Raw genomic sequence first — 144,179 nt, forward strand, 5'->3', positions numbered from 1 at the left:
TTGTAAGGCATAATAATTAATGCAGAATTTCTCACCGAGATTCATCCATTCTTAAACGTCAAGTATGTTAGCTGGAAAAATATACATTTTTCGTTTAGATTAATGTTAGACATTTTTCGTTATAAGAAAACACAAAAACTTGTTAATTAAAATGTATATTACATTTTATTATTTGGTTATACGACCGGTTGTGATTTTCAGTCTTTAAAACTGGTCCTTAGGTAAGAAATGTTCCCACTGCTTAAATGCGAAGCCTTTCAAAAACATTCTTACGGTTCCAAGCTCATCTGCAACTCTTCGCCATCTATTACGAATGAACCGCTTATCCTTATAAAGAAAAATCACTATTACAGCACAGCTTCAATTATCTGACCTTCGTTTATCTGACATTCCGTGTTATCCGACGTGCCATGTCGGAACGCTCCATTTTATCAACAGTAACTCAGTATGTACCGGAATGAATCACATTCCACCACCGCGCACCTACACTTCATGTACTCAGTTCCTTTTGCATGTTTTATTTTCTTCGCAATTTAATTATATTGTAAAGCGAGTTGATATTTACCTTGGTCTTTATCATTAGTCTTTCACATTATCCTACATTTTCAATTATCCGACCCTCCTTAGGTCCCGTTTAGGTCATATAATCCGGACTCTACAGTACAGGCAATATTACGCAGCCATGACCTCACGATCGCGTCCACTTTCTCTCAACATCATATTTTCCTACAACATAACATTGCCATTCTGTTGGAATTATCCGTCTCATGGATTTTCCACAACTCAACTCTCCCTTTCCTCAAAATATTCCAAGAAAATTGTTCTCACATGTGTACGGAAAAATTTTCATTGCGCTGTGTGAATAGATATTATGATAAGTCCAGAACATAAGTACTTTAAACGAAACAAATAATCGATGAACAAGTCAAGACTTACTTTGCATATAATTTCCTGCCAATTATTGCTAACCATTTCCGCGAAAGTCAATGAACAGGAAGCTGTTTTAGAAGTTGAGAGTAGTCTACTCATTTAATAAGCATACTTTGACCTACAAATGGAATATTAACCTTTCTTACAAAGCAGCAGCATAAAACTTCAACCAGATATTCAATTTACAGATTAGCTACACATGGCTATTACTGGATACTGGGAAGGACCCGTTCTTCAAGTGCCTGAACACTGCGGGTCCCAACTTTTCGTTGGCTTCATCTATAGACATTCGGTAGGACTCCTTGGACGAGGGATCGGTCCGTCGCAAGGCCTCTACCTGTACACAGAAAAAACACGGACAGACATCCATGGCTTGAGTGGGATTCGAACCCACGGTCCCAGTGACCAAGCGACACAAGACCCACACCTCAGACCGCGCGGCAACTGCGGACCCCCACATGGCTATTACAGTTTTGAAAAGTATTCCGAAAAATCCGGACTCCGAGTCTCCTCCACGACACATCGTTATTCTCCGTTTTGAAAATGTCTTAAGTACTTATAACAGACGTTTCACAATTAGCCTAAAAACAATAGAACAAATATGTGTCCAGTGTAACTTGCATTAGAAACTGAAACATCTCATGCCTTCAAAGCAAACACAAACCTTAATCATGTAAGATTTCTGTCTGCTGAATCGCCCTGATGACGGAGGCAGTGTGACCTCTGAAACGTTGGTAAACATCGACCAGACTACACAGCGCAACAACCCAGTAGACAGAAATCTTCATACTCTGATGACGGAGGCAGTATGACCTCTGAAACGTTGGTAAACATCGACCTGACTACACAGCGCAACAACCCAGAAGACAGAAATCTTCATACTAAGAATCGCCCTGATGATGGAGGCAGTATGACCTCTGAAACGCTGGTTAACATCGACCAGACTACACAGCGCAACAACCCAGAAGACAGAAATCTTCATACTAAGAATCGCCCTGATGATGGAGGCAGTATGACCTATGAAACGCTGGTTAACATCGACCAGGCTACACAGCGCAAGAACCCAGAAGACGGAAATCTTCATACTAAGAATCGCTCTGATGATGGAGGCAGTATGACCTATGAAACGCTGGTTAACATCGACCAGACTACACAGCGCAATAACCCAGAAGACAGAAATCTTCATACTAAGAATCGCTCTGATGATGGAGGCAGTATGACCTATGAAACGCTGGTTAACATCGACCAGACTACACAGCGCAATAACCCAGAAGACGGAAATCTTCATACTAAGAATCGCTCTGATGATGGAGGCAGTATGACCTATGAAACGCTGGTTAACATCTACCAGACTACACAGCGCAATAACCCAGAAGACAGAAATCTTCATACTAAGAATCGCTCTGATGATGGAGGCAGTATGACCTATGAAACGCTGGTTAACATCGACCAGACTACACAGCGCAATAACCCAGAAGACAGAAATCTTCATACTAAGAATCGCTCTGATGATGGAGGCAGTATGACCTATGAAACGCTGGTTAACATCGACCAGACTACACAGCGCAAGAACCCAGAAGACGGAAATCTTCATACTAAGAATCGCTCTGATGATGGAGGCAGTATGACCTATGAAACGCTGGTTAACATCGACCAGACTACACAGCGCAATAACCCAGAAGACAGAAATCTTCATACTAAGAATCGCTCTGATGATGGAGGCAGTATGACCTATGAAACGCTGGTTAACATCGACCAGACTACACAGCGCAACAACCCAGAAGACAGAAATCTTCATACTAAGAATCGCTCTGATGATGGAGGCAGTATGACCTATGAAACGCTGGTTAACATCGACCAGACTACACAGCGCAATAACCCAGAAGACAGAAATCTTCATACTAAGAATCGCTCTGATGATGGAGGCAGTATGACCTATGAAACGCTGGTTAACATCGACCAGACTACACAGCGCAACAACCCAGAAGACAGAAATCTTCATACTCACTGTTGTGAAAAGCTCAAATCGTACAAATTAGGAACTTCGTTACGTTATTATAAAGGTCATCAAATCGGGGGGGGGGGGTATAAGTGAGAATAGTGAAGGGAAGAGAACAAGATTAAAGCCTTTGTAACAAAGTAATTACGCCATTAGACACAGTTACATTAGAGCCATGCTCCGCAAAAACCCGGTGTTAGACGGACAGACTTCTGTATAAAGAAATCAAATGAATGATATTATGACATGAGATGGGCAGAAAACATAGCATTTGTTAAGTAGATAGTAAGTACGCGAACTATTCAGTAGAACACTTGAAGCAAAGATTACTTGCTGTATTATAGCGTACTAAATATTTACAAAATGAGGTAGATTTACGTGGCTCAAGACAGAGCCCAATGGTGGGCTGTTATGAATACATTAATAGATCTTCGAGTTCCATAAAGGGTCATGAACGTTTTGACCAAATTAGCGAATATCAGCTACTTAAGAACTCTATTTTATGGAGTTATTTAATTAATATGTAAGCGTCATTACATGATAAATACTGATATATACAGGCTTATAATTTAATTAAATTCTTTATTTTAATGTGGTAACTCAACAGTTACGGAGTCAGTACAACAAGGTAAAATAGATATAAGGCACAGAAAACAATAAGAAAGTGAAAATTAAACTAAATACATATAATCTAACACTCTCGTGTCGAGAAGGCATCCTTAAAGGAGATACGTTTTTCCCAAAACATCTACATATGTCACTTGCAGCAATAACGCATTATAATTGCATACCAATTGGAATCAGTAGCATTGTTTAGCACAACTTTGAGTAAAGACTATTAGAATTATGGCAAATATAAAAAAATGCTTAGGCCTACATTACGTTACTTGGAACATCTGAAAGTAAGAGGTTATTTGGGAGACGTAAGAATAGGTAGGAGGAGGATAATTATAAAATTAATCTTTTTTTTAAAAAAAAGTGCAGAATTGTATAAACTGGTTTCGTCTGGTTTTGGATACGTTCCAGCGGAAAGCTTTCGTTAACAAGTTTATGAACCTTGGGCTTCCACAAAAGGCAGGGGATTTCTGGACCAGCTCGAGCTGTCATAAGCTTCTCAAGAAGGGTTCTGCGAGTTATTTACGTGTGTCTGAATTTGGAAAACACATCTGGACTCTTGTTTTTGCTATCATGCTGCAGTCGGTGTCACCGCTGGCCGAATCCTGTCTTCGCTGCATTTTATGCAAGAGTTGGAAAGTTAATGCAGGTACAACACGAAATGAACGTTCTATTTCCATAAAAGACGAGGAAATTTCTTGTTAGACTGGCGAAAGTTGTGTTTTCAGGATGAAGTGTTTTATGAAGCTCTTTATAATTTTTATGTTTAGGCCTGTGTTTCCACTCAGGTCACATATCTGTTATTATAGACCTTAGAACAATAGGATACATACTATTTGTTAACGAATTTGTTGCTGAACAACTTTGAATGGGCTTATTCCTTCAGTATAATGGCTATTTAGCTGAGAAAAATTCGATATAGGAATTTGACATTAGTACTGTTATAAAAGACTATTGTTGACAGTGTGTGTATTGGAATGAAAGTTTATTATAAGTTACCACGTTGCATCAACTGACCCTGTTTGAGATGCGTAAACAGTGAATTTATTGTCAATGAAATTCCAAGACCCTTTCCATAAATTTAAGCTGTTCTTAAATTCTAAAGGGTTTTTACGACGGCAGTTTACACTTAAAATTATTCATTGTCAGGACCTTTTCCATGTCTGTTCTTTAAAACCATGACGTTTCGCAGGCTGGCCTCTCTCCGTCTTCAGGTGAGAGGTACCTACTCTGTTGGGTCCCTTCGATAGAGCTAGTCTCCGTCACTGGACAATATAATTGCACGATTTATGTTGTCCAGTGACAGAGACTAGTTCTATCTAAGGGACCCAACAGAGTATTTACCTCTCACCTGAAGACGGAAACAGGACCACCATCCGAAACGTCGTGGGTTTAAAGAACAGACATGGAAAAAGTCCTGACAGTGGATAATTTTAAGTTCAACTGTTCTGTTCACCACAGTTTCAAACCTAACTGAGTCGGCAGAAATTCTCTTAGGTAGGCACACGGTAATTTTTAGGCCCTGGAGTCATGAAAGTATCTGGAAGTTTCTGCCTTCAGAGAAGCTCTGTGAGCTTTCTAGTCTTGGCCATAATAAAAGTTTGGCTACTGCGTAGTGTATTTGCTGCAAACTGGCTCTTTTACATGACGATGGTAGTTTGTAGTATGCAGAGGCAATTTCATCTCATCTCATACAATTAGTCATTATTACTGACCACATAGGGAGTGGAAAGAGAACCTTCCCTAGGTCCAGGTCCGTTTCTGTTTTGTGGCAATTATAGCTTAATTTATCATCTTTCTTAGTTCCTTTGTAGTTAGATGACTTGTGGGATGTCAGAAGAGACTGCGCTCGAAATTCCGCGGTGTAAGCCTCTGCTTATCGATTTACAGGGATATTAAATTACATAGCTCTCCGACGCTCTGTGTGCACCAAAATTCAAATATTATTCCTCTTTTCGACGCTTGTGTAATTACGCGAAAATATAATATTGTTACGCAGATGAAATCGTCATGAGACGTTTAGAACTGTGGTCTTGTACAGTCGTGTTTGAGGCATTCTTATGCTATATTTATACAACTTTTATTTCTCTCTTTATGAGATCTTACCATATCCAATATATGTAAGTTTTGTGTTCCATGAAGATGGCTGTCTTCTGGTTTGATGGTCGCCCTGATAATTGAGGCAGTCGTACAATTGTAGATTAAAATCATTAGAAAGTATGGATAATGATAGAAAATAGGTTATCAATACGCCTATGTTCAGGACAAAAACTTTATGTGCATGATTTGAAACGCCGTGAGATATTGAACTGATCAACGTGGAAAAGTTATGACGTTAAGTGGTCTTCTGGTTAGGGCCGTCCTTACCTATCTCCACACAGCTTCTATTCCAAACTGCATGGGTGAGCCTCTGCCAGGTTTGATGCTAATGATTTGTGTCCGTACGCCCAGCACATTAGATTATCAACCTAATTGAAAGAGTTCCAATTGGACCGAAAAAATCCGAGCAATTTAAAGAATTAAGCTTTTCACTGCAGACCTTCGACGCTAGTTTGCTGTAATTACTGTTTTGCATTGCAAGGACAATTGTTTCATGAACAGTTGATGAAGCAACTCATTCCGTAGTGGAAGGACCCTCTGAATTTTATTGGCTGTAGCTATATAAAGTGACTGCATGATGGAATTGTCTGTCTGTCTGTCTGTGCGTCGGAATGTTTGTCTCTGTGCACTGTTTAACGGATATTGGTTAAATTTTATTTGTTCCTCTGCATATTATGTTTCGGAGAAAATTAAATTTTGATTTCATATTTACAATAATGTACCGACTTTATGTGAAACTGAAATCTAACTTGACCGCTTTTCGATGAGGTATGTTTCATACGACAGACTGATATATAACATAAAATATAGGCCCCAATGTGACCTAGGTCTTGACATGAAATCTTTTTTCGATATGATGATTTAACGAAATACAAGAGAGTATAATTTATGAGTGTCTGCAAGTGTATACGTAGGCCTATAACAGTATACTAATAGGCCTGGCCTACCTAAGTGAACGCCAAGGCCAATGGAGAATACAAAATCCAAGATAAATATTTGGAATGTATGTTCCATTCTAGTGGTGTTCCGCCCACCTCTATAGTCGTCTTTGTACATTGACGCTTCGAGGGTAGAGTCACTCAGCTTTCTGCGAAATAATTTCTGTCCCACACCTCTTCATTTAGCTGAATGCTTGGTAGTTCATATGTTCAGCGTACAGGGTTGTTTGCAGATTCGAGATCTGGTCATTCATTCTGAGTTCTTCTCAGATTTTATCGATTTTATTACCGATCTGCATAAACAGAACACCAGCACAGCTGGATCAATATGTCACTGCGATGTGAGCTGGTCGACCGGATTTCTGTTCTCGATGCCTTACGATGTTCCTCTTCGTCATAACATCGAGATCGGCCCTGGGGCCCATCCAGCCAGCGGGTAGGTTGTTATTGTTAATTTATTGGGTCTGAAGCGGTTATGAATGCGTGGAGCTGTACTTTCACTATCCCCTATGTTTGTATGGTGTAGCGCTTAGTTAAACATCAGGAATACCTATCCAAGTACAATAATAGAACCACCATCTACAAAATTTTCAAACTGATGAAACTTGGATCACACATTTACTTTAGTTGCCGACATTAGAGTGTGGTAGGCGTTGATCCCAATCTATCGATACGCATAGATTGATCGATTGTCGGGTCATTTGACGGTTGTGGAATCTTTACTATTTAATCGTTATTATGAAAACGAATTGTAGATCTCTAACATAGTGTTGACACATGACAATCGAACAGTTGTATGTTTTCATGTGTTGTAGATACGAGGCTCGTCCACAAAGTAAGTTTTCCTGGGGCCGTTTACAGAAACAAAACACAATTTCATGGAAATATTTATTGCAACAGATACAGCAAGTGTCCAGCTATTTTTCAACATATTCGCCACCGGAATTGAGACATTTGTCATACCGTGGGACCAACTTTTGAATACCTGTGTCGTAGAAGTCTGCCGCCTGGGATTGGAACCACTGTGTGACAACCATCTCCGCCTCTCTGTCATTCTCAAAACGCTGATGCTGACCGGACAGGAATTTCTTGAGGTGTAGGAAAAGATGGAAATCACTGGGAGCGAGGTCCGGGCTGTAGGGTGAATGATTAAACACCTCCCAGCTGAACTCCTGCAGGAGACTTGCTGTCCGTCGAGCCGTGTGCGGCCTAGCGTTATCACTGACCGCACTTCACAGTCGGCGGGAGCTGGAATAAGAACCTCCATCTTCAACAGCTGCAACGATGCTACTGTGAGAACGCGGGAAGTTCCGTTAGTGCATGCGCCATGCTACGTCATTGCTCTATCACGTACGCACAGTCGCTTCGCGCAATATAAGGTTTGCTAGCTGTGGGACGAGTGGGAAACTTACTTTGTGGACGCGCCTCGTATCTCTATATGTAATGTGTGGTCTGTGCCTCTTATTATGTTAACTTCATGCTTATTCATCAATAAAAAATGCGCTTGTGATATGTGAGGTTCTCACGGCAGCGAATATGAAGATGATTTTCTTTGGGTTGTTGATCCTTGTAGTCTGGTACAGGCACCCCTGAAACGTATATAAGAATACGCCAGTGTGCATGGTGAAACCGCCCAGAGGAAATCCATCTTGAAAGAGTGCGTTCGATTGCGCGTATTTGCAGTGGTGTTCTTCAAGTAAATAGTATTTGGTAGAGAATAAATAGTTATATATAGTCATATTATATTTCTTAAAACTTTACCGATAATTTTATATGAGACTAATGTCAATACTTGCAAAAGATTGAACTTCAGCATGACTGTTAAGAATGTCTTCATTGATATGATCTTGGGAATATGTATTTATTAATTTAATGTGCAGAAATTAAAGGATGATAGTGGCTATTTGCTTGCAGATCCAATAAAAATTGTGAATAGGTGGAAAAATTTCTTTAGCGAGCTCTTAAATGTTCATGAGACTAGTGATATTAGACAGATTAAAATACATACAGCTGAACTGTTGGTGCCAGAACCTAGCTTAGATGAAGTGGAACTAGCCATTGGGAAGTTGAAAAGTTATAAATCTCCAGGAATTGATCAGATTCCGGCCGAATTAATTAAAGCAGGTGGCAAGAGGGTTGCATATGAGGATCCATAAGCTTATTCAGTTAATTTGGGATAAGGAAGAGATGCCACAACAGTGGAAGGAATCCATAATTATTCCTATTCATAAGAAGGGGGACAAGACTGAGTGTGGTAATTACCGAGGAATATCGCTGCTATCAACCTCATACAAAATTCTATCAAACATTCTTTTGGCAAGATTAATTCCATGTGCGAATGAAATTATTTGGGATCATCAGTGTGGGTTCAGACGAAACAGATCAACGATTGATCAGATCTTTTGCATTCGTCAGATACTAGAGAAAAAATGGGAGTTCGGTGGGACCGTACATCAGTTATTTATAGATTTCAAAAAAGCCGATGACTCTGTGAAGAGAGAAGTGCTATATAATATTCTTATTGAATTTGGTGTACCAAAGAAGCTAGTGAGTCTAATAAAAATGTGCTTAAATGAAACCTGTAGCAAAATTCGAGTAGGTAAATATGTATCTGAGACATTCTTCATCAAGAACGGTCTAAAACAAGGAGATGCTTTGTCTATCTTGCTCTTTAAATTTGCGCTAGAATATGCCATCAGGAAAGTCGAAGATAGGCAGGAGGGCTTGCAGTTGAACGGGACACATCAGCTACTGGCATTTGCTGATGATGTTAATTTATTGGGGGACGATATAAGTACAATAAAGAGGAACGCAGAAGTTTTACTAGAGGCTGGTAGACAAGTGGGGCTGGAAGTAAATTCAGAGAAAAACTAAGTACATGTTAGTATCTCGTCGTCAGAAGACAGGCGGGCAAAATTATCTCAGGGTGGCTAATAAATCCTTTGAAAGGGTTACAAAGTTCAAATATTTGGGAACGAAAATAACAAATCAAAATGATACTCGTGAGGAAGTTAGGAGGAGATTAAATTCCGGAAATGCTTGCTACTTCTCAGTCCAAAATATTTTGTCTTCCCGTCTGATTTCTAAGAACCTAAAAATTAAAGTATACAAAACAATAATCTTGCCTGTTGTTTTGTATGGGTGCGAAACATGGTCTCTCACTCAGAGGGAGGAACACAGATTGCAGGTGTTTGAGAATCGGGTGTTGAGGAGGATATTTGGGCCTAAGAGGGAAGATGATGGGGCGTGGAGAAAACTGCACAATGACAAGCTTAAAAATCTGTACTGCTCCCCCAGTATTGTGAGGGTGATTAAGTCGAGAAGAGTGAGATGGGCGGGACATGTAGCGCGCATGGATGGGACAATAGGTGTGCACCGGGTACTGGTTGGGAAACCTGAAGGGAAGAGACCGCTGGGGAGACCTAGACGTAGATGGGAGGATAATCTCAGGCGGGATCTATGGGAGATAGGAGTTGAAGGAGACTGGATTTTGTTGGCCCAGGACAGGGTCAGGTGGAGTGCTTTGGTTAATTCGGTGATGAACCTTCGGGTTCGGTAAGCCATCTAGTTAGTTAGTTAGTTATTATTATACTTTTACTTTATCATCATGATTGTTCTTGGCCTGTTTCGACTACAAGGATTAAGACTCCATCTTGTTGTGCAGCTCTCTTGCTATCAGCTAGTGCAATTTTGTAATTCGGTTTGAAATATTATTTTCAAACGGTCTAGCCATTTCCTTTGATAGTCGTCTATAGGCCTAAATTGATATATGTCATTACCAGTTTTCCTTTAATACGTCCATTAGGCTTATGATCCGCCATTCTGTATTGTGCGACCGCACTCAGGACAAATAGTTCTGCAGTCTCTATTCCTTACAGCTGTTCTTTCGTTAACGTTGAACATTTGGATTTATAAGCACTTTTTCAAATATATTTCTCTTGCTACATGTGTTCTCCAATAATTTACGTAAGTGCGTCGTCTATAGGTCGATTAGAAGGGAAATCTTCATTTTTTTCGGATAACCAAAATTCCATTAAAGGGTAAGAGAACAGTGTAGCATGCACTTTGTACGATGGTTGTACAGAGCCGTAAAATAATGCTGCTAGTTGTGCTCACTAACCAATAAGATACAAGCAATTGGTAGTCACGTCCCAGTGTTCGTAGAGAAACATAATAAATGTTCCACCCCCGACTCCAGTCCCATTACTAGCTATGTTTAACCGGCATTGTAATGCAGACAAGATTCTGTTTTAATGTCCCTTCAAATAGAAGTACTTTAACTCTCCTTTGTCAGTTCCTAGAACGAATCTATATAAACGTGTGTTATACTGTTCATTCTTTCATTTTAAAAATGAACTCTTTCATATACTTTACGACAGGAAGATAATCTTTCTCCACAACTGTGCTTTGAAAGGTCGAACCCAGTATATTATAATTGTGATTTAACATAAATGACTGCATATGATCGTTTGGAAGAATGGGAGGTAATCGTGGTCTATTTTAAAGCAATATCCCAGCAGTTACCTGAAGGGACAGTGAAAACCAAGGCCGATATCTGAGCTCGGGGCCTACAGAATGCGAAGAAACTTGCTGTGGAATCTACCTCTGCATGCAGCTGTACAGACAGCGTCGTGGTGAACTGAAGTTGATAATAAAGTGTTGCGCGTTTTGATAGTTACTACCCTCTGAGCACACTTTCATATAATCTGGTGTGATTATCTTGTGACGAGGACGTCGACATTACGTAATGAACAATCTTCTCTAGGCGGCAGGCAGGTACCAGCATGGCGCGCCGTGCGATGAAGGCAACACACCGTGATCGTTAGTTATGTGAGTTGCCTGCCACAAGGAGAACGGTTTTCTCAGCAAGTTATGGCCTCATGTCCTCCCAATGTAATTTCAGTCGTCCCAACCCCTCGACCTGCCACACCGTTTTGTTATGGAAGGCGATAAGTGCTCGATGTCTCCATTGCTCCATTCCTTTGACTAAGTTGAACTTGCTACAGCTTTAAGTAATTGATTTATGGTACTTCTAATCTAGACAACAAGCTAGTAGTGTAACCACATTCAACTCTATTTTAAGCAAAGGCAGGTTTGTTTTATAATTAACCCGTTCGGTCCATTTGTGTCCATTCTTCCCTTTAATAATTTTTAAAATGATTTAAGGAGTTTCATTAAATTCCTTACATGCATTTAACAATAATCCACCTCAACTAAAGTAGTGTATCTAATTCTATTACTACAAAAAAATGTATAATCTTCAGGTCCTCAAATTTTCGTGACAGCCATGTTAGTATTATTTGAAGCAGAAAATTAAAACGCGCATAGAAATAGTGGCCTCTGGTGGCATATGAAATCGCACAAATTCTGTTTTCAATGTATTGTATAATGACGATAAGTAATCAATAATTGGACCTAGACATGTAACATATTCTGCGAGAGATAGATCATGAATACGAAAGCAAATTATAAGATAGTACTCTAAATAGGCCCTTGCCGCTTCCACATCATTAAAAATTGATTATTCACAATCATCGTACCATTCAACGCCATATAACCTGTGAAGTTGGAGAAGCGTTGTTACATAACACAAGAATAAATAGAAAGTCGTTTGCGACATACGAACAGTTGCTTTGTTTGTGTTGCAGGGAACTTCTTCCGAATGGCAGCCTCCACTTCGCGCCTTTCCCGCCAGAGGGCTACCAATCCAGCCGGCAGCATTGTCAGCAGGGACTGCAAGCTGAGAGCAGGTTAGATACCTTGGTGCATTGCGTGCCTGTGTTCGTTTACAGTGTAAACCTTACACATTCCTTGAATTCATGCTTCGGGCCGTTCTGCGCGTGCATTTCAGTGTTACCGCAGTTTTCCCTATGAACTGCCCAATTCTTGTTTTCAGTTCGTAGCTTTCTTAACGTGCATGACAGTTCATACAGGCAGCAACACATACTACAGGATACTTTCTTTACATTTGTTAGTTGTACCTGTCGTTCTCTCCATGTTCTGCCTTCATTCCGCTCTTCTATTTATTTGCTTCGATCTTTATCAGTTATCAGATCTGTTATTCCTTCCTTCCTTTGTGTCGTGAACTTCTCGTTTCTCTCCTTACTTCCTTTATTGCTCTATTTCTTCCCCTACTTGCCCTTTGTTTTTATTTTATAATTTATCCCCTATTCCTGTACTTAATTTGTTTTCCTTCCTTCCCTTCGTTATTTCTTTCTTTCATTCTTTGTTTAAGTTCCGTCCCTAGTCTTCCTCCTTGATATAGTTCACATTATCCCTCATACATTTTTCTTTTCTTCCTGATCATAGGCAATTTATTGCATATTTCTACTCCGAATGTTATACAAATTATGCTAATAGTCTATTCAAAGCAAGATTATAAATATCATGTTTTAATCCACTCATTAATTGTAAGAGTAAAATTCGAAGCTTTTTCATGTTTTAAAATAAAATCGTGGTAAAATTTAGTCACTTTTCTGAATATAAATTCAAACAAAAAAATAGGCAAAAAGTACACGTGTATTCTTAAGTTCTTTCATCGTTCTCCCGAGGCAAGTTGGTTTCCTTGTTTCAATCGATTCTAGATATTCAAAATTCGAAGTTAAATGAATCAGTCAAGTGCCGCTTCCCAGACCATGAGCATCCCCCACATACATTTGCAAACTCTTGTCAGTAATACGTTGCTTGGTTGCCATCCGTGTTCCTTTGCTCTGCCACGACTTTTCACTCGGGGCGGAAACGGATGTAGTTTCCGAAATGTTTCTTCTTCCCACAGAATGTCGGACTGTGGACGAAGTCTGGGAATCCGGTATTAGTAATTATAAGATTGTTTGTTTTAAATGCGTTACTTCGGAATAATTTCCTTAGTGCAGTTAGATTTGAGTGTGGTTATTCCTTTTCCATGCTAGCTGGAAAATGTCACGAGACTACTCTGAGCCTATCTTTCGCTCTTTGCCACTTAAATGTAATGGTATATATTACAGTCCTTATTAGCATGCATCAGCCGTCATACAATCCACTTATTTTTTCATTATTCCCATTCGCGAAATTATAGGAGCGTTATTTGATTAAGTCCTGTTTAATTAGAAATGTGACGGGCATTTTAAAGGATTAAGCTACAGTGCGTACCGTACTTGTTTTGTTTTTTCAGATGTAAATTAAGGAAACACAAGAGGGTGAAATTTTTTCTGCTGTCTAGAGTGGTATTTCGCCACTGACAGCACTCTAGCTAGTTTAGTTACGCTGAGCTGGTGGTTGTCCGACAGATGAACTTGACAGATTTGTGCTATTCTAAAACAAGACAAAACAGTGTACTACCTCTTCAGTTTCATTACAACAGCACGATAGTAGTATGAATTCTGCCGCGAATTTTGCGTGTGTATATATAAAATTTCATTCCTAGTCAAAAATCTTTGGTCTTCCCTTAATTTGTGTTCTTGAAAAAATTATTAGGATGATAAAATTATGGAGGAAGAAATAGAAGGAAGAATCGCTGACATTTATACCTTTGTAGAGAACAACCAGATTTCATTAAAATAACCAATTACTTTGCCACATGTATAATTATCAATACTCAATAAATTTCTCGAGCCATGATGTTTATGTGATCAATCTGTACATTAAATGCTGAGTTCAGGTTGCCTGCAAAATAGTGTTTCGACCGCCCGCTCTACTTGCGTGTCGGAGACGTTGCCGCCCTAATATGGCGATATCAGTTTGTGATGCTGGAAAGAGCAACACGATTCTCTCCGAATGCATATCGTTTTAATTCTTGGTTTATTCAATGTCTATTCTTCAACTAAATTAGTGCCATAGTGCCAAATGTAAAATGGCATAATTAATATATTAATAAAATGAAAACCTGGGAGTAAATAAAATTTTCATGTGCTGAGAGCGGATTTTATATTCTACTCTAAGTATTGTGATTAATTAGTGGATGTGTGTTTTTTATTGTGTGTCAGATGTTTTATTTTGAGTGTGGTATGTTGTATTGTGTCTCATTGTATTGTTGTGTGAGTGCATCAGTTCATGACGTTTGTAATACATTACAGTTATTGTCTTATGTCTAGGTGGTATTATTATTATTATTATTAATTTTTTTTTAAGTTAAGTTAAGTACTTTAGGTTGGATGGTTTTGTAATTTATGAGTTGGTTGATTTTGAGTGGGATGTTTTTTTGTTGTGTCTTATTGTTTTTGTTGTGTCTTATTGTTTTTGTTGTGTCCTTTTTATTGTTTTGTTCTGTCTCTGTGTTGATGTATCTTATTGTTTGTTGTGTCTCATTGTTTTGTATCTTATTGTAGGTCACCCATTTGCAGTCAATAATAAATATATATATATTATTAAAACTGAGAAAACCAGAAATAAATTTAAAAGCAGCTGTACTAATTCCGCTTGCTGGGATTCTCAAACACCAAAGTGTAAATACACAAAAAAAAACACGTGTCTTATCCTTCGTCTACGTACACACACACACACACACACATTATATATATATATATATATATATATATATATATATATATATAAGGGCGATAACGAAAAGTGCATTTCTTTTTGTTTCATGCTTTCCAATCTTGCAAGTAACCCCAACCCAGGAGTTTATTCGGCATTTATAATATCTTCTTCGAGAAAATTTTTGGAAGTAAAAGGGTTGAACCGAAATTTCGCTTGAAGTTTTCATGGTACAACATTCCTATGTTTACTTTCTGTTTTCACAGTGAACTTACTTAACAGCAACAAAGCGTTTCTTCCTCTGAGGCGCAGCGATTGTAGAAAATGTTGTGTTATAAATGGACCGACAATCCATCCTATTAATCATTTCTGTTCTTGATGATCACTAGTATAATTCATCAACATCAACGTAGAGTTCTGAACATTTCCCATTGGTCAATATTAATCTAGTGACAGGGATGATTCAGAATTATACATGATTAATGGTTACTTACATTCCTTTCAATTTGTATATACCGCACATTTAACACAGCCCGTAACAATCCCGATATTTTCATCAAAATCCTTCCAGTAGTTGTGAACATTATCATGCGGACTGGCATGTGAAAAGGACATACAATATTTCACCAAGAACTGAATACACTTCAGTGCAAAGTTCCAGTCTCTTAATCTTAAAAAGCCTGAGCCATTGTGACCATTACTGTTATAGCACGATTTAATATTTGATGCGACGTAATTTAAAAGATTCTTTCGCACATAAATAATTTATTTCTTTTCTGGAATTCCATAGGATTCTCTTTGTACCCTTTGTTTGACTATTAGCAAAACAAGTGTCAACCTGTTAATCTTGTGCTCAGTTAAGTGTCATTGTCAGCCATATCGAGATCGTAGAAACGTTGTAGGGTGCATCACGTGCCTATATATTGAACTGTGAACATGGTACATCTGTATGATTAGTGAAGCGGCGAGGAGAGGTAACTTACTTTTACACGTGTCCTCTCTCAAACGCAGTTTTAACTACGCTGAACATGATTGTATTGATAAACAAAAGATTCCATTCTGTATATAGTGATAACGCAATCAATGCATGTTACCTCGACCAATAATTTGTGACATATTCGCATATTCTAATGTGAATAGATACTGCTACACGATGCAAGGCCTGTTGTATGTGTACACACAAATGGAGGTTCAGTTGTTACCCACTGGAAGGCGATTACCATGGGCGTGAGACAGACACAGGATGCTTCGAAACATGAGTTGTGTTGCTCCGCTATTCTTGTACTTTATGCAATTGCGTCATCTATTGAGTTAATTGCAGCCTTGTAGATCTGAATAATATGAGGTCGTGCGCACCGTACCGAGTTTTAATGGATTGACACAGAAGACATTAAAAATCACACAAAGTCTCGGTTAATACGGGCCAGAGCCTCACAACTGGGATTTGAACCATTGTGCTAGTCCGCGTTGCCTTATACCACACTAGTAATCTTACCGCGCGCGCACGTGTGTCAGACAGATTAGAAACGCGTACAAAATTGTACGGAAAAATGTGTAGGAAAGTGGCCACTTGAAAGAAGTCGACATAGATCGTAGAATAATAACGCATTAATTTTAACTTAAACAGCGAAGGACGGTGTGAATTGGATTTATCTGACTCAAAATAGGGAACGTGGCGGGATTTTTGAACACGGTGATGGATCTAACAGGCGGGTAATTTATTGAATAACAGAGTGATCATTAGATTGTGGAGTTGGTGTCAATTTGCACACTATTTCTTTCTCTTTAGTTTCTGTATTTGTACTTACCCAGGATAAGGGTCATGACAGAAGCTCACAGACCGCCATTTGTTATTCTGAAGTATCATTACACTATGCTGCAATCAGTCATCAGTGACAATGGACAATACAAATTTATTAACCCTGCAAAAATCATATGTTCCAGTGTAATATTGCATTGTAATCATGACGGTCAGCTGTCTTCAGGAATTTAAAAGAAACTGTGTTGTATGATTCTTACATGTCATCTACTGCGCGACTTTTTAACTTAAATATTGCTTTATATCCTCCCTTATCTTGACGTGTGACTGGTAATGGATAGGAGTAAGCCATCAAACCTGTGATGAAATTGGCCGTCGGTGTTTTCATGTGGGACTGTCCTTGTTAAGTGACTCGTTCGGGCAGACCAAGAGTTGTTGTTAGCCCTGTCGCACCCGCTCGGTACTCCACCCCAGGGCCTGTGTGAAAACAGGTGGCGGCCTGCGAGAAACGACGTTCTGTTGCTTTGCTGATTCAAAACAGATGACTGTGTTTGTTGTTCCTTCATTAGTGACGAACTGGAAATCTCTGCTTCCCTTATTAACTAATTAACAGTCTAGTAGGTTATGCGAACAAAATAAACAGCATTTCTCGTCTACCCCACTTCAGCCCCGAAATTCTATTTGCTCCCTCTTTGAGTTGTTATTATTATTGTTGTTGTTGTTGTTGTCGCCTGATGGAGTAAAAATGGCCGTTGTATTAGCTGGAAGAGTAAGCGGTCCCGCTCTCGTCGACAGTAATCTAATTATACTGCCTCAATTAGCACAGAGCTACAAGCAGCAAGTCCACACATTTCAACCCCAGCAAGAAAATCTGTGAGGATCTCCTGTTCCCAACTTCTTTCTCTTAAGGGTTCGCGTATTTGTCTCAAGTCAAGATATTTATCTCACTTATTACTCACGCACACTAGAGGGTTTCTTAACAAAGCATTTGTATGCGTAGGCTATGGTCCATAATGTATTTAACGATGCTGTCTCTACTGCAGACCGAGCAAGTTAATGTAAAGGTCCTGAATTTTAATCGGAGATCCTTTGGTTCGAGTCTATGTCTCGTTACCGGGTATGCTGACAGGTTTTTCGTTGTTTTCCTCAGTCACTCAAGACGAATAATGGGATTAATTATACCTTCAAACAGACTTCAATCGTCTTGCTTCATATCATTAACTCAATATTCAAGTAAACTTTCCTCTTCGCTGGAAAATTAAAAAGCATTTACAATTGAATAGCGTCGTTAAATAACAAATGAGTTATTTTGTGAAATGAGACGGCAGTGAAACGTGAATTGGTAAGGAGGTGGAAGGAGACGCTAGCGGCCAAACTGCTACTTCAACAGCGACTTTAGGTACCGAGGCAGAACACAAAAGTATTCAGTCACGACAGCCGATAACCCGGCAAATTTAAAACTACGTACCTCTTGAACGCGAGTGTAAGTATGATAGCTGCACCACCCTACTTAAGTCGATTTGATGTTAGTAGTTCATTCATGTGTCAGAGTCACAGAGCGCCGAATGTGATGCGAAGGAAATGCGCAGTGTTCTGCGGGGATGGGACAGACAGGCCTTACTTCTTCCTTTGTAGTATGCCGACATTCGAGAAAACCAGTGTTGGGATAGTAAGTATTTGTACCGAGATTTGAGCCCGGACATCCCGAATACAAAGCAAGAATGCTGATCGTTCGGTAGTTAGTTTGTTGTGCATCACTGGTTCCTTTTCGCACATTGTCGTTAATTCGTTCACTTCAACTTTACAAGCTAATTCTGCTTCAGCAGCGTTAGTTATATAACTGAGAACGGTCGTAAAAAGAGAGCACGTAAATATTTTGTTGAAGGCAGTCGTGTCATGCTTTAGTGTTATCCCTGCCTTCGCATGGAGAGACTGAGAAAACTCATAAAAATCTCAAGATAGTCGTCCTTCCGGGATTCGAACCTAGTATAAGTCTAGGGCGTTATCAGTACACCATAAAATTCTGTGGAATATCCGGTCAGTAGGGAACTGTTATTGGAGAAAATAATTTTTGGAACAGAACTCAGCTACACAACTGTCACGATTTAACTGGTCCAGTATTAGTCAAATATTCTCTCCATCAGTTATTCTTCTCAAAGTCGAACACAAGTAATTAGTGGTCTTCCACAGTTCTGTTCAGACATTCTTTCGGGATATGGAATAAAAGTTGAGGGTACGTCTTAAAGACCTTCATTTGGAAAAGGCCCTGTTGTAAAGTTTAGCGATGATCGCTGCTTGGGGCTTTGAACTACTTCTCTTCTCCGTTTTGGTCTCGTGAGGGTTTAGACGAATAGGAGTAAATATAGATTTCTCGTTAGAACCAAACTTTCCCCCCCCCCCCCCCCCCCGCCGATATATTCACTATGTGCTTTGGGATGGAAATTGTTTGGGTTTCATTTTGTCGTGGTAAAATATCTCGTAAAGCAGTGCAACTGGAAATGTAGACATGCAGTTTACCCAAGAGCTTTCAGGAAACAAAGTTTTCTTAGTGTACATAAAGTTCCTTTACATAGTTCAGTATTAATACTCGTAGTGCTGCGAGAGTGTGGAGATGTATTAATTAGTTTTTGAAATCGATATTTTCCAGAGTTATTGATAACCGTATCTTCAGTTCACTCCATTATGAACAGAAATTAAAGTAGCAGGAATCGAGTCCTAACAATTTATTCAGAATATAAAATGCTTTCTGAATATGATTTATATGTGAAAATTTCTTTCTTCATAAAATAATCTTACCAACCTCTAAACAAAATAAATAGCAACCAATAGAAAGCCTGTAAAAGAAAATTTATTTTTTATCTTTCAGCTAAGAAATGCAATAAAATGTAAAATGAAGTTTTCTCAGACCATCAACCGCGTTGGCAGGGGTAAATATCCTAGGTTTCAGAGCCTGTACCCGTAGTTAGTGGATATGTTTCAATCAGCAGTTTTGCCTTAAATGCAGCGACGAATTTAAATTGTTTCTGGCGTTAACTTTCGTATACGATCGGGCTATAAAACCAGTTATGGATTGTGGAGGGTTAGAAAGGGGTACTTTAGCCAATAAGGAAATGAATGTCTGTTCACTCTTATGCATACAGAATTTCGTAGTCATAGTTTTAATACCTGAAAAGATATCCTGCTCCCGAGCACAGATAAAACCTACAGAATGTTAAACTATCCGAATAACTTACGTATTTAAAAAATTATGAAGACAATTTTTGTCTGGAATTGAAGAGGATTGTCGCAGTTCGTTTAACTTAAAAGCTGCTGTGAATATAAAAGTAAGGGAACTTCAGAGAAGCCCAAAATATTCAAGAAATTCTTTACTCAGTAATTTTTAATGACTCAACCTTCGAATATCTCCCAATTAGTTCCTGCTTCCTCTAATGATTCAATCTCGACTTGACGTTTCCAATTCCTTGCCGAGTTCGTTTCATTCATGTGTCTAGTTTAGAGGTAATGTAAAGCTGGATTAATACAAAGAAATCTAATTTAAAACTATCTCTTTGTCCACGTTATTCACAGTCTTTCGGCATCAGCAATTAGTGGATAACGCGAATTTTAAAATCGCCTTCGGTTGTAAGGAACCTGATACATGAAGTCATCCCGTCATTGAGTTTATGTGCGTCCCATATCTCTTAAATGCATAGAAGTGTCCTAAATTATAAAGGCCCATTTGGGACTCGTTTCTTTGAGAAAATTGTAACGTTATTAAAGCTTTCAATAAAGAATATTTCATAGAATCTGTTTCATTAAACGTAGGAGCTTCTTATCTTAATGGTCAAAACTTAAATTAATCTACTGTATCTGTTGTGCAAAATCCAGGAACATTTTTGACACAAATTATTTTCTCCAACCGACTTTTAACGGTGACGATTAAGCTAACTCGTTCGCATGTAGTCCCAGGCAACGCAGACAATAACAGTGCTGCTAGAAATAGCTCTTTCCGTTAACAAGTACGTCGGATATGAAAAAGTTTGCGAAATTTGTTTTTACCTTAATTTCTAATCACTGCATTTCGTAACATTTTAGTGAGGTTCTGTGTGCGTTGTGTCCTCTTGACAGACTGACTGGACGTCGCTCGTCGATGTAAGCGACGCGGTCTCTACGAGAAGTCTGCAGGTGAGCGGATGGAACTGAAATCACCTCCACTTGTTTGCTGTTCTTTTAAAGTTTGCGGCCTTAATGCGAGTATAAAGCCATGACCTACCAAACATATAGATGTACATTCCATTCCCCTACGGAACATGTTTATAATGGGGATATCTGCAAGATTTACCAAGTAAGCTGCTGTGCCTCCGTAGGTTATTAAAGAATTTTAGAATCGCAATTTAAATTTTTGTTTTCCTATGTACTTCGAAAATTGTTACCTTCTTGTGGCAGATCTTGGTGTTAGAATTAGTGACATGGAAAATAAAGTAACGAGCTGGCCAAGTTGTGTCTTAGGTAAAAAGTAACTGAGGATGGATTAAGAATAAGGAGGAACGTAGCATATTCAGTCCTCCTCCGATGTTGTGCATTGAGACTGAAGGTGTCGGTAAAACAAGGCGGTTCCATAATTTTCTCGGTAGTTAATTCGCTGTTTTTACTGTAAAATGGATACTGGTTCTCTTCACGGATGTGAGGGGCACAAACCTGCGTTGTGTGAGTAGCTTAAATCGCAGGCCTCTGGAAACTTGAGGGTTCGGCGGTAAGAATTAGCGGTGGCGCTGTGGAGTTGCACGGCCCCTGAACGTGATGCTCCATTATTCATTACATCCTGTAGTAATCCTACATGTTCTTACAGTGATTTAAGTGTCCGAATAACTTCAACATTTCCTTCGCCTTGGCGCTGTCATTAATGGGGCCGAACGTTGCCGGCGCCTCGTCTCGGTGAATGTGGGATTTGTGACACTGGGTCAGAACACTCGAAACCTCGGAATTTAGGAAGACCTGAGAGCTGAGTGGCCATCTTCGCTCTCTAGTCGCTTTTTCCCCCACGGTCAAAATCTCTCTGCGTCTACTGAAAAAGATTCTAAGTAGAACCCAAGTACGTCACATGCCAGTGTGTAAGTCCTTCAGGACGTAACAAATCTAACGCCATTCATTTCATAGACCCATTTGTTAATTATTAGGCTGGTTAATAAAAAGCAGAAGAACTTTGTGATTCTCTAAAGCAGACCAGCGGTGTCATGTTGCCCGCGGAGATATTTTGAATAAGAAAACGTCTTTTAACCCTATCCCTGGCAACTCTCGAAACGTCGTGTTTGTCAGATATGCCTCGTACAATAAACAAGGGCCAACTTAATGCTTCCATTACAGCAAAATAACTTGTTATAACGATGCATTCTATCTGTGCTTTATGTTCTCCGGTAAGTTTAATCTTCATAGTCTGGCATGAAACTAGGTTTTAAAGTGAATGCTATTAAAGGCTGCAATGTCTTAAATCCCTACCTTCCACGATTCTGAAATGGCGGTCGTTTCAGCTTCCTTGTTGTGAGAAACACACTTTCCATACGGTGTCCGACCCAGATTGTTTCCATTCAGAATGTTCTTGAACTGAATCTGGAATCGACTCTTGTATCTTCATTTCCCAACGGACTGAAAGCTTAGTTCATAATGGTACTTGTAGAAAAACAATGTTCATTTCCTACACAATCTATACTGATTTAACGTCTATAAGCACCTCGAGTTTCCAAACGTCATTACGTTAAGCCACGAATCGGTCATCTGTTGAATCGAACTTCGCTGCAATCACACTAAGCCCTTCTAAAACCACTTCCTATCTTCTACTGCGGTTGTTATATTCGCATATAAACAATAAACAATTTTCTTTATGCAATTGTGTCTCACAGGAGACGATGGGCGTGGGCTTAAACTGCTTGCTGTAATCCTCTTTCGTAATGACTCGCAGTTAACTTTACCAAAGGCGTGTTCATTACCGTCACTTGTTATGGAAATGAACAGGGCATTAGACTCTGTTAAACATTAACCAGGGTCTTACAAACTAGGAAGCGGCTATTTGCCTTCAAATGTCGGGGGTTCATTATATGGTTCCCAGGCGTCAAGTTTAAGAAATAGAACACTGAGAAATTTTAAAACGTCACAATTAAATATGTCTACATTTTTTTCCTTTTAGCTTTGTCGTTGTCTTTATATCACACACACCTGACCAGAACATCTGTGCATATTTCACAACCTCTCTCATCTCTCAGATCCAGTAATGGTGAAATTTAATTCAGTGTTTGGAATATGGTACTTTCGACAAATTATCTATGTGAAGATTTCTGTCTTCTGGGTTATTGCGCTGTGTAGTCTGGTCGATGTTAACCAACGTTTCAGAGGTCATACTGCCTCCGTCATCAGGGCGATGAATATGCCAATAGGGTGTGAGGAGTTGGATTTTATAGGCAGGGAAGTGAAAGGTGTAGCCTGCCCCGAGCCAATGGGAGCAGGCATGGGAGTGGACCAATGGTAGCACGTGGGCGAGGGAGAGAAAGTAGAGAGAGAAAGGTGAGTGTAGTTGTATGGATAAAGGCCCTGAAAGGGGCCTAGTTAGTGGTCTGGTTGGTTCTGGCGGCGCACTCTTGCTCGTTCTCGGAGTCCTCGGAGTGTGTGGATCAGAGGCTTCCAGGACCGGCTCAGGTGAAGTCCATCTTCCCTGTTAAAGTTATCAGGATGAAGTTCGATCTCGATGGCTTCCCTGATTAACCGGTCCATGTAGCCGGTTTTTGAGGAGAGGATAGAAGTGTCCTCTAGCTGTATCTTGTGCTCCAAGTTGAAGCGGTGTTCAGCAACCGCAGATTTCTCGGGCTGCCCGAGCCGGATGTGGCGTTCGTGCTTCTTGATCCTGGCCTACCGGCTCGCCCAATATCTCGCGGGACTACTCGGTGGATTGGTGGGGCACTCTCCACGTCACGTGAAGAACTCCACCGAATTCATCAATACTATCAAGTCGCTCCGCGTGGGTCCTGGGGACATCATGGTTAGTTTCGATGTCGTGTCCCTCTTCACCATGGTACCCGTTGGTGATGCCCTACGTCTCCTGGAACGGCACTTCGATGGCGACGTCTTGAGGCTGTTCCACCTGGTACTAACCTCTTCATATTTCAAGTTCGGCGGCCGGTTCTACGAACAGACCGACGGGGTGGCTATGGGTTCCCCACTATTACCTGTCATCGCCAATTTCTACATGGAGAACTTTGAAGAAATGGCGGTGGACGGGGCGACCTTCAAGCCCCTCTGCTGGTTCCGTTACGTAGACGACACGTTTGTCATCTGGCCCCACGGCCCTGACAAGCTCGCGGAGTTCCTCAGCCACCTCAACAGCATTCACGAGAGCATCCAGTTCACCATGGAGACTGAAAAGGACGGCCATCTCCCATTCCTCGACATAGACATTCACCGGAAACCTGACGGCTCATTAGGCCACAAGGTGTACCGGAAACCAACCCATACCGACCTTTACCTCAACTCCAATTCCCATCACCACCCGTCCAACAAACAGGCCGTGCTCTCGACCCTGGTACACAGGGCTAAAGCCCTTTGCGACCACGACAGCCTACAGAGTGAACTGGAGGCACTCACCACCACCTTCAGGAAAAACGGATACAGCAACCGTCAGATTCAGAAAGCTCTCAATCCGCCTGCGAGGCTGCCACCGCCTACTGAAAAACCAGCCTCGGTTGCCTTCCTGCCCTACGTCGGGACGACCTTCAACCGCATAAGCAGGTTGCTGGCCAGGCACGACATCAAGTCTGTTGGTCTTCCGCCAAAGAAAATTCCCAGTTTTCTCCGGCCGGTAAAGGACGACCTAGGACTGAAGACGCCTGGCGTATACAGAGTTCCCTGCGAGTGCGGAAAAGTCTACATCGGCCAGACAGGCCGTTCCGTTGAGGCCAGGATCAAGGAGCACGAACGCCACATCCGGCTCGGGCAGCCCGAGAAATCTGCGGTTGCTGAACACCGCTTCAACTTGGAGCACAAGATACAGCTAGAGGACACTTCTATCCTCTCCTCAAAAACCGGCTACATGGACCGGTTAATCAGGGAAGCCATCGAGATCAAACTTCATCCTGATAACTTTAACAGGGAAGATGGACTTCACCTGAGCCGGTCCTGGAAGCCTCTGATCCACACACTCCGAGGACTCCGAGAACGAGCAAGAGTGCGCCGCCAGAACCAACCAGACCACTAACTAGGCCCCTTTCAGGGCCTTTATCCATACAACTACACTCACCTTTCTCTCTCTACTTTCTCTCCCTCTCCCACCCTCGCCCACGTGCTACCATTGGTCCACTCCCATGCCTGCTCCCATTGGCTCGGGGCAGGCTACACCTTTCACTTCCCTGCCTATAAAATCCAACTCCTCACACCCTATTGGCATATTCATCGCCCTGATGACGGAGGCAGTATGACCTCTGAAACGTTGGTTAACATCGACCAGACTACACAGCGCAATAACCCAGAAGACAGAAATCTTCATATTCACCGCTGTGAGAACCTCAAGTCTTACAAATTATCTATGTTTATGAGAATGCATTTTATTGTGAGATGAATGAGTTAGTAGCGTACCATCGTTCAGCGTTTGTTGAGTCATTCTTTAATTCCCTTTTATGACCTCGTAACTGTATGGGCATGGACACTCTGTATTACTAGTGTGGGAGTAAGCCAGCTTCCCAAGGTTATCACCAGTGTTTTGTATTTTGGAGGCCTCAAGTTCGAAACTCGACCAGTAGACGACTTAAACCAAGATTTGTCGTTTTCATCAGTTTTGTCCAAAGATTATATTTTTTTAATATTCTGGACAAAATATAAATTTAATTTCAGTTACACAGAAACTACAACTTAAACTCTGAGGTCTAAGTATAGACTTAGTTACATTTAAGTACTCTTCACTAGGTCCTGCCGTATATGTTGTAGCGTTTTCTTGACTCTAAGACTTGGTTTAAGGGGAAAACAGATTGGAAGTGTCTGGGAACTAATTGATAAGAAGAAAATTTGGATCGACGAAAAATGAGTACATAACAAGAATTTTTTTATTTTCTAATGCCCATTTAATATTCTCACGAAGATTAAATAGAGGAGTGTGCGATGGGCGTAACACGTAGCACGCATCGGAAACTGTCAAGTCCGTTTTCTGTAACAATAATTTTTAATGAAACGAATATTTCTTTCTAATGCATATCGCACTACATTTCTTTATAATCTTTATAAATATGAAAGTAAGTAATTCTCACGTGCATTAAATGCGCCAAGTACTAAGTCATCACGGTTTTACAGAATTTTCGGACTTTATTCTGAGTGAGAAGTTGTGCTCCGCTGTTTGGATTGTAGTGCTGGCCCTGTAAAGACACCAGCACTGCATTGTCAAGGCAAGTTCCTTGCCCCCTGTAGGGAACTTGCTAACACTCTTAACATAAACCGCTTCCGTAGGCTCCACACAGGTAGTGTAGTGCAAGCCATTGCGTTTCGAGTGTCTTAACACGCGCCGTGCCCAGTAACGAAGCCTTGTACGTCCAGTTCTAGTCCTTTGTTCTTACTGCGATACTCCGACAATTTCTCTTTCTACCTGCGAGCACCAGAAACATCCAGCGGTAAAGTAATTTACATTAGTTTGATTACAGGAAACAGCCTATTCCAAAACAATCGAAACATAAGTAGAAGAGGTGCGTTGCCAAGGAACAAATCAGACCTTTGAATTGATGGTCTATTTATTAATAGGGTCTGTTCTAATTAATGTTTGTCTAGAAACCTCATACAAAGATAACCTTTAAAATCTGTCTGAAACATGAAGGTGGTTACTAAATTCGTTGTGTAGCTGATCTCATAGAAGTAAAGTCCTGTATGGCGTATACTTAACAATTTCACACCATTGTGTTTGGTTACGTAACTCAAACATTTACATAATGTACCGTCGACTGAGAAAATTCATTATAGTATTAACCATTAACTAGCGATATTAGCCAATACAAAGTACTATATAGCGTCGAATGAGAGGATGATAGTGAATAATGATATGGAATTTAAGGCAGTGAGAAACTAAGTAGAAACTGGGGGAAAACCACGAAAAATCCCAGTCTCCGGGACGAGATTTGAACCCGAGACCTCCCAGATCCAAATGGGCTCTAGTGCTAAGCAATATTTAGTCATTCATTTTTGTAAGGATTTGTTAGATTCGGGAAAATTGTTTATAGTTTTTGTTTGTTAGGAGGAAATTACAGAACAGCCTTAGAGCAGATGACCATCGCCTTCTTATTCGGTCGCCGTCACAGCGTTTGGTGTTTGCTCCCCAGTAAGAAATTTCGTATTTTCGGAGATGAAACATGTGGACAGACTCGATTGTCCCTGTGTATGCATTAGCTTTGCAAACGGAGTATGAAGTGGGCTAGTTGTTACACGGGCATGTTGTTATATTTTAGTTTAAAAATCACTCACTTGCAGTGCAACTCACGAGTCTCGTAAAATTTTTCTTCTGACTTTGAACTCGCTTCCACGACCGTGTGATAAAGGCAAGTTCTTTAAAATTTCCTTACCTAAAGCTCTTTATATTAAGAGCAATGCGTGTACTTGGTTCTTCACTTCAATCGAACATTGACACTGCTTTGACCGTTAAATCAAAATGACGTACTGTGGGGCCAGGGGCACTTTGTTATAGTGTATCAGCGTGATCCGTATATTTTGCAATAAACTTGCGTTTGAAAATGATAACATTTTATTGTTTTATCGGGAAAGATGGTACGAAAGTACAAAAGGGAGACTAATAGAGGTAATACAAGTTTGGAAACGCTTAAGTTAGCAGCTGATGAAGTCTCTTCTGGAAGAATCTCGTTAAGGCAAGCTGCTAATATATGATGAAAATGTTTCAAAATGTTCTGTGAAGAATTCTTTCCATGTACAAAGCAAGATCTATCTGTAAAGTACGGTAACAAACAGGTTCCCTGTAACATGTATTGCACCCTCTATGGCTGTAACAGAAAATCACCTCCTCTGCTCGTCTGCAGGCATGTCTCTGTCTGAATTATGAATGTCGCTTAATCAGCTTAGTGCAAATGTACCAGCCTATATTGATGTTATTTATTAATAATTAATGAGAGTTAACCTGTGAATTTCCACAAAGTCATTTATGTTATTAGCAACAGGATGTGCCGTTACAACTAACTAGATGGCTTACGGAACCCGAAGGTTCATCACCGAATTAACCAAAGCCCTCCACCGGACCCTGCCCTGAACCAACAAAATCCAATCTCCTTCAACTCCTATCTCCCATAGATCCCGCCTGATATTATCCTCCCATCTACGTCTAGGTCTCCCCAGTGGTCTCTTCCCCTCAGGCTTCCCAACCAACACCCGGTGCACACCTCTTGTCCCACAACAAATACAGAATTTAGTAATGCGAAATGATTTTCTCTAATTCGTTATGTCCATTGAAAATCTTTCTGATTTGTATGTTATATTTTTTTATTGAGTGTCTTAATAACATTAAAAATTAAAAATATATTAAAAATTTACCGTCAATCACAATTATAATAATGTTAAAAGGTTAAAACATCATTTAATGTTCCTCATCGAGTGTTTTGATTATATAGGAACCTACACGACTAGTTTCGTCTACAAGTTTAGCCATCAACGGGTGTATGTAGTATAAACCTATCACTAATTACTGATTTTTATTGTTCTCTATGTTTCACAGTCTTCATTTCCTGATGGTGTTCTTGTCCTCTATTATTTCTTGGTTCGTTGCACTATCACTGGTCACTATTAGGTTTGTTTTTTGTACTTCGTGTTGATGTCAATATTTTTTTTTGTGTAGGACTGTGAAGTAAAGTTTTAATCCCATCAATGACAATTGAAAATAGAAAATAGAATATAGAAAACAAAATAAATAGTAAAAATAAAAATAAATTATGTGAACTTACCCAAGGAGCAATATCACACTCATATGTAAGAGAACGGAGATGCATTGGACTGCATTGGATAGTGGCTGGTTACCGACTGTGGGGCTAGTGGGTGAAAGGTGGTTTGTCCGGGTTGAGGTCAAGGTACTGAAGTGCTTTAAAAATGGGGTTGTTAAGTTCAATACTATTATCATTGAGGCATAAGTTTTGTTTATAATTTTGACATATGTGATATTTTTCTATTGTGTCCCTATGTCTTTTGTTTTTTACTATTTTTAATATGTCCATTGTTTCATTGATTGTGTTATATGCATGTCCTGTATTGAGAATGTGTTTTGAGTATGCAGAACTATCTTTATTGTGTTTTATGGCTGCAATGTGCTCTTTGTAACTATGTGTGAAAGTGCGACCTGTTTGACCTATGTATATTAGAGGACAATCTTTACATTTCAATTTATATATACCTGGTAGTTGATATTGGTTGTTTATGTTTGAAATTGGTTTTTGTTTGAGGATGTTTTTTATTGTGTTTTTAGTTTTGTATGCTGTTTTTATTTTGTTTTCTTTAAATAATTTAGTTATGAATTTGGTTTCTTTACCTATGTATGTAAAAGTGGCCCATTTGTTTTGTATGTTTTCGTTTTCGTTGGGTTTTGTTGTATTATTAGGTTTTTTATTTAGTTTATAGTTATTATATCCGTTTTCTTTAAGAATTTGTTGAATGATGTTTAATTCTATTTGTTTGTTTTTTATAGATATTGGGTATATATCTTTTCTGTTTAGTAAGTAATTTATAGCCATTTGTTTGTGTTCGATGGGGTGGCAGGATGAGGCATGTATTATTGTGCTTGTATTTGTTGGTTTTCTGTAAATTTTGAATTAGAAATTGTTTGTTTTTCTTATTATTGTTAAATCTAAATAATTTATTGAGTTATTTTCTTCAAGTTCTAATGTAAATTGTATATTTTGGTTTATATTATTAAATTCTTTAAGTACTTGTTGAATATCAGTCTTTTTTGTATTGTAGATTATTAGTATGTCATCTACGTATCTACTATAATATTGAATATGGTTTTTATTTAAAATGTTTATTATATTATTATGTTCTATGTATTGGAGGAAAATTTCAGATAATATGCCTGATGTAGGAGCGCCCATGGGTAGTCCTGTATTCTGTTGCCAATATTTGTTATTAAACTGAAAGTAATTTTGATTTATAATGGTGTTTGTTATTAATTTGATTTCATTTATTGTTTGTATATTGGTATTTTGTTTATTTAAAATATTTTGTCTTAATAACGTTAACAAAACTTTGTCTTGTAAAGACTTTTTCAGACAGCTTCGCTGATGTCCTCTGTTCCCCTTGCAGATGTGGTGCAGCCATATCAGATGCAGGTGCGTAATGTCTTTGTAATGGGAGGCAATGTTGCTGTACTGAAGTGCAACATCCCTAACTTTTTGAGGGGGTTGGTCCAAGTGTCCAGCTGGTTAAAGGACGAACACTTGCTGGGAAGAACCGTCATACATCCTGGTGGCAAGTAAGTGCTGTTTGTAGTGAGGACTGGACCAAGCTATGGGAAGAATTACCCACTGACGATTGCCACATTGCAAATATGATACTCTTCAGGATCTTTTACAACATTTAATCCCAGTGAAAAATTATTCTCTAAAGGTTTGTGACAATGGCCAATTCATTATATGGAATGCACATTTCTTCAATTATATTCTTTGAAATTATACATATCTCATTGTCCTTGATGGTCGTTTATTGCAGATAGAATCCCAGTGTTGAAAAGCTAATCCCTTTACATAAAGCACTGTACAGGTTCACAAAAATCGTTTTCTTTTATTTTGTTAAATATGTGCAATATCAAGAGTTTTAAACAAATATAGTTCATAAAATCTTTGTAAACTTAATTATGATTACCGATCTCTATTTTACTCTGTGTTGCCATGGTGCAGGTTCACCTTAACATCCTCAGGTTCGCTGCATATCAGGGACACTGTGACCAATGATGGGTTTGCTCGCTTCTACTGCCAGACTGTGCACCGACTGACTGGAGAGAAAAAACTAAGCATGCCAGGACAGATCATCATCAGCCGTGAGTTACGGTGATTTGTCATGATTCCCATGAAAATATCTTCATTGTTCTTCTTCCAAGCACAAGTGCCAGTGAGGAAATAATTTCATTACATTCATACTAGTATTCCCAGTTATTATTTCTGTATGTGACATTTGTGGTATTAAAAGCTGCCTGTAGTTCCACGGCTCACAAGCTTCAGTGACAGATGATCCTGAGAATGTTGCCTTAAGTAGAAAATCTGTAATAGTTGTTCATATACAAGTATCTATGAGTAATTATTACTGTTATATTATTACATCTATCACAGTAAACTAATATGACATGTGTACCATGTATGATCAAAAGATTTCTGTCTTCTGGGTTGTTTCGTAGTCTGGTCGATGTTAACCAACGTTTCGGATGTCATATTTCCTCCATCATCAGGGCGATGATTATGCCAATAGGGTGTGGGGGGCTAGATTTATAGGTGCCAGAATGTGAATGGAGTAGCTTGTCCCGAGCCAGTGGGAGTGGACCAATAGGAGTGCGTGGGCGAGTGTGAGAGAGGGAGTGCTCGGGAAGTGCGTCCGGTGGGACATGGGAGTTCGGTTGAATGTGGTCGGTGCCCTGAAAAGCTCCAGGTTAGTGGTCTGGTTGGTTCTGGCGGTGCACTCTTGCTCACTCTCAGAGTCCTCCATTAAAATTCAACGGGGAATGATTTCTTTTGTATCTTAATCTCCTAACGCACTTTCTTCCTTTTCTTTGTCCGTTTTGTACATTTATTACCTTCCCTCATTTCTTCCATATTTCTTTCCCATTTCTTAAATATCTCAGACTCTTTGTTCCTTTTAAACCTTCTGATTAGTTCACAGGTTATAATTATAATCTTGTGTACAACAACACTGTTCCTTTGACCTATTCTGGATCAGCAAACAGATTTTATCATTGCAACATAAAATGACAATCATGATTACCATTAAAAATTAATGCCTAACACCATTTGTCTGAATATCCCACATTTCATTCTTACACACCACCACAAATTCACATTAAACCCTTTGTAACACTAAAATAAACAGTATCCATGACACAGAATTTTCCTTATTCATTATTCCTTTGAAATTATCTATTACAGGTCTTACCAAAGTTTCATGAAGCCAAAGAACTACATTGGAAATTTGTGTTTTTGTTGCCATTAAGCACCATTACTCGAAAAAATTTTATGAGCCATGTAACATGTTACTGTATATGCCAGAACATTTTCTGCAACATCCACACCCATTTAAATATTTTTTCTGTGAGAGCATACTTTGAAGGCATCAAAGCGGAGCAAATTGGCTTTTATATATCAGCTTTGTTCTTGTTTCTGTTATTGTGATTGCTGTGCTGTTTCAGAGCCTCAGGGCAACATCCCACCCCGGATTGAGCACTCCATTCCTATTGTGAATGCTCGGGCAGGGAGTCCCACTGACCTTGTTTGTGCTGCTCAGGGTTCACCCCCTCCCACCTACAGGTCTGTCAGATCAAAGCCATCATATACTTGCAATATGCACTGCACAGTCATTGCCTGAAATTGACAGCATACATAGACAGACGTTCATCTCTGTCAGAGAACGCTATATTTCCCTCGTAACATTCTATAACTTTATCTGGAAATATTTTTGATCCTGATCCAAAAGGCATTCTTACAGTGTATAAAAAATTCTGACGTCTCTTGAACTATGTCCGTTGTCTCAGTTCTTTAATTATCTTTCTGAAAGTGGCTTTATTTCCTTCATCAGATAATAAAGTCCTGCTGTGTTGGGCCCTGGGTATTAAAGCTAGAGCCCAAACCTTGGACAATTTCTAAAATGTAGTAATTTTATAAACCTAGAATAATCTGCAAAGTCCAAGAGATGCGTCATGAGCAAACATTTTTATAGTCTCACTTTCAAGCAGATATTCATATAGTGTACTATGTCTGCAGATGGTACCGCGACCAGGTCGGTGTGCTACAGGAGGTGGGGCTTGGTATGGTACTTGTACGCCCCCTACAGTCTGTACTTCAGTTCCCACGTCTTCAGCTACAGGATGAAGGTCGCTATATCTGCGTAGTGAGCAATCTGCTGGGTGAAGGCATACACATCTCTTGGCTGAAAGATGCACACCCTTTGCTGGAGAGCCCCCATGTCAGCATTATGCAACAGGGAGAGGTGCTGGTCTTGAGAAATGTTCAGAAATCAGATCGTGGCATGTACCAGTGTATGGCACGCAGCGGTGATGAGAGTGCCCAAGGTAGTGCTGAGCTCACCCTAGGAGGTGCGTTAGTATTTTTCATAACGCTATTACAATTGGACTTTTATCATTTATTATTAACAGGCTTTAAATCTGTAACTGCACTGGTTACTATATCAAACAAATAAGAATAATTTAGAAATTCACTTTGACTAACATACGAGTATCTTTTTTGAATATATGTCATATTTATAATCAATAAATTTACCAAATGAATTTTCATATTTGTGAAGGCTTGTCCATAATCTTCATCAGATGAAAGTGATTATTGATTTCGAGTAGTTACTATGTTGCTGTTTTACATTACATACCTATTCAAAAATGATTGCAGTTAAAACCATAATTAACATACAAAGGTTCAGGATCTTATATGTAATTAATTCACCTTAGAATTTTACTCAGCCTCCACATTGCCTTTGTTAAAAGTAGAAAAAACTCATTAAGTTCACAGCAAACTTTTGCTAAAGTCAGTCATTTCATTCCAAAAGTTATGAATAGAAGGAACAGATATATATGGCTATGATACTACAAGCTTCACTTTCCTCCTCTTATTCCTTTATGTTTTCTTTTTACCTCCCTTTCTACCCTTCCAACTATATTTTATTTTTTATCCATTCCTTCCTTCGTCTCTATATTTCTCCCACTTTCACTGCTTCTTTATTTATTTCCTTCTTCCTTCCTTCCATGCCGCAGTTCTCTTTTGTCTTCCTTCATTTCCGTAGTCCTCAGTGTGTTCCAGTTTCTCATGTTTCCCGCTGTTACAGCCATATCCCCTGAGCTACAGTTAACGTTCATAGAGCAGACCCTGCAGCAAGGCCCACCAGTGTCACTGAGATGCTCTGCCTCGGGGAACCCCCCACCACGTATCACATGGCTTCTTGATGGAAGTGAGCTCATGCCCCGAGGCTATGTTCTGGGCAGTTACCTGGATTCCGCAAGCAACGTCATCAGCCACCTCAACATCTCATCCGTTCGTGTACAGCATGGTGGTCTCTACACCTGTGTTGTCAGAAATGTCCTTGGTTCTGTTCAGCACTCCGCCATGCTCAATATTTATGGTAGGTTATCCCTAAGGCAGCATAACCATGCATACAATGCTTCAGGCATTCACAAGAAGTTCTGGGAAGAACTTAAATGTTTGATTTTTAATTTAAATATCTAGAGAGGCAAGTTAAGATTAGAGGCAAGTTAAGATTTATAGATGTGTTTATAATCTTTGACCATGCCATATTTCACATGGTTATAGAGGCTAATATTAAGGTTCAGTTGTATTTGTGGAAACATAAAATTTGCATCAAACAAGAAAAATGTAAAGGTTACACAGGTACAGTTTTACAAAACTAGTAGTTTCAGTTGGCTCATGAATATTAAAAATATGAGTGATGAAAGAAACTGGTGGTATAAAAATATACGTTACTGTTTTGAGTTCCAGAAACAAGTGGATGAGCGAGTTTATTGGACAAGTAAACAAACACATGAAGGAAAATTAAATATTTTTGTTCCAAAAAGAAAGAAAGGATATAAGTCACAAGATTGATCATATTTGATCAATGGAATATGAAAGATACATAAAAGAAACATTAAAATACAGGATAGAGAAGGAAGAGATTATTGAAGACATCTAAAGAGAGCCAAAATATCATGAATATATCTCTGGACAGTCTACTTTATGCTGTCTTGACACCCGCAGACAATGTTGTAACCCTGTGTTTCAGTGATTGTACACATATTACAGGCTCTCCTTCTGCCCGTGTACCGCAGAACCTGACTGTGGTCACGGGTCTTGATGTATACCTCAGATGTCCAGTAGCAGGATTCCCCATCTCCAGTGTGACGTGGCAGCGAGCTGGTGATATTCTGCCCATTCATCTCAGACAGAGGGTGTTCTCCAATGGCACGCTATTAGTCGAACACGTTGACAAAGGGGAATACTCCTGCTCAGTCAGCAACCAACAAGGGCAGTCAGCTCATGGTAGACCATACCTTGATGTTATGAGTACGTATCCTGACTGTAGGTTACAAAATAATAGGAGGAACTGGTGATTCTCAGGTTTTGAACACTATGTGATTCTGACAACTTATAATATAATGTAATGTAGATTATTTCCCAAGATTGAACCATGTGTGTTAACCTCATAATGCAAGGAAATTAATACTTTGTTATAAACGTGTAATTGCACTGCACCATAAACCTAATAAGGAAAATCATAATATAAATGAACAGATAGATTAATTCAATAAAAGTCTGTTTCTTTTTATTTAATCTGAAATATAACATGTAGCGTGCCGTCTCAGTGGCCGCGTGGTTTGAGGCGTGGGCCTTGTGCTGCTTGGTCACTGGGACCGTGGGTTCGAATCCCACTCAATCCCTGGATGTCTGTCCGCGCTTTTCTGTGTTGTGCTGTCCTGTGTTCAGGTAGAGGCCTTGCGACGGGCCGATCCCTCGTCCAAGGAGTCCTACCGAATGTCTATAGATCGAGCCAACAAAAAGTTGGGACCCGCAGCGCTCAGGCACTTGAAGAACGGGTTGTCAAAGTATCAAAGTATAACATGTAGCAGGTAATTCCATTATTGCATTATTGAGTTTGAACTTGCTAACACAAAACATACTATAAAACATTACTGGTTCTTATGTGTTTAAAAAAATGACATACATTGTTCACAGAACCACCACAAATTGCCCCATTCCAGTTCCCCAGCAATTTACAGGAAGGAATGAGAGCTCAAGTGTCATGCAGCATCATATCTGGGGACTTCCCCATAACAATCACGTGGCGCAAGGATGGAGGTCCATTGTCTCAGGAGGCAGCAGCACCAGTTTGTAAGCAACCTGATGTTCAGCAATCTGGCAGCCCGACACTCAGGACATTACACCTGTATTGCCAGTAATGCTGCAGCTGTGGCCAAATTTATTGTTAGAGGTACAAGTTTCCAGAAGGGCAGATCATGATGTGATGGTTTATCCATCTGTCATTTGGTTAATCCATTATCATCTACTCATGTCCAAGAGTGTAGTTTATGAACAAAAGTGGGTCTGGCATGTAGTTCCAGCTTGAAAGAAATGAGCATGAATCATTATGAGGTTATTTTGGTTATTATTTAATCATATAGATCAACCTGCATCCCAGTAACTTTAATAGGAATGGAGGCAACACTTTGAGTCAGACCTGGTATCCGGTAAAAAAAATGCTGAAGCAATCTGGTCAAAACATCAATAGAAAGCAGGGCCACACAGCATGAGCTATTGACTCCACCCACTAGCTGTGATTGGCTAGGGTCTGACCATGAGATGGGAGATGATGTCAACATCAAGTCACATCAGAAACTTGATGATGGGGACAGAGTTGGTCCCTCAAGCATCAGTTTCTTCTTTTCACCAGTTGACACGGCTGATTGCCTGAGAAGATTTTATTAAGTTATGTCACTGCAAAAGCTTCAAATCATATTTTCTTCTGCCATTTATTTTGTTTGTGTGTGGGTATATACTTTTTTTTAGTTATTCTAAATTTATGTTAGAATTGTCATCTTTTCAGTTTCTACAATAATAAAATCCAAGGGAAAGTGACATTTATATTCCTGTCATAATGATTCTGACAGTTAAGTACATGGTTTAGGCTATATATATATATATAGGCTCTATGTTGAGCCCCAGGATATCTCAGTATTGTTCCAGCATCCTGTGTCTTTACACTGTCAAGCCAGTGGCTTTCCAACACCCATAATAACATGGATGAAAGCCAAGGGTTAGTGACATTATTACTCTCTTGATTTTTGAACATGTCAACAACTGTTGCTTGTCATTACTCCTGGTTATCTTCTGGACATAGTCCATTTTCTGAGGAGTCTCGTAAGTGCATTACATTTTATGAGTTATTAGTACTTCTGAAGTAAAGGGAGTAGTTATCACTCACTAGTCCATAATCAAAAGTCTCTAGAATAATGTAAAAAAAAAATTGAGGTTATGTATTTTCTTAAAAAATAACATCTCAGAAAGGAAAAACCTAATACATAATGAAAATTACTCAAACTGTTAATTCTAGTCTAACTCATGTTGGCTTAACCCTTTGAGGTCAAGTGGTAAATATACATACCAGCTGCTTTAACAGACAGTACCTTTGCATTTAGTATTGATAGGTTATGTATCATTATCAGCATAAACAGTATATATATTCCAAAACAGCATTCAGAAATTGATCATTGTGATGGTGACAGTGTTTTTTTTTTGTTTTTGTTTTTTGTAGTATGAACTAAATTCTTAAATATTATGTAGACAAGCTTCAGCTATAAAGGTTCATTTGGTTTGACATAGTTTCAGTCAGTGTGATTGTAGTAAGGGATAATTTTTGAAGTGTCAGAATCTTAAACAAATTACCTAACCTAGCATAACTGACCTGCTACCAATACATATGGGTCACTCCAAATAACCTCTAAAACTTAAAAGGAAGGATGGTCTAATGAAGAGAGGGAGGCTGATGGCTTTAAATATTACATAACACTTAAACTACTGCTATAATTAATATATTGATTGTTATAAAGTACATAATTTGTAAATATAAACATAATTACCATATAAAAACTCAGATTTTTACAGGTGAACAACCTGGTGACTATATAACCCTGGAGTCTGGTCCCCGACTTGTCATCTCAAGTAATGGTTCAGTGCTGATCAGAACGGTTGACCCATCACATGAAGGTCATTACACATGTCAGGCTAGCAATGGTATTGGGTCTGGCCTTAGCAAGGTTATTTTCCTAAGAGTAAATGGTGAGTATATACTTCATAATTTTCAGACAATTTTGCAATTATATCGTTATAGTAATTTTTATAAAACATTTAGGGTCTCTCATATATTGTTTTTCTGTTGGATTCATTCTACAAAATATGTTTATTTTGAAAGCTACATAAAATCTGCAGCCATCTTCCTGGACCTGCCCCAGTTTTACCCACTGTCCCTTTAGCTGTCATTGAATCATTTCGTGTGGACATACTGCCAGTGCTTCCTTGTGTTTGTTGCAGCATTAAAATTTAAACAACATTACCAGTACTTCCAAACAGTAGTTCATTTTTCCATCTGTAACAGCGAACAGTATAAACATTTTTTAATTCTATTCCATGGTATACATTAATAAAGCTTTTGCGTATATTATTTCTTTCTCTGTCAGGTTTCGAAGGTGACCAGCGACTGAACAGACAGATGCTTCATTTAATACTGATATGAACATGAATTTATTAGTTTTACAGAATAATTTACACATCAGTCTCAATAGGTTTCATGATCAGAAATTTTCTTTTCAGTTCCAACACATTCTAGATCACGGGCAGTAAACCAAAGTGGTGTAGCAGGAGAAGGAATTGTGTTGGTGTGTGAAGCGGAAGGAGATTTGCCCCTGCATGTAGCATGGTCAGCATCTCACAGACCTCTAAATCCTACCCACACCCAGATTACGGAACGACAAACACCCAATGGAGTCACAGCAGAACTGCATTTGGACTCTTTGGCTCGGAGAGATGCTGGTCCATATCGTTGCTCAGCTTCCAATGATTTTGGTCAGGATGAGATGATAGTTTACCTCGCAGTCAAAGGTGATACATTTATCAATATGAATTTTGTCTTAGTAAAATTCCATTTTACATGTCATAAGGCAAATGGTGTGTGGTCATTTGGTAGTCAGTGGCAATCACAGACAACTGAGTAGTAACTAGCTATGTAACTAAGTATGAAACAAAATCATCTGAGAGCAGCCGAGTGCCTTTGTTTCATTCTTTCATTTCATCTTACAGCATATGACACCATGTTATTTGCCTGTAATAATTTCAGAGCCACCAGAGGCCCCCAGGACGGGTCGACGTGCAAGAAGTGGGAAGTCGGTGGGTGAGCGTCTCATGGGGGGCACCATACTCAGGTCATGCTCTCATTATGTGATACAGTTTCGTGAGGAGGAGACCACACTGGGTGGAGGAATGAGTTCATGGAACAATGTTACTGTTGGAGGCAACATTCACAAGGCCCGCTTGGGTACCTTGAGACCTGCTACATCCTACAAGTTGAGACTACTGGCTGTCAATGAGGTTGGGGCAGGGCCTCCCAGTGAGTCTACTCTTGCCCTAACTTTGCAGGAAGGTGAGGATAATAGAAGTGATGACATTTTCAAGGACTCACTAAACACTTCACTATCTAACAGAGTTATCTTCTTTATTTATACAGCTCCCAGTGGCCCCCCAATAGATATACCTGTTGACGCAACAAGTCCAGAGTCACTTCTGGTAAAATGGAAGGTGAGAGTAATTCCAAATAGAGTGCAGTAAATTATATCCATGTCATGACATACATATTATTATATCATGCTGTTTCTCTATGCAGCCTCCCTTAGTGAGTTACTCCAATGGAGAGATCCTGGGATACCGAGTGGGGTACCAGGAAACAGTGCTCCATCCACAGCCCCACAACAAGTGCGTACAGTGAGAGGACACCGCTTGGAGGTGACACTAACCTCTCTACACCAGTTCACCTGTTATGAGGTGACAGTGCGAGCATTCAACCAGGTGGGGTCAGGCCCTGCCTCACCAACACAGTCTGTAACAACATTGGAGGGTGGTAGGTAAATATTGCGTGTCTTTTTGTTTTCTTGTGCACATTGTCAGATTGTTATAAATTAAAGTTGACTCACCATGCGCACACACCATATTTTGTAGTTCTATGTGCTGTTAAGCTATGTGACCAAAAATGTCTAGTTTTTGGTATACATAGTTTTAAACTGTTTGAAGTAATTTTATAAATTATACTTTTATGTGGTTATTTTGACAAGTAATCCAGAATGGCAGCATGTTTTAAGGTATATAATGGGTGTAAGCACATATCAATACATCATTTACTGTTTGATGGCTCAGTAATAACACTATAAGACTTGAGTAAAATGCATAATGAAATTAATTTTTTTTAACTTGTACCAGAATATTTAACTTCTTGAATTTTTTACAATACCCAAAAATATTTCAGATAAATGTTACAAACTTTAGAAAGGTAAACATTATATGTTGTGAACCGGTATTTCATTTTACAACCTGTTTTTGAGAGAGTTGAGGTAATTTGTAAATAGTGGCTGGGCAGGTATGCATCCCTCACTTTGGTTAGAAGTATGCTATTAAATATTATGAAACATATTTTGAACAACATTTCTAATGCTTGCTTAGATGAACATTGTACATTACAGTAGGCTGTCAATTATCTGTAAGCAGACAATTATATTTCCAAATTTGTCATAGTTTTTTTATATAAATCAGTAAACTAAATATAAAGAAATTATTACGTGCCTCGATCTCATCTCTTTAGATGTTGAAACATTTCAGTTGTGCACGCTATGGACTTCATCTTCTATTTCATCACACACCTTCAGACTTTCTCCTTTATGGCCTTCAAGAATGTATCACTCACCATATGCTTTACTTTTCCTTTGTTCCTACCCTGTTTCAATACTGCCAGTCTCTTAGGCATCAACTGTTAACAGCCGCTTCTTGGGACAGTATGACAAAAATTATGAGTGTATAGTCAGATTTATAAACATTATAAACTTATGCAAAAGAAAGTAGATGAGAATAACAACGTTAAATGTTCTCGAGAAGAAGCTTATACCATTAGATGTTGCATATAAAGTGAAAGTTTGGGGTATGGTAAAGCAAATTATCATAATCAGTCATGAAAACAAATATTTGTAGACAATGAAGAGAATAAATGGTTGGGTGTTCATGAGGAAAAATATCTGCTGCAGAATTGGTGTGGTGGCCTTGAAGCAGACAGTTTACAAGCAATGTGCAGTGGTTATGATCACTGGTTAAGATCAGACAATTGAAAGTGGCAAAATTTAGGATGATGAAACAGCTGGAATTTCAGAAAGCATGTCAGGCATTCATATGCTCCTGACTGAATGTCTACTTAATTATTTGAAACAAGATAACATGCTGTTTTCCAAACATTGTAAGCTCAGAACTACCACAAGATAGTATTAGGTATAACTCTAAATCAACTAAAAGTTCGATGATTTACATGATGGTTTTAATGAAATCAAGTGATTTGTTGCTATTTTTACCCTGAGTAACTTTCATGCAATTGAAAATTACATTCAAATCTAAATAACTTTAAATTTCTCATGCTTTCTACATCCACACTGCCAAGTGTAATATTTTCAAATTTACATATATATATATATCTTAGTTCCAGACATGGCACCACAAGACTTGCGCTGCTCTGCATTGTCTCCACAGAGTGTACGAGTGAGAAGGGAACCACCACCAATTGAACATCATAATGGAGTCATTGAGGGTTACAATGTTTTATACAAGCACATCAGTTTTCAAGGAGGTGAGAAGCATGAAAACCTACTCAAAAATTTTAAAGATCCAACACCTTAGCATCTAAATTGTAATGTCTAAATCATCCAAATAAATACTCCTCAAACAGACTTTCCAACAAGAACGAAAGATTTACCACAATAATGTACAGCGTAACTTTATATTTCCCCTAATGAGTTATAATTTCCAAACTGCATATAATCAATGTTCTAGGTATGGGATCAGATGTGGAAATAAAGGAAACAACAAATCTTGAGACAAATCTTCATGGTTTGGCCAAGTTTGCAAACTACAGTGTGAGAGTGCTGGCATTTACTACAGCTGGTGAAGGAGTCAGGTCCAATCCAGTCCACTGTACCACAGAGGAAGATGGTATGTTATACACAGCTAGTATTTACTGTGAAATCACATACTTATAGTCTTTTTTTAAACCCTGAGCTTTATATGAACAAAAAGAACATTCTTACTAACTCTTTTAATTGAAAATAGAACATTGTTGATAGTTGCTATATTTGTAAAGGTAAATTATATTCTTTGCTACCAAAGCAACATAATTAACCCTACCTACATACATTCAGATTTAAATCTCAAATTTTTGAACTTCACAGTTCCTTATGTGTAGATCAGGAGTTCTCATTTTTAGACATGGGGACACCTTTCACTCTTCATGGGCCACCGTGTTAGAAAAAGGACAGTTTATCAGACTAGGATTTCACAGTTGGAGCTAATTTGTGTTGGTTTGGCATTTTAGGAAGCCTTGTATAAAGCAGGAAGGAAGATATGATACAGGCATTTGGATTGGTAACTTAGGGAAAACTGCACAAAATATATTGAAGGTTTGCAGGTTGAAAACCTCTGGCACACATAATAGTCAGTATTAAAGTGCTATATTGTATTATGTTTCCCCATGCGAAGGTATTGCATTATATTATATATTATTAGACTCCAGGGTCTTTAATTCAATATACAGTGTAATAACAAAGTAACATTTTTGCTAGCATTGGAAGTAATGAATTAATAATATGTCAGCAAAAGAACTGAAAGAAAATTCTGAAAGTATAAACTTTATTAATCTGTTAAGGAGAAAAACTGTTAATTAAAGATACATGGCAAGTGATACGTGGCAAAGTAAGACCTCTCACAGACATGAAAGAAGAAAATAGGTATTCTGTCTGCTCTGTCATTTATTTTCTATACAGTGGTGTACAGACTTAGTTATGTCCCCCCAGTGAAAATAAAATAGCTATAACTTTTACATTCTGTGTTGTGTAAGGATAAAGTATAATGTGATATCCTTCTACTGAAATGTCTACAGTAAATGATCCTACCCTTATCCATCTGATATTTTCTTGTTTTGATTTCCTTTTTAAGAAAATTATTCCCAAAATGTTTATTTTTCTTACAGTTCCAGGTCCACCTGAACAAATCAAGGCACTAGCAATGACATCTGACAGCATTATGGTTGCCTGGACAAGACCGCTGGAACCAAATGGCAACATTATCAAGTACAATGTGTACTACCATTCATTGCTGCGCAAAGTAAGCTTCAGAATATTTTTACAAAAAGCACAAGACATACTTAGATGCTCTGCATGAATTTTTTTATAGTTTAACGAACATCATGAAGAAAGCCCTTACTGAGAACCTGGCAGTTCCTTATCTGGTCAGTGGATTCCCTGCTTTCTCTGATCCTGAAGGTTCATTACCATATTTACAAGAGCCTACCACCGATCCCTATCCTGCCAGATTAATCCAGTCCACTCCCTCACACCCTAGCTTGATAAGATCCATTTTAGGATTATAATTTCATCTACACTTAGATCTTCCAATTAGCCTCTTGCTTTAATATTTTTTAATTAGAATGTTTTGTGAAATACTTATCTCTTGTGCATGCTACATGCCCTACCCAACTCATCCTCCTTGATTTCATCATCCTAATGCAGTTTTCTCCAGTCCCTGTAACTTCGTTCTTCTATAGTTAGACTGCTATCCTCAACACCCTATTCTGGAACAGCCTCAGTCTGTTTTTCCTTTAATATGAGAGAGTGATTTTCACATCCATAAAAAACAGTACACAAAATTAGTTTCATTTATATATTTCAGTCTTCAAATATTTATATAGCAGAAGGGTGGCAAGCATTTCCTACATTTAATCTGATCTTAATTTCTTTATGAATGAAATTTTGATGTTACCATGTTACCATTACCCTCAGTGGCGGCTTGTGAGTCTGAGCAGTGGTAGTGCTGCACAAGGGGAAAAATTCAGAATAGTCTTTCAACACATAACTATATAAATAAATGAAAAGTAAATTTGCATCAGGAGAAAACCCATACATGCTCGACAATGTTTTAACTATTTGTAAGTCCAGAAGAGCTCTGGAGCTCTTATGGATGGGCCGCCACTGTTCCCCCTGTTTACAAATTAAATATTAAAAGTTTTTTTACTGCTTCCTAGGTTCCGCCCTAACATTATTGAAATTGTTGCTGCTCTAATCTGCAACTGTCAGTGTACATAATGTGTGTTATTTTCCTTTGCATGCATTTACAATAAACTCAGAGGTAAGACTAAATTGTAGCAGGAAGAAACATAACGAAACAATTCCTTGACTTGTTTCACTGTAATTTAAAAACAAATGTGATCTCTAAGCTCTCTCACTTACCAGGATATTGATTCCACCATAATCTCCATATATCACCATTTTACATATGCAGTCTGACATCACTGCTATTGCATGGAACAATGTTTCTTGATTTCCATCACAGGATGAGCATAAGGAGACTGTGTTTGGTGACAGAGAGCTGACCTATGAAGTTCGTCGACTCAAAGAATTCCAGTAATATGAATTCTGGGTGACTGCCTCCACAATAATAGGAGAGGGACAGAGCAGCATCAAGGTTCCCCAAGCACCAGTCTCCAGAGGTGAGTTTTCAGTGTTTGTACCTAGTTCTCTTGTGAAGTGCACACACTTATCTTCCTGATGCTGGAAGATTTTCCACTTCCCCCCCCCCCCCCCCCCCCCCCATAAGCTCTTCAAAGTCAGTTCATGTAATCACAGCATGTTTATTAATACATATTTATAATTTGTTTCTTTTATCTATGCCTTGGTTTAACAATTAAGTGGCATCTTTCAGTATTTCCCTGTTTACAATATGGATTTAGGAAAGGATTAAAAACAGATAATGCAATCTATAAATTGACTACAGAGATTTTAAATGCCATGAATAACAAACAAATAGTGGGAGGCATTTTCTGTGATTTGGAAAAAGCTTTTGATTGTGTTGATCATGAAATTTTGTTATTTAAGCTTAAATTTTATGGTATCAATGGGAAGGATCACGCACTTTATGAATCTTACTTAAATAACAGATACATTAGAACAGTATTACATACTAATGACAATAACAATACAGCCTCGGATTGGCTTAAAGTTAGATATGGAGTTCCACAAGGGTCTATATTGGGACCTTTGTTGTTTCTTTTATACATAAACGATTTACCCAGTATAATAACTAAATTTGCTACACCTATAATTTTTGCTGATGATACTAGCATCCTATTTTCTCATTCTAATACAAACGACTTTAATAAACACATTCATGCAACATTTGAAAATATAAATAGATGGTTTAGAATGAACAGATTATCACTAAACTTTAATAAGACACATTATATTAATTTTAAAATTAAGAGAAAAATGTCAGATACTGTCACAATAAGTTATAATAATAAATTCATTAATAATATCTTCTGTACTAAATTCTTGGGAATTATGATTGATGGTGCATTGACTTGGAAGAATCATATTGATCTACTTATTAAAAAATTGAGCAAGGCTTGCTATGTACTTATAAATATGAAACCATATATGTCTATTTCAGTACTAAAGACAATTTATTATGCTTTCTTTCATTCCTTAATAAGCTATGGCATCATTTTCTGGGGAAATTCATCTAGTAGTTACACTATTTTTCTCCTTCAGAAAAAGGCAATTAGAACAATGATGGGATGTAGCAATAGAGTATCGTGTAGAAATATATTCAAAGAATTAGATATCTTACCGTTGGCATCACAATATATATTTTCTTTATCACTGTTTGTATTACAAAACAAAACTCTTTTTCCATCAAACATTGACTCTCATACTATTGATACTAGACAGAGACAAAATTTGTATCTACCCCAAGCCAATTTAACTATTTATCAGAAAGGAGTTCACTATGCGGGTATAAAGATATTTAATAAATTACCCACAGAGGTTAAGAATACCTCAAATAATCTTAAAAAGTTCAAGGTTGCATTAAGGCATTTTTTAATTACTCACTCGTTTTACACTGTGGATGAGTACTTAATTGGATAACTATTGTAATAAAAATACTAATTATATTGTCTTGAATTTAGTATGCTGCTTGTCTAGATGTAATTTTTTTAATGTATGTATTTTATGTTTTTATACTTGAGTTTGTGACGTGTTCTATATCCACTATTGGATTCTTGGAACTTGTAAATAAATAAAAAAAACCCTCAATATCAAGAATCATAAAATGGACAAAGAATTAATTTTTCTAACATTCATTACCGATAAGAAAGTTCTGAAGCTGGTGTGCTACTTGCTGTGCTTTTTATTTTGCAGAAAAAATTGTCATTTACTATCTTCATTATATCAGTAAGGGTTAATCCCATTGTTCTGTTTTATTGTTTATTTATTTGGCTTTACATTTTTAAATGTAATTCATTTCTTCAACCAGTCACACAAGTATACTGCTTAATCTCTAGTCAGAGTATGTGGTTATTCCTTCACTATTTCAGTCCCAGCACGGATAGCTTCGTTTTCTCGACGAGTGGTAGGAGGAGCAGGTCAAGAGCATTATGTTAGTATGCCATGGCGTGGGTCTTCCTGAACCTAATCGTAATTGGCGTGGTCCCTCTGGTAACTTCATTACCCCATCGTCAGGGAACAGGCATCAACGAGTGCTCCCAGATGGGGTATTGACACTTGGTCCACTTAGGCCAGAAGATGCTGGTAACTACTCCTGCTTGGCAGAGAATGTTTTTGGTCGAGATGAAATCACATACGAGATAATAGTACAAGTTCCTCCTGGCGAACCTCATCTGTCTGTACCTGCCACGACAACTTGCAGCCTGGCTCTGCAGTGGAGACTACCAGATAATGGTGGGAGTCCAGTAATTGGTGAGTTCTGTGTGCCTTATTTTGTATATTGTATTAAACACAATTTGATCATCAGAAAATTTTTGAAAGTGACTCCATTCTTTTCTTATTAAAAGAAAACAAAAAAATTTAAGGGTCTAGTACAAAAAAATATATAAGTCCAGTCTGGGTCAAAATTTAGTTTTACATTATTTCATGCACAAAAAGAATTGCCTGATATATTGGTGGAAGAATAGCCCGACTCAAGTCGCAGTTACAATGTTACAGTAAAAATGGTGCCACACTGTGTTGTTTTAAGGAGGAATTTGAATTTGTGGACATGGTTTCTGTTCTGCTTCAGAAGTGTTTTAACCCTCATGCTGTGCATTATTCTTTTACTGCTTTGCTAAAAGAATGTAACTTTAAAATAAAAATCTTAACTCATTATAAGGATTATTCTATTATGTTCATAGGTAAAGGTGAAGTTGTCATTGATACTTATTATATACCATATGATAAAGACATATGAGGTAGTGGGGTAGTATAGCTTCACTCTTTCTTCACCTCAACACTAGATGGAGGTGCCTGGCCACTTTACCTACAGTACCCATTGGAGAGGAGATTGGGTGTGGTCCAAAGCCAGTTTGGATGCAGCGACTAAGAGAAAAGTTGTTTGCCCCCTGATAGAAATTAAATCCCAGCTTTTCAGCCTGTAGTCAGCATTATAATGATGAAGCTACTGTGGCTCATCTTACTACATACACATCAATAAAAATCACTTCAACTTATAAACATAGCAACCAAATTCTGAATATTACATTAACAAAAGTTAATTTTATTATTATATTACAACCACTTAACACTGAGAAACATCACAAGTATCAAAATAGCATTCAAAACATAAAATTCTTCATGCTAGATGGCAGTACTGTGCAGACCAACAATAGTGAATGTTTATAGCTGAGGGAGTAAAATCAAATGTTAACCTAAAGGTAATAAATAAGGCTTGAAGACTGCCATGTACATGACAATCAGCCTTTGTGTTCCATAAAAAATTAGGAATTTATTGAGTAAATGAGTAATTTTTAGCCCCTCAAGATTGGCTGTTCTCCAAGAAGTTCGTCATTTAGTCTGTCAGTCAGTCAGTCAGTTAGAAGTTTTGTTATTATTTTGTCCCACAGGACACACATTGAGCTACAAATGAGAATCTGGGGAGTGGCAGGAGGTGGTGCTGGACCCAGACCGGAAGACATACACACTGGATGGGGTAAAGTGTGGCTCTAATTATCAGCTCTTCCTCACAGCAGTGAACTCGGTTGGTAATGGGAAACCAAGTTCTGTTGTCACTGCCACCACTAAAGGAGGAGGTATACACGTAATATACCCCAGATCGTAAGTGTTATTTCAGAGTTAAGTTAAAAGTATGCTGGTCAAAATGAATATTGTAAATGTAGTTATCTAATGCTGAAAATTAATGTGATTATTATGGTATGTCATTACATACATAACAATAATATGCTATAAAACTGCATGGATATTGTCTCCCACCCAGACTTTCAATCTTAATGTCCACAGCACCCCGAGTTCCTGCACAGGATGATCTTCTGTTGGTAAACTCAACATCAGTCACATTATTGCTGGAGTCATGGCCTAGTGGGGGTTGTCCACTGCGGTATTTTATTGTGGAGTATCGTTCTCGGGGCCAGAAAACATGGACGCTAGTTTCTAACAACCTTCAGCAGGAGGAGCTAGTAATACCTGATCTCACTCCTGCTACATGGTATGCAGTACGAATTGCTGCACACAATGATGCAGGATCCAGTGTTCAAGAGTTTCTGTTTGCCACAAAGACAAGAACAGGTGGTGGGTATCAATATAGCACTTTTCAGTGGGGATATACAACTCTGATATTGAAATTGTAAATGTACCCTAATATTTACAATATGAGAATTTGCACATTTAACTGAAATAACAGTAAATGTCATTTACTGACTAACTACAATTCAGGTAAATCCATTGTATAATACATTTATTTTTAAATAACTTAGTTGTACATTAATATTCACCTTCTGAATTCAATTTGTTTCAGAAACCATTCTTCCAGAAGTGGTGCCAGACATGTCGGAACAGCAGGGTACATTTTACGCTCACTTAAATGTGATAATTCCGATCATATCTGGAATCATCTGCACCATAGCTGCATCCATCTGTGTGTGTGTATCATCATCCATAGAAGGTAAATGCTGTGTGTTCTTGTAGAAAGTGTGGCACATAGAATTGTTCAAGAACTTTATAAGGATATACACAGTTCTTTTCCACTAATTTATTCTCATGCATTGTCTGAAGCACATATAAAATGTTTGAACCTGAATGAGTGGATCAATGTAGACACTTCGGAATTCTGTCTATATTATTTATGCTTTTTTTAAGTTTAAGTTGGTGAGATTTGAATGGGTAAATGCACACAAGGTTTACTGTCATTTTTGTTGCTCATCCCACCAGAATTTTTGTGCATTACACCCTCAGTTATGAAAGAATATTGTAAAAAAAATCTGGTATTTCCTAGTGTTCAGCAATGTTTTCTTTGCTATTACTGTACCTACCAATGGAGTGTACAAATGCTACATTACCGACCATTTGTGAGAAGATTGCTTTTATTGAGTTCTTGATGCATGTGACCTCAATTATCATAGCTTACACTTTTGCTGCAAGGATTAAATTGACACGTTTCCTTTTCTGTAAAGAATTACACATAGGGATTTTGAAGTTTCTATGAAGTGTGAAGTACTGGATTGTTACATGATATGACTTTGGTGAAAGACCTGTGAATATTGTTATTAAATGTTATTTCTGTAAGTGATAAATTAGGACCATGCATTAGGTGTGCACACTTTGTAGTTTTTAATAAGTAGTGTATGTCTGGTGCCAACTGATTTATTTGTATCAAAATCAGTGAATTTTGTACAAATGTCTTTTTGAAATGGCTTAATTGACAAATTCCTCATTGAAATTAACTCCTGAATAATTTTCTCTAAAGATTTCCTCTTTTTTTACTGAGCTAACATGGACATGTATTTATTATATGACACAGGCAGGTGATCCAGGATATGGGGCAAAGTCCCTGGCTGAACTAGAGAACCAGCGCAATAATGATCAGCAAGGAGGCACTCATGGTCAATCTGGACAGCTCTATTCAACATCTCCTGCCAGGAAGGGAGACTCGTCACTCAGTGGGCAGAAGGGAAGCGATACCTCTGGTATGAATATAACTGGCATGAATATGCATGTAATACAAGATGCAAAATATGTGACCATACCAGTACATACTGGTATTTGGACAAAAAAAATTCTGTATATGATCAGACAAGCCATATAATAAAAACCAAAAAGTATTTCATCCTGAAGCCATAAATCGTAAGAATGTGTACATATATTTTGTACACTGGATATCTTATTGAAGCATAACAACATTTTATTTCAGGTACAGAACACCATTGACACTGTAAGCTTGCATCATCACATTCTTGTTTTTACATCAGTGTCGAGATGAGTTCCATAACAAATCCCAGTTTAATGATTCCAGATATATTGCCACTGTCACATTGCACTAATAAAAATGTACAAATTAATGTTCCATTTACTAAAAAAATAATGTATTTCCCCAGCAAAAATATAATACTCACTTGTGTCCATTTATGTCATGTGTGTGGGCATTTATGTAAGTGCCACCTAATTATCTTCATATAAGTTTTGTTGGAAAAATTTTAATATCAAATTATGCAGATAATGAATTCAGTTATTTTATACTTTTGGGAGTTATCCTTGCTCTCCTTCAATTTAAAAAAATAAGTATAATGTCATGGCAATGTTTCACTTCCATTCAGTAAACAAGATATAGCTGGCACAGGTGTTTGTCTTCCATTTATTTAAAGAAACCTAATGGGTATGTTGATAATGTCTCTGAATGTTATTATGTCTTACAGGTTTTTTATATGATGATAGTTTTAAACAAAACAGTCTGACCCAAGAGATTACAAGATGGAGTCCACATACTTTCAAAATACTGAACTAAATGTCCTCAGAATTAAAGGACTCAGAATGTGGTATGGTGTCTGTTAAAGCTATCACAGTGAATTTGGATCCCAAAATGGTAGAACAAGAAAGGGTTAACTCTGCACCCAGCTTAAATTTATAAGTTTTCTGTTCTGTGTCAGGTAATCCTTATGTATGTAACAACATTATTGCACAAAATAATATTCATTTGGGATTCATCACTTAAGCAAATCATTCTTAACTAAAACCATGGATGAAGTTCATGTGCTTCTGATGATGTGACACAATGTGTAAAATTATTATGTTGGTCTTTGTCCATTGTCTGTTTTATTTCTGTTTAAAACCACATGCTTTAGAAGTTCATTGTATTTCTGTCTTCAGGTGACAGTAGGGGAGGACAAAACCCTACTTAATCATTTAAGGCTTAAACTAGCTCAACCAGAGCACCCAGCACCAAGTAGAACCAACTTCTGATATATTGTGATTTGAAATAGATAGAATCTGACAGAATAACTATACACATTGAATCTATGAATCAGACTCCTTGAGAAGTTGATAGTCAGTCAGCTGGTGACAGGTAATTATCTGCCTTTTTTTAGGACCCAGAGGCTCATTACCATGTTCATTTGACTGTATACCGAGCCACAAAAAATTGAGTCCATACCTTCACACTCTCTTATAAAAATTATATTTTATAAACCTGGCTTGGCCATAATTGCATCTCAAATGTAGGTGCAGGAAGTTTCAAAACTTAGTTAATATTCTCTGTATATGTAATTACTAAAAACTACAATAAACTCTCCATTATCCTTGCTACAAGAAGCTTTTAATTTCTTGTAACAAACTTCCTAGTATTAGAACCCAGAAGTGAAACACTAATATGTACAAATTTAAGTGGCTCATCAACAGGTAAGGAGGTCCTGCATCATAGCCTCCCACACACAGAGGCTATATACATTGAAGCACCTTCTCTTGCTTTAATAAATGCCAATGGTGGTATACAAACATTGAAAATTAGAAGTGTAAACTAGGCTTCCAGCATGTGAATGATGTTATAAGTATAATGACATGATAAAGAGCAAGAGAATTGCAGAATCAAGAAGACTGGAACCACTCTTACAGAACTTGTAAATGGTGACAACAAAGTAAATTAAGATTAAGAATTACTTATTATAAAAGAACAAAGAAAAATTTGGATAAATTTAAAAAAAAATACAGATGTACATAATTTAAATACAAGACGTAAACATGATCTATTATGTGCCAAATGCTAACTTTACTAAATATCAGAAAGGGGTGTACTATACAGGTATTGTTTAATAATCTTCCACCAACAGTTAAAAGTCTAAATTATGATATAAAGGTATTCAAGCCTGCATTGAAAGATTACCTCTTCACTCACTCCTTCTATTCTGTAGATGATTTCATCTCTGCTGAAAATGTTTAAGCTTTATATCCATAATCTATGTATATGCAAAGAAAGTTTTGTATTTATATATAAAATTCTGAGGTTTATGTATATTAATTTGTAAAATTATTTTTCATACTTGTATTGCATAATCTGAAATTTATGTACATTGATATGTGAAATACGTTCTTGTACTTGTGTTGAAAGTTCTGAAGTGTATGTATGTTGTATGAAATGACATGTTCTACATCCTTTGGTTGAGTCCTAAGAAGGATCTATGGAATGTAAATAAACTCTACTCTACTCTTTCTGACGAAACGTATCCGCCATGTTGTTACGTCACAGCCAAAGCTCACTAAACGCGAATGCCTGATCGGTAACACCAGTGGTACAAACCTCTCAAAAATCATTACCGTATACACACTGGTGAGAAGCCTTTTGAATGCAATGTGTGTCATGCAAAGTTCACACGCAGTGCATCGTACAACGCACATGGAAATGAAACAGTATAAATGTGATAATGCGATGTTTGCAACAAGAACTTTTCAAGGAATGATGATTTGAAGAAACATTATCGCACTCATACTGAAGTGAAGATTTACAAATGTGAAGTATGCAATAAACATTTCTCACAGAAAGAAAATCTTGTGATACACAGTTTTATCCATACAGGTAAGAAGCCTTACACTTGTGAAGTATATAATAAAAGTTTTTCTCAGGGCGGACATCTCAACGCGCACAAACGCATACACACAGGGGAAGAAACCGTATAATTGTGATGTGTGCAATAAGTAGTTTCCAGTGCGAGAAAAACTGAGAAGGCATTATGGTATCCACACGGGGAGAAACCATATGGTTGTGTTGTATGTGATTGAAGCTTCACAGAACTTGTCAATCTTAAAAGTCATCTTTCTCGTGTGCATACTGGAGAAATACCAAGTAGTGGAGAAGTGATGGAGTGAATAATTTAAACTTCAAGGACTTTGTTTATGTTGTAAATATTACCCGTGAGATTTTTGCTACAATGTGGCAAGTCAGTGTTTGGAAAATAGCTTATTTTCTGTGTGTTTATATCATCAGATAAAAATACATAATGAGCTATGCAGCGTTGTGGTACGTACGCACATGTACAGAGAAGTCCTGTCAAAAGGCTACGGCCTTCATAAAGGAAATAGCACGGGGTTCAAGATGTCCACCAGAGATTGCACTTTGTGACTTTGCAGCAACTGTTTGAAGCAATGTTGTACAACATTCCGATATATTTTTTGAATAGTGTGGAGTATTGTGTGACAAAAGTTGAAGGAATTCTGTTATTTTTATACTATCATCCAGGATATCAGCAACTCCTTGAAATATCTTCTTGTTACCTAAATTGTTAGGATACCCAGCTCATAATTTGTAGAATTCAGTTTTGTTAATTTGCATTCTATATCTTCAGGTGTGTCTTGTAACATATTATCAATGAAGTTTAGAAAGTCAGTATATTGTAAAGTGTACTCCTTTCCAAAATCTTGATTCTCCTAATATCAATTAATTTATAAGACCTTACTGGACATGTGTCTGTATACAAAATACTGTATATACACGTTTTTATTGCAATTAATCTAGTAACAAAATAAACACATAAAAGGTTTTGGTTGTATATCTTTGTGTATATAAAATGTACTAACCACATAAGTTTTGCAAGCAAAAATGTGTTATTTTGAAAAGCCTCTAAGGTAGCAACTTTAGCCCTAAATGGTACCACATATTTCATTGGCATAAAGATAATAAGATAACAAACTGGAACCAGCTAACCAAAGCTAGCCTAGCCTAATGCAGCATGTTCTTACTGACATACAGAACTGAAATGAAGATCCTTTAAATGCTTGACTTAAAGGTGATATAATAGGCTGTTCCTTATGCATTTCCTGCCAGTCACATATCTACTTTCAGTGGCATTGGGATAACACAAAAGAAGCATTGATTCATCACTAATTTGTAAATGTGTTTTCGTGTAAGATGGGAGCCTTCCCAACAATATAAACCTTTAGTTTTAATTTTTATAACTTTATTTTGTACAGAAAAAACTTTTCTATCCACTTTTATACTTGTTCTGAAGGAATGTGTACATGTCATCACATATGTAATTTTGAACTTTTAGCAAACTTGTGACCACACTCATTACATTCTAACGGCTTCTCTCCCGTGCGAGTGGTGGACAGTGGAATATCCTGTTTACGAGCTCATGACTAAACAGCATGCCATGTACATGAAAGTCCCTTAGAGGTCTTCTCTTAATAATTTCAGTATATGATACTAATTCATACCCACAGAATTTTGACTTCATAATGAAATCCTTATAATTACATGTACATCTCAGAGCCTTGGCTCATTTTACGCAAATGGATAGGTTACATTTTCCGAGATATGTGGTTATGAAATCGATTGGCAACTGTTTCACGATGCAATTCGTTATTGACAGATGTGGCAAGCAATTGTCTGGATGTATTTACGATTTCTTGTGAATTTTATATACTCCCGTATCGTGCACAATACGTGGGTTTTTTTCCAGTTTGTCAGGTTGGCGTGCCTGTCTAAAAAGAAAATGGCCTATTCTTCGTGTGTTGTGTTTTGGAAGCCACGTGATGAAACTAATTTCGTTCGTACGTCGGGAATTTGTTAGGATGTGCAAGGTATGTTAATTTAACGTGAACTTGTGTTAAGTGTGACATCTGCTCGTTGACGGGGTGTGGATTTCGGTACTTTGATGCAGCGAGATTAGTTTTGTGTCACAGACTGTGAGCCCGCATGTAGCTACTCGTGAACAGGGAATATGTGAAGTTATGTGGGTGTGAATGCCTAGCGTCCATCGGAGGACAGTTATGCACTAGATAGTTAATCCCCGAAGCTCTGCTGGGTGGCATCTGCTTTGTCATCTGTATTTCTGTTTCGATGCATTCCAGTGGGAGTACATTAAGCATCAACCCAAGCCAGACTAGCATATCTCTTGATTACTGTTTCAGGAGATCAGTTTTGAGCCTGTTCAGGATTGTTGTGATTGAAAATTATGTTAGAGACTTCGGACAGGAATATAATAGAATTACAGCTGTTTGGAATGGTGTAATGTAATTAAGGGTCATAGTGGTCTTGTCCGGGTCATAGAATTTCCGTTTCTTTGCCCTCCGAAACGTCACTTAGTATTCTGAGTATTCTTAGTATTCTTTTGAGGATTAAGTCTAAACTGAAGTAAATCAATTGTGTAGTATAGACAAACCACTAATTTATGTTTCAAGAGGCAATGTAACTAAACTTGTAATCACAGAAATGGAACTTCATTAAGAAAACCAAAACAAGTGTAGTGCAAGAATAACAGAATATAGTAGACTTAATTCTTAAAGTTTACATAAGTTATGATAATGATGTTAAAGATCACTTCTGAAAGAACTGCATAAGTACTGATGTAGACCACTCTTTGTTTTCCCATAGGCAATATGCAGTAATGTTCATCCGCTACTAAGAGAAACAAGAATTTACTGTATAATGTTGTGTAACTAATTCAGAATGATACTGGTAACATTCTGTAAGAAATTACGTTACCAAATATCATTCACATAACAATGCTTCTTCTTATAATTCATCTTCCAGACTGGGACAAGGATCATGTGGATTTGGAATGGACTCCACCCAAGAAAGATGGAGGATCTCCTATAACTGGATACATTATTGAGAAGAGGACTAGTTTTGGGTAATGACTGTACATAACACGTGTTTTAGATTATTATTATAATATGAAAATTATTTGTTTTTGCATGACCATTGGTTAACCTTTGACATACCAGAATAGGGAATTTAAACCCATTCTGGTATAGGACTGCTGGGCGGACTTAACTCTGGAACTTTATGTTTAAGAGGTGTGATGGAATGCACAAGTGATAAAATTTAATATATTTGCTCAGTAATGACTTTGTCTTCAATCCTGTGGTTTAATATATGTCAGAATTGTACCTTCACTCTGATTGGTGGTGTTCCTAGTAAACACATACCTAGCATGTACCAGATAGAACAACTTTTATTTACTATGCAAGATCCCACCTCATGTACAATTTTGTGCTGTTAATAGGTTCAGTAGTAAAAAAAATCATGGTCATGACAGTCCTCATAAATTTACATATTCTTATATAAAATGACAATAATGTCTTTGTAATAATAAAGAGGGTTAGAAAATAGGACTATGAAATATTTATATTAATTAAATAGTAAAGTGCAAGTACTTGGGCACTCTGAATTCTATTATATAGGGAATTTGTTATTCATTCTCATCATGGAGGCCTGGAATCATGCCAAGGGCAGTCCATGTGGGTATATTCTTGACAAATTGGCGCAGGGACAGGTTTTTCTCAGAGTTCTTAAGTTTCCTGTTTCACCATCATTCCACGGCTGATACATGTTCACTCGTGTATCATCTGGGGGTTCAACATTGGTCTTCTTAGTGGGTACAGTTGCTTGGAGACAATCTTTTATTTTCATAACAATAACAGTAACAATTGTGTATTTGAGTTGGTAATACCTAAAAGGGAATTTTATGTTAATAGAGTTAAGACTATTCTGACCGTGGCTTTTATGTAACTTGTTAGGTTATGCTCAGTGTTAGAGATGTTCTAATGGACACCAAATGTTATGATTAAGCACAGTCTCTAACTAGAGCCCAAACCTTGGACAATTTCTAAAATGTAGTAATTTTATAAACCTAGAATAATCTGCAAAGTCCAAGAGATGCGTCATGAGCAAACATTTTTATAGTCTCACTTTCAAGCAGATATTCATATAGTGTACTATGTCTGCAGATGGTACCGCGACCAGGTCGGTGTGCTACAGGAGGTGGGGCTTGGTATGGTGCTTGTACGCCCCCTACGGTCTGTACTTCAGTTCCCACGTGTTCAGCTACAGGATGAAGGTCGCTATATCTGCGTAGTGAGCAATCTGCTGGGTGAGGATCGCCGTGAGATCACGCTTAATGTAATGACGCCACTGAAGGCCCGCATCCGCCCACAGCAGCAGACTGTGGATGCAGGCACCCCAGCCATGTTCAACTGCTCTGTGCAGGGAGGCGGCGAAGGCATACACATCTCTTGGCTGAAAGATGCACACCCTTTGCTGGAGAGCCCCCATGTCAGCATTATGCAACAGGGAGAGGTGCTGGTCTTGAGAAATGTTCAGAAATCAGATCGTGGCATGTACCAGTGTATGTCACGCAGCGGTGATGAGAGTGCCCAAGGTAGTGCTGAGCTCACCCTAGGAGGTGCGTTAGTATTTTTCATAACGCTATTACAATTGGACTTTTATCATTTATTATTAACAGGCTTTAAATCTATAACTGCACTGGTTAATATATCAAACAAATAAGAATAATTTAAAAATTCACTTTGACTAACATACGAGTACCTTTTTTGAATATATGTCATATTTATAATCAATAAATTTACCAAATGAATTTTCATATTTGTGAAGGCTTGTCCATAATTTTCATCAGATGAAAGTGATTATTGATTTCGAGTAGTTACTATGTTGCTGTTTTACATTACATACCTATTCAAAAATGATTGCAGTTAAAACCATAATTAACATACAAAGGTTCAGGATCTTATATGTAATTAATTCACCTTAGAACTTTACTCAGCCTCCACATTGCCTTTGTTAAAAGTAGAAAAAACTCATTAAGTTTACAGCAAACTTTTGCTAAAGTCAGTCATTTCATTCCAAAAGTTATGAATAGAAGGAACAGATTTATATGGCTATGATACTACAAGCTTCACTTTCCTCCTCTTATTCCTTAATGTTTTCTTTTTACCTCCCTTTCTACCCTTCCATCTATATTTTATTTTTTATCCATTCCTTCCTTCGTCTCTATATTTCTCCCACTTTCAATGCTTCTTTATTTCTTTCCTTCTTCCTTCATTTCCGTAGTCCTCAGTGTGTTCCAGTTTCTCATGTTTCCCGCTGTTACAGCCATATCCCCCTGAGCTACAGTTAACGTTCATAGAGCAGACCCTGCAGCAAGGCCCACCAGTGTCACTGAGATGCTCTGCCTTGGGGAACCCCCCACCACGTATCACATGGCTTCTTGATGGAAGTGAGCTCATGCCCCGAGGCTATGTTCTGGGCAGTTACCTGGATTCCGCAAGCAACGTCATCAGCCACCTCAACATCTCATCCGTTCGTGTACAGCATGGTGGTATCTACACCTGTGTTGCCAGAAATGTCCTTGGTTCTGTTCAGCACTCCGCCATGCTCAATATTTATGGTAGGTTATCCCTAAGGCAGCATAACCATGCATACAATGCTTCAGGCATTCACAAGAAGTTCTGGGAAGAACTTAAATGTTTAATTTTTAATTTAAATATCTAGAGAGGCAAGTTAAGATTTATAGATGTGTTTATAATCTTTGACCATGCCATATTTCACATGGTTATAGAGGCTAATATTAAGGTTCAGTTGTATTTGTGGAAACATAAAATTTGCATCAAACAAGAAAAATGTAAAGGTTACACAGGTACAGTTTTACAAAACTAGTAGTTTCAGTTGGCTCATGAATATTAAAAATATGAGTGATGAAAGAAACTGGTGGTATAAAAATATACGTTACTGTTTTGAGTTCCAGAAACAAGTGGATGAGCGAGTTTATTGGACAAGTAAACAAACACATGAAGGAAAATTAAATATTTTTGTTCCAAAAAGAAAGAAAGGATATAAGTCACAAGATTGATCATATTTGATCAATGGAATATGAAAGATACATAAAAGAAACATTAAAATACAGGATAGAGAAGGAAGAGATTATTGAAGACATCTAAAGAGAGCCAAAATATCATGAATATATCTCTGGACAGTCTACTTTATGCTGTCTTGACACCCGCAGACAATGTTGTAACCCTGTGTTTCAGTGATTGTACACATATTACAGGCTCTCCTTCTGCCCGTGTACCGCAGAACCTGACTGTGGTCACGGGTCTTGATGTATACCTCAGATGTCCAGTAGCAGGATTCCCCATCTCCAGTGTGACGTGGCAGCGAGCTGGTGATATTCTGCCCATTCATCTCAGACAGAGGGTGTTCTCCAATGGCACGCTATTAGTCGAACACGTTGACAAAGGGGAATACTCCTGCTCAGTCAGCAACCAACAAGGGCAGTCAGCTCATGGTAGACCATACCTTGATGTTATGAGTACGTATCCTGACTGTAGGTTACAAAATAATAGGAGGAACTGGTGATTCTCAGGTTTTGAACACTATGTGATTCTGACAACTTATAATATAATGTAATGTAGATTATTTCCCAAGATTGAACCATGTGTGTTAACCTCATAATGCAAGGAAATTAATACTTTGTTATAAACGTGTAATTGCACTGCACCATAAACCTAATAAGGAAAATCATAATATAAATGAACAGATAGATTAATTCAATAAAAGTCTGTTTCTTTTTATTTAATCTGAAATATAACATGTAGCGTGCCGTCTCAGTGGCCGCGTGGTTTGAGGCGTGGGCCTTGTGCTGCTTGGTCACTGGGACCGTGGGTTCGAATCCCACTCAATCCCTGGATGTCTGTCCGCGCTTTTCTGTGTTGTGCTGTCCTGTGTTCAGGTAGAGGCCTTGCGACGGGCCGATCCCTCGTCCAAGGAGTCCTACCGAATGTCTATAGATCGAGCCAACAAAAAGTTGGGACCCGCAGCGCTCAGGCACTTGAAGAACGGGTTGTCAAAGTATCAAAGTATAACATGTAGCAGGTAATTCCATTATTGCATTATTGAGTTTGAACTTGCTAACACAAAACATACTATAAAACATTACTGGTTCTTATGTGTTTAAAAAAATGACATACATTGTTCACAGAACCACCACAAATTGCCCCATTCCAGTTCCCCAGCAATTTACAGGAAGGAATGAGAGCTCAAGTGTCATGCAGCATCATATCTGGGGACTTCCCCATAACAATCACGTGGCGCAAGGATGGAGGTCCATTGTCTCAGGAGGCAGCAGCACCAGTTTGTAAGCAACCTGATGTTCAGCAATCTGGCAGCCCGACACTCAGGACATTACACCTGTATTGCCAGTAATGCTGCAGCTGTGGCCAAATTTATTGTTAGAGGTACAAGTTTCCAGAAGGGCAGATCATGATGTGATGGTTTATCCATCTGTCATTTGGTTAATCCATTATCATCTACTCATGTCCAAGAGTGTAGTTTATGAACAAAAGTGGGTCTGGCATGTAGTTCCAGCTTGAAAGAAATGAGCATGAATCATTATGAGGTTATTTTGGTTATTATTTAATCATATAGATCAACCTGCATCCCAGTAACTTTAATAGGAATGGAGGCAACACTTTGAGTCAGACCTGGTATCCGGTAAAAAAAATGCTGAAGCAATCTGGTCAAAACATCAATAGAAAGCAGGGCCACACAGCATGAGCTATTGACTCCACCCACTAGCTGTGATTGGCTAGGGTCTGACCATGAGATGGGAGATGATGTCAACATCAAGTCACATCAGAAACTTGATGATGGGGACAGAGTTGGTCCCTCAAGCATCAGTTTCTTCTTTTCACCAGTTGACACGGCTGATTGCCTGAGAAGATTTTATTAAGTTATGTCACTGCAAAAGCTTCAAATCATATTTTCTTCTGCCATTTATTTTGTTTGTGTGTGGGTATATACTTTTTTTTAGTTATTCTAAATTTATGTTAGAATTGTCATCTTTTCAGTTTCTACAATAATAAAATCCAAGGGAAAGTGACATTTATATTCCTGTCATAATGATTCTGACAGTTAAGTACATGGTTTAGGCTATATATATATATATAGGCTCTATGTTGAGCCCCAGGATATCTCAGTATTGTTCCAGCATCCTGTGTCTTTACACTGTCAAGCCAGTGGCTTTCCAACACCCATAATAACATGGATGAAAGCCAAGGGTTAGTGACATTATTACTCTCTTGATTTTTGAACATGTCAACAACTGTTGCTTGTCATTACTCCTGGTTATCTTCTGGACATAGTCCATTTTCTGAGGAGTCTCGTAAGTGCATTACATTTTATGAGTTATTAGTACTTCTGAAGTAAAGGGAGTAGTTATCACTCACTAGTCCATAATCAAAAGTCTCTAGAATAATGTAAAAAAAAAATTGAGGTTATGTATTTTCTTAAAAAATAACATCTCAGAAAGGAAAAACCTAATACATAATGAAAATTACTCAAACTGTTAATTCTAGTCTAACTCATGTTGGCTTAACCCTTTGAGGTCAAGTGGTAAATATACATACCAGCTGCTTTAACAGACAGTACCTTTGCATTTAGTATTGATAGGTTATGTATCATTATCAGCATAAACAGTATATATATTCCAAAACAGCATTCAGAAATTGATCATTGTGATGGTGACAGTGTTTTTTTTTTGTTTTTGTTTTTTGTAGTATGAACTAAATTCTTAAATATTATGTAGACAAGCTTCAGCTATAAAGGTTCATTTGGTTTGACATAGTTTCAGTCAGTGTGATTGTAGTAAGGGATAATTTTTGAAGTGTCAGAATCTTAAACAAATTACCTAACCTAGCATAACTGACCTGCTACCAATACATATGGGTCACTCCAAATAACCTCTAAAACTTAAAAGGAAGGATGGTCTAATGAAGAGAGGGAGGCTGATGGCTTTAAATATTACATAACACTTAAACTACTGCTATAATTAATATATTGATTGTTATAAAGTACATAATTTGTAAATATAAACATAATTACCATATAAAAACTCAGATTTTTACAGGTGAACAACCTGGTGACTATATAACCCTGGAGTCTGGTCCCCGACTTGTCATCTCAAGTAATGGTTCAGTGCTGATCAGAACGGTTGACCCATCACATGAAGGTCATTACACATGTCAGGCTAGCAATGGTATTGGGTCTGGCCTTAGCAAGGTTATTTTCCTAAGAGTAAATGGTGAGTATATACTTCATAATTTTCAGACAATTTTGCAATTATATCGTTATAGTAATTTTTATAAAACATTTAGGGTCTCTCATATATTGTTTTTCTGTTGGATTCATTCTACAAAATATGTTTATTTTGAAAGCTACATAAAATCTGCAGCCATCTTCCTGGACCTGCCCCAGTTTTACCCACTGTCCCTTTAGCTGTCATTGAATCATTTCGTGTGGACATACTGCCAGTGCTTCCTTGTGTTTGTTGCAGCATTAAAATTTAAACAACATTACCAGTACTTCCAAACAGTAGTTCATTTTTCCATCTGTAACAGCGAACAGTATAAACATTTTTTAATTCTATTCCATGGTATACATTAATAAAGCTTTTGCGTATATTATTTCTTTCTCTGTCAGGTTTCGAAGGTGACCAGCGACTGAACAGACAGATGCTTCATTTAATACTGATATGAACATGAATTTATTAGTTTTACAGAATAATTTACACATCAGTCTCAATAGGTTTCATGATCAGAAATTTTCTTTTCAGTTCCAACACATTCTAGATCACGGGCAGTAAACCAAAGTGGTGTAGCAGGAGAAGGAATTGTGTTGGTGTGTGAAGCGGAAGGAGATTTGCCCCTGCATGTAGCATGGTCAGCATCTCACAGACCTCTAAATCCTACCCACACCCAGATTACGGAACGACAAACACCCAATGGAGTCACAGCAGAACTGCATTTGGACTCTTTGGCTCGGAGAGATGCTGGTCCATATCGTTGCTCAGCTTCCAATGATTTTGGTCAGGATGAGATGATAGTTTACCTCGCAGTCAAAGGTGATACATTTATCAATATGAATTTTGTCTTAGTAAAATTCCATTTTACATGTCATAAGGCAAATGGTGTGTGGTCATTTGGTAGTCAGTGGCAATCACAGACAACTGAGTAGTAACTAGCTATGTAACTAAGTATGAAACAAAATCATCTGAGAGCAGCCGAGTGCCTTTGTTTCATTCTTTCATTTCATCTTACAGCATATGACACCATGTTATTTGCCTGTAATAATTTCAGAGCCACCAGAGGCCCCCAGGACGGGTCGACGTGCAAGAAGTGGGAAGTCGGTGGGTGAGCGTCTCATGGGGGGCACCATACTCAGGTCATGCTCTCATTATGTGATACAGTTTCGTGAGGAGGAGACCACACTGGGTGGAGGAATGAGTTCATGGAACAATGTTACTGTTGGAGGCAACATTCACAAGGCCCGCTTGGGTACCTTGAGACCTGCTACATCCTACAAGTTGAGACTACTGGCTGTCAATGAGGTTGGGGCAGGGCCTCCCAGTGAGTCTACTCTTGCCCTAACTTTGCAGGAAGGTGAGGATAATAGAAGTGATGACATTTTCAAGGACTCACTAAACACTTCACTATCTAACAGAGTTATCTTCTTTATTTATACAGCTCCCAGTGGCCCCCCAATAGATATACCTGTTGACGCAACAAGTCCAGAGTCACTTCTGGTAAAATGGAAGGTGAGAGTAATTCCAAATAGAGTGCAGTAAATTATATCCATGTCATGACATACATATTATTATATCATGCTGTTTCTCTATGCAGCCTCCCTTAGTGAGTTACTCCAATGGAGAGATCCTGGGATACCGAGTGGGGTACCAGGAAACAGTGCTCCATCCACAGCCCCACAACAAGTGCGTACAGTGAGAGGACACCGCTTGGAGGTGACACTAACCTCTCTACACCAGTTCACCTGTTATGAGGTGACAGTGCGAGCATTCAACCAGGTGGGGTCAGGCCCTGCCTCACCAACACAGTCTGTAACAACATTGGAGGGTGGTAGGTAAATATTGCGTGTCTTTTTGTTTTCTTGTGCACATTGTCAGATTGTTATAAATTAAAGTTGACTCACCATGCGCACACACCATATTTTGTAGTTCTATGTGCTGTTAAGCTATGTGACCAAAAATGTCTAGTTTTTGGTATACATAGTTTTAAACTGTTTGAAGTAATTTTATAAATTATACTTTTATGTGGTTATTTTGACAAGTAATCCAGAATGGCAGCATGTTTTAAGGTATATAATGGGTGTAAGCACATATCAATACATCATTTACTGTTTGATGGCTCAGTAATAACACTATAAGACTTGAGTAAAATGCATAATGAAATTAATTTTTTTTAACTTGTACCAGAATATTTAACTTCTTGAATTTTTTACAATACCCAAAAATATTTCAGATAAATGTTACAAACTTTAGAAAGGTAAACATTATATGTTGTGAACCGGTATTTCATTTTACAACCTGTTTTTGAGAGAGTTGAGGTAATTTGTAAATAGTGGCTGGGCAGGTATGCATCCCTCACTTTGGTTAGAAGTATGCTATTAAATATTATGAAACATATTTTGAACAACATTTCTAATGCTTGCTTAGATGAACATTGTACATTACAGTAGGCTGTCAATTATCTGTAAGCAGACAATTATATTTCCAAATTTGTCATAGTTTTTTTATATAAATCAGTAAACTAAATATAAAGAAATTATTACGTGCCTCGATCTCATCTCTTTAGATGTTGAAACATTTCAGTTGTGCACGCTATGGACTTCATCTTCTATTTCATCACACACCTTCAGACTTTCTCCTTTATGGCCTTCAAGAATGTATCACTCACCATATGCTTTACTTTTCCTTTGTTCCTACCCTGTTTCAATACTGCCAGTCTCTTAGGCATCAACTGTTAACAGCCGCTTCTTGGGACAGTATGACAAAAATTATGAGTGTATAGTCAGATTTATAAACATTATAAACTTATGCAAAAGAAAGTAGATGAGAATAACAACGTTAAATGTTCTCGAGAAGAAGCTTATACCATTAGATGTTGCATATAAAGTGAAAGTTTGGGGTATGGTAAAGCAAATTATCATAATCAGTCATGAAAACAAATATTTGTAGACAATGAAGAGAATAAATGGTTGGGTGTTCATGAGGAAAAATATCTGCTGCAGAATTGGTGTGGTGGCCTTGAAGCAGACAGTTTACAAGCAATGTGCAGTGGTTATGATCACTGGTTAAGATCAGACAATTGAAAGTGGCAAAATTTAGGATGATGAAACAGCTGGAATTTCAGAAAGCATGTCAGGCATTCATATGCTCCTGACTGAATGTCTACTTAATTATTTGAAACAAGATAACATGCTGTTTTCCAAACATTGTAAGCTCAGAACTACCACAAGATAGTATTAGGTATAACTCTAAATCAACTAAAAGTTCGATGATTTACATGATGGTTTTAATGAAATCAAGTGATTTGTTGCTATTTTTACCCTGAGTAACTTTCATGCAATTGAAAATTACATTCAAATCTAAATAACTTTAAATTTCTCATGCTTTCTACATCCACACTGCCAAGTGTAATATTTTCAAATTTACATATATATATATATCTTAGTTCCAGACATGGCACCACAAGACTTGCGCTGCTCTGCATTGTCTCCACAGAGTGTACGAGTGAGAAGGGAACCACCACCAATTGAACATCATAATGGAGTCATTGAGGGTTACAATGTTTTATACAAGCACATCAGTTTTCAAGGAGGTGAGAAGCATGAAAACCTACTCAAAAATTTTAAAGATCCAACACCTTAGCATCTAAATTGTAATGTCTAAATCATCCAAATAAATACTCCTCAAACAGACTTTCCAACAAGAACGAAAGATTTACCACAATAATGTACAGCGTAACTTTATATTTCCCCTAATGAGTTATAATTTCCAAACTGCATATAATCAATGTTCTAGGTATGGGATCAGATGTGGAAATAAAGGAAACAACAAATCTTGAGACAAATCTTCATGGTTTGGCCAAGTTTGCAAACTACAGTGTGAGAGTGCTGGCATTTACTACAGCTGGTGAAGGAGTCAGGTCCAATCCAGTCCACTGTACCACAGAGGAAGATGGTATGTTATACACAGCTAGTATTTACTGTGAAATCACATACTTATAGTCTTTTTTTAAACCCTGAGCTTTATATGAACAAAAAGAACATTCTTACTAACTCTTTTAATTGAAAATAGAACATTGTTGATAGTTGCTATATTTGTAAAGGTAAATTATATTCTTTGCTACCAAAGCAACATAATTAACCCTACCTACATACATTCAGATTTAAATCTCAAATTTTTGAACTTCACAGTTCCTTATGTGTAGATCAGGAGTTCTCATTTTTAGACATGGGGACACCTTTCACTCTTCATGGGCCACCGTGTTAGAAAAAGGACAGTTTATCAGACTAGGATTTCACAGTTGGAGCTAATTTGTGTTGGTTTGGCATTTTAGGAAGCCTTGTATAAAGCAGGAAGGAAGATATGATACAGGCATTTGGATTGGTAACTTAGGGAAAACTGCACAAAATATATTGAAGGTTTGCAGGTTGAAAACCTCTGGCACACATAATAGTCAGTATTAAAGTGCTATATTGTATTATGTTTCCCCATGCGAAGGTATTGCATTATATTATATATTATTAGACTCCAGGGTCTTTAATTCAATATACAGTGTAATAACAAAGTAACATTTTTGCTAGCATTGGAAGTAATGAATTAATAATATGTCAGCAAAAGAACTGAAAGAAAATTCTGAAAGTATAAACTTTATTAATCTGTTAAGGAGAAAAACTGTTAATTAAAGATACATGGCAAGTGATACGTGGCAAAGTAAGACCTCTCACAGACATGAAAGAAGAAAATAGGTATTCTGTCTGCTCTGTCATTTATTTTCTATACAGTGGTGTACAGACTTAGTTATGTCCCCCCAGTGAAAATAAAATAGCTATAACTTTTACATTCTGTGTTGTGTAAGGATAAAGTATAATGTGATATCCTTCTACTGAAATGTCTACAGTAAATGATCCTACCCTTATCCATCTGATATTTTCTTGTTTTGATTTCCTTTTTAAGAAAATTATTCCCAAAATGTTTATTTTTCTTACAGTTCCAGGTCCACCTGAACAAATCAAGGCACTAGCAATGACATCTGACAGCATTATGGTTGCCTGGACAAGACCGCTGGAACCAAATGGCAACATTATCAAGTACAATGTGTACTACCATTCATTGCTGCGCAAAGTAAGCTTCAGAATATTTTTACAAAAAGCACAAGACATACTTAGATGCTCTGCATGAATTTTTTTATAGTTTAACGAACATCATGAAGAAAGCCCTTACTGAGAACCTGGCAGTTCCTTATCTGGTCAGTGGATTCCCTGCTTTCTCTGATCCTGAAGGTTCATTACCATATTTACAAGAGCCTACCACCGATCCCTATCCTGCCAGATTAATCCAGTCCACTCCCTCACACCCTAGCTTGATAAGATCCATTTTAGGATTATAATTTCATCTACACTTAGATCTTCCAATTAGCCTCTTGCTTTAATATTTTTTAATTAGAATGTTTTGTGAAATACTTATCTCTTGTGCATGCTACATGCCCTACCCAACTCATCCTCCTTGATTTCATCATCCTAATGCAGTTTTCTCCAGTCCCTGTAACTTCGTTCTTCTATAGTTAGACTGCTATCCTCAACACCCTATTCTGGAACAGCCTCAGTCTGTTTTTCCTTTAATATGAGAGAGTGATTTTCACATCCATAAAAAACAGTACACAAAATTAGTTTCATTTATATATTTCAGTCTTCAAATATTTATATAGCAGAAGGGTGGCAAGCATTTCCTACATTTAATCTGATCTTAATTTCTTTATGAATGAAATTTTGATGTTACCATGTTACCATTACCCTCAGTGGCGGCTTGTGAGTCTGAGCAGTGGTAGTGCTGCACAAGGGGAAAAATTCAGAATAGTCTTTCAACACATAACTATATAAATAAATGAAAAGTAAATTTGCATCAGGAGAAAACCCATACATGCTCGACAATGTTTTAACTATTTGTAAGTCCAGAAGAGCTCTGGAGCTCTTATGGATGGGCCGCCACTGTTCCCCCTGTTTACAAATTAAATATTAAAAGTTTTTTTACTGCTTCCTAGGTTCCGCCCTAACATTATTGAAATTGTTGCTGCTCTAATCTGCAACTGTCAGTGTACATAATGTGTGTTATTTTCCTTTGCATGCATTTACAATAAACTCAGAGGTAAGACTAAATTGTAGCAGGAAGAAACATAACGAAACAATTCCTTGACTTGTTTCACTGTAATTTAAAAACAAATGTGATCTCTAAGCTCTCTCACTTACCAGGATATTGATTCCACCATAATCTCCATATATCACCATTTTACATATGCAGTCTGACATCACTGCTATTGCATGGAACAATGTTTCTTGATTTCCATCACAGGATGAGCATAAGGAGACTGTGTTTGGTGACAGAGAGCTGACCTATGAAGTTCGTCGACTCAAAGAATTCCAGTAATATGAATTCTGGGTGACTGCCTCCACAATAATAGGAGAGGGACAGAGCAGCATCAAGGTTCCCCAAGCACCAGTCTCCAGAGGTGAGTTTTCAGTGTTTGTACCTAGTTCTCTTGTGAAGTGCACACACTTATCTTCCTGATGCTGGAAGATTTTCCACTTCCCCCCCCCCCCCCCATAAGCTCTTCAAAGTCAGTTCATGTAATCACAGCATGTTTATTAATACATATTTATAATTTGTTTCTTTTATCTATGCCTTGGTTTAACAATTAAGTGGCATCTTTCAGTATTTCCCTGTTTACAATATGGATTTAGGAAAGGATTAAAAACAGATAATGCAATCTATAAATTGACTACAGAGATTTTAAATGCCATGAATAACAAACAAATAGTGGGAGGCATTTTCTGTGATTTGGAAAAAGCTTTTGATTGTGTTGATCATGAAATTTTGTTATTTAAGCTTAAATTTTATGGTATCAATGGGAAGGATCACGCACTTTATGAATCTTACTTAAATAACAGATACATTAGAACAGTATTACATACTAATGACAATAACAATACAGCCTCGGATTGGCTTAAAGTTAGATATGGAGTTCCACAAGGGTCTATATTGGGACCTTTGTTGTTTCTTTTATACATAAACGATTTACCCAGTATAATAACTAAATTTGCTACACCTATAATTTTTGCTGATGATACTAGCATCCTATTTTCTCATTCTAATACAAACGACTTTAATAAACACATTCATGCAACATTTGAAAATATAAATAGATGGTTTAGAATGAACAGATTATCACTAAACTTTAATAAGACACATTATATTAATTTTAAAATTAAGAGAAAAATGTCAGATACTGTCACAATAAGTTATAATAATAAATTCATTAATAATATCTTCTGTACTAAATTCTTGGAAATTATGATTGATGGTGCATTGACTTGGAAGAATCATATTGATCTACTTATTAAAAAATTGAGCAAGGCTTGCTATGTACTTATAAATATGAAACCATATATGTCTATTTCAGTACTAAAGACAATTTATTATGCTTTCTTTCATTCCTTAATAAGCTATGGCATCATTTTCTGGGGAAATTCATCTAGTAGTTACACTATTTTTCTCCTTCAGAAAAAGGCAATTAGAACAATGATGGGATGTAGCAATAGAGTATCGTGTAGAAATATATTCAAAGAATTAGATATCTTACCGTTGGCATCACAATATATATTTTCTTTATCACTGTTTGTATTACAAAACAAAACTCTTTTTCCATCAAACATTGACTCTCATACTATTGATACTAGACAGAGACAAAATTTGTATCTACCCCAAGCCAATTTAACTATTTATCAGAAAGGAGTTCACTATGCGGGTATAAAGATATTTAATAAATTACCCACAGAGGTTAAGAATACCTCAAATAATCTTAAAAAGTTCAAGGTTGCATTAAGGCATTTTTTAATTACTCACTCGTTTTACACTGTGGATGAGTACTTAATTGGATAACTATTGTAATAAAAATACTAATTATATTGTCTTGAATTTAGTATGCTGCTTGTCTAGATGTAATTTTTTTAATGTATGTATTTTATGTTTTTATACTTGAGTTTGTGACGTGTTCTATATCCACTATTGGATTCTTGGAACTTGTAAATAAATAAAAAAAACCCTCAATATCAAGAATCATAAAATGGACAAAGAATTAATTTTTCTAACATTCATTACCGATAAGAAAGTTCTGAAGCTGGTGTGCTACTTGCTGTGCTTTTTATTTTGCAGAAAAAATTGTCATTTACTATCTTCATTATATCAGTAAGGGTTAATCCCATTGTTCTGTTTTATTGTTTCTTTATTTGGTTTTACATTTTTAAATGTAATTCATTTCTTCAACCAGTCACACAAGTATACTGCTTAATCTCTAGTCAGAGTATGTGGTTATTCCTTCACTATTTCAGTCCCAGCACGGATAGCTTCGTTTTCTCGACGAGTGGTAGGAGGAGCAGGTCAAGAGCATTATGTTAGTATGCCATGGCGTGGGTCTTCCTGAACCTAATCGTAATTGGCGTGGTCCCTCTGGTAACTTCATTACCCCATCGTCAGGGAACAGGCATCAACGAGTGCTCCCAGATGGGGTATTGACACTTGGTCCACTTAGGCCAGAAGATGCTGGTAACTACTCCTGCTTGGCAGAGAATGTTTTTGGTCGAGATGAAATCACATACGAGATAATAGTACAAGTTCCTCCTGGCGAACCTCATCTGTCTGTACCTGCCACGACAACTTGCAGCCTGGCTCTGCAGTGGAGACTACCAGATAATGGTGGGAGTCCAGTAATTGGTGAGTTCTGTGTGCCTTATTTTGTATATTGTATTAAACACAATTTGATCATCAGAAAATTTTTGAAAGTGACTCCATTCTTTTCTTATTAAAAGAAAACAAAAAAATTTAAGGGTCTAGTACAAAAAAATATATAAGTCCAGTCTGGGTCAAAATTTAGTTTTACATTATTTCATGCACAAAAAGAATTGCCTGATATATTGGTGGAAGAATAGCCCGACTCAAGTCGCAGTTACAATGTTACAGTAAAAATGGTGCCACACTGTGTTGTTTTAAGGAGGAATTTGAATTTGTGGACATGGTTTCTGTTCTGCTTCAGAAGTGTTTTAACCCTCATGCTGTGCATTATTCTTTTACTGCTTTGCTAAAAGAATGTAACTTTAAAATAAAAATCTTAACTCATTATAAGGATTATTCTATTATGTTCATAGGTAAAGGTGAAGTTGTCATTGATACTTATTATATACCATATGATAAAGACATATGAGGTAGTGGGGTAGTATAGCTTCACTCTTTCTTCACCTCAACACTAGATGGAGGTGCCTGGCCACTTTACCTACAGTACCCATTGGAGAGGAGATTGGGTGTGGTCCAAAGCCAGTTTGGATGCAGCGACTAAGAGAAAAGTTGTTTGCCCCCTGATAGAAATTAAATCCCAGCTTTTCAGCCTGTAGTCAGCATTATAATGATGAAGCTACTGTGGCTCATCTTACTACATACACATCAATAAAAATCACTTCAACTTATAAACATAGCAACCAAATTCTGAATATTACATTAACAAAAGTTAATTTTATTATTATATTACAACCACTTAACACTGAGAAACATCACAAGTATCAAAATAGCATTCAAAACATAAAATTCTTCATGCTAGATGGCAGTACTGTGCAGACCAACAATAGTGAATGTTTATAGCTGAGAGAGTAAAATCAAATGTTAACCTAAAGGTAATAAATAAGGCTTGAAGACTGCCATGTACATGACAATCAGCCTTTGTGTTCCATAAAAAATTAGGAATTTATTGAGTAAATGAGTAATTTTTAGCCCCTCAAGATTGGCTGTTCTCCAAGAAGTTCGTCATTTAGTCTGTCAGTCAGTCAGTCAGTTAGAAGTTTTGTTATTATTTTGTCCCACAGGACACACATTGAGCTACAAATGAGAATCTGGGGAGTGGCAGGAGGTGGTGCTGGACCCAGACCGGAAGACATACACACTGGATGGGGTAAAGTGTGGCTCTAATTATCAGCTCTTCCTCACAGCAGTGAACTCGGTTGGTAATGGGAAACCAAGTTCTGTTGTCACTGCCACCACTAAAGGAGGAGGTATACACGTAATATACCCCAGATCTTAAGTGTTATTTCAGAGTTAAGTTAAAAGTATGCTGGTCGAAATGAATATTGTAAATGTAGTTATCTAATGCTGAAAATTAATGTGATTATTATGGTATGTCATTACATACATAACAATAATATGCTATAAAACTGCATGGATATTGTCTCCCACCCAGACTTTCAATCTTAATGTCCACAGCACCCCGAGTTCCTGCACAGGATGATCTTCTGTTGGTAAACTCAACATCAGTCACATTATTCCTGGAGTCATGGCCTAGTGGGGGTTGTCCACTGCGGTATTTTATTGTGGAGTATCGTTCTCGGGGCCAGAAAACATGGACGCTAGTTTCTAACAACCTTCAGCAGGAGGAGCTAGTAATACCTGATCTCACTCCTGCTACATGGTATGCAGTACGAATTGCTGCACACAATGATGCAGGATCCAGTGTTCAAGAGTTTCTGTTTGCCACAAAGACAAGAACAGGTGGTGGGTATCAATATAGCACTTTTCAGTGGGGATATACAACTCTGATATTGAAATTGTAAATGTACCCTAATATTTACAATATGAGAATTTGCACATTTAACTGAAATAACAGTAAATGTAATTTACTGACTAACTACAATTCAGGTAAATCTATTGTATAATACATTTATTTTTAAATAACTTAGTTGTACATTAATATTCACCTTCTGAATTCAATTTGTTTCAGAAACCATTCTTCCAGAAGTGATGCCAGACATGTCGGAACAGCAGGGTACATTTTACGCTCACTTAAATGTGATAATTCCGATCATATCTGGAATCATCTGCACCATAGCTGCATCCATCTGTGTGTGTGTATCATCATCCATAGAAGGTAAATGCTGTGTGTTCTTGTAGAAAGTGTGGCACATAGAATTGTTCAAGAACTTTATAAGGATATACACAGTTCTTTTCCACTAATTTATTCTCATGCATTGTCTGAAGCACATATAAAATGTTTGAACCTGAATGAGTGGATCAATGTAGACACTTCGGAATTCTGTCTATATTATTTATGCTTTTTTTAAATTAAAGTTGGTGAGATTTGAATGGGTAAATGCACACAAGGTTTACTGTCATTTTTGTTGCTCATCCCACCAGAATTTTTGTGCATTACACCCTCAGTTATGAAAGAATATTGTAAAAAAAATCTGGTATTTCCTAGTGTTCAGCAATGTTTTCTTTGCTATTACTGTACCTACCAATGGAGTGTACAAATGCTACATTACCGACCATTTGTGAGAAGATTGCTTTTATTGAGTTCTTGATGCATGTGACCTCAATTATCATAGCTTACACTTTTGCTGCAAGGATTAAATTGACACATTTTCTTTTCTGTAAAGAATTACACATAGGGATTTTGAAGTTTCTATGAAGTGTGAAGTACTGGATTGTTACATGATATGACTTTGGTGAAAGACCTGTGAATATTGTTATTAAATGTTATTTCTGTAAGTGATAAATTAGGACCATGCATTAGGTGTGCACACTTTGTAGTTTTTAATAAGTAGTGTATGTCTGGTGCCAACTGATTTATTTGTATCAAAATCAGTGAATTTTGTACAAATGTCTTTTTGAAATGGCTTAATTGACAAATTCCTCATTGAAATTAACTCCTGAATAATTTTCTCTAAAGATTTCCTCTTTTTTACTGAGCTAACATGGACATGTATTTATTATATGACACAGGCACTATTCTGGATATAAACAAGGTGATCCAGGATATGGGGCAAAGTCCCTGGCTGAAATAGAGAACCAGCGCAATAATGATCAGCAAGGAGGCACTCATGGTCAATCTGGACAGCTCTATTCAACATCTCCTGCCAGGAAGGGAGACTCGTCACTCAGTGGGCAGAAGGGAAGCGATACCTCTGGTATGAATATAACTGGCATGAATATGCATGTAATACAAGATGCAAAATATGTGACCATACCAGTACATACTGGTATTTGGACAAAAAAAAATTCTGTATATGATCAGACAAGCCATATAATAAAAACCAAAAAGTATTTCATCCTGAAGCCATAAATCATAAGAATGTGTACATATATTTTGTACACTGGATATCTTATTGAAGCATAACAACATTTTATTTCAGGTACAGAACACCATTGACACTGTAAGCTTGCATCATCACATTCTTGTTTTTACATCAGTGTCGAGATGAGTTCCATAACAAATCCCAGTTTAATGATTCCAGATATATTGCCACTGTCACATTGCGCTAATAAAAATGTACAAATTAATGTTCCATTTACTAAAAAAATAATGTATTTCCCCAGCAAAAATATAATACTCACTTGTGTCCATTTATGTCATGTGTGTGGGCATTTATGTAAGTGCCACCTAATTATCTTCATATAAGTTTTGTTGGAAAAATTTTAATATCATATTATGCAGATAATGAATTCAGTTATTTTATACTTTTGGGAGTTATCCTTGCTCTCCTTCAATTTAAAAAAATAAGTATAATGTCATGGCAATGTTTCACTTCCATTCAGTAAACAAGATATAGCTGGCACAGGTGTTTGTCTTCCATTTATTTAAAGAAACCTAATGGGTATGTTGATAATGTCTCTGAATGTTATTATGTCTTACAGGTTTTTTATATGATGATAGTTTTAAACAAAACAGTCTGACCCAAGAGATTACAAGATGGAGTCCACATACTTTCAAAATACTGAACTAAATGTCCTCAGAATTAAAGGACTCAGAATGTGGTATGGTGTCTGTTAAAGCTATCACAGTGAATTTGGATCCCAAAATGGTAGAACAAGAAAGGGTTAACTCTGCACCCAGCTTAAATTTATAAGTTTTCTGTTCTGTGTCAGGTAATCCTTATGTATGTAACAACATTATTGCACAAAATAATATTCATTTGAGATTCATCACTTAAGCAAATCATTCTTAACTAAAACCATGGATGAAGTTCATGTGCTTCTGATGATGTGACACAATGTGTAAAATTATTATGTTGGTCTTTGTCCATTGTCTGTTTTATTTCTGTTTAAAACCACATGCTTTAGAAGTTCATTGTATTTCTGTCTTCAGGTGACAGTAGGGGAGGACAAAACCCTACTTAATCATTTAAGGCTTAAACTAGCTCAACCAGAACACCCAGCACCAAGTAGAACCAACTTCTGATATATTGTGATTTGAAATAGATAGAATCTGACAGAATAACTATACACATTGAATCTATGAATCAGACTCCTTGAGAAGTTGATAGTCAGTCAGCTGGTGACAGGTAATTATCTGCCTTTTTTTAGGACCCAGAGGCTCATTACCATGTTCATTTGACTGTATACTGAGCCACATAAATTGAGCCCATACCTTCACACTCTCTTATAAAAATTATATTTTATAAACCTGGCTTGGCCATAATTGCATCTCAAATGTAGGTGCAGGAAGTTTCAAAACTTAGTTAATATTCTCTGTATATGTAATTACTAAAAACTACAATAAACTTTCCATTATCCTTGCTACAAGAAGCTTTTAATTTCTTGTAACAAACTTCCTAGTATTAGAACCCAGAAGTGAAACACTAATATGTACAAATTTAAGTGGCTCATCAACAGGTAAGGAGGTCCTGCATCATAGCCTCCCACACACAGAGGCTATATACATTGAAGCACCTTCTCTTGCTTTAATAAATGCCAATGGTGGTATACAAATATTGAAAATTAGAAGTGTAAACTAGGCTTCCAGCATGTGAATGATGTTATAAGTATAATGACATGATAAAGAGCAAGAGAATTGCAGAATCAAGAAGACTGGAACCACTCTTACAGAACTTGTAAATGGTGACAACAAAGGAAATTAAGATTAGGAATTACTTATTATAAAAGAACAAAGAAAAATTTGGATAAATTTAAAAAAAAAATACAGATGTACATAATTTAAATACAAGACGTAAACATGATCTATATGTGCCAAATGCTAACTTTACTAAATATCAGAAAGGGGTGTACTATACAGGTATTGTTTAATAATCTTCCACCAACAGTTAAAAGTCTAAATTATGATATAAAGGTATTCAAGCCTGCATTGAAAGATTACCTCTTTACTCACTCCTTCTATTCTGTAGATGATTTCATCTCTGCTGAAAATGTTTAAGCTTTATATCCATAATCTACGTATATGTAAAGCAAGTTTTGTATTTATATATAAAATTCTGAGGTTTATGTATATTAATTTGTAAAATTATTTTTCATACTTGTATTGCAGAATCTGAAATTTATGTACATTGATATGTGAAATACGTTCTTGTACTTGTGTTGAAAGTTCTGAAGTGTATGTATATTGTATGAAATGACATGTTCTACATCCTTTGGTTGAGTCCTAAGAAGGATCTATGGAATGTAAATAAACTCTACTCTACTCTTTCTGACGAAACGTATCCGCCATGTTGTTACGTCACAGCCAAAGCTCACTAAACGCGTATGCCTGATCGGTAACACCAGTGGTACAAACCTCTCAAAAATCATTACCATATACACACTGGAGAGAAGCCTTTTGAATGTGTAATTCAAAGTTCTCACGCAGTGCATCGTACAACACACATGGAAATGAAACAGTACAAATGTGATAAGGCGATGTTTGCAACAAGAACTTTTCAAGGAATGATGATTTGAAGAAACATTATCGCATTCATACTGAAGTGAAGATTTACAAATGTGAAGTATGCAATAAACATTTCTCACAGAAAGAAAATCTTGTGATACACAGTTTTATCCATACAGGTATGAAGCCTTACACTTGTGAAGTATATAATAAAAGTTTTTCTCAGGGCGGACATCTCAACGCGCACAAACGCATACACACAGGGGAAGAAACCGTATAATTGTGATGTGTGCAATAAGTAGTTTCCAGTGCGAGAAAAACTGAGAAGGCTTTATGGTATCCACACGGGGAGAAACCATATGGTTGTGTTGTATGCGAATGAAGCTTCACAGAACTTGTCAATCTTAAAAGTCATCTTTCTCGTGTGCATACTGGAGAAATACCAAGTAGTGGAGAAGTGATGGAGTGAATAATTTAAACTTCAAGGACTTTGTTTATGTTGTAAATATTACCCGTGAGATTTTTGCTACAATGTGGCAAGTCAGTGTTTGGAAAATACCTTATTTTCTGTGTGTTTATATAATCAGATAAAAATACATAATGAGCTATGCAGCGTTGTGGTATGTACGCACATGTACAGAGAAGTCCTGTCAGAAGGCTATAGCCTTCAGAAAGAAAATAGCATGGGGTTCAAGATGTCCACCATGGATTGCACTTTGTGACTTTGCAGCAGCTATTAAAACCAGTGTTGTACAACATTCCGATATATTTTTTGAATAGTGTGGAGTATTGTGTGACAAAAGTTGAAGGAATTCTGTTATTTTTATATCATCATCCAGGATATCAGCAACTCCTTGAAATATCTTCTTGTTACCTAAATTGTTAGGATACCCAGCTCATAAGTTGTAGAATTCAGTTTTGTTAATTTGCATTCTACATCTTCAGGTGTGTCTTGTAACATATTATCAATGAAGTTTAGAAAGTCAGTATATTGTAAAGTGTACTCCTTTCCAAAATCTTGATTCTCCTAATATCAATTAATTTATAAGACCTTACTGGACATGTGTCTGTATACAAAATACTGTATATACACATTTTTATTGCAATTAATCTAGTAACAAAATAAACACGTAAAAGGTTTTGGTTGTATATCTTTGAGTATATAAAATGTACTAACCACATAAGTTTTGCAAGCAAAAATGTGTTATTTTGAAAAGCCTCTAAGGTAGCAACTTTAGCCCTAAATGGTACCACATATTTCATTGGCATAAAGATAATAAGATAACAAACTGGAACCAGCTAACCAAAGCTAGCCTTAGCCTAATGCAGCATGTTCTTACTGACATACAGAACTGCAATGAGGATCCTTTAAATGCTTGACTTAAAGATGATATAATAGGCTGTTCCTCATGCATTACCTGCCAGTCACATATCTACTTTCAGTGGCATTGGGATAACACAAAAGAAGCATTGATTCATCACTAATTTGTAAATGTGTTTTCGTGTAAGATGGGAGCCTTCCCAACAATATAAACCTTTAGTTTTAATTTTTATAACTTTATTTTGTACAGAAAAAACTTTTCTATCCACTTTTATACTTGTTCTGAAGGAATGTGTACATGTCATCACATATGTAATTTTGAACTTTTAGCAAACTTGTGACCACACTCATTACATTCTAACGGCTTCTCTCCCGTGCGAGTGGTGGACAGTGGAATATCCTGTTTACGAGCTCATGACTAAACAGCATGCCATGTACATGAAAGTCCCTTAGAGGTCTTCTCTTAATAATTTCAGTATATGATACTAAATCATACCCACAGAATTTTGACTTCATAATGAAATCCTTATAATTACATGTACATCTCAGAGCCTTGGCTAATTTTACGCAAATGGATAGGTTACATTTTCCGAGATATGTGGTTATGAAATCGATTGGCAACTGTTTCACGATGCAATTCGTTATTGACAGATGTGGCAAGCAATTGTCTGGATGTATTTACGATTTCTTGTGAATTTTATATACTCCCGTATCGTGCACAATACGTGGGTTTCTTTCCAGTTTGTCAGGTTGGCGTGCCTGTCTAAAAAGAAAATGGCCTATTCTTCGTGTGTTGTGTTTTGGAAGCCACGTGATGAAACTAATTTCGTTCGTAAGTCGGGAATTTGTTAGGATGTGAAAGGTATGTTAATTTTGCGTGAACTTCTGTTAAGTGTGACATCTGCTCGTTGACGGGGTGTGGATTTCGGTACTTTGATGCAGCGAGATTAGTTTTGTGTCACAGACTGTGAGCCCGCATGTAGCTACTCGTGAACAGGGAATATGTGAGGTTATCTGGGTGTGAATGCCTAGCGTCCATCGGAGGACAGTTATGCACTAGATAGTTAATCCCCGAAGCTCTGCTGGGTGGCATCTGCTTTTGTCATCTGTATTTCTGTTTCGATGCATTCCAGTTTGATTACATTAAGCATCAATCCAAGCCAGACTAGCATATCTCTTGATTACTGTTTCAGGAGTTCAGTTTTGAACCTGTTCAGGATTGTTGTGATTGAAAATTATGTTAGAGACTTCGGACAGGAATATAATAGAATTACAGCTGTTTGGAATGGTGTAATGTAATTAAGGGTCATAGTGGTCTTGTCCGGGTCATAGAATTTCCGTTTCTTCGCCCTCCGAAACGTCACTTAGTATTCTGAGTATTCTTAGTATGCTTTTGAGGATTAAGTCTAAACTGAAGTAAATCAATTGTGTAGTATAGACAAACCACTAATTTATGTTTCAAGAGGCAATGTAACTAAACTTGTAATCACAGAAATGGAACTTCATTAAGAAAACCAAAACAAGTGTAGTGCAAGAATAACAGAATACAGTAGACTTAATTCTTAAAGGTTTCATAAGTTATGATAATGATGTTAAAGATCACTTCTGAAAGAACTGCATAAGTACTGATGTAGACCACTCTTTGTTTTCCCACAGGCAATATGCAATAATGTTCATCCGCTACTAAGAGAAACAAGAATTTACTGTATAATGTTGTGTAACTAATTCAGAATGATACTGGTAACATTCTGTAAGAAATTACGTTGCCAAATATCATTCACATAACAATGCTTCTTCTTATAATTCTTCTTCCAGACTGGGACAAGGATCATGTGGATTTGGAATGGACTCCACCCAAGAAAGTTGGAGGATCTCCTATAACTGGTACATTATTGAGAAGAGAGACTAGTTTTGGGTAATGACTGTATATAGCACGTGTTTTAGATTATTATTATTATAATATGAAAATTATTTGTTTTTGCATGACCATTGGTTAACCTTTGACATACCAGAATAGGGAATTTAAACCCATTCTGGTATAGGACTTCTGGGCGGACTTAACTCTGGAACTTTATGTTTAAGAGGTGTGATGGAATGCACAAGTGATAAAATTTAATATATTTGCTCAGTAATGACTTTGTCTTCAATCCTGTGGTTTAATATATGTCAGAATTATACCTTCACTCTGATTGGTGGTGTTCCTAGTAAACACATACCTAGCATGTACCAGATAGAACAACTTTTATTTACTATGCCAGACCCCACCTCATGTACAATTTTGTGCTGTTAATAGGTTCAGTAGTAAAAAAAATCATGGTCATGACAGTCCTCATAAATTTACATATTCTTATATAAAATGACAATAATGTCTTTGTAATAATAAAGAGGGTTAGAAAATAGGATTATGAAATATTTATATTAATTAAATAGTAAAGTGCAAGTACTTGGGCACTCTGAATTCTATTATATAGGGAATTTGTTATTCATTCTCATCATGGAGGCCTGGAATCATGCCAAGGGCAGTCCATGTGGGTATATTCTTGACAAATTGGCGCAGGGACAGGTTTTTCTCAGAGTTCTTAAGTTTCCTGTTTCACCATCATTCCACGGCTGATACATGTTCACTCGTGTATCATCTGGGGGTTCAACATTGGTCTTCTTAGTGGGTACAGTTGCATGGAGACAATCTTTTATTTTCATAACAATGACAGTAACAATTGTGTATTTGAGTTGGTAATACCTAAAACGGAATTTTATGTTAATACAGTTAAGACTATTCTGACAGTGGCTTTTATGTAACTTGTTAGGTTATGCTCAGTGTTAGAGATGTTCTAATGGACACCAAATGTTATGATTAAGCACAGTCTCTAACTTTCTGGGGATTGTGATCCACATCTCTGTACCACTATTTTTCTACATGTGAGTGCTGGTAAAATACCTTAAATCTGCGGTGATTACTTCATGGCATAGACGTGTATGGAAGCAGTTGTGACCTGTTTTACTTGCTGTCCTAGCATATGCATGTACTTTGCCAATAGATAATAAAAACCTAAACAAAATAATAATTATAAAACCTTATATTCTTGCAAACAGTCCATGGGAGGAGGCAGCTGAGGTTCCTGGAAACAAAACGAAAGGAACCTCACCAAATATCACTGAAGGCGAAGAGTACGAATTTCGAGTGATTGCAGTAAACAAAGGTGGCTTGGGAGAACTTAGTGAACCATAAAAATCAGTTATTGCCAAGCCCAGATTCCGTAAGTACTTGAGTGATGTTGGCAATTTAGATAGGAAATTTGGGATGCCTGACATATACAACAAAAAAGACATTGATGTTTTATTTGTAAAAGTTAATTAAAATTAAAATGTTATATTGTGTGAGATTTTAATTTCTCATGGCAGTGAAGATGACAGTTTTGGCCTTCCAGGTTGTAACACCATGCCGACGTGTAGATAGATACCATCATTTCATAGAAACATACTGATTCAATCTTCAGACAAAGACAGTGTGTAGCTCTAAACCAATGTATGTAGAATTTGAGGTTTTGACGGTGGTGAGTCAGAAGACAGCCATCTTCAATGGTATCTACCTACAAGTCAATATGATGTTACAACCCAGAAGACAATCATTGAAAAATGTTACACAGTTCAAATTTTGAATTGTGCTTTCATAAATTTGAAACTAGCTACAGACTAGTGGTACTTCTAAAAAATTATCACTTAAATTTTTTTCCCTCTCTGAAAATCATGGTTTTCTTTGCCATGAAGCTATATAGTCATTTTAAGTGGTTACCAACATTTAGAGGAACACATCGCATCCATCTTCAGTCTAATATCACTTCTGTCCTACAAGGCTACATGGCATTATAACCTGGTATATCATAGACCTTATGTTTACCGCTGTGAAAACCTCATATTCTTTACCTTCTCCTTCTCTTCCCTTATAATGGGGATATCTATGTCCCAAAACACTACTACAATTATGTAACATAAATTCAATCTCCACAAAGAAATCTTTATTTATTTTTCAGAGGCACCATGGTTTGATAAGACTTTGCTACAAGATATGGTAGTAAAAGCTGGTCAGAAGATTAATTACACCATCCCAATTGGAGCTTCACCAAGACCTAAAGACAAATGCTCCGTAAATGGCAAGCCTTTTGAACCTGAAGTACGAGCTGATATTCAGACATTTGCCAATCAGACTGTGTTTGAGATTTTGTTTTCAGCTCGTTATGATACTGGGCGCTACACTCTCACACTATGGAGTCCTCAGCTTCTGCCAGTGTCACTGTGCTAGGCGAGTGTGATTTCAAAACCCACATGTGTACTTAGGCCAGTCAGTCTGATAACCGAAATAAAGATGGGAAAGTATTGTATTATGACTTTAAAATATTTCTAAGTTTTCATGGTGATTCGTTATTAATAGTGGTCTTGCTTTTTGTACCAGTACCAAGAAAGCAGGATCAACATTAAAATTACTTTTGTTGATACGTGGTATATGTAAGTGTATTTGCCCTTATGCTTATAGAATTAGGGATACTTGTTCATGTGGAAGCTTACTTTACATTTAGGCAGTTCTCTGAAGTGAAGTGTTTTGGATACAAAAGTAAATGTCAGTGTCTGTCATTCGTGTCCTGTACTGAATCACAATGGTTGTAGTGTAGAATTTACATAGCTGCAGTTTGTTGTTATGAAATTAAAGCACTAGTTACATAAGTGAAATAAAATGACAACTTTCATACCATATTAAATTAAGAATAGTAATTATTTGCTTTTGAAGTTATTTGGCTACGTATACCCAATTATTTGTTTTTGGAAGCAAGCCTAGGAATGAGATATGGATGTGAAGCATTCAGTCTAAAATAAATATTCTACTCTTATACTTAAGTAAGGTGTTGAATATTTCTTTTAAATGAAATTAATATACCATGAATCTAAATGTTCTTAATCATAAAGTTATAATATGTTTACAGATCGACCATCTCCACCTGAAGGTCCTCTAGTGGTTAGCAATATAACAAAGGAGGGCGCTCGCCTTACGTGTAAGGTACCACTTGGTTGATTGTGGAAGTCCCATTCTGCATTACATTGTGGAGAAAATGGATGTGTCAAGGGGCACATGGGCAGATGCAGGCATGGCTTCAGGTCTATCTCATGACGTAACAAGACTAATACATCGGAAGGAGTACCTCTTCCGAGTAAAGGCTGTCAGTAGCATAGGAGAGTCTGATCCTCTTGAGACAGCAAAGAGCATCATTGCGAAGAATGAATTTGGTATGTAATCACATACGATTCTGTGAAAATAAAATAATAATCAAATATATTTGTCTAGTCCATATAATTTACTTCTGTTCTCTTCAAATCTTAATGTTTATAAGTAGTGCTTTCTTTTATAGAAAAAGAGAAACAAGTAATCTGATATTACATTGGTTGATTAGCAGTATTTTGCTATTTGTACAGTTTCTTAATTTTAATTTATTTCCGTCATATTTTTCAAAGAAATAATGAACTAAAGGATATCTTTGTTATGTTCCACTTTTTTTTCCTTTATAATACAAATGTGACAGTATGACATATCCGTGCGTACTACTGGGAGAGAGGGACAGAGAGACAAACACACTCATACACGCACAAAAGTTAGTGAAAGTTTCTGTTTCATTATTCCATTAAATGGGTCTGTGTTTACGACTTAAAATATTTGAACAAAATTAAAATTTGAAGGCACTTTACTGACATCATTAAGAACAGTTGAAACTACAAATGTTACTAACACTGATAGAAATATTGTAATTACAGGAGCAGAATATTCAGTACGTAAATTAAATTCTGCATAGTGTGCTGTGTTAAAACGATTATAATTTATCTGTTTCTTTATAAATTTATTTACTATATTAGACGGACCAGATGCTCCTGGAAAGCCACTTATCATGGACCGTGTAGACGTAAATGAGATAGTGGTTCTCCCATTACTGGCTGTATTATTCAGAAGAAGGAAAAAGGAAGTCCATACTGGGTGAATGCTTAACAATCCAGTGTAAGTTAAAAATACCAAATTGTCATATTGATGATATTCCTTTCTCTTCAAGATACAGTTATTAACCCTCCAGGACTCGCGTTGTGAGCGCAGCGCCGCATTTTCAGTAGAAGTCTGATACACTCTTTCTAGGAATTGTTTTCTCTCCTGTCGCTTTATCTATGTTAAGAGGAAACCCCCTTAAATGGGAATTTCAAAGGAAATATTTCTAGCTACGACTATAGACCTGCTTTTTTCAGTTTACTTTTAGAATTCTGATAGTGCGGCGGCCCGCTCACACGCGAGTGTTTGTGTTCTAAAGTGAATTGTTTTTAAGTTTGGGTTAATTTCGTCTCTATTGGTCACGTTTACCAGTAATGTCTTCTAAAATAAAATCTTCTGATCCAAATATTTAGTTGAAGTGGTTATTAGAACAAGTGAGTGCAGGAGAAATTATAGATTGTGAATTCGATGATAGTCAGGATTCTGATGAGGAACCACGAGAGGAGAATCACGATAGTCAATCAGAAAACTCGGCTGAAAGTTTAGATGAAGATTCCAACTTAGGGATAAGTGATGTTTATCTTGGCAAAGATAAAATGAATAAATTTCTAAAATTTCCCCTATGAAGAAGTAAAAAGGCACATTATCTCTCACTTTCCTCGGGGCAAGGGATGCGCAAAAAACTTAAAAACCGAGATCGAGTTCTGGCAGCTATTTTTCCAGATAATTTATTGGGCGATATCACAAAATTCACAAATAAAACACTGGATAAAATTAGAGAGAATTATTCTAGGCAAAGAGACTGCTTAGAAACTTTAATCGATGAAATCGAAGCTTCAATTGGACTTTTATACAATGTTTTAACATTTTATTAGTCTCTTAATCGTAACTCCTTAAATAAATTAAAAGTCAGTAATAGTCTGATTAAGTATTTGCTCAATTGATGGGTTGCGGCGCGGCGCTCACACGCGAGTCGGGACGTTCCAAAGGTGGACGCGAGCGCTGGAGGGATGACTTCCAGCATCTTAAAATAATTTAATAAATTAAAAGTTGTGAATACTTTGTTCATATCGATAATATAATTGACAAATTGATATCTTACAAGTTATTGTCCATTATTTTCACAAAAATGAAACAGAAGCAGTCTGATGCCGTAGTTGATATCTCTTATTTTGGCTGTATCTATGACTCATTTTTTCATTCTGAGATAATCAGTACAGTTACTTCTTTTGTGAGTTACAGATTTTAAAGATATTTTTGTACAAGTTCTATACTTCTCTAATTTACTTTGGTGTATTTTGTCACATACTGCACCAAAATAAACAAGAAATTTTATTTACCGTTCAGGGTACTGTACCGTTCCGTGTCATTGCAACAAATTCAGCTGGCCAGAGTGAACCTAGCGAGTCATCTGATACTGCGATTGCTGAAGCAAGATACTGTAAGTATTTCTGTACTTATTAAACACTGAGAAATATTCGTTTGTCAATAATATTACTTATGAAACTGACATCCCCCTAAAATCAAGACACCTCTGAATGATATCCGCATCAAAGCAGGCCAGATCTTTCACGTTGACATCGATTTTATTAGTGAACCTCCACCAGAAGTAATATGGTCTGTGGAAAATAAGCCACTCAAGACAGATGAAAGACATAGAATGTTACGGAACAGCTCTGGTCTGGATGAAGGATCTTTCCAAGTCAATGTATTAGGTAAGAATTTACAACGCACGTAGTTATAACTTGAAAAGTGGAGTGAGATGAAATCTATTTTGAGACATTACAATAAAGTGTTACTGGTGGGAAATATAAATAGTTACAGGCTTTTTGAAGGAAGCCTGTTTGGGGATTGATCGGGGTTAGTAATGACTGTTAAAGTGTTCGTAAGTGTATGGAGTCGTGCGTCCCATTGATTCCCTCTGCAGAGAACTCCTTGAAAGTCGTCCAGGCTGAATGGGGGATTGTCCAACACCTGGAGTACTTGAGTATTGATTTGTAATGTTTTTAAACTCATTTTAATATTAATAGCTGATTTTGACAAGTAGTTACTTACGACTATAGAATTTTGGTATATACGGTAATTGAGGAGCATTATGTGTTAGTTTTGGTAAGTATCTGATTGGTTGAACTGTGTAACACTAAATTCTTTGTATGATCTGAAGGAAGGTGATGAATATCAGTTCAGAGTGACAGCATTTTGAATGAACAAGCCATGCATGGACCTAGGAGGTGTTAGTTATAATTTACTGATCGGAAACCATTGCAACAGACAATTTAAAATTGGATAACATTGATATTAATTTATTTTCTCTATGTGTGTGACCTGCCTTACAGTTTGTTTTGCCATCTTTAAAACCTCTGAGCTGACACATGCTTTAAGATGTGAGGTTTTCACGTCAGTAAAAGCGTAAAAACCAAAAAAAAAAAAAATTGAAAATTAGGGAAAAAATTTTTAAAGTGAAATTTTTCGATTTTTTTGGTTTTGTGCGCTTTTTTGACAATTTCAAGCATTTTTTTGATTTTTTGACTTGTTGAATTTGTTTTCTTACTGTGTGTATTTCTGTGTTTTGTAAGTTAATAGTCATTTGCCATGAATATTTGATGCTATAAGACTTGTGTAATAAGGTTTGAGCATCATAATATTGGGGTTTAATGGCTAATGTGGAAGGTTATTAAGACAACCAACACACAGCTATATTACAATATGTGAGGTATTGCAGGTAGCATTTCAAACGGCAGTGCAATGGAGCGTGCTTCGACGTAGATCTACTTCAGATCCGTAGTCGGTAGATGGCAGCAGAGTTTGTTACAGTACGCAAAGAATGATAATTGAATATCCCTCATTCTCCCGCGATGGCGGGATGTGTTCGCTGCTTTTCAGATGTTGCCATCCCTGCGTACGAGATAATGGCTTAACTGTTGTGTGTCCACTGCATTTCTTCTGCCATATATTGCGAGGACGTGCAAGTTAATGTTTTGTTATTTGAGCGTTTGTTGAATTTATGTGTGTCATCTTTCCCTTGTGTGGAGGACGTAAAGTAAGAACAATTTCGAACATGTCATTTTATGCAATTTATATAAACTTCAGGACATTATACATGACCTCTGCTTTGAAGTGACTCAGAATAAATAACAGGATTTTGTGATCACAGTGATGAGTATTTAACTCATAAGAATAATCAAATTTATGATCAGCTGAACAAGTTTCTGTTTCTGAAGGAAGAGGTTGTATTACAGAGAGAAGAATGTTGGTGATTTCTATCCAAGACCCTTATAAATTAATTATTGTAGCTGTGAATTCTATAACTGAATAGTAAGACAAAAGCAGAAAATAGAGTGGAGTCTATATAAATTGTATGCAGGCTGTTTGCGACGTATTTCCATTAACAAAACATATTAATTTGTTTTCATGTACTTGGATTAGTAAGCTCACATCTTGGTAGCCTTTCGATATCACTGCTGTGTCTAATTACCAAAGTTCCCCTGTCATTATCGTATGTTTCTGACTGACAGTTGATACCGCATAAGTCCATAGAAGAGAAAAGATTTTCCTCTTAAAGTTTATTGCTGCTCTCCTAGTGAGATTTGTCACTGTCACATGTGTAGCCAGTCATGTCATTAAGTTTATAAATCTTTATAACAAAACATTCATGTTTCTTAGGAATTTATCACACAATGAACTGTGTAAATTTATACCAATTTTTCAATTTATGAACATTATTTTCACTACAATTAAGAACCAGCAACAACTGTTTGTTGTTCTTTATTTACATAAGTTCTGATGTTGACATTTTGACTGCTGACTACAAAAATTCCTGACTGACATAAAAATTAACCACATTATACTTCGGCACTGTCTAGCGGACATACTTGTGAAGCATGTGTCATATGCAGCACATTACATGTTTCCCAGTGATGCTTCTTCATATAAGAAATTACTAGTTTCTCATTTCAGTGCCCACGACTGCTGCAGTAAACTTTATTATTGGAACTTATTGAACTGGCATCATAATTCTGTTATATGTACAGCTTTTTTGTTTCTCCTTATTTTTGTGTTTCACAGGAAGTGATCTGTTTTGCGGAGCAGTGGAGGCAACTGCGTTCAGAATGTTGCAAGGAAGTTTAAGATCCTTAAAGAAGCTTCACAAGAATATGGTGAATTTAGAGGTAAGTGTAGAAATTGCTGTTGTAAGTGATTGTGCATAGCTAACTCAGTGCGTGAGGGAATCAGCTGTTTCTTACAATCTAAGTTAATGTGGTCATTTTGTTTACTGAAATAGTTTGATTTAGAACTGTTATTCATTGTTTTTAAGAAATTATTGGAAATAAAAATAACATGCTTCTTGTTTCTGTGCCAGATTTTAGTTACATATTTTTTTCTGTAAGATTTGAGGTTCTCACAGCAGGAAGTATGAAGACTTCTTCAAATTTTTTTTCAGTATTGGAAATAGTTGAAGGTTCCAAATTTTGAAATGTAGATGTGTTGCAATATCTGTAACATTATGGGCAACCTGAAAGCTACAGAAAAATTAATTCTCACCTAACGTTTCAGTACTTTCCTCCTAAGTATTCCTGTGTTCTTGTGTTTGGTTTTCAAATGAAAATCTTGTACTTATCTATTGTTTATCATACGACTAACTTTTCGTATGTGTTTGTCTCCACCTGAAACCATAACTGATATAACCTCTGTGCATTTGCACATGTGTGGAGGGGTAGTTGGAAGACATCCTAATAACTCTGCTGGAATAAAGTAGTCACTTGTGCCCTTTGGTAGTGGAATGATTAGCATAGTAAGCTGTTCAGGAACCTTTGATTTTCATTATAAAGAACCATCTCATAAAGCCTACTTTTCTGTTTTCTTTATGTAGCCATGCAGTGATTTGCAGATTGCTCTCACCTACACATTTTTGAACAGTAAAATCAATTGTATTCAAAATCCCCTGCTTCTGATGCTGACTCTGGAAACTGAAATCATTTTACGAGGGCAATTGAAAAATTAACCTCCAATCGAGTTTAGGGGAGGGACAGTTGTCCATATTTCTGTGTTTGTAGAGCAGCATTTAGATAGATGAGAAAGGGAAGTAGGCTGAAAAAGAAATATTATTTTCACAAATCTTTAATGAATTGGTCAGCTTTAAATTACGCCCCTTATGACTTTACATATTCTGACAAATTCTATTATAATCGCATGGCTCTGAATTTATTCCAGATGATTGAAAATTAAATTTCTTTAAGATTTTTTTCTTGTGGTAAATGTTTGAACACTGTTATTTGTTTTTTCGGACAGGAATAAGTTGGCAAAAGTAACACTGTCCTCTCGTCTTGCCAAAGATTTGGCCTGTTTCTATGAATGTGTTACTGTAAAGGATCTAAAATTTGAATTTTATAATCGTTGGTTTTCAAAGGTGTTTCGTCTCATCACGAATAACATCAACATTATGGATTAAGTTTTGGCCTGCCCCATGCACAGGGATTAAAGTTATTCTGTATATTTTTTTCAGGCATTCCTGGATTGTTGTACTCTTCGGTTTATGTTGATAAAGTGGCTTTGGAATTCTGTTCTCATGCATATTTTCATAGTTTTCATGTTGTCCTCATATTTATTATTTATTATCTTTGTTGCATTTAAGATCCGGCATTCTGTATCCTGCAGTTGCTGTGATGAATCACATTCCTATTGTTTCATTAATAGCCAGTGTCACGAGATGTGACAAGTTAAATTTCCATACTGAAATTTTATCTCAGTACTTATTGGCTATTTGATGCTGTTCTGTCTGAAGTACCCTTTCAAACCTGTTACAGCAAATACCGAGCTTCTGTAATTTCATAAGTTGCTGTGGAATTTTGAAAAACCTAGTCTATGATTGTCCCCTTTATTTCATTGATGTCATCGAAACCTTTTCGCTTTGAATTCTAAATTGAGTTTTTGGAAGAACGAAAAGTCGCGCAATACTAGATGCGGAGGAATATGTTAAGAAATGCACAGCAGCCGGAAATGGTTGTCAGAAATTTCTGAACAAACAGCAGAGTGAAGAAAGGAATCACAAAATTTTATTTAGAAAAACTTATATATGAAATAAACTCCCAATACAGATTTCTGTTTACATCAAAAGAGGAGGACATTCTACGTGCTCCTTGCATTTGAGTTAACTCGTCTGGCCTTTTCTATGATTCATCATACTAGACGTGTTAATTTTGAAGATTTGTTTTGGGGTTCCCATGAACCATTGTTTTATCACTGGAAAGGAAATAAGGTTCTTTCTGAAGTTTTCCAGGAGTTTCGACATATCGACTTGACTCTACTTCCGCTTGTAAGTCAGCAGATGAGACAAATTTTGCAGCAGTATGTCGGTTCTTAAGATTTTGTATCAGAATGAGAATCCATCCTTATTAACTTACATTTGGTGAGATGTCTGATTTATTTGTAAACAAGTTCCCTAATTTGTATAACTTTTTATCTGCTTTGCTGTTGGACTGTAAAATTTCAGTATCTTCGATGAAAGTCATTTTTTTTTTTTAACTTTTGAAACCACTTACCTATTTGAGGTCTGCTAATTGTTTCTTCTGTCAAAAGATATTTCTGAAATGTTGCAGATGTCTATAGCAATATTGCTTATTTCATACAGAACTTGATTTATGTTCTGCTAGTTTTTAAGAAATGTAAATTGCAAGTATGACACATGACCTTACATCGAGATTCATAACCTCTAAATGATACAACCTGCGATTTTGAAATGATGGAGAATGATTTAACAGATTGTACTGTGCCATCATCCATAACAGAGGAACTTTGTACTGACAGAACTGTTTAGATTTATGTACTTTTATATTAACAGTTTTATAATGGATGTTTCTGTTGAAATTAGAAAAACGTATCAGCATTTTGATGTTGTGATCTTTTTGTTTCTGGTGTCACTGGGCTTCCGTTGACATCTTCGATGAATTGTTTTGGAAGACACACATTTCTTCATCAGTCAGATTCCTTCAACAAACTTACTGAAAAGTCTGGTTATGTTTCTTCGCTCATTCTAATTTTACCATAATATTGCTGAGATGCTTTGCAGCCTCCATCATCTGGGTGATGAGTAAGTGAGATGATAACTGGATCTTGGTGACTGACGCACAGATGCTGAACCATTTCACATTTTTCAGTATATGCATACTCACTATGTTTCCACTCAGTGTGCATAAATGTTACGTGTGTTATTTAATAGTAAGATATTGTTTAATTACCAGGTGACTTTACGTCATGTAAGTCAGGCAAGAGTTTATAGTTTATTTTCAGCTATCATCTGTTTTTGTTTTTTTGAAATTTCTGTAATTGAATAAAATATGAGAATTTTCCTTAATCAGCTTTGGTTGCCCAAGAAATGGATTGGTTGGACAAACTAGAGAAGCGATTAGGGAAATCACTTAGTCAGATGACCAGACATAAGATGGCTGTCTTCTGTGGTCTGGTATAAGTTTACCAGTGATCAGTCTTTGGATTTGTCACTGTGGAAACCTCAAATGTTACATATTCAGTGAATTTGAAATTTATCTTCTGAGGATAATGCATGTAGACTATTTACTGTGAAGATGATGAGTGCAGGCATTAACACATTCTTTTCCCTCGTAACTGAATGAATAGGAGTAGGGTAGTTTTGAGGGGAGAGTCTACTTTAGGGCAGTTTTCTTGCATTTATGTGAAAATTCTAAGGAGACCCATAAAAAACCTCGGTCAGAATAACTGAGTTTGAAACCTTTGAGAAGACTCCATATTTGCAGGCTATGTAGCAGTACGTTCTGAACTGGCTTATATTCATTTTCACATCTCTTGTTGAAATTTATGGATCAGAGTGAGTTCTGAGGAAATGGTCTTTCAGGGTAGCTTGCAAGGTTATCATTTTTATTTCAGTCTTCTGCACGTCTCCTTGATGAGTAAACAGATTAAAGAACAAACAATTTATATGGAGTTGTGTTTGAAGATTATGGAATTCCTGCAAATGATCGGTCTTTTGGCTTATATCCTAAAAAGTGTCATTCCTGGATCGCTTTCGAAGTCACCATAGCTACATTTATGTTTTGTGAAAGTAAATGATTTAGCAATTCTTTTGAAGGACGTTGAAAACTACATTCGAAATCATCCAGAAGTTCGCCTGGCCAAGATCCAGGATATTGGACGTCATTTTGTGGATGATGGCATCATGTCACAGACAGTGAAATCAGATGTGGAGGCTATTACATCAAGGTGGAGTCGTCTGAGTCAGCAGGTAGAAATAGGGAATTCATTACTTACTTCTTAAGTCAGCATGATGAAATGAAAGTCTGATAATGTGTAATAATGTGATTGCTCCGTATTAATCTGCTTACCTGTTTGTTTTGACTATTGTACTTTTAAGTTGCCCTCAGTGGACTTGTGGTTAGCGTGTTTGCCACTGGACCCAAGGTTCACGGGTTCAAACCCAGCCGAGGTCGGTGGACTTTTAAGGATGATAAAACTTCCTTCAGAGGGGAAGTAAAGCCGGCGGTCTCATGTCATAGTTTTATGGCATGTAAAAGAACCTTATGAGCATGAACAAGATGTTTTGTAAGCAAAATTCATTGGCCATTTCTCACCTGTATCTCTGTTTTTGGAGTTGCAGCCATTTTTACTGTGGTCTGCTCATTGAAAAAAGCAATTTCAGTCATGGCACTGTCCTTTCATGTCTAGTTTCCAAGCAACAGGAATCACCAGCACTCAAATTCAGGACTGAGTTTTTGACTTTTCTAAAATATCTTCTTGGTTTCCAGGAAGAAGCACTTCAAATTTCATATGAATCAGAATATATTTTTTTTTGAACTGTAAGCAAACGCACACACAACTCCGCAATTGAAATTAAGATTATCAACCCTATGAAAGTTATTTTTACCAAAAGATCACATGGGGATGATGTCTTGTCAGTGACATCTGAATGTAAGCTAGATGAAACACGCAATGTTGCCACAACAAATAATACTTCATTCATTGTTTGTAGTTGCGTGATTTTTGTCGTTTTGGAAGTTTGAATACTGTAAATGACCTACGTCGTATGTTTACAGAAACTGACATATGTATTGAAGTTACGTTTAGTTGAAAGTTGAGGAACGAAATAGAGAACATCTAATTTTGAAGAGTGTCTCTGATGAAGTAATCTCATTTGACAGTGAAATTGAACCAGCTTGATGTGGCAGTATGGCAGCTGGTAATAAGAATAATGCAATTAAAATCTAAAATAAAATTTGGCCAATACCATGACGTCCATTGAATTCTGTTGGTGTCCATCATTTTGTTGAAGGTCTCGGTTACTGGAAGATATAAGCGGTGATCTGTGTGAACAAATGTTCCTAAGCTTTAAGGGTTGAGTGTCCCATTAATTTGTGTGTGTGTGGTTTGTTGAATAGGACTATATGGTCCTGTTGTGTCGTGATATTGTTATAATGTCTGTATATTCAGACAAATAGCACTGTGTATGTCCAAAATGCTTCTAAGGCTTAACAGTATGTCGAAGATTAATTTTTAACCTAATCATCCACTTTAAGGAAAGGATTCTCTAACTAAGATTCACTTGAAATTTTCAAACAATTTGGAATAATTAAAAGGAATTTTGTTTTCCTGCAGAATGTCAAAATCGGACAAAACAGTCTAAAGGCAGTTTAAAATGCCCCTGTTTATATCATTATGACTCTGTGTATATATTTGAGGGAGTGAAGTTCAGACTTCTGCTCTATACTTAAAATACCCACGAGTTTATGAGATTGTCATTTTTTATTGGGAAGAAATTGAACTCTTTATATATCATAAAAGCAAGCTGTATCATACTGCAGTACTGTGGGATGTGCTATAGTTTACTACTCTTTCCAGGCAGGTGATACAATACCTTGCTCTGCTAATCCCATTGATACTCTTCAGTCAAATCACCCCTACCCCTGTCTAAATGTCTCCCTCCCTTACAAGGGTCCTGCAGCATACGTATTTGGTCCAAATATTGAACAAAAAAATCTGAGAATGCTCTTTGCTGTTACAAGGATCTCTATGAAACAGAAATAACAAGATAGCATATTTAATTCTGTAGCTTCTCAGTTGGTACCTCAGCAATCGACTTGTAACCACAAGTGAATCGTCATATATTGATGTCAAATGCCACCATTTTAATTTATTTTTAAAACATTTTAAACAGTAGTTTATGGGGCCTTAAACCCAGTTTAAAATTACAGGTGACATTTCACTATGTTTTTCTTGTACAGTCTGAGGAGCAGTGGGTTAAAGAATAACAATTTTGTTGTTTATATAATTTGTTTTAATTAGTATCAAATTAGCAGTGTTCATTTTATTAAATGTGTATGTATTACATATTTACTTGTAGGTTTTATTTAGTATGTGAATGTATCACGTTACCATATCGATAATAATTTTTCTCTAAATGAGTATGAAATTAATTTTTACATATGTAGCAATAAAAAAGGAATATCTGCCTTTAAAAATTGATGAATGAATGTATTAACTGTAATTAATAGGAAAAATTTATACCGCTATATGCGGCTGACATCCTGAAATTGGTTACAGGTGTCAAGACTGAGGTTTTCTCATCATTCCAACGAAATATGCCACAGTTGCTTTGTTTTACTCTCTTTCCAGTTCGCCATAGTCTCAGGATTCAAATCTGATACCCAAACTTTTCAGTTTTCATTATTTTCCTCAGTTCCTCTGGGTATTGCTGTATTCTTTACAATTTATAATTTACAATGTTCCTGCCAGTTTATGATAAGTGTTCCTCGAAAATGACAAAGCATTCTTAAAGTAACAGAGGAATAAATATGGTTACTTTTTTCTTTAATGACAATAGCATGAGGGCCTAATGGAGCTTACGTGTTTTAGTATAAAAAGACAGCTTGTTAGGATTTTGGGATCATACTTTCTGTGCCTTGTGATGATTATCTTTTATTGAAAGTTGTGCTACATTTGGCATTGCATTGGAATTTGAAAGGCATGCACTGGCCATGGCTTGATTGCATCTTGCTTTGTGAGTTAGGGATCGTACCGTATTGCTTGAGGACTCTGTCACTAGTCTGAGTAAGAAAGCTTTTATTTATATTTGTTCTTGTGCCAGTTTTTTTAATTGTCAGTGACATTGCAGCAAAAGTATTAGTTGTAATTACAACTGTTCACCAGTACCAAACATTTTTGTCCCTCTACTGAAAGCTGTTAAACTGCGATATCGTGAACAACGTGGCTGCGTGTACAGCTAAGGTGATATTAACTACAGGTTGAAACTTTTACACTTATGTTATGGTATTCACCAGTAAGAGTTTTACTAATTGCTAAATTCTGTCCTGTAATTTGTGTTGATGAATTAATTATATTTAGTCTTTCAGAATCCATATACATTTCCACTCGCATACACAGCAACCTTTAAAGTATTAGCAGCTGCCCTCCACATCAGGTGCCGTTTTCATCCGCGAACGAAGGACGCGCTGCACGTACCACGCGCAGTCACTATTAGAATACTCCATTTGACTGTTGTGTGAGGCTCTTCGAACTGCATCGGAGTCACATTCGAGCTAAGAGAATCCTAATTGTTCTTCTTTAAAATGGGGACAACAACGAGCAGCGGTTGCCGTAGTAGCCCGAATGAAAAACTTAAAAGTGTTAGAGCAACGGTTTAAAAGGGGATACATTTTTGACAGCGTGTCCGAGTTCATATTTAACTTGCGGATGGCGTTAACATTCAGGTCATTGTATCTGTCAGTTATCGTCAGGAGGCCAGAATATGTCACAAGGCTGGCCCGGATTTTTCTCTACTTTGTATTTGGAGGTGCCCAATTAGGCACTGCAATTGTAATGAATGAGCTGCTTTTCTGCCGGCCAGTGTGCAGTCGTGGCAGTCACCGGGTGAACTCGCTCGATCTTACCCGTCGAAACAATTTAACGTCAGTGGAAGGCACTATTAGTCGTCTAAAGGTTTAGTCTGTACGGAAGCCGTTTATAGTTTGGTAGATATTGACCGACGTTTCAGATCCTTGTGCCCCCATCATCATACTCGTCGCTGTGGGGAACTCAGATCTTACCAAAATCATCTTAGTTTTTCTTTAATGACGAGTTTATAAAGCCAAGGAAACGATTCAGTCCATTATTGATTTATATAACGTTATTTTTGTAATATAATCTTCCAAAGAACACTGAGCTGTTTGTTTGTAGAGGTAAGATAACTCATTCTCTCAGTCTCATATGACACGATAACTGCTCCAGCGAAGTAGAGAGGAAAAAAAATTATCTGAAACGGTCAAGGGGCTCCATAATATATATATATAGATATACAGTTATGTTTATCTGTGTCTTCAAATATCAACAATTTTAGCACCCCTATACTCAGAAGTCTATAATCAGAAGAGTTCTTAGTAAGAGACGGTTATAACTGCCAAGTATGATGCATATATGTGGCCTTCAGTTCGCTGTCAGAATATCAGCTGGCGCAGACATATTTACTCCCGCGTATTATTGACACAGGAAAGAAATTCAATGCCTCAAAGACATTGCGTCATGTGCAGGAACCGCTAGAAAAAGATAAAAACTATGTATTTGGGTAACGTTGACTTTTGCTGACGTTTCAATAAATTACGTACAACTCTCAACGTCTAATCGACTACTAGCATTTGTCACACACAGGATGTTCATATTATACGCTGAAATTATAAAACCATCTTTTAAGAGGATTTCAGTGAAGAATTGATCATTATATGTTATATAGTTCAAACGTTATGATAAATAAAGTGTTTTAGAGCAACATTTAAATGGCCACCACTCCTCGTCAAGCAGCGCGGAATTTAAATTTCCACGTTGAAGGGTTAATGATAAATGTACCTTTCTTCAAGAACATATTGACTGAGCAGCCATTTGTTACGTTTTTATGCAGTCAATTTTCCCTAACTAACGTAAGAATCCTCAAACACGTATAGAAAATAGGTCTACTTGTTCAGTGACAAAGAACATCATCGCAGTCACATAATTACAGTTCGGGTTTCGTATTTGTGAGGCTCTGTTCTCAGCCCAAAGACCGTGTTTTCTGATGGAGGTATTTCATGATTTTCCTCAGTATCTCCAGGAAGATGCCTGGATGGTACCTTAAACTACGCCACTGGCCGTCCATCCTGAATACTTTCCGGTTAATTATTAACTAATTATTCTGTCATTCGACGCTGTCTGGTTTGCGATACTGAAGTTACGTAATTTTAAATGACCAAAACATGTTCGTGTGTGAAGAGAGACCTAGTACGTTGTTATTCTTTGCAACTAAAACAGGGCTGTGTAAACTTCTCTACATTCGAGTCGAATTGAATGTGGATGGATGTATTTGGGATCCGAGTAGAAAGAAATGTGTGCCTTGAAACCAGTTGATAGAATATTTTGTAATTTGTTCCCCCTTGTTCTGTTTCTTCTTAATTAATATTCCTTTTTTGGACTGGTCGGTTTATGTCAAATTCCATACTTTCCCCTCGATATAAACGATTTTGAGCACTTTTTGTACAGAAATGCAAACACAAAGGCTTTACGTTCTGCACGTAGTATCCAGCGTATTCAAAAATATTGTTACGATAATAAAATCTAGGAGGGCTTGATGGAGGAGACATGTAGCGCGCATTGGAGGTATATGAAATGTGTACCTCATGTTTGAAGTAAGGAGACCGCTGGCAGGACACAGGCATAAATGGAAATTGACTTTGGTGGCGAGTCGAGTGAACTCCAGTAAACTTTCGGTTTTCATGTAACACGGAGAAGTATATAATTACCAGCTCCTCCAAGTACGTGCCTTCCAAATTGATGTTTACCAAGAAATTCAGTGTGAATTTCTTAGGTTTCTATTTCAAGCCATAAACCCAGCTCATTGTAGGATTTTAGATTTCATTGATCTAAAAATGGCATTTGACCCGTATCTCATGTGAAATTGCTCGCTCACTCTGGCCTTCACATGTCCAGATTTTGTTGATTGACTAGAAGTAAATGTGGAAATTGCATATTTGTTTATTCTTGAATTCCTTATGAAATAAGACCTATTAAAAATTACGTACATCTAGTGTCTAGCTGAATGAGAATTGAGTCAGGTGGGCCTGTGTAAGAGAGTAGTGATGTGATACAGTATCGTGAAATATTTAAAATTTGAGTTTAAGCTACATATTTTGTGTGTTTTGTGAGTAATTGTTTAGATGTGGTTACTTAGTGTGGATGTAAGGGAGGACGTAACAGCAGAAAGAAAGTTCTATCTTATTCCTAGGATAATTCATTCAAGAAGTATGTTTTATATGAGACAAGGTATTATGCATGTAAGTTGTGTTGAAGTCTGTGAAATTAAGTTTGTTACATTTTTATGAAATTATCTAAGAAGTAAAGATGTAGTTCTCACATGTTTCTGATTCTGTAGGTCATCTTTAAAAATGAATGTGAAAGGAGCTTCACTTGAACAAAAGAACTCTGGCAGTCGAGATGAGCAAGTTCGAGAATCAGACGATGCACCGAGCACCTCTAAATTCCGAAGAGATGATGACGGAGACGAATCCAGTTCTAGTGGACACCCCTCAAATGTGAGTTCTATGTAACTGGTGTGTGCGCGCGTACATGCGTGAATATATACTGTATATGAGTCCTTATTTATAGGCACATGATTACACACGCAGAGCATAAATTATAATATGTACCAGGTTGCCGTGTTACTAAATATTTGTTTTGGTGCCTGGGTTTCTTCTAAGTCGTGTATTCATGTGTGAACATTTTAAGAATTTGGATCTTGGAGTTCCACTTTTGTTGTACTGCAGATTGAAGTTTCAATCTGTGTGTCATGAATTGACAGAAAAGTGTGGAACTTTGTACATTATAGGAGCCCCTGAAGATTGATTATTATAGATGTGATTGATGTGTTGCAACTGAACTAGCATGGTTCTGGTGCTCAGGGACAAGTTTGCCTCATTGGTAGAGTTTACTGCAATTTTATTTTAAAAGAATATTGACATTACAGGAACCAAAATCTGGGATCATTGAAAAAATATACATAACAAATTTCATGTGCCACTCATCCTTGGAGGTTCGTCTGAACGGAAGAGGTAATTTTGTTTTTGGGAAGAATGGCAGTGGCAAGACTGCAGTAGTTTATGCTCTTGTACTTGGTTTGGGAGGTAACCCAAGAGCTATTAAGAGAGGAACCTCTTTGAAAGGTAACATATTGTAACAAGTTGCTAAGGTCATAGGTTTAGTCTTTGCTTATCTAGCTTGAATTTAGTCCAGTCTGAAAAGTCTGAGTGTACAGTCTACACAGGTAATGAACTGAAATTTGTCATCTCTTATCTTCCCTTAAAACTAATTTCCCAGTACATATTATTTATGTTTTTAAATTTCTTTAATCTGATTATATAAAATAATTCATAGTGTGTACGTGTGTGAGCTTGGTAACTCAGGGGGCAAAGAAGATCCAGCATATTGTGCGCTGGATATTCTCCTACCATGACTTACCATTCTTGCACTGATGAAAAAAATTATACCATGGTATTTATTGCCAACCCATTAAGTAAATTTTGTAAGATCGTGATGTTTAATATCATCAAGCCCAAATGACTGAATTAGAGAACATGAGAATTGCGAAGGATCCCCTCAGTTAACCTAATACTGAATGAACAGTGGATTTGGTCCGAAACTTTAATTTTATTTCATATGATATTGGAAGGAAGATTAAGTGTGTGTATCAGAATTTTAGAATTGTTCCTGTTTCTTCCAGAATTTATAAAGAAGGGTAACGTCACTGCTACCATTGAAGTGACATTGAAGAATACTGGTCACCTTAATTACGAGAGAGAACAATATGGTGACCATATAATTGTAAGGAGACGCTTCGATGCAACTGGTCGCGGCACATACGAAATAAAGTCAGAAGAAGGTACTGGGCTTTCTTTCCCTCTGCTTTTCCTTTCATCTCAGATATTGGATGCTCTCAACAAGAAATTTGTTATCTTTAAACAATTAGTTTTTTATAAATAAAATATGACTTGTCCCCTTCCTGATTGTATATGTGTTTTAAGAGGGCATTTTACCATGCACACTGATTATGTGTAAATGTCTGTTTCGTCATATTTGTTTCAAATATGTTCTGTTTTTGGCTGTTTAAAAAGATGCGCAGATTTCAGGCCCATTTTACTGAAATTGCGTAAAAGTGTCATATTAGGCTTCTTCTTTTCTGAGAGTCCTGTTGGTCTTCCTCCATATACAGCATTATATAGGAAGTTTCAGTTTATTTCAACTCACGTTACTTGATGTATTGAATTAATAACTTGGGTGAAGGTTGATTTACAAAATTTATGTACTGTACTCCATTCAAACTAATAGTCTCGATTGACTCTACTTTATTACAAAATTTACAGCTTTTAAATATTGAAGATTTCTGTAAGTGGCACATTGCCTATCCTTTCATCTTCGTTAAATTGGCACCAGGTCCCGACCGTCTCAATGAAATAGTTTGTTTGGAGTAGCAGTTGATCACATTTGGGTCAGTGGGTTACATTACTGTGTATATATCATTTCTCATTTGTTTCCTGTTGCAGGTGAAGTAATTTTCAGGAAAAAAGAAGAACTGGACAAAATTGTTTCAGCATTCAACATACAACTTGACAATCCCGTGACAATTCTGAATCGGGAAGATGTCCGGGAATTCCTAAACAGTAGCAGTTCTCAGAAGTACAAATTCTTTATGGAAGCAAGGAAGGTAGGACATGTGCAGAGTCGATGTCACATAAACGAAAGGTCACTACCATTTTAAACTCTAAGAAAGAGGTTGTTATTCTGTTCAAATGTTGATTAAATGTTTACAATAGAATGAGTTTTATGTTACAACCTTTTTTACAATTCAGATGGCTGTCATTTTCTCTTTAAATGATTAAATTGTGTAATGCACTTATTTGCATCTGCGCTGTAGTGAATGCATATCAGACTGAACAGCAGTACCAGTTTTATTTTATTCAGACAAATTTACAATTAACTTGGCTTGAGATCCCAATTTTCTGTCGATGTTGATCTTGCTAGTTGTAATGCCATGTGGGTACCTTTTGTCTTGGAGGAACATACTGGAGGAAATATGTTCTTCCATGACTTTGATACTCACCTGTTCTCTGTGAGAAACTCGAACTTCATCCCCACTTTCTGTTTATCCTTTCGGGAAATACGCCGTTGGTGACGGATTTTGTGGAAGTCACTTGCTTTGAAAATTATATTTTTATTTGTCTGTGGTTTATTTTTGCCACTGTCATTAGCTACTAGTTAAGACTTTATGGCATTAGATGATATATAATGGATGGGAAAGGGTGTGTCCTCACCTAATTTAAGGTACTGACCCAGGATGTGCCTGGAGGGACTGAGGGAAGTCTCAGGATAATAGGTCTCCAGGCTGAAATTTGAACCAGGGACCTCCTGTGTATAAAGCACATGGTAACTACACTGCTGCAATGGTTGTTTGTTTTATGCTGTGTTTATTCCAGAAAAATTACTACTCATTTACTATTAAAAATTGTAATACTCAGGGGAAGTAAAAGAAGGCAGGGAAATTTTGTATTGTATGTAAGGAAGCCAGGGTCCACCAACTGAAGAAGAATAACTACTAACTAACTAACTAGATGGCTTACGGAACCCAAAGGTTCATCACCGAATTAACCAAAACCCTCCACCGGACCAACAAAATCCAGTCTCCGTCAACTCCTATCTCCCATAGATCCTGCCTGAAATTATCCTCCCATCTACGTCTAGGTCTCCCCAGCGGTCTCTTCCCTTCAGGTTTCCCAACCAGTACCCGGTGCACACCTCTTGTCCCATCCATGCGCGCTACATGTTCCGCCCATCTCACTCTTCTCGACTTAATCACCCTCACAATACTGGGGGAGTAGTACAGATTTTTAAGCTCGTCATTGTGCAGTTTTCTCCACGCCCCATCGTCTTCCCTCTTAGGCCCAAATATCCTCCTCAACACCCGATTCTCAAACACCTGCAATCTGTGTTCCTCCCTCTGAGTGAGAGACCATGTTTCGCACCCATACAAAACAACAGGCAAGATTATTGTTTTGTATACTTTAATTTTCAGGTTCTTAGAAATCAGACGGGAAGACAAAATATTTTGGACTGAGAAGTAGCAAGCATTTCCGGAATTTAGTCTCCTCCTAACTTCCTCACAAGTATCATTTTGATTTGTTATTGTTGTTCCCAAATATTTGAACTTTGTAACCCTTTCAAAGGATTTATTAGCCACCCTAAGATAATTTTGCCCGCCTGTCTTCTGATGACGAGATACTGAAGAAGAATAAGATTGTATTTGAATGTTTTATATTTGTGCAGATTGTAATGTGCAAGCAGCAAGAAATCAGGTGACTTGTCCTCTAGGTTATGGTAGAAATTTACCAACGTTTCGGAGGCATTAAGCGCCTCTGCCAGACTACACATTGCAACATTGCATCAACTTCATATTTATCGTGCTTGCTTACATTTTGTTAAATCTTTGTAATAGTATGAGTTACACTTGTAAATTTTGTACTGGAAGTTGCTACATCAAGTTTTGGCGTAAGTGAAAGTAATAAACTCGGTGTCATTTGCAATCAATGATTAAGTGCCACTTCTGTGCAACTCCTTTGGTGTGGTACTATAAATGAGAAATGCACATTTTTTAAAAAATGCTACTTTCATTTGAGTGAGAAATCAGACTTTGGAAGCTGCTGGCAGGGGCACAGTGGTTATGGATCAATTGTTACTGATTCCAGACAACTGACATCACAGACATTGGACCATCACTGTTACGCTGTGCATACATTTCTTAGCTCGTTAAACATTTGTTTAAGTTGTTAAATATGAATTCATGAAGCCGTTGTTGTTAATCCGTAAATATTGGTCTTGTGGGTTGTAAATCCATGTGGATTTGTATGTAAATACCAACATTCCTGAGGAACGTCCTGCTTCCATCTTTAGGGCTGAAAATATTGAGGCAGTATGTTCCTCTGAATTGTTGATATTTGTTACGTAAGTAGTATGAATCCTAGTAGCTGTGGCTAATAATTTTTCGCTGGATAAGGTGAAAATGCAGCTGTTCAGGTACTCCTGCCCTACCAGGTATTTTGATTTGCGTTTTTGAAGACTGTAGTAGCTGTTGTCTAATGTTATAGGAATTTGAACCCTAATGTACATGCTTATAATAATTAGAAACATTTCCCTTCAACTTTATGGATCATCATTTCTGACAGTCTTTGTATTACGTGTAAATGTATGGTTGGATTAATACTTTGATTTCTGCGTTCAGAGACGTGTGCCACTAAATGCTGTTTGTATTTTAACGTGTCTAACTAATTTAGGTAAGATAACGAAGTTCGAGAAACATCATCCTCGAAAATCTCAAAAGGGTAGATTTTTTAATATAAAACATATATAAGATAAGACGTCTTCAAACAACCATCAAAACTCAAGTCTCTCTGTAAATAACTTTGCATTGTATATATTCACACACAGCTTTGATGTTGCGATGATTCCCGACGAACTCTGTGGTGGCTGCACGCCTATGTTCGTTAATACAGAATTGTCTGCTATTCAGAGCTGAAAACGCGTATTATGACAATACATTACTTATGCCTGTAACTTAAATACTATTAATCGGACAAAAGTGCTACTTTAAAGAAATGAATATCTAACCCTAATGTACATGTTTATAAAATTTGGAAACATTTCCCTTCTACTTTATGGATCATCATTTCTGACAGTCTTTGTATTACGTGTAAATGTATGGTTGGATTAATACTTTGATTTCTGCGTTCAGAGACGTGTGCCACTAAATGCTGTTTGTATTTTAACGTGTCTAACTAATTTAAGTAAGATATCGTGGTTCGAGAAACATCATGCTCGAAAATCTCAAAAGAGTAGTTTTTTTAATATATAACATATATAAGATAAGACATCTTCAAACAACCATCAAAACTCAAGTCTGTCTGTAAATAACTTTGCATTGTATATATTCACACACAGCTTTGATGTTGCGATGATTCCCGACGAACTCTGTAGTCGCTGCACGCCGATGTTATTTGATACAGAATTGTCTGCTATTCAGAGCTGAAAACTCGTATTATGACAATACAATACTTATACCTGTAACTTAAATACTATTAATCGGACAAAAATGCTACTTTAAAGAAATGAATATCTAATCCTAATGTACATGTTTATAATAATTGGAAACATTTTCCTTCAACTTTATGGATCATCATTTCTGACAGTCTTTGTACGACGTGTAAATGTATGGTTGGATTAATACTTTGATTTCTGCGTTCTGAGCCGTGTGCCACTAAATGCTGTTTGTATTTTAACGTGTCTAACTAATTTAGGTATGATAACGAGGTTCGAGAAACATCATACTCGAAAATCTCAAGAGAGTAGTTTTTTTAATATAAAACATATATATAATAAGACGTCTTCAAACAACCATCAAAACTCATGTCTCTCTGTAAATAACTTTGCATTGTATATATTCACACACAGTTTTGATGTTGCGATGATTCCTGACGAACTCTGTGGTCGCTGCACGCCGATGTTATTTGATACAAAATTCTCTGCTATTCAGAGCTGAAAACTCGTGTTATGACAATACAATACATTTGCCTGTAACTAAAATACTATTATTCGGACAAAAGTGCTACTTTAAAGAAATGAATATCTAACCCTAATGAAATGTTTATAATAATTGGAAACATTTCCCTTCAACTTTATGGATCATCATTTCTGACAGTCTTTGTACGACCTAAATGTATGTGTGGATTAATACTTTGATTTCTGCGATCTGAGCCGTGTTCTACTAAATGCTGTTTGTATTTTAACGTGTCAAACTAATATTGGTATGATAAAAGGTTCGAGGTACATCATGCTCGAAAATCTCAAAAAAGTATTTTTTTAATATAAAACATATATAAGATAAGACGTCTTCAAACAACCATCAAAACTTATGTCACTTTGAGGGAATGTATATGTCATCGTCATTTCAGAGTCACGTCAATGTATGTCCAAGGGTTTGGAGGATAGAGACATTTAAATTTTTCGAGATTATTTGAAAGTCAATCTTTGAAAAGGCAAATATCTCCCGATCTGTAGGAATCTGAGAGACAAACCTCATGTCAGTATGAGGTCACTTACGTGTCAACGTCATGTCAGAGTCACGTCAATGTATGTCCAAGGGTTTGCAGGATAGAGACATTTTAAATTTTCGAGATTATTCAAAAGTCAATTATTCAAAGGCAAATATCTCCCGATCTGTAGGAATCTGAGAGACAAACCTTATGTCACTTTGAGGGAACGTATATGTCATCGTCATGTCAGAGTCACGTCAATGAATGTCCATGGCTTTGGAGGATAGAGACATTTTAATTTTTCGAGATTATTCGAAAGACAATTTTTGAAAAGGCAAATATCTCCCGATCTATAAGCATCTGAGAGACAAAACTTATATCACTTTGAGGGACCGTATATGTCATCGTCATGTCAGTGTCGTCGTCAATGTATGTCCAAGGGTTTGGAGGTTAGAGACATTTTAATTTTTCGAGATTATTCGAATGTCAATTTTTAAAAAGGCAAATATCTCCCGATCTGTAGGAATCTGAGAGAAAAAACTAATGTCACTTTGAGGGAACGTATATGTCATCGTCATGTCAGAGTCACGTCAATGTATGTCCAAGGGTTTGGAGGATAGAGACATTTTAATTTTTCGAGATTATTCGAAAGTCAATTTTTGAAAAGGCAAATATCTCCCGATCTGTAGGAATCTGAGAGACAAAACTTATGTCACTTTGAGGGAACATACATGTCATCGTCATGTCAGAGTCACGTCAATGTATGTCCAAGGGTTTGGAGGATAGAGACATTTAAATTTTTCGAGATTATTCGAAAGTCAATTATTCAAAGGCAAATATCTCCCGATCTGTAGGAATCTGAGAGACAAACCTCATGTCAGTATGAGGTCACTTACGTGTCAACGTCATGTCAGAGTCACGTCAATGTATGTCCAAGGGTTTGCAGGATAGAGACATTTTAATTTTTCGAGATTATTCAAAAGTCAATTATTCAAAGGCAAATATCTCCCGATCTGTAGGAATCTGAGAGACAAACCTTATGTCACTTTGAGGGAACGTATATGTCATCGTCATGTCAGAGTCACGTCAATGAATGTCCATGGCTTTGGAGGATAGAGACATTTTAATTTTTCGAGATTATTCGAAAGACAATTTTTGAAAAGGCAAATATCTCCCGATCTATAAGAATCTGAGAGACAAAACTTATATCACTTTGAGGGACCGTATATGTCATCGTCATGTCAGTGTCGTCGTCAATGTATGCCCAAGGGTTTGGAGGTTAGAGACATTTTAATTTTTCGAGATTATTCGAAAGTCAATTTTTAAAAAGGCAAATATCTCCCGATCTGTAGGAATCTGAGAGACAAAACTTATGTCACTTTGAGGGAACGTATATGTCATCGTCATGTCAGAGTCACGTCAATGTATGTCCAAGGGTTTGAAGGATAGAGACATTTTAATTTTTCGAGATTATTCGAAAGTCAATTTTTGAAAAGGCAAATATCTCCCGATCTGTAGGAATCTGAGAGACAAAACTTATGTCACTTTGAGGGAACATACATGTCATCGTCATGTCAGAGTCACGTCAATGTATGTCCAAGGGTTTGGAGGATAGAGACATTTAAATTTTTCGACATTATTCGAAAGTCAATTATTCAAAGGCAAATATCTCCCGATCTGTAGGAATCTGAGAGACAAAACTTATGTCACTTTGAGGGAACGCATATGTCATCGTCATGTCAGAGTCACGTCAATGTATAACCAAGGGTTTGGAGGATAGAGATATTTTAATTTTTCGAGATTATTCGAAAGTCAATTATTCAAAGGCAAATATCTCCCGATCTGTAGGAATCTGAGAGACAAAACTTATGTCACTTTGAGGGAACGCATATGTCATCGTCATGTCAGAGTCAATTCAATGTATGTCCAAGGGTTTTTAGGATAGAGATATTTAAATTTTTCGAGATTATTCGAAAGTCAATTATTCCAAAGGATATATCTACGCTTCTGTAGGAATCTGAGAGACTAAACTTATGTCACTCTGAGGGAACGTATATGTCATCGTCATGTCAGAGTCACGTAAATGTATGTCAAAGGGTTTGGAGGATAGAGACATTTTAATTTTTCGAGATTATTCGAAAGTCAATTATTCAAAAGGCAAATATCTCCCGATCTGTAAGAATCTGAGAGACAAAACTTATGTCACTTTGAGGGACCGTATATGTTATCGTCATGTCAGTTTATCGGCAATGTATGTCCAAGGGTTTGGAGGATAGAGATATTTAAATTTTTCGAGATTATTCTAAAGTCAATTATTCAAGGGCAAATATCTCCCGATCTGTAGGAATCTGAGAGACAAAACTTGTCACTTTGAGGGAACGTATATGTCAACTTCATATCAGAGTCACGTCAATGTATGTAGAAGGGTTTTTAGGTTAGATATATTTAAATTTTTCGAGATTATTCGAAAGTCAATTATTCAAAGGCAAATATCTCCCGATCTGTAGGAATCTGAGAAACAAAACTTATGTCACTTTGAGGGAACGTATATGTCATCGTCATGTCAGAGTCACGTCAATGTATGTCCAAAGGTTTGGAGGATAGAGAAATTTTAATTTTTCGAGATTATTCGAAAGTCAATTTTTGAAAAGGATAATATCTCCCGATGTATAAGAATCTGAGAGACAAAACTTATGTCACTTTGAGGGAACGTATATGTCATCGTCATGTCAGAGTCACGTCAATGTATGTAGAATGGTTTTTAGGATAGAGACATTTAAATTTTTCGAGATTATTCGAAAGTCAATTATTCAAAGGCAAATATATCCCGATCTGTAGGAATCTGAGAGACAAAACTAATGTCACTTTGAGGGAACGTATATGTCATCGTCATGTCAGAGTCACGTCATTGTATGTCCAAAGGTTTGGAGGATAGAGACATTTTAATTTTTCGAGATTATTCGAAAGACAATTTTTGAAAATGCAAATATCTCCCGATCTATAAGAATCTGAGAGACAAAACTTATATCACTTTGAGGGACCGTATATGTCATCGTCATGTCAGTGTCGTCGTCAATGTATGTCCAAGGGTTTGGAGGTTAGAGACATTTTAATTATTCGAGATTATTCGAAAGTCAATTTTTAAAAAGGCAAATATCTCCCGATCTGTAGGAATCTGAGAGACAAAACTTATGTCACTTTGAGGGAACGTATATGTTATCGTCATGTCAGAATCACGTCAATGTATGTCTAATGGTTTGGAGGATAGAGACATTTTAATTTTTCGAGATTATTCGAAAGTCAATTTTTGTAAAGGCAAATATCTCCCGATCTGTAGGAATCTGAGAGACAAAACGTATGTCACTTTGAGGGAACATACATGTCATCGTCATGTTAGAGTCTTGTCAATGTATGTCCAAGGGTTTGGACGATAGAGACATTTAAATTTTTCAAGATTATTCGAAAGTCAATTATTCAAAGGCAAATATCTCCCGATCTGTAGGAATCTGAGAGGCAAAACTTATGTCAATTTGAGGGAACGTATATGTCATCGTCATGTCAGAGTCACGTCAATGTATGACCAAGGGTTTGTAGGATAGAGATATTTTAATTTTTCGAGATTATACGAAAGTCAATTATTCAAAGGCAAATATCTCCCGATCTGTAGGAATCTGAGAGGCAAAACTTATGTCACTTTGAGGGAACGTATATGTTATCGACATGTCAGAGTCACGTCAATGTATGTCCAAAGGTTTGGAGGATAGAGAAATTTATATTTTTCGAGATTATTCGAAAGTCAATTATTGAAAAGGCAAACATTGCCCGATCTATAAGAATATGAGAGACAAAACTTATGTCACTTTGAGGGAACGTATATGTCATCGTCATGTCAGAGTCAATTCAATGTATGTCCAAGGGTTTGGTGGATAGAGAAATTTTAATTTTTCGAGATTATTCGAAAGTCAGTTATTCAAATAAAATATCTCCCGATCTGTAGGAATCTGAGAGACAAAACTTATGTCACTTTTAGGGACCGTATATGTTATCGTCATGTCAGTGTTATCGTCAATGGATGTCCAAGGGTTTGGAGGATAGAGACATTTTAATTTTTCGAGATTATTCGAAAGTCAAATTTTGAAAAGGCAAATATCTCCCGATCTGTAGGAATCTGAGAGACAAAACTTGTCACTTTGAGGGAACGTAAATGTCAACTTCATATCACAGTCACGTCAATGTATGTCCAAGGGTTTGGAGGATAGAGACATTTTAATTTTTCGAGATTATTCGAAAGTCAATTTCTGAAAAGGCAAATATCTCCCGATCTGTAGGAATCTGAGAGACAAAACTTATGTCACTTTGAGGGAACATACATGTCATCGTCATGTCAGAGTCACGTCAATGTATGACCAAGGGTTTGGAGGATAGAGGTATTTAAATTTTTCGAGATTATTCGAAAGTCAATTATTCAAAGGCAAATATCTCCCGATCTGTAGGAATCTGAGAGGCAAAACTTATGTCACTTTGAGGGAACGTATATGTCATCGACATGTCAGAGTCAAGTCACTGTATGTAGAATTGATTTTAGGATAGAGACATTTAAATTTTTCGAGATTATTCGAAAGTCAATTATTCAAAAGCATATATCTCCCGATCTGTAGGAATCTGAGAGACTAAACTTATGTCACTTTGAGGGAACGTATATGTCATCGTCATGTCAGAGTCACGTCAATGTATGTCAAAGGGTTTGGAGGATAGAGACATTTGAATTTTTCGAGATTTTTCGAAAGTCAATTATTCAAAAGGCAAATATCTCCCGAACTGTAAGAATCTGAGAGACAAAACTTATGTCACTTTGAGGGACCGTATATGTTATCGTCATGTCAGTGTTATCGTCAACGGATGTCCAAGGGTTTGGAGGATAGAGACATTTTAATTTTTCGATATTATTCGAAAGTCAATTTTTGAAAAGGCTAATAACTCCCGATCTGTAGGAATCTGAGAGACAAAACTTATGTCACTTTGAGGGAACGTATGTGTCATCAACATGTCAGAGTCACGTCAATGTATGCCCTATGGTTTGGAGGATAGAGATATTTAAATTTTTTGAGATTATTCGAAAGTCAATTATTCAAAGGCAAATATCTTCCGATCTGTAGGAATCTGAGAGACAAAACTTGTCACTTTGAGGGAACGTATATGTCAACTTCATATCTGAGTCACGTCAATGTATGTCCAAGGGTTTGGAGGATACAGACATTTTAATTTTTCGAGATTATTCGAAAGTCAATTATTCAAAGGCAAATATCTCCCGATCAGTAGGAATCTGAGAAACAAAACTTATGTCACTTTGAGGGAACGTATATGTCATCGTCATGTCAGAGTCACGTTAATGTATGTCCAAAGGTTTGGAGGATAGAGAAATTTTAATTTTTCGAGATTATTCGAAAGTCAATTTTTGAAAAGGCAAATATCTCCCGATCTATAAGAATCTGAGAGACAAAACTTATGTCACTTTGAGGGAACGTATATGTCATCGTCATGTCAGAGTCACGCCAATGTATGTAGAAGGGTTTTTAGGATAGAGACATTTAAATTTTTCGAGATTATTCGAAAGTCAATTATTCAAAGGTAAATATCTCCCGATCTGTAGGAATCTGAGAGACAAAACTAATGTCACTTTGAGGGAACGTTTATGTCATCGTCATGTCAGAGTCACGTCAATGAATGTCCATGGCTTTGGAGGATAGAGACATTTTAATTTTTCGAGATTATTCGAAAGACAATTTTTGAAAAGGCAAATATCTCCCGATCTATAAGCATCTGAGAGACAAAACTTATATCACTTTGAGGGACTGTATATGTCATCGTCATGTCAGTGTCGTCGTCAATGTATGTCCAAGGGTTTGGAGGTTAGAGACATTTTAATTTTTCGAGATTATTCGAAAGTCAATTTTTAAAAAGGCAAATATCTCCCGATCTGTAGGAATCTGAGAGACAAAACTTATGTCACTTTGAGGGAACGTATATGTCATCGTCATGTCAGAGTCACGTCAATGTATGTCCAAGGGTTTGGAGGATAGAGACATTTTAATTTTTCGAGATTATTCAAAAGTCAATTTTTGAAAAGGCAAATATCTCCCGATCTGTAGGAATCTTAGAGACAAAACTTATGTCACTTTGAGGGAACATGCATGTCATCGTCATGTCAGAGTCACGTCAGTGTATGTCCAAGGGTTTGGAGGACAGAGACATTTAAATTTTTCGAGATTATTTGAAAGTCAATTATTCCAAGGCAAATATCTCCCGATCTGTAGGAATCTGAGAGACAAACCTCATGTCAGTATGAGGTCACTTACGTGTCAACGTCATGTCAGAGTCACGTCAATGTATGTCCAAGGGTTTGGAGGATAGAGATATTTTAATTTTTCGAGATTATTCGAAAGTCAATTATTCAAAGGCAAATATCTCCCGATCTGTAGGAATCTGAGAGACAAAACTTATGTCACTTTGAGGGAACATACATGTCATCGTCATGTCAGAGTCACGTCAATGTATGTCCAAGGGTTTGGAGGATAGAGACATTTAAATTTTTCGACATTATTCGAAAGTCAATTATTCAAAGGCAAATATCTCCCGATCTGTAGGAATCTGAGAGACAAAACTTATGTCACTTTGAGGGAACGTATATGTCATCGTCATGTCAGAGTCACGTCAATGTATAACCAAGGGTTTGGAGGATAGAGATATTTTAATTTTTCGAGATTATTCGAAAGTCAATTATTCAAAGGCAAATATCTCCCGATCTGTAGGAATCTGAGAGACAAAACTTATGTCACTTTGAGGGAACGCATATGTCATCGTCATGTCAGAGTCAATTCAAAGTATGTCCAAGGGTTTTTAGGATAGAGATATTTAAATTTTTCGAGATTATTTGAAAGTCAATTATTCAAAAGCATATATCTACCGATCTGTAGGAATCTGAGAGACTAAACTTATGTCACTCTGAGGGAACGTATATGTCATCGTCATGTCAGAGTCACGTAAATGTATGTCAAAGGGTTTGGAGGATAGAGACATTTTAATTTTTCGAGATTATTCGAAAGTCAATTATTCAAAAGGCAAATATCTCCCGATCTGTAAGAATCTGAGAGACAAAACTTATGTCACTTTGTGGGACCGTATATGTTATCGTCATGTCAGTTTATCGGCAATGTATGTCCAAGGGTTTGGAGGATAGAGATATTTAAATTTTTCGATATTATTCGAAAGTCAATTATTCAAGGGCAAATATCTCCCGATCTGTAGGAATCTGAGAGACAAAACTTGTCACTTTGAGGGAACGTATATGTCAACTTCATATCAGAGTCACGTCAATGTATGTAGAAGGGTTTTTAGGTTAGATACATTTAAATTTCTCGAGATTATTCGAAAGTCAATTATTCAAAGGCAAATATCTCCCGATCTGTAGGAATCTGAGAAACAAAACTTATGTCACTTTGAGGGAACGTATATGTCATCGTCATGTCAGAGTCACGTCAATGTATGTCCAAAGGTTTGGAGGATAGAGAAATTTTAATTTTTCGAGATTATTCGAAAGTCAATTTTTGAAAAGGAAAATATCTCCCGATGTATAAGAATCTGAGAGACAAAACTTATGTCACTTTGAGGCAACGTATATGTCATCGTCATGTCAGAGTCACGTCAATGTATGTAGAAGGGTTTTTAGGTTAGATACATTTAAATTTTTCGAGATTATTCGAAAGTCAATTATTCAAAGGCAAATATATCCCGATCTGTAGGAATCTGAGAGAAAAAACTAATGTCACTTTGAGGGAACGTATATGTCATCGTCATGTCAGTGTCGTCGTCAATGTATGTCCAAGGGTTTGGAGGTTAGAGACATTTAAATTAATCGAGATTATTCGAAAGTCAATTTTTGAAAAGGCAAATATCTCCCGATCTGTAGGAATCTGAGAGACAAAACTTATGTTACTTTGATGGAACGTATATGTTATCGTCATGTCAGAATCACGTCAATGTATGTCTAATGGTTTGGAGGATAGAGACATTTTAATTTTTCGAGATTATTCGAAAGTCAATTTTTGTAAAGGCAAATATCTCCCGATCTGTAGGAATCTGAGAGACAAAACGTATGTCACTTTGAGGGAACATACATGTCATCGTCATGTTAGAGTCTTGTCAATGTATGTCCAAGGGTTTGGACGATAGAGACATTTAAATTTCTCAAGATTGTTCGAAAGTCAATTATTCAACGGCAAATATCTCCCGATCTGTAGGAATCTGAGAGGCAAAACTTATGTCAATTTGAGGGAACGTATATGTCATCGTCATGTCAGAGTCACGTCAATGTATGACCAAGGGTTTGTAGGATAGAGATATTTTAATTTTTCGAGATTATACGAAAGTCAATTATTCAAAGGCAAATATCTCCCGATCTGTAGGAATCTGAGAGGCAAAACTTATGTCACTTTGAGGGAACGTATATGTTATCGACATGTCAGAGTCAAGTCAGTGTATGTAGAAGGGTTTTTAGGATAGAGACATTTAAATTTTTCGAGATTATTCGAAAGTCAATTATTCAAAAGCATATATCTCCCGATCTGTAGGAATCTGAGAGACTAAACTTATGTCACTTTGAGGGAACGTATATGTCATCGTCATGTCAGAGGCACGTCAATGTATGTCAAAGGGTTTGGAGGATAGAGACATTTTAATTTTTCGAGATTATTCGAAAGTCAATTATTCAAAAGGCAAATATCTCCCGAACTGTATGAATCTGAGAGACAAAACTTATGTCACTTTGAGGGACCGTATATGTTATCGTCATGTCAGTGTTATCGTCAATGGATGTCCAAGGGTTTGGAGGATAGAGAGATTTTAATTTTTCGAGATTATTCGAAATTCAATTTTTGAAAAGGCAAATATCTCCCGATCTGTAGGAATCTGAGAGACAAAACTTATGTCACTTTGAGGGAACGTATGTGTCATCAACATGTCAGAGTCACGTCAATGTATGCCCTATGGTTTGGAGGATAGAGATATTTAAATTTTTCGAGATTATTCGAATGTCATTTATTCAAAGGCAAATATCTCCCGATCTGTAGGAATCTCAGAGACAAAACTTGTCACTTTGAGGGAACGTATATGTCAACTTCATAACAGAGTCACGTCAATGTATGTCCAAGGGTTTGGAGGATAGAGACATTTTAATTTTTCGAGATTATTCGAAAGTCAATTATTCAAAGGCAAATATCTCCCGATCTGTAGGAATCTGAGAGACAAAATTGATGTCACCTTAAGGGAACGTATATGTCATCGTCATGTCAGAGTCACGTCAATGTATGTAGAAGGGTTTTTATGATAGAGACATTTAAATTTTTCGAGATTATTCGAAAGTCAATTATTCAAAGGCAAATATCTCCCGATCTGTAGGAATCTGAGAAACAAAACTTATGTCACTTTGAGGGAACGTTTATGTCATCGTCATGTCAGAGTCACGTCAATGAATGTCCATGGCTTTGGAGGATAGAGACATTTTAATTTTTCGAGATTATTCGAAAGACAATTTTTGAAAAGGCAAATATCTCCCGATCTATAAGCATCTGAGAGACAAAACTTATATCACTTTGAGGGACTGTATATGTCATCGTCATGTCAGTGTCGTCGTCAATGTATGTCCAAGGGTTTGGAGGTTAGAGACATTTTAATTTTTCGAGATTATTCGAAAGTCAATTTTTAAAGAGGCAAATATCTCCCGATCTGTAGGAATCTGAGAGACAAAACTTATGTCACTTTGAGGGTACGTATATGTCATCGTCATGTCAGAGTCACGTCAATGTATGTCCAAGGGTTTGGAGGATAGAGACATTTTAATTTTTCGAGATTATTCAAAAGTCAATTTTTGAAAAGGCAAATATCTCCCGATCTGTAGGAATCTGAGAGACAAAACTTATGTCACTTTGAGGGAACGCATATGTCATCGTCATGTCAGAGTCAATTCAATGTATGTCCAAGGGTTTTTAGGATAGAGATATTTAAATTTTTCGAGATTATTCGAAAGTCAATTATTCAAAAGCATATATCTACCGATCTGTAGGAATCTGAGAGACTAAACTTATGTCACTCTGAGGGAACGTATATGTCATCGTCATGTCAGAGTCACGTAAATGTATGTCAAAGGGTTTGGAGGATAGAGACATTTTAATTTTTCGAGATTATTCGAAAGTCAATTATTCAAAAGGCAAATATCTCCCGATCTGTAAGAATCTGAGAGACAAAACTTATGTCACTTTGTGGGACCGTATATGTTATCGTCATGTCAGTTTATCGGCAATGTATGTCCAAGGGTTTGGAGGATAGAGATATTTAAATTTTTCGATATTATTCGAAAGTCAATTATTCAAGGGCAAATATCTCCCGATCTGTAGGAATCTGAGAGACAAAACTTGTCACTTTGAGGGAACGTATATGTCAACTTCATATCAGAGTCACGTCAATGTATGTAGAAGGGTTTTTAGGTTAGATACATTTAAATTTTTCGAGATTATTCGAAAGTCAATTATTCAAAGGCAAATATCTCCCGATCTGTAGGAATCTGAGAAACAAAACTTATGTCACTTTGAGGGAACGTATATGTCATCGTCATGTCAGAGTCACGTCAATGTATGTCCAAAGGTTTGGAGGATAGAGAAATTTTAATTTTTCGAGATTATTCGAAAGTCAATTTTTGAAAAGGAAAATATCTCCCGATGTATAAGAATCTGAGAGACAAAACTTATGTCACTTTGAGGCAACGTATATGTCATCGTCATGTCAGAGTCACGTCAATGTATGTAGAAGGGTTTTTAGGTTAGATACATTTAAATTTTTCGAGATTATTCGAAAGTCAATTATTCAAAGGCAAATATATCCCGATCTGTAGGAATCTGAGAGAAAAAACTAATGTCACTTTGAGGGAACGTATATGTCATCGTCATGTCAGAGTCACGTCATTGTATGTCCAAAGGTTTGGAGGATAGAGACATTTTAATTTTTCGAGATTATTCGAAAGACAATTTTTGAAAATGCAAATATCTCCCGATCTATAAGAATCTGAGAGACAAAACTTATATCACTTTGAGGGACCGTATATGTCATCGTCATGTCAGTGTCGTCGTCAATGTATGTCCAAGGGTTTGGAGGTTAGAGACATTTAAATTAATCGAGATTATTCGAAAGTCAATTTTTGAAAAGGCAAATATCTCCCGATCTGTAGGAATCTGAGAGACAAAACTTATGTTACTTTGATGGAACGTATATGTTATCGTCATGTCAGAATCACGTCAATGTATGTCTAATGGTTTGGAGGATAGAGACATTTTAATTTTTCGAGATTATTCGAAAGTCAATTTTTGTAAAGGCAAATATCTCCCGATCTGTAGGAATCTGAGAGACAAAACGTATGTCACTTTGAGGGAACATACATGTCATCGTCATGTTAGAGTCTTGTCAATGTATGTCCAAGGGTTTGGACGATAGAGACATTTAAATTTCTCAAGATTGTTCGAAAGTCAATTATTCAACGGCAAATATCTCCCGATCTGTAGGAATCTGAGAGGCAAAACTTATGTCAATTTGAGGGAACGTATATTTCATCGTCATGTCAGAGTCACGTCAATGTATGACCAAGGGTTTGTAGGATAGAGATATTTTAATTTTTCGAGATTATACGAAAGTCAATTATTCAAAGGCAAATATCTCCCGATCTGTAGGAATCTGAGAGGCAAAACTTATGTCACTTTGAGGGAACGTATATGTTATCGACATGTCAGAGTCAAGTCAATGTATGTAGAAGGGTTTTTAGGATAGAGACATTTAAATTTTTCGAGATTATTCGAAAATCAATTATTCAAAAGCATATATCTCCCGATCTGTAGGAATCTGAGAGACTAAACTTATGTCACTTTGAGGGAACGTATATGTCATCGTCATGTCAGAGGCACGTCAATGTATGTCAAAGGGTTTGGAGGATAGAGACATTTAAATTTTTCGAGATTATTCGAAAGTCAATTATTCAAAAGGCAAATATCTCCCGAACTGTATGAATCTGAGAGACAAAACTTATGTCACTTTGAGGGACCGTATATGTTATCGTCATGTCAGTGTTATCGTCAATGGATGTCCAAGGGTTTGGAGGATAGAGAGATTTTAATTTTTCGAGATTATTCGAAATTCAATTTTTGAAAAGGCAAATATCTCCCGATCTGTAGGAATCTGAGAGACAAAACTTATGTCACTTTGAGGGAACGTATGTGTCATCAACATGTCAGAGTCACGTCAATGTATGCCCTATGGTTTGGAGGATAGAGATATTTAAATTTTTCGAGATTATTCGAATGTCATTTATTCAAAGGCAAATATCTCCCGATCTGTAGGAATCTCAGAGACAAAACTTGTCACTTTGAGGGAACGTATATGTCAACTTCATAACAGAGTCACGTCAATGTATGTCCAAGGGTTTGGAGGATAGAGACATTTAAATTTTTCGAGATTATTCGAAAGTCAATTATTCAAAGGCAAATATCTCCCGATCTGTAGGAATCTGAGAGACAAAACTGATGTCACCTTGAGGGAACGTATATGTCATCGTCATGTCAGAGTCACGTCAAAGTATGTAGAAGGGTTTTTATGATAGAGGCATTTAAATTTTTCGAGATTATTCGAAAGTCAATTATTCAAAGGCAAATATCTCCCGATCTGTAGGAATCTGAGAAACAAAACTTATGTCACTTTGAGGGAACGTTTATGTCATCGTCATGTCAGAGTCACGTCAATGAATGTCCATGGCTTTGGAGGATAGAGACATTTTAATTTTTCGAGATTATTCGAAAGACAATTTTTGAAAAGGCAAATATCTCCCGATCTATAAGCATCTGAGAGACAAAACTTATATCACTTTGAGGGACTGTATATGTCATCGTCATGTCAGTGTCGTCGTCAATGTATGTCCAAGGGTTTGGAGGTTAGAGACATTTTAATTTTTCGAGATTATTCGAAAGTCAATTTTTAAAGAGGCAAATATCTCCCGATCTGTAGGAATCTGAGAGACAAAACTTATGTCACTTTGAGGGTACGTATATGTCATCGTCATGTCAGAGTCACGTCAATGTATGTCCAAGGGTTTGGAGGATAGAGACATTTTAATTTTTCGAGATTATTCAAAAGTCAATTTTTGAAAAGGCAAATATCTCCCGATCTGTAGGAATCTGAGAGACAAAACTTATGTCACTTTGAGGGAACATACATGTCATCGTCATGTCAGAGTCACGTCAATGTATGTCCAAGGGTTTGGAGGATAGAGACATTTAAATTTTTCGTGATTATTTGAAAGTCAATTATTCCAAGGCAAATATCTCCCGATCTGTAGGAATCTGAGAGACAAACCTCATGTCAGTATGAGGTCACTTACGTGTCAACGTCATGTCAGAGTCACGTCAATGTATGTCCAAGGGTTTGGAGGATAGAGACATTTTAATTTTTCGAGATTATTCAAAAGTCAATTATTCAAAGGCAAATATCTCCCGATCTGTAGGAATCTGAGAGACAAACCTTATGTCACTTTGAGGGAACGTATATGTCATCGTCATGTCAGAGTCACGTCAATGAATGTCCATGGCTTTGGAGGATAGAGACATTTTAATTTTTCGAGATTATTCGAAAGACAATTTTTGAAAAGGCAAATATCTCCCGATCTATAAGAATCTGAGAGACAAAACTTATATCACTTTGAGGGACCGTATATGTCATCGTCATGTCAGTGTCGTCGTCAATGTATGTCCAAGGGTTTGGAGGTTAGAGACATTTTAATTTTTCGAGATTATTCGAAAGTCAATTTTTAAAAAGGCAAATATCTCCCGATCTGTAGGAATCTGAGAGACAAAACTTATGTCACTTTGAGGGAACGTATATGTCATCGTCATGTCAGAGTCACGTCAATGTATGTCCAAGGGTTTGAAGGATAGAGACATTTTAATTTTTCGAGATTATTCGAAAGTCATTTTTTGAAAAGGCAAATATCTCCCGATCTGTAGGAATCTGAGAGACAAAACTTATGTCACTTTGAGGGAACATACATGTCATCGTCATGTCAGAGTCACGTCAATGTATGTCCAAGGGTTTGGAGGATAGAGACATTTAAATTTTTCGACATTATTCGAAAGTCAATTATTCAAAGGCAAATATCTCCCGATCTGTAGGAATCTGAGAGACAAAACTTATGTCACTTTGAGGGAACGTATATGTCATCGTCATGTCAGAGTCACGTCAATGTATAACCAAGGGTTTGGAGGATAGAGATTTTTTAATTTTTCGAGATTATTCGAAAGTCAATTATTCAAAGGCAAATATCTCCCGATCTGTAGGAATCTGAGAGACAAAACTTATGTCACTTTGAGGGAACGCATATGTCATCGTCATGTCAGAGTCACGTAAATGTATGTCAAAGGGTTTGGAGGATAGAGACATTTTAATTTTTCGAGATTATTCGAAAGTCAATTATTCAAAAGGCAAATATCTCCCGATCTGTAAGAATCTGAGAGACAAAAGTTATGTCACTTTGTGGGACCATATATGTTATCGTCATGTCAGTTTATCGGCAATGTATGTCCAAGGGTTTTTAGGATAGAGATATTTAAATTTTTCGAGATTATTCGAAAGTCAATTATTCAAAAGCATATATCTACCGATCTGTAGGAATCTGAGAGACTAAACTTATGTCACTCTGAGGGAACGTATATGTCATCGTCATGTCAGAGTCACGTAAATGTATGTCAAAGGGTTTGGAGGATAGAGACATTTTAATTTTTCGAGATTATTCGAAAGTCAATTATTCAAAAGGCAAATATCTCCCGATCTGTAAGAATCTGAGAGACAAAAGTTATGTCACTTTGTGGGACCATATATGTTATCGTCATGTCAGTTTATCGGCAATGTATGTCCAAGGGTTTGGAGGATAGAGATATTTAAATTTTTCGATATTATTCGAAAGTCAATTATTCAAGGGCAAATATCTCCCGATCTGTAGGAATCTGAGAGACAAAACTTGTCACTTTGAGGGAACGTATATGTCAACTTCATATCAGAGTCACGTCAATGTATGTAGAAGGGTTTTTAGGTTAGATACATTTAAATTTTTCGAGATTATTCGAAAGTCAATTATTCAAAGGCAAATATCTCCCGATCTGTAGGAATCTGAGAAACAAAACTTATGTCACTTTGAGGGAACGTATATGTCATCGTCATGTCAGAGTCACGTCAATGTATGTAGAAGGGTTTTTATGATAGAGACATTTAAATTTTTCGAGATTATTCGAAAGTCAATTATTCAAAGGCAAATATCTCCCGATCTGTAGGATTCTGAGAAACAAAACTTATGTCACTTTGAGGGAACGTATATGTCATCGTCATGTCAGAGTCACGTCAATGTATGTCCAAAGGTTTGGAGGATAGAGAAATTTATATTTTTCGAGATTATTCGAAACTCAATTATTGAAAAGGCAAACATTGCCCGATCTATAAGAATATGAGAGACAAAACTTATGTCACTTTGAGGGAACGTATATGTCATCGTCATGTCAGAGTCAATTCAATGTATGTCCAAGGGTTTGGTAGATAGAGAAATTTTAATTTTTCGAGATTATTCGAAAGTCAGTTATTCAAATAAAATATCTCCCGATCTGTAGGAATCTGAGAGACAAAACTTATGTCACTTTGAGGGACCGTATATGTTATCGTCATGTCAGTGTTATCGTCAATGGATGTCCAAGGGTTTGGAGGATAGAGACATTTTAATTTTTCGAGATTATTCGAAAGTCAAATTTTGAAAAGGCAAATATCTCCCGATCTGTAGGAATCTGAGAGACAAAACTTGTCACTTTGAGGGAACGTAAATGTCAACTTCATATCACAGTCACGTCAATGTATGTCCAAGGGTTTGGAGGATAGAGTCATTTGAATTTTTCGAGATTTTTCGAAAGTCAATTTTTCAAAGGCAAATATCTCCCGATCTGTAGGAATCTGAGAGACAAAACTTATGTCACTTTGAGGGAACGTATATGTCATCGTCATGTCAGAGTCACTTCAATGTATGTCCAAGGGTTTGGAGGATAGAGACATTTTATTTTTTCGAGATTATTCGAAAGTCAATTATTCAAAGGCAAATATCTCCCGATCTGTAGGAATCTGAGAGACAAAACTTATGTCACTTTGAGGCAACGTATATGTCATCATCATGTCAGACTCACGTCAATGTATGTCCAAGGGTTTGGAGGATAGAGATATTTTAATTTTTCGAGATTATTCGATAGTCAGGTATTAAAAAGGCAAATATCTCGCGATCTGTAGGAATCTGAGAGTCAAAGATTGTGTCACCTTGAGGGAACACATATGTGATCGTCATGTCAGAGTCACGTCAATGTATGTCCAAGGGTTTGGAGGATAGAGACATTTTAATTTTTCGAGATTATTCGATAGTTAGGTATTGAAAAGGCAAATATCTCCCGATCTGTATGAATCTGAGAGACAAACCTTAGGTCACTTTGAGGGAACGTATATGTCATCGTCATGTCATAGTCATGTCGATGTATGTCCAAGGGTTTGGAGGATAGATACATTTCCATTTTTCGAGAATATTCATAAGTCAATTATTCAAAGGCAAATATCTCCCGACCTGTAGGAATCTCAGAGACAAAACTTATGTCACTTTGAGGGAACGAATATGTCATCGTCATGTCAGAGTCACGTCAATGTATGTCCAAGGGTTTGGAGGATAGATACATTTAAATTTTTCGAGATTATTCGAAAGTCAATTTCTGAAAAAGCAAATATCTCCCGATCTGTAGGAATCTGAGAGACAAAACTTATGTCACTTTGAGGGAACATACATGTCATCGTCATGTCAGAGTCACGTCAATGTATGACCAATGGTTTGGAGGATAGAGATATTTAAATTTTTCGAGATTATTCGAAAGTCAATTATTCAAAGGCAAATATCTCCCGATCTGTAGGAATCTGAGAGGCAAAACGTATGTCACTTTGAGGGAACGTATATGTCATCGACATGTCAGAGTCAAGTCACTGTATGTAGAATTGATTTTAGGATAGAGACATTTAAATTTTTCGAGATTATTCGAAAGTCAATTATTCAAAAGCATATATCTCCCGATCTGTAGGAATCTGAGAGACTAAACTTATGTCACTTTGAGGGAACGTATATGTCATCGTCATGTCAGAGTCACGTCAATGTATGTCAAAGGGTTTGGAGGATAGAGACATTTGAATTTTTCGAGATTTTTCGAAAGTCAATTATTCAAAAGGCAAATATCTCCCGAACTGTAAGAATCTGAGAGACAAAACTTATGTCACTTTGAGGGACCGTATATGTTATCGTCATGTCAGTGTTATCGTCAACGGATGTCCAAGGGTTTGGAGGATAGAGACATTTTAATTTTTCGAGATTATTCGAAAGTCAAATTTTGAAAAGGCAAATATCTCCCGATCTGTAGGAATCTGAGAGACAAAACTTGTCACTTTGAGGGAACGTAAATGTCAACTTCATATCACAGTCACGTCAATGTATGTCCAAGGGTTTGGAGGATAGAGTCATTTGAATTTTTCGAGATTTTTCGAAAGTCAATTTTTCAAAGGCAAATATCTCCCGATCTGTAGGAATCTGAGAGACAAAACTTATGTCACTTTGAGGGAACGTATATGTCATCGTCATGTCAGAGTCACTTCAATGTATGTCCAAGGGTTTGGAGGATAGAGACATTTTAATTTTTCGAGATTATTCGAAAGTCAATTTTTGAAAAGGCAAATATCTCCCGATCTGTAGGAATCTGAGAGACAAAACTTATGTCACTTTGAGGGAACATACATGTCATCGTCATGTCAGAGTCACGTCAATGTATGTCCAAGGGTTTGGAGGATAGAGACATTTAAATTTTTCGAGATTATTTGAAAGTCAATTATTCCAAGGCAAATATCTCCCGATCTGTAGGAATCTGAGAGACAAACCTCATGTCAGTATGAGGTCACTTACGTGTCAACGTCATGTCAGAGTCACGTCAATGTATGATCAAGGGTTTGGAGGATAGAGACATTTTAATTTTTCGAGATTATTCAAAAGTCAATTATTCAAAGGCAAATATCTCCCGATCTGTAGGAATCTGAGAGACAAACCTTATGTCACTTTGAGGGAACGTATATGTCATCGTCATGTCAGAGTCACGTCAATGAATGTCCATGGCTTTGGAGGATAGAGACATTTTAATTTTTCGAGATTATTCGAAAGACAATTTTTGAAAAGGCAAATATCTCCCGATCTATAAGAATCTGAGAGACAAAACTTATATCACTTTGAGGGACCGTATATGTCATCGTCATGTCAGTGTCGTCGTCAATGTATGTCCAAGGGTTTGGAGGTTAGAGACATTTTAATTTTTCGAGATTATTCGAAAGTCAATTTTTAAAAAGGCAAATATCTCCCGATCTGTAGGAATCTGAGAGACAAAACTTATGTCACTTTGAGGGAACGTATATGTCATCGTCATGTCAGAGTCACGTCAATGTATGTCCAAGGGTTTGAAGGATAGAGACATTTTAATTTTTCGAGATTATTCGAAAGTCATTTTTTGAAAAGGCAAATATCTCCCGATCTGTAGGAATCTGAGAGACAAAACTTATGTCACTTTGAGGGAACATACATGTCATCGCCATGTCAGAGTCACGTCAATGTATGTCCAAGGGTTTGGACGATAGAGACATTTAAATTTTTCGACATTATTCGAAAGTCAATTATTCAAAGGCAAATATCTCCCGATCTGTAGGAATCTGAGAGACAAAACTTATGTCACTTTGAGGGAACGTATATGTCATCGTCATGTCAGAGTCACGTCAATGTATAACCAAGGGTTTGGAGGATAGAGATATTTTAATTTTTCGAGATTATTCGAAAGTCAATTATTCAAAGGCAAATATCTCCCGATCTGTAGGAATCTGAGAGACAAAACTTATATCACTTTGAGGGAACGCATATGTCATCGTCATGTCAGAGTCAATTCAATGTATGTCCAAGGGTTTTTAGGATAGAGATATTTAAATTTTTCGAGATTATTCGAAAGTCAATTATTCAAAAGCATATATCTACCGATCTGTAGGAATCTGAGAGACTAAACTTATGTCACTCTGAGGGAACGTATATGTCATCGTCATGTCAGAGTCACGTAAATGTATGTCAAAGGGTTTGGAGGATAGAGACATTTTAATTTTTCGAGTTTATTCGAAAGTCAATTATTCAAAAGGCAAATATCTCCCGATCTGTAAGAATCTGAGAGACAAAACTTATGTCACTTTGTGGGCCCGTATATGTTATCGTCATGTCAGTTTATCGGCAATGTATGTCCAAGGGTTTGGAGGATAGAGATATTTAAATTTTTCGATATTATTCGAAAGTCAATTATTCAAGGGCAAATATCTCCCGATCTGTAGAAATCTGAGAGACAAAACTTGTCACTTTGAGGGAACGTATATGTCAACTTCATATCAGAGTCACGTCAATGTATGTAGAAGGGTTTTTAGGTTAGATACATTTAAATTTTTCGAGATTATTCGAAAGTCAATTATTCAAAGGCAAATATCTCCCGATCTGTAGGAATCTGAGAAACAAAACTTATGTCACTTTGAGGGAACGTATATGTCATCGTCATGTCAGAGTCACGTCAATGTATGTCCAAAGGTTTGGAGGATAGAGAAATTTTAATTTTTCGAGATTATTCGAAAGTCAATTTTTGAAAAGGAAAATATCTCCCGATGTATAAGAATCTGAGAGACAAAACTTATGTCACTTTGAGGCAACGTATATGTCATCGTCATGTCAGAGTCACGTCAATGTATGTAGAAGGGCTTTTAGGTTAGATACATTTAAATTTTTCGAGATTATTCGAAAGTCAATTATTCAGAGGCAAATATATCCCGATCTGTAGGAATCTGAGAGAAAAAAGTAATGTCACTTTGAGGGAACGTATATGTCATCGTCATGTCAGAGTCACGTCATTGTATGTCCAAAGGTTTGGAGGATAGAGACATTTTAATTTTTCGAGATTATTCGAAAGACAATTTTTGAAAATGCAAATATCTCCCGATCTATAAGAATCTGAGAGACAAAACTTATATCACTTTGAGGGACCGTATATGTCATCGTCATGTCAGTGTCGTCGTCAATGTATGTCCAAGGGTTTGGAGGTTAGAGACATTTAAATTAATCGAGATTATTCGAAAGTCAATTTTTGAAAAGGCAAATATCTCCCGATCTGTACTAATCTGAGAGACAAAACTTATGTTACTTTGATGGAACGTATATGTTATCGTCATGTCAGAATCACGTCAATGTATGTCTAATGGTTTGGAGGATAGAGACATTTTAATTTTTCGAGATTATTCGAAAGTCAATTTTTGTAAAGGCAAATATCTCCCGATCTGTAGGAATCTGAGAGACAAAACGTATGTCACTTTGAGGGAACATACATGTCATCGTCATGTTAGAGTCTTGTCAATGTATGTCCAAGGGTTTGGACGATAGAGACATTTAAATTTCTCAAGATTGTTCGAAAGTCAATTATTCAACGGCAAATATCTCCCGATCTGTAGGAATCTGAGAGGCAAAACTTATGTCAATTTGAGGGAACGTATATTTCATCGTCATGTCAGAGTCACGTCAATGTATGACCAAGGGTTTGTAGGATAGAGATATTTTAATTTTTCGAGATTATACGAAAGTCAATTATTCAAAGGCAAATATCTCCCGATCTGTAGGAATCTGAGAGGCAAAACTTATGTCACTTTGAGGGAACGTATATGTTATCGACATGTCAGAGTCAAGTCAATGTATGTAGAAGGGTTTTTAGGATAGAGACATTTAAATTTTTCGAGATTATTCGAAAATCAATTATTCAAAAGCATATATCTCCCGATCTGTAGGAATCTGAGAGACTAAACTTATGTCACTTTGAGGGAACGTATATGTCATCGTCATGTCAGAGGCACGTCAATGTATGTCAAAGGGTTTGGAGGATAGAGACATTTTAATTTTTCGAGATTATTCGAAAGTCAATTATTCAAAAGGCAAATATCTCCCGAACTGTATGAATCTGAGAGACAAAACTTATGTCACTTTGAGGGACCGTATATGTTATCGTCATGTCAGTGTTATCGTCAATGGATGTCCAAGGGTTTGGAGGATAGAGAGATTTTAATTTTTCGAGATTATTCGAAATTCAATTTTTGAAAAGGCAAATATCTCCCGATCTGTAGGAATCTGAGAGACAAAACTTATGTCACTTTGAGGGAACGTATGTGTCATCAACATGTCAGAGTCACGTCAATGTATGCCCTATGGTTTGGAGGATAGAGATATTTAAATTTTTCGAGATTATTCGAATGTCATTTATTCAAAGGCAAATATCTCCCGATCTGTAGGAATCTCAGAGACAAAACTTGTCACTTTGAGGGAACGTATATGTCAACTTCATAACAGAGTCACGTCAATGTATGTCCAAGGGTTTGGAGGATAGAGACATTTTAATTTTTCGAGATTATTCGAAAGTCAATTATTCAAAGGCAAATATCTCCCCGATCTGTAGGAATCTGAGAGACAAAACTGATGTCACCTTGAGGGAACGTATATGTCATCGTCATGTCAGAGTCACGTCAATGTATGTAGAAGGGTTTTTATGATAGAGGCATTTAAATTTTTCGAGATTATTCGAAAGTCAATTATTCAAAGGCAAATATCTCCCGATCTGTAGGAATCTGAGAAACAAAACTTATGTCACTTTGAGGGAACGTTTATGTCATCGTCATGTCAGAGTCACGTCAATGAATGTCCATGGCTTTGGAGGATAGAGACATTTTAATTTTTCGAGATTATTCGAAAGACAATTTTTGAAAAGGCAAATATCTCCCGATCTATAAGCATCTGAGAGACAAAACTTATATCACTTTGAGGGACTGTATATGTCATCGTCATGTCAGTGTCGTCGTCAATGTATGTCCAAGGGTTTGGAGGTTAGAGACATTTTAATTTTTCGAGATTATTCGAAAGTCAATTTTTAAAGATTCAAATATCTCCCGATCTGTAGGAATCTGAGAGACAAAACTTATGTCACTTTGAGGGTACGTATATGTCATCGTCATGTCAGAGTCACGTCAATGTATGTCCAAGGGTTTGGAGGATAGAGACATTTTAATTTTTCGAGATTATTCAAAAGTCAATTTTTGAAAAGGCAAATATCTCCCGATCTGTAGGAATCTGAGAGACAAAACTTTTGTCACTTTGAGGGAACATACATGTCATCGTCATGTCAGAGTCACGTCAATGTATGTCCAAGGGTTTGGAGGATAGAGACATTTAAATTTTTCGAGATTATTTGAAAGTCAATTATTCCAAGGCAAATATCTCCCGATCTGTAGGAATCTGAGAGACAAACCTCATGTCAGTATGAGGTCACTTACGTGTCAACGTCATGTCAGAGTCACGTCAATGTATGTCCAAGGGTTTGGAGGATAGAGACATTTTAATTTTTCGAGATTATTCAAAAGTCAATTATTCAAAGGCAAATATCTCCCGATCTGTAGGAATCTGAGAGACAAACCTTATGTCACTTTGAGGGAACGTATATGTCATCGTCATGTCAGAGTCACGTCAATGAATGTCCATGGCTTTGGAGGATAGAGACATTTTAATTTTTCGAGATTATTCGAAAGACAATTTTTGAAAAGGCAAATATCTCCCGATCTATAAGAATCTGAGAGACAAAACTTATATCACTTTGAGGGACCGTATATGTCATCGTCATGTCAGTGTCGTCGTGAATGTATGTCCAAGGGTTTGGAGGTTAGAGACATTTTAATTTTTCGAGATTATTCGAAAGTCAATTTTTAAAAAGGCAAATATCTCCCGATCTGTAGGAATCTGAGAGACAAAACTTATGTCACTTTGAGGGAAAGTATATGTCATCGTCATGTCAGAGTCACGTCAATGTATGTCCAAGGGTTTGAAGGATAGAGACATTTTAATTTTTCGAGATTATTCGAAAGTCATTTTTTGAAAAGGCAAATATCTCCCGATCTGTAGGAATCTGAGAGACAAAACTTATGTCACTTTGAGGGAACATACATGTCATCGTCATGTCAGAGTCACGTCAATGTATGTCCAAGGGTTTGGAGGATAGAGACATTTAAATTTTTCGACATTATTCGAAAGTCAATTATTCAAAGGCAAATATCTCCCGATCTGTAGGAATCTGAGAGACAAAACTTATGTCACTTTGAGGGAACGTATATGTCATCGTCATGTCAGAGTCACGTCAATGTATAACCAAGGGTTTGGAGGATAGAGATATTTTAATTTTTCGAGATTATTCGAAAGTCAATTATTCAAAGGCAAATATCTCCCGATCTGTAGGAATCTGAGAGACAAAACTTATGTCACTTTGAGGGAACGCATATGTCATCGTCATGTCAGAGTCAATCCAATGTATGTCCAAGGGTTTTTAGGATAGAGATATTTAAATTTTTCGAGATTATTCGAAAGTCAATTATTCAAAAGCATATATCTACCGATCTGTAGGAATCTGAGAGACTAAACTTATGTCACTCTGAGGGAACGTATATGTCATCGTCATGTCAGAGTCACGTAAATGTATGTCAAAGGGTTTGGAGGATAGAGACATTTTAATTTTTCGAGATTATTCGAAAGTCAATTATTCAAAAGGCAAATATCTCCCGATCTGTAAGAATCTGAGAGACAAAACTTATGTCACTTTGTGGGACCATATATGTTATCGTCATGTCAGTTTATCGGCAATGTATGTCCAAGGGTTTGGAGGATAGAGATATTTAAATTTTTCGATATTATTCGAAAGTCAATTATTCAAGGGCAAATATCTCCCGATCTGTAGGAATCTGAGAGACAAAACTTGTCACTTTGAGGGAACGTATATGTCAACTTCATATCAGAGTCACGTCAATGTATGTAGAAGGGTTTTTAGGTTAGATACATTTAAATTTTTCGAGATTATTCGAAAGTCAATTATTCAAAGGCAAATATCTCCCGATCTGTAGGAATCTGAGAAACAAAACTTATGTCACTTTGAGGGAACGTATATGTCATCGTCATGTCAGAGTCACGTCAATGTATGTAGAAGGGTTTTTATGATAGAGACATTTAAATTTTTCGAGATTATTCGAAAGTCAATTATTCAAAGGCAAATATCTCCCGATCTGTAGGATTCTGAGAAACAAAACTTATGTCACTTTGAGGGAACGTATATGTCATCGTCATGTCAGAGTCACGTCAATGTATGTCCAAAGGTTTGGAGGATAGAGAAATTTATATTTTTCGAGATTATTTGAAAGTCAATTATTGAAAAGGCAAACATTGCCCGATCTATAAGAATATGAGAGACAAAACTTATGTCACTTTGAGGGAACGTATATGTCATCGTCATGTCAGAGTCAATTCAATGTATGTCCAAGGGTTTGGTAGATAGAGAAATTTTAATTTTTCGAGATTATTCGAAAGTCAGTTATTCAAATAAAATATCTCCCGATCTGTAGGAATCTGAGAGACAAAACTTATGTCACTTTGAGGGACCGTATATGTTATCGTCATGTCAGTGTTATCGTCAATGGATGTCCAAGGGTTTGGAGGATAGAGACATTTTAATTTTTCGAGATTATTCGAAAGTCAAATTTTGAAAAGGCAAATATCTCCCGATCTGTAGGAATCTGAGAGACAAAACTTGTCACTTTGAGGGAACGTAAATGTCAACTTCATATCACAGTCACGTCAATTTATGTCCAAGGGTTTGGAGGATAGAGTCATTTGAATTTTTCGAGATTTTTCGAAAGTCAATTTTTCAAAGGCAAATATCTCCCGATCTGTAGGAATCTGAGAGACAAAACTTATGTCACTTTGAGGGAACGTATATGTCATCGTCATGTCAGAGTCACTTCAATGTATGTCCAAGGGTTTGGAGGATAGAGACATTTTATTTTTTCGAGATTATTCGAAAGTCAATTATTCAAAGGCAAATATCTCCCGATCTGTAGGAATCTGAGAGACAAAACTTATGTCACTTTGAGGCAACGTATATGTCATCATCATGTCAGACTCACGTCAATGTATGTCCAAGGGTTTGGAGGATAGAGATATTTTAATTTTTCGAGATTATTCGATAGTCAGGTATTAAAAAGGCAAATATCTCGCGATCTGTAGGAATCTGAGAGTCAAAGATTGTGTCACCTTGAGGGAACACATATGTGATCGTCATGTCAGAGTCACGTCAATGTATGTCCAAGGGTTTGGAGGATAGAGACATTTTAATTTTTCGAGATTATTCGATAGTTAGGTATTGAAAAGGCAAATATCTCCCGATCTGTATGAATCTGAGAGACAAACCTTAGGTCACTTTGAGGGAACGTATATGTCATCGTCATGTCATAGTCATGTCGATGTATGTCCAAGGGTTTGGAGGATAGATACATTTCCATTTTTCGAGAATATTCATAAGTCAATTATTCAAAGGCAAATATCTCCCGACCTGTAGGAATCTCAGAGACAAAACTTATGTCACTTTGAGGGAACGAATATGTCATCGTCATGTCAGAGTCACGTCAATGTATGTCCAAGGGTTTGGAGGATAGATACATTTAAATTTTTCGAGATTATTCGAAAGTCAATTTCTGAAAAAGCAAATATCTCCCGATCTGTAGGAATCTGAGAGACAAAACTTATGTCACTTTGAGGGAACAAACATGTCATCGTCATGTCAGAGTCACGTCAATGTATGACCAATGGTTTGGAGGATAGAGATATTTAAATTTTTCGAGATTATTCGAAAGTCAATTATTCAAAGGCAAATATCTCCCGATCTGTAGGAATCTGAGAGGCAAAACGTATGTCACTTTGAGGGAACGTATATGTCATCGACATGTCAGAGTCAAGTCACTGTATGTAGAATTGATTTTAGGATAGAGACATTTAAATTTTTCGAGATTATTCGAAAGTCAATTATTCAAAAGCATATATCTCCCGATCTGTAGGAATCTGAGAGACTAAACTTATGTCACTTTGAGGGAACGTATATGTCATCGTCATGTCAGAGTCACGTCAATGTATGTCAAAGGGTTTGGAGGATAGAGACATTTGAATTTTTCGAGATTTTTCGAAAGTCAATTATTCAAAAGGCAAATATCTCCCGAACTGTAAGAATCTGAGAGACAAACCTTATGTCACTTTGAGGGACCGTATATGTTATCGTCATGTCAGTGTTATCGTCAACGGATGTCCAAGGGTTTGGAGGATAGAGACATTTTAATTTTTCGAGATTATTCGAAAGTCAAATTTTGAAAAGGCAAATATCTCCCGATCTGTAGGAATCTGAGAGACAAAACTTATCACTTTGAGGGAACGTAAATGTCAACTTCATATCACAGTCACGTCAATGTATGTCCAAGGGTTTGGAGGATAGAGTCATTTGAATTTTTCGAGATTTTTCGAAAGTCAATTTTTCAAAGGCAAATATCTCCCGATCTGTAGGAATCTGAGAGACAAAACTTATGTCACTTTGAGGGAACGTATATGTCATCGTCATGTCAGAGTCACTTCAATGTATGTCCAAGGGTTTGGAGGATAGAGACATTTTAATTTTTCGAGATTATTCGAAAGTCAATTATTCAAAGGCAAATATCTCCCGATCTGTAGGAATCTGAGAGACAAAGCTTATGTCACTTTGAGGCAACGTGTATGTCATCATCATGTCAGACTCACGTCAATGTATGTCCAAGGGTTTGGAGGATAGAGATATTTTAATTTTTCGAGATTAATCGATAGTCAGGTATTGAAAAGGCAAATATCTCGCGATCTGTAGGAATCTGAGAGACAAAACTTATGTCACTTTGAGGGAACATACATGTCATCGTCATGTCAGAGTCACGTCAATGTATGTCCAAGGGTTTGGAGGATAGAGACATTTAAATTTTTCGAGATTATTCGAAAGTCAATTATTCAAAGGCAAATATCTCCCGATCTGTATGAATCTGAGAGACAAACCTTATGTCACTTTGAGGGAACGTATATGTCATCGTCATGTCATAGTCATGTCGATGTATGTCCAAGGGTTTGGAGGATAGATACATTTTCATTTTTCGAGAATATTCATAAGTCAATTATTCAAAGGCAAATATCTCCCGACCTGTAGGAATCTGAGAGACAAAACTTATGTCACTTTGAGGGAGCGAATATGTCATCGTCATGTCAGAGTCACGTCAATGTATGTCCAAGGGTTTGGAGGATAGAGACATTTTAATTTTTCGAGATTATTCGAAAGTCAATTTCTGAAAAGGCAAATATCTCCCGGTCTGTAGGAATCTGAGAGACAAAACTTAAGTTACTTTGAGGGAACGTAAATGTCATCGTCATGTCAGAGTCACATCAATGTATGTCCAAGGGTTTGGAGGATAGAGTCATTTTAATTATTCGAGATTATTCGAAAGTCAATTTTTCAAAGGCAAATATCTCCCGATCTGTAGGAATCTGAGAGACAAAACTTATGTCCCTTTGAGGGAACTTATATGTCATCGTCATGTCAGACTCACGTCAATGTATGTCCAAGGGTTTGGAGAATAGAGACATTTTAATTATTCGAGATTATTCGAAATTCAATTTTTGAAAAGACAAATATCTCCCGATCTGTAGGAATCTGAGAGACAAAACTTATGTCTCTTTGAGGGAATGTGTATGTCATCGTCATTTCAGAGTCAGGTCAATGTATGTCCAAGGGTTTGAAGGATAGAGACATTTAAATTTTTCGAGATTATTTGAAAGTCAATCTCTGAAAAGGCAAATATCTCCCGATCTGTAGGAATCTGAGAGACAAACCTCATGTCAGTATGAGGTCACTTACGTGTCAACGTCATGTCAGAGACACGTCAATGTATGTCCAAGGGTTTGCAGGATAGAGACATTTTAATTTTTCGAGATTATTCAAAAGTCTATTATTCAAAGGCAAATATCTCCCGATCTGTAGGAATCTGAGAGACAAACCTTATGTCACTTCGAGGGAACGTATATGTCATCGTCATGTCAGAGTCACGTCAATGAATGTCCATGGCTTTGGAGGATAGAGACATTTAAATTTTTCGAGATTATTCGAAAGTCAAATTTGGAAGAGGCAAATATCTCCCGATCTGTAGGAATCTGAGAGACAAACCTTATGTCACTTTGAGGGAATGTATATACCATCGTGATGTCAGAGTCACGTCAATGTATGTCCAAGGGTTTGGAGGATAGAGACATTTTAATTTTTCAAGATTATTCAAAAGTCAATTTTTGAAAAGGCAAATATCTCCCGATCTGTAGGAATCTGAGAAACAAAACTTATGTCACTTTGAGGGACCGTATATGTCATCGTCATGTCAGTGTCGTCGTCAATGTATGTCCAAGGGTTTGGAGGTTAGAGACATTTTAATTTTTCGAGATTATTCGAAAGTCAATTTTTAAAAAGTCAAATATCTCCCGATCTGTTGGAATCTGTGAGACAAAACTTATGTCAATTTGAGGGACCGTATATGTCATCGTCATGTCAGAGTCACGTCGATGTATGTCCAAGGGTTTGGAGGATAGAGACATTTAAATTTTTCGAGATTATTCGAAAGTCAATTATTCAAAGGAAAATATCTCCCGATCTGTAGGAATCTGAGAGACAAAACTTGTGTCACCTTGAGGGAACGCATATGTCATCGTCATGTCAGAGTCACGTCAATGTATGTAGAAGGGTTTTTAGGATAGAGACATTTAAATTTTTCGAGATTATTCGGAAGTCAATTATTCAAAAGCATATATCTACCGATCTGTAGGAACCTGAGAGACTAAACTTATGTCACTTTGAGGGAACGTATATGTCATCGTCATGTCAGAGTCATGTCGATGTATGTCCAAGGGTTTGGAGGATAGATACATTTTAATTTTTCGAGAATATTCAAAAGTCTATTATTCAAAGGCAAATATCTCCCGATCTGTAGGAATCTGAGAGACAAACCTTATGTCACTTCGAGGGAACGTATATGTCATCGTCATGTCAGAGTCACGTCAATGAATGTCCATGGCTTTGGAGGATAGAGATAAAGTTGAAGGGAAATGTTTAAAATTATTATAAACATGTACATTAGGAATAGATATTCATTTCTTTAAAGTAGCACTTTTGTCCGATTAATAGTATTTAAGTTACTGGCATAAGTAATGTATTGTCATAATACGAGTTTTCAAATCTGATTAGCAGACAGTTTTGTATCAACGAACTTCGGAATGCATCGACCACGGAGTTCGACGGGAATCATCGCAACAACAAAGCTGTGTGTGAATATATACACGTCGTACAATTACTGTCAGATATGATGATCCATAAAGTTGAAGGGAAATTTTTCTAATTATTATAAAAATGTACATTAGGGATTGATATTCATTTATTTAAAGTAGCACTTGTAGCGCGCATGGATGGGACAAGAGGTGTGCACCGGGTACTGGTTGGGAAACCTGAAGGGAAGAGACCGCTGGGGAGACCTAGACGTAGATGGGAGGATAATCTCAGGCGGGATCTATCCGAGATAGGAGTTGAAGGAAACTGGATTTTGTTGGCCCAGGACAGGGTCCGGTGGAGGGCTTTGGTTAATTCGGTGATGAACCTTCGGGTTCGGTAAGCCATCTAGTTAGTTAGTTAGCACTTTTGTCCGATTAATAGTATTTAAGTTACATTCTTAAGTATTGTATTGTCATAATACGAGTTTTCAGCTCTGTTTAGCAGACAATTCTGTATCAACGAACATCGGAATGCATTGACCACAGAGTTCGACGGGAATTATCGCAGCAACAAAGCTGTGAGAGAATATATACAATGCTAAGTTATTTACAGACAGACTCGAGAGTTGATGATTGTTTGAAGACGTCTTATCTTATATATATTTTATAATAAAAAAAACTACTCTTTTGATACTTTCGAGCATGATGTTTCTCGAACCTCGTTATCCTACCTAAATTAATTAGACACGTTATATTACAAAAAGCATTTAGTAGCACACGGCTCTGAACGCAGAAATCAAAGTATTAATCCACACATACTTTACAGGTCGTACAAAGAATGTTTGAAATGATGATCCATAAAGTTGAAGGGAAATGTTTCCAATTATCATAAACATGTACATTAGGGTTAGATATTCATTTCTTTAAAGTAGCACTTTTGTCCGATTAATAGTATTTAAGTTACAGACATAAGTATTGTATTGTCATAATACGAGTTTTCAGCTCTGAATAGCAGAAAATTCTGTATCAAATAACATCTGCGTGCAGTGACTACAGAGTTCGTCGGGAATCATCGCAACATCAAAGCTGTGTGTGAAAATATACAATGCAAAGTTATTTAAAGAGAGACTTGAGTTTTGATGGTTGTTTGAAGACGTCTTATATTATATATACATATATTTTATATTAAAAAAAAATACTCTTTTGAGATTTTCAAGCATGATGTTTCTCGAACCTCTTTATCCTACCTAAATTAGTTAGACACGTTATATTACAAAAAGCATTTAGTAGCACACGGCTCTGAACGCAGAAATCAAAGTATTAATCCACACATACATTACAGGTCGTACAAAGACTTTGAGAAATGATGATCCATAAAGTTGAAGGGAAATGTTTAAAATTATTATAAACATGTACATTAGAGATAGATATTCATTTCTTTAAAGTAGCACTATTGTCCGATTATTAGTAATTAAGTTACAGGCATAAGTAATGTATTGTCAAAATACGATTTTTCAGCTCTGAATAGCTGACAATTCTGTATCAACGAACATCGGAAAGCATCGACCACGGAGTTCGACGGGAATTATCGCAGCAACAAAGCTGTGTGTGAATATATACAATGCAAAGTTATTTACAGCAGACTTGAGTGTTGATGATTGTTTGAAGACGTCTTATCGTATATATATTTTAAAAAAAAAACTCTTTTGAGATTTTAGAGAATCATGTACCTCGAACCTTTTATCATACCAATATTAGTTAGACACGTTAAAATACAAACAGCATTTAGTGGCACACGGATCAGATCGCAGAAATCAAAGTATTAATCCACACATACATTATAGGTCGTACAAAGATTGTTAGAAATGATGATCCATAAAGTTTAAGGGAAATGTTTCCAATTATTATAAACATGTACATTAGGTTTAGATATTCATTTCTTTAAAGTAGCACTTTTGTCCGATTAATAGTATTTAAGTTACAGGCAAATGTATTGTATTGTCATAATACGAGTTTTCAGCTCTGAATAGCAGACAATTCTGTATCAAATAACATCGGCGTGCAGCGACTACAGAGTTTGTCGGGAATCATCGCAACATCAAAGCTGTGTGTGAATATATACAATGCAAAGTTACTTACAGCCAGACTTGAGTTTTGATGGTTGTTTGAAGACGTCTTATCTTATATACGTTTTATATAAAAAAACTACTTTTTTGAGATTTTCGTGCATAATGTACCTCGAACCTTTTATCATACCAATATTAGTTTGACACGTTGAAATACAAACAGCATTTAGTGGCACACGGCTTAGAACGCATAAATCAAAGTATTAATCCAACCATACATTTAGGTCGAACAAAGATTGTCAGAAATGATCATCCATAAAGTTGATGGGAAATGTTTCCAAATTATATAAACATGTACATTAGGGTTAGATATTCATTTCTTTAAAGTAGCATTTTTGTCCGATTAATAGTATTTAAGTTACAGGCATAAGTATTGTATTGTCATAATACGAGTTTTCAGCTCTGAATAGCAGACAATTCTGTATCAACGAACATCGGAAAGCATCGACCACGGAGTTCGTCGCGAATCATCGCAACATCAAAGCTGTGTGTGAATATATACAATGCAAAGTTATTTACAGAGAGACTTGAGTTTTGATGGTTGTTTGAAGACGTCTTATCTCATATATGTTTTAAATTAAAAAAACTACTCATTTGAGATTTTCGAGCATGATGTTTCTCGAACCTCGTTATCCTACCTAAATTAGTTAGACACGTTAAAATACAAAAAGCATTTAGTAGCACACATCTCTGAACGCAGAAATCAAAGTATTAATCCAACCATACATTTACACGTAATACAAAGACTGTCAGAAATGATGATCCATAAAGTTGAAGGGAAATGTTTCTAATTATTATAAAATGTACATTAGGGTTAGATATTCATTTCTTTAAAGTAGCACTTTTGTCCGATTAATAGTATTTCAGTTACATTCTTAAGTATTGTATTGTCATAATACGAGTTTTCAGATCTGAATAGCAGACAATTCTGTATCAACGAACTTCGGAATGCATCGACCACGGAGTTCGTCGGGAATCATCGCAGCAACAAAGCTGTGTGTGAATATATACAATGCAAAGTTATTTACAGACAGACTTGAGTGTTGATGATTGTTTGAAGACGTCTTATCTTATATATATTTTAAAAAAAAAACCCTTTTGAGATTTTAGAGAATCATGTACCTCGAATCTTTTATCATAAAAGTATTAGTTAGACACGTTAAAATACAAACAGCATTTAGTGGCACACGGATCAGATCGCAGAAATCAAAGTATTAATCCACACATACATTACAGGTCTTACAAAGACTGTTAGAAATGATGATCCATAAAGTTGAAGGGAAATGTTTCCAATTATTATAAACATGTACATTAGGGATAGATATTCATTTCTTTAAAGTAGCACTTTTGTCCGATTAATAGTATTTAAGTTACAGGCAATAGTATTGTATTGTCATAATACGAGTTTTCAGCTCTGAATAGCAGACAATTCTGTATCAAATAATATCGGCGTGCAGTGACTACAGAGTTCGTCGGGAATCATCGCAACATCAAAGCTGTGTGTGAATATATACAATGCAAAGTTATTTAAAGAGAGACTTGAGTTTTGATGGTTGTTTGAAAACGTCTTATCTTATATACGTTTTATATAAAAAAAAAACTCTTTTGAGATTTTCGAGCATGATGTATTACGAACCTCGTTAACTTACCTAAATTAGTTAGACACGTTATATTACAAATAGCAATTAGTGGCACACGGCTCTGAACGCAGAAATCAAAGTATTATTCCAACCATACCTTTACACGTCGTACAAAGACAATCAGAAATGATCATCCATAAAGTTGAAGGGAAATGTTTCTAATTATTATAAACATGTACATTAGGGATAGATATTCATTTCTTTAAAGTAACACTTTTGTCCGATTAATAGTATTTAAGTTACAGGCATAATTAATGTATTGTCATAATACGAGTTTTCAGCTCTGAATAGCAGACAATTTTGTATCAACGAACATCGGAATGCATCGACCACAGAGTTCGACGGGAATTATCGAAGCAACAAAGCTGTGTGTGAATATATACACGTCGTACAATTACTGTCAGAAATGATGATCCATAAAGTTGAAGGGAAATTTTTCTAATTATTATAAACATGTACATTAGGCTTAGATATTCATTTCTTTAAAGTAGCACTTTTGTCCGATTAATAGTATTTAAGTTACATTCTTAAGTAATGTATTGTCATAATACGAGTTTTCAGGTCTGAATAGCAGACAATTCTGTATCAAGGAACATCGGCATGCATCGACCTCGGAGTTCGTCGGGAATCATCGCAGCAACAAAGCTGTGAGTGAATATATACAATGCAAAGTTATTTACAGACAGACTTGAGTTTTGATGGTTGTTTGAAGACGTCTTATCTTATATATGTTTTATATTAAAATAAATACTCTTTTGAAATTTTCGAGCATGATGTACTTCGAACCTTTTATCATACCAATATTAGTTAGACACGTTAAAATAAAAAACAGCATTTAGTGGCACACGGCTCAGATCGCAGAAATCAAAGTATTAACCCACACATACATTACAGGTCGTACAAAGACTGTTAGAAATGATGATCCATAAAGTTGAAGGGAAATGTATCCAACTATTATAAACATGTACATTAGGGTTAGATATTCATTTCTTTAAAGTAGCATTTTTGTCCGATTAATAGTATTTAAGTTACAGGCATAAGTATTGTATTGTCATAATACGAGTTTTCGGCTCTGAATAGCAGACAATTCTGTATCAACGAACATCGGAAAGCATCGACCACGGAGTTCGTCGGGAATCATCGCAACATCAAAGCTGTGTGTGAATATTTACAATGCAAAGTTATTTACAGACAGACTTGAGTTTTGATGGTTGTTTGAAGACGTCTTATCTTATATACGTTTTATATAAAAAAAATTCTCTTTTGAAATTTTCGTGCAAGATGTATCTCGAACCTCGTTATCTTACCTAAATTAGTTAGACACGTTATATTACAAAAAGCATTTAGTGGCACACGGCTCTGAACGCAGAAATCAAAGTATTAATCCAACCATACATTTACATGTCATACAAAGATTGTCAGAAATGATCATCCATCAAGTTGAAGGGAAATGTCTCTAATCATTATAAACATGTACATTAGGGATAGATATTCATTTCTTTAAAGTAACACTATTGTCCGATTAATAGTATTTAAGTTACAAGCATCAGTAATGTATTGCCAAAATACGAGTTTTCAGCTCTGAATAGCAGACAATTCTGTATCAACGAACATCGGAATTCATCGACCACAGTTTTCGACGGGAATTATCGCAGCAAAAAAGCTGTGTGTGAATATATACAATGCAAAGTTATTTACAGCAGACTTGAGTGTTGATGATTGTTTGAAGACGTCTTATCTTATATATATTTTATATTAAAAAAAATACTCTTTTGAGATTTTAGAGAATCATGTACCTCGAACCTATTATCATACCAATATTAGTTAGACACGTTAAAATACAAACAGCATTTAGTGGCACACGGCTCAGATCGCAGAAAACAAAGTATTAATTCACACATACATTACAGGTCGTACAAAGAATGTTTGAAATGATGATCCATAAAGTTGAAGGGAAATGTTTCAAATTATTATAAACATGTACATTAGGGATAGATATTCATTTCTTTAAAGTAGCACTTTTGTCCGATTAATAGTATTTAAGTTACAGGCAATAGTATTGTATTGTCATAATACGAGTTTTCAGCTCTGAATAGCAGACAATTCTTTACAAAAAAATAATATCGGCGTGCAGTGACTACAGAGTTCGTCGGGAATCATCGCAACATTAAAGCTGTGTGTGAATATATACAATGCAAAGTTATTTAAAGAGAGACTCGAGTTTTGATGGTTGTTTGAAGACGTCTTATCTAATATACGTTTTATATAAAAAAAAATACTCTTTTGAGATTTTCGAGCATGATGTATCTCGAACCTCGTTATCATACCTAAATTAGTTAGACACATTTATTACAAAAAGCACTTAGTGGCACACGGCTCTGAACGCAGAAATCAAAGTATTAATCCAACCATTCATTTACACGTCGTACAAAGACTGTCAGAAATCTTCATCCATAAAGTTGAATTGAAATGTTTCTAATTATTATAAACATGTACATTAGGGATAGATATTCATTTCTTTAAAGTAGCACTTTTGTCAGATTAATAGTATTTAAGTTACAGGCATAAGTAATGTATTGTCATAATACGTGTTTTCAGCTCTGTTTAGCAGACAATTCTGTATCAACGAACATCGGAATGCATTGACCACAGAGTTCGACGGGAATTATCGCATCAACAAAGCTGTGTGTGAATATATACAATGCAAAGTTATTTACAGACAGACTTGAGTGTTGATGATTGTTTGAAGACGTCTTATCTTATATATATTTTATATTAAAAAAAACTACTCTTTTGATATTTTCGAGCATGATGTTTCTCGAACCTCTTTATCCTACCTAAATTAGTTAGACACGTTATATTACAAAAAGCATTTAGTAGCACACGGCTCTGAAAGCAGAAATCAAAGTATTAATCCACACATACATTACAGGTCGTACAAAGACTTTTAGTAATGATGATCCATAAAGTTGATGGGAAATGTTTCCAATTATCATAAACATGTACATTAGAGTCAGATATTCATTTCTTTAAAGTAGCACTTTTGTCCGATTAATAGTATTCAAGTTACAGGCATAAGTATTGTATTGTCATAATACGAGTTTTCAGCTCTGAATAGCAGACAATTCTGTATCAAATAACATCGACGTGCAGTGACTACAGAGTTCGTCGGGAATCATCGCAACATCCAAGCTGTGTGTGAATATATACAATGCAAAGTTATTTAAAGAGAGACTTGAGTTTTGATGGTTGTTTGAAGACGTCTTATCTTATATACGTTTTATATAAAAAAAATACACTTTTGAGTTTTTCGAGCATGATGTATCTCGAACCTCGTTATCTTACCTAAATTAGTTAGACACGTTATATTACAAAAAGCATTTAGTGGCACACGGCTCTGAACGGAGAAATCAAGGTATTAATCCAACCATACAGTTACATGTCATACAAAGTCTGTCAGAATTGATCATCCATAAAGTTGAAGGGAAATGTTTCTAATTATTATAAACATGTACATTACGGATAGATATTCATTTCTTTAAAGTAGCACTATTGTCCGATTAATAGTATTTAAGTTACAGGCATAAGTAATGTATTGTCAAAATACGAGTTTTCAGCTCTGAATAGCAGACAATTCTGTATCAACGAACATCGGAATTCATCGACCACAGAGTTCGACGGGAATTATCGCAGCAAATGCAAATGCAAAGTTATTTACAGCAGACTTTAGTGTTGATGATTGTTTGAAGACGTCTTAACATATATATATTTTATATTAAAAAAAATACTCTTTTGAGATTTTAGAGAATCATGTACCTCGAACCTATTATCATACCAATATTAGTTAGACACGTTAAAATACAAACAGTATTTAGTGGCACACGGCTCAGATCGCAGAAAACAAAGTATTAATCCACACATACATTACAGGTCGTACAAAGAATGTTTGAAATGATGATCCATAAAGTTGAAGGGAAATATTTCCAATTATTATAAACATGTACATTAGGGTTAGATATTCATTTCTTTAAAGTAGCACTTTTGTCCGATTAATAGTATTTAAGTTACAGGCAAATGTATTGTATTGTCATAATACGAGTTTTCAGCTCTGAATAGCAGACAATTCTGTATCAAATAACATCTGCGTGCAGCTACTACAGAGTTCGTCGGGAATCATCGCAACATCAAAGCTGTGTGTGAATATATACAATGCAAAGTTATTTACAGACAGACTTGAGTTTTGATGGTTGTTTGAAGAAGTCTTATCTTATATACGTTTTATATAAAAAAAAATACTCTTTTGAGATTTTCGAGCATGATGTATCACGAACCTCGTTATCTTGCCTAAATTAGTTAGACACGTTATATTACAAAAAGCATTTAGTGGCACACGGCTCTGAACGCAGAAATCACAGTATTAATCCAACCATACCTTTACACGTCGTACAAAGACTGTCAGAAATGATCATCCATAAAGTTGAAGGGAAATGTTTAAAATTATTATAAACATGTACATTACGGATAGATATTCATTTCTTTAAAGTAGCACTTTTGTCCGATTAATAGTATTTAAGTTACAGGCAATAGTATTGTATTGTCATAATACGAGTTTTCAGCTCTGAATAGCAGACAATTCTTTATCAAATAATATCGGCGTGCAGTGACTACAGAGTTCGTCGGGAATCATCGCAACATTAAAGCTGTGTGTGAATATATACAATGCAAAGTTATTTAAAGAGAGACTCGAGTTTTGATGGTTGTTTGAAGACGTCTTATCTAATATACGTTTTATATAAAAAAAAATACTCTTTTGAGATTTTCGAGCATGATGTATCTCGAACCTCGTTATCATACCTAAATTAGTTAGACACGTTTATTACAAAAAGCATTTAGTGGCACACGGCTCTGAACGCAGAAATCAAAGTATTAATCCAACCATTCATTTACACGTCGTACAAAGACTGTCAGAAATCTTCATCCATAAAGTTGAATTGAAATGTTTCTAATTATTATAAACATGTACATTAGGGATAGATATTCATTTCTTTAAAGTAGCACTTTTGTCAGATTAATAGTATTTAAGTTACAGGCATAAGTAATGTATTGTCATAATACGAGTTTTCAGCTCTGTTTAGCAGACAATTCTGTATCAACGAACATCGGAATGCATTGACCACAGAGTTCGACGGGAATTATCGCAGCAACAAAGCTGTGTGTGAATATATACACGTCGTACAATTACTGTCAGAAATGATGATCCATAAATTTGAAGGGAAATGTTTCTAATTATTATAAAATGTACATTAGGGTTAGATATTCATTTCTTTAAAGTAGCACTTTTGTCCGATTAATAGTATTTAAGTTACAGGCATAAGTATTGTATTGTCATAATACGAGTTTTCAGCTCTGAATAGCAGACAATTCTGTATCAAATAACATCGGCGTGCAGTGACTACAGAGTTCGTCGGGAATCATCGCTACATCAAAGCTGTGTGTGAATATATACAATGCAAAGTTATTTAAAGAGAGACTTGAGTTTTGATGGTTGTTTGTAGACGTCTTATCTTATATACGTTTTATATAAAAAAAAATACTCTTTTGAGATTTTCGAGCATGATGTATCACGAACCTCGTTAACTTGCCTAAATTAGTTAGACACGTTATATTACAAAAAGCATTTAGTGGCACACGGCTCTGAACGCAGAAATCAAAGTATTATTCCAACCATACCTTTACACGTCGTACAAAGACTGTCAGAAATGATCATCCATAAAGTTGAAGGGAAATGTTTAAAATTATTATAAACATGTACATTACGGATAGATATTCATTTCTTATAGTAGCACTTTTATCCGATTAATAGTATTTAAGTTACAGGCA

General features: G+C 36.7%; 2 protein-coding genes, 1 long non-coding RNA gene and 2 pseudogenes across 9 annotated transcripts; 4 read left to right on the top strand and 1 right to left on the bottom strand.

Annotated features, from left to right (window-relative positions):
- The first annotated feature begins 29,787 nt into the window (after window positions 1–29,787).
- Window positions 29,788–48,803, top strand: LOC147871020 (cell adhesion molecule Dscam1-like; annotated as a pseudogene). Its single transcript, XR_015532894.1, has 21 exons — window positions 29,788–30,251; window positions 30,676–30,815; window positions 32,172–32,289; window positions 32,743–33,074; window positions 33,815–34,108; window positions 34,786–35,046; window positions 35,716–35,971; window positions 36,665–36,793; window positions 37,642–37,815; window positions 38,347–38,634; window positions 38,870–39,172; window positions 39,257–39,327; window positions 39,413–39,646; window positions 41,261–41,407; window positions 41,611–41,769; window positions 42,803–42,936; window positions 44,161–44,317; window positions 46,205–46,586; window positions 47,726–47,911; window positions 48,120–48,407; window positions 48,634–48,803. The product of XR_015532894.1 is annotated as a cell adhesion molecule Dscam1-like (transcript).
- On the bottom strand, window positions 44,443–48,744 carry LOC147871021 (uncharacterized). Its single transcript, XR_015532895.1, has 2 exons — window positions 48,611–48,744; window positions 44,443–46,428 (listed from the first exon to the last, which is right to left on the bottom strand). It is a non-coding gene; the product is annotated as an uncharacterized LOC147871021 (long non-coding RNA).
- An 823-nt stretch (window positions 48,804–49,626) lies between the features above and the next one.
- On the top strand, window positions 49,627–77,804 carry LOC147871022 (cell adhesion molecule Dscam1-like; annotated as a pseudogene). Its single transcript, XR_015532892.1, has 21 exons — window positions 49,627–49,801; window positions 55,633–55,732; window positions 56,832–57,294; window positions 57,994–58,288; window positions 58,949–59,209; window positions 59,879–60,134; window positions 60,816–60,956; window positions 61,805–61,978; window positions 62,510–62,797; window positions 63,033–63,335; window positions 63,420–63,490; window positions 63,576–63,809; window positions 65,424–65,570; window positions 65,774–65,932; window positions 66,966–67,099; window positions 68,324–68,480; window positions 70,360–70,741; window positions 71,881–72,066; window positions 72,275–72,562; window positions 72,789–72,935; window positions 73,790–77,804. The product of XR_015532892.1 is annotated as a cell adhesion molecule Dscam1-like (transcript).
- Window positions 77,805–79,772: 1,968 nt separating this feature from the next.
- Window positions 79,773–82,285, top strand: LOC147871023 (myosin-binding protein H-like). Its single transcript, XM_087341464.1, has 3 exons — window positions 79,773–79,900; window positions 81,079–81,203; window positions 82,017–82,285. Exons 1-3 carry the CDS (start codon window positions 79,773–79,775, stop codon window positions 82,283–82,285), a joined length of 522 nt encoding a protein of 173 aa, XP_087197590.1.
- A 657-nt stretch (window positions 82,286–82,942) lies between these two features.
- LOC147871024 (structural maintenance of chromosomes protein 6-like) lies at window positions 82,943–102,622 on the top strand. 5 transcript variants are annotated; one of them, XM_087341469.1, is made up of 10 exons: window positions 82,943–83,262; window positions 83,884–84,022; window positions 85,352–85,445; window positions 88,070–88,173; window positions 92,106–92,258; window positions 98,421–98,580; window positions 99,012–99,207; window positions 99,765–99,923; window positions 100,585–100,745; window positions 102,111–102,622. In XM_087341469.1, the coding sequence occupies exons 6-10, from the start codon at window positions 98,434–98,436 to the stop codon at window positions 102,150–102,152; spliced, it is 705 nt and encodes a 234-aa protein (XP_087197595.1). In that variant the 5' UTR covers window positions 82,943–83,262; window positions 83,884–84,022; window positions 85,352–85,445; window positions 88,070–88,173; window positions 92,106–92,258; window positions 98,421–98,433; the 3' UTR covers window positions 102,153–102,622. The 5 variants fall into 5 exon arrangements, with proteins under 5 accessions (XP_087197595.1, XP_087197592.1, XP_087197596.1 ...); XM_087341470.1 differs by having other exon boundaries at window positions 82,944–83,262; window positions 102,362–102,622; XM_087341466.1 differs by lacking the exon at window positions 102,111–102,622 and having other exon boundaries at window positions 100,585–100,983.
- The last annotated feature ends 41,557 nt before the right edge of the window (window positions 102,623–144,179 follow it).

Source organism: Zootermopsis nevadensis, unplaced genomic scaffold, assembly GCF_977971745.1.
Source record: "Zootermopsis nevadensis isolate Lab colony 2312 unplaced genomic scaffold, Znev_1.0 Znev_ptg000075l, whole genome shotgun sequence".
Taxonomy (NCBI): Eukaryota; Metazoa; Arthropoda; class Insecta; order Blattodea; family Termopsidae; genus Zootermopsis; species Zootermopsis nevadensis.

Excerpts from the sequence above, each read along its gene's own strand:
- LOC147871024 (XM_087341466.1), top strand. The coding sequence starts at position 98,434 with ATGAATGTGAAAGGAGCTTCACTTGAACAAAAGAACTCTGGCAGTCGA. Across the intron at positions 98,581-99,011 it reads CTAGTGGACACCCCTCAAAT|GAACCAAAATCTGGGATCAT; the intron begins GTGAGTTCTATG and ends TTGACATTACAG. Across the intron at positions 99,208-99,764 it reads GAGAGGAACCTCTTTGAAAG|AATTTATAAAGAAGGGTAAC; the intron begins GTAACATATTGT and ends TGTTTCTTCCAG.
- LOC147871023 (XM_087341464.1), top strand. The coding sequence starts at position 79,773 with ATGCTTCTTCTTATAATTCTTCTTCCAGACTGGGACAAGGATCATGTG. Across the intron at positions 79,901-81,078 it reads AGAAGAGAGACTAGTTTTGG|TCCATGGGAGGAGGCAGCTG; the intron begins GTAATGACTGTA and ends TCTTGCAAACAG. Across the intron at positions 81,204-82,016 it reads AGGTGGCTTGGGAGAACTTA|AGGCACCATGGTTTGATAAG; the intron begins GTGAACCATAAA and ends TTTATTTTTCAG.